Source organism: Molossus molossus, unplaced genomic scaffold, assembly GCF_014108415.1.
Source record: "Molossus molossus isolate mMolMol1 unplaced genomic scaffold, mMolMol1.p scaffold_m16_p_6, whole genome shotgun sequence".
In the NCBI taxonomy this organism is placed as follows: domain Eukaryota; kingdom Metazoa; phylum Chordata; class Mammalia; order Chiroptera; family Molossidae; genus Molossus; species Molossus molossus.
This window is the reverse complement of record NW_023425399.1, coordinates 83,416,929-83,555,544: the sequence shown is the minus strand read 5'-3', so window position 1 is coordinate 83,555,544 and position 138,616 is coordinate 83,416,929. Positions and strand designations below refer to the sequence as shown.

At 35.8% G+C, this 138,616-nt stretch overlaps 1 protein-coding gene across 1 annotated transcript; it reads right to left on the bottom strand.

Moving 5' to 3' along the window:
• Nucleotides 1-23,644: 23,644 nt before the first annotated feature.
• Nucleotides 23,645-62,252, bottom strand: DSG1 (desmoglein 1). The gene is made up of 15 exons (XM_036245729.1): nt 62,060-62,252; nt 53,498-53,533; nt 53,100-53,231; nt 51,785-51,940; nt 49,788-49,932; nt 47,017-47,183; nt 44,962-45,096; nt 44,501-44,686; nt 42,266-42,525; nt 40,714-40,853; nt 35,857-36,111; nt 32,150-32,283; nt 31,744-31,813; nt 29,536-29,744; nt 23,645-26,986 (listed from the first exon to the last, which is right to left on the bottom strand). The coding sequence occupies exons 1-15, from the start codon at nt 62,102-62,104 to the stop codon at nt 25,922-25,924; spliced, it is 3,135 nt and encodes a 1,044-aa protein (XP_036101622.1). The 5' UTR covers nt 62,105-62,252; the 3' UTR covers nt 23,645-25,921.
• Nucleotides 62,253-138,616: the final 76,364 nt, after the last annotated feature.

The following is a 138,616-nucleotide window of genomic DNA, read 5'->3' as shown; positions in this document are numbered from 1 at the left end:
GCTTTAGGCTGTCACCGATCAATAATGTTCTTACTCTGTTTCTGTCTTTCTGGTATGAAAGACTTTCCCAGCTGTACTGGTGGAGTGTTTCTAATCATTTCTGGTTTGGTGATGCCCGATTCTAACAAATTCTGACTCAAACAAAATTTTAAAATTTTAATATGCCTTTATCTTTTAATAATTTACTCAACACCTAAAGCTTCTCTTCAATCACCTAATATTATTTACCAAATTGCTTTGGTTTTGTTTAAACTTTGCTATCATATCATTGTGGCCCCTAGCTTGGGGAAACACTAATGTTTGTGTTATGACTACTAATATTGTCTTGGAAAGTGTTTAAAAAGATTTTGCCTATATAGCCTTATCTATTTTTTTTTGAAAAATGATGTGCTTCTTTTTAAATTTTTATAGTGACATCTAAAAAAATTCATAAGCTTAAATTGTTGCAAAGAATGGAATTTAAGAATATTGTAAATATTGATATTTAAAACTAAAACTGTTACATTACTTTTTACATGTAGTCGATAGAATCTAAATGTTACAGTCATTTGATGCCTTGTTCCACTCATTAAAAAATAGATTAATGTTTCTTAATAATTGAAAATTCTATTTTATTTCTCTTTCTTCTTGAAATGTTATATTTTATTTCCATTTACTGAACCATATCCTCCATAGATTCATCCTACTTGAATATATTTCTAAGCTTTAAATATAATTTCAATATTAATATTTATCATATTTTGTAACCAAAATATGTATATAAATTTTATTTTATTATTATTGCTGTAGTTGTAAGCCTCTAATGTTAAAAATTGATTTCTCCTAGATTGAATTAGCTTTATAATTATTAGCAGCACAGTTGATTAAACAATGTGCAAATATGGAAATTTTGATATAATGTTATTAAAAGTAGAAAGTAATATTTTGTCAGAAGTTGACTTCAAACAGATGGATATAGCTTTTGAAAACTCAGTTCATGAACAAATATTACTGCTAGAATGAAACAAATTTTAGCATCAATTCTATTTCGTTTGGTTTTGTTTTTCAGGTGTAAGAACTGGGAAAGAACATGTTCTTGTAAAAAAAAGTATATGGTATGGTGGAGTTTTTTTTCATAGCAGAGTCATTAATTTTTTAAATGGATTTTGAATTTTCCACTTAAACCTACAGAGAAATCTATCATTTAAAATGTTATTTAAACACCTATTAGCCAACAACTCTAGTAAGTCCTCTTATATTTATTGAAAATATACATGATTAAAAAACTACATGACTCGAAAAGAGATTCATTATGAACCTTAAAATCAGTTCTCATTCTCAATACTGATATCAATATTTGAATTATCCCTTAGTTTAGTGCTCAAGATACTTTTACAATTTATTGCAGTGTAACATAGTAATATTTGCAGTGGGTGCGAGGTGTGACTTTTTTTAAAGGGGGGTTTTGGATAGGAGAACCAGATTGATATTTTAGGGTTAGTTGCATGTTCAGCAGAATGACTTAAGAATATACATATGGAAGCTGAGAATCTAGTAAATGATTCCTTTAAAACTATCTGTATACCTGTACCTTCTGAAGTGCTTATCTCAGGGATATCTCTGCTCCAATTTGAAGACTATTGTCATAATAGGAATTAAGCTATCAATATTTTTATTTATTTGTATTTTTTTAAATCTTCACCCGAGGATATTTTTCCATTTATCTTCAGATAGAGTTGGGGGGAGAGAGAAAGAGAAAGAAGTACTGACATGAGAGAGACACACTGACTGGTTGCCTCCTGCATGACCCGACCAGGACCGGGGACTGAACTGCAACCGAGGTACATGCCCTGGACCAGAATTGAACCGATGGCTCTTTGGCCTATAGTGCGATGCTCCAATCACTGAGTCAAACCGGCCAGAACAAACTATTTAATTGATGTATATTTCTCAGTCAAATAACTTATATCTTAAAGTGGATATGTAGCCCTAAATTATAGATTAGCTTCATTAAAAACAATGTGGCATGGGCACAAATACTTTAGACTTGGAAGGAGAAGAACTGAGTATGAATCTTGGCTCTTTTTACCAGATGTGACCTTGGATCAATCCCCTACCCTCTCTCTGACTCAGGTTCTGATCTAAGTAGGGTAAAAATGTAAGAGTAGTAGGCTTATAAAGAGGAAAGAACAGTGAAAGCAGAGTTTTCCTCTTTGCTTCAGAGAGTGTTCTCACAGCATGTCCTGACATATAAAAGTACCAGTAAATCATTTTGAAACACTCGGAATTCGCCGCAACACTTCCAGAGGGAAGGGGGTGGAAGGATGGGTGGAAAAAGCGAAGGGGCATAGAGTCAATAACAGGGTGATAACTTTGCATGGTGACAGATGGTTACTAGACTTGGAGTGGTGAGCACATGGCAAGATATATAAACGTTAAATCACTATATTGCACACCTGAAACTAATATAACATTGTATGCCAAATATACATTAATAAAAAAAATTAAATGCTTCTGCTTGGAAGGAGAAAAAAAGAAAAAGGAAAGAAATTAACCACATGAAACAGATTAGTCCTCAGTTTGAAAGGAAGTGTTTTGTGTTCATTTTACCTGGCTCTTGTCCTCTCGACAGAACCCAAATCAACTGAAGTGTAGCAACAACCCCATAGAGCCCTGAGAATCCTCGAACTTAAGCTCTTTTTCATCCTTTTGATATTTTCTTTAGGTCGGGACCATTGCAATGCTAGATGCCCGGGTTCTTGTCTAGCAGAATTGATATGGTGCCTGATAGACGCCACTGTGGTACACCTCTGGTATTTCTGCATTCTGCTTAGCTGGCTCTGCCGATGAGGGTAACAGCAGCCAAGCCCTCCACACCTCCTCCCTTTCTGTGCAGGTCTCCCTGAAGAAACTTGGCAGATTTTATTCTTAGGCCGATGAAATCATGAGCCCTGTCAGGAAGTGTTTTCTAGAAAACACTTGTGAACAGGTGTTTTGGAAGAAATATTAAGTGACATCATCTTCCTAAATTTTACACAGCATAACTGCATGACCTCAAACTGTGAAGAATAGTTATGGGTTCCTGGATCATTGTAGAAATTCCTTGTCTATAAAAGTCACCAGGTAGCTTATGGAGGTCATGTATTATCCGAGGATGGGGTTGGCCTGAGAGCCTGGTTAAAGCATAGAACAAAATGGAGATGGCTGACCAGTCATCTTGATGGTGTAGCACTAGAAAGGGAGTTAGAGGCACCTGCTGTGGAGGGAGCACAAGTAGCCAGAGAGATGGTTGGTATCCTGAGTGTGTTCCAGTCTCTGTGGCCTAGCTGGTGAGAGAGTTTCCTGTCCCTACCCGCTGTTTGGATATCCTTACAATGAATTGCGCTAACTAAAGTAACCTGAAGAAGACTTTTTCTGGCAATATGGAAGTGCCCATGAGGCTAAAATGTATGTGTCTGTGCTAATCTCCAAGAATATGATGAAGACTGAGATGGAGTACCTGCCCAGAAAAGGATCATACATTAAAAGAGGTAGGAAAGCAGGTAAACAAGAAAGGATATTAGGATGTTATAGACATTGCAAAAGAAACAAGGTGCAGCATTGGCCCACAGGTGAAAGGAGGCCACTCTGGAACACTAGATAGAGTTTGGGCATGTAGTATTGGGTTCAAACTCTGACTGTATTACTTATGGGCTGTATGCCTTATTTGTAAAATGGGGATACTTTTATTTACCTTTCAGGAGTTTTATATGAGTAAAAAACTTTGTTAATTATAAAATGTTTTGCTAGTGTGGTGTGGTGAAATAGAAATGCAATGACAGACAGAATACGAGAGGTATTTCTACAGCCTACAGTAAAGGAGGAGAACCAACTCCTTTGTTGTCTCAATTTTAAGCCCTCAAGCTCACTGGGAAGTTCACCACCCACATTCAAGTTGCCTATTAGCACGCAGGTGGGAAATATGGTGAAGTGACTTGGTAAGAAAGATAAATTGGAAGCAAAATCCACTCATTCATTCAAAAACTTTCATTGATCAAATATTATGTGACAGGCACTGCCCTTTGTGTGTAAGGTAAGTTTCAGCCTGATATAATGCACATACATTGTAGGGAAAATAATAGGATATCCAATATTCCATTGGATAATTGCTTTTGGCAAATTGCTCAAGTTTTTCCGGGCCTAATTTTCTCTTTTTATTCTCTCTCCTAGAGAGAATATAATGATTTTATATGAGATATGTGGAATTTAAGTCATTATATGTACTTATTGTGATATTAGAATACATATTATTTTCTTACATACTGAGTGTATCTAAAGTAGCAGCTACTGAACAAGCCTATTTTTCATCTCTGTAACACCTTTTTGAAGTCAGTTTTTGCAGTCATTTGCACACCTAGTACCTTATTAATAAGCAGTTCTCTCCTGAATAATACTTATAAAAATAATTGAGTAAAGCAATTGCCATCCTCATAGGATTATGGTAGAGATGCCAAGTTCAAGCATAATTATACCACTTTTGTTTGTAATTGAAGGTATATGAAGTAGAGGCATTTTAGTTTGTAAGCTGTGTAATTTTCTGTGTAGAAAGGAAGGACAAACATTTCTCATTCAGTAATATCTGGAAGTTGCACTGGTCACCCCTTTCTCACATCTTGTCGTCAGGGCTGCTCTTCTAAGTGAGGAACTCCAACTGCGATCCACTTGGGGAAGGGAAGGACCATGGCTGGGACTCTAACAGATTCATTGCTTTATAAGGAACTCCTCTCTGGAGACTTAAGAACTAGAAAAAAGCCATAAGACTATGTACTAATAATCAAGTCCTCTCAAAAAGAAATACCTTCAGAAGAGGAAAGGAAAGCATGTAGAGTCTCAAGAGCCATGAAATAGTTTTAGAGCAGGATTTTTATCCTACAGTTCTATATACAAATATTATTGACGAGACTGTATTAAAGTTATAGGTCACGATATGATAATAGTACTGAGTATCTCTTGGCATATAAAACTTCCTTTAGTTCATCATGAACTCTGTAGGAATTCGAAGACCACACTTAAATTTATCCACTTGATTTAAAATATATTTTATAATTCCTTGGTCATACCAACAAAGAAATAACAGAGATGAGATTAGTTTCTATATAACCTTTGGCGCAATGAAGCCAGCAATAATTTCTATAACAAGTAGTCTTAGAACCGATCACTTAATGCTATCTAAGGCATTCTGCTTTGTACAAATAAGAAACCAAATCAGATAAGATTGTTTTTTTCATTAGCCTCTACTTCTAGAAATCTGCCTGAAAGTAAAATAAATAAATATGAATTTCTGTTTCACAGTCAGAATCACAGTGTTTTAGGTGAAAACTAAACTCTTAAGTGGCTAAGCTAGTTCTAAATATGTTGATCAGTTTTGATGCCTTTTTTCAACTTAGAGTGAGGTAACATCTATATGTTTAGCCACCCACCTTCTTTATTTTCCAAGAATCAGAATGTTAACTTGAAAGTTTAACATCTTATATGTAGCATGAATGATTACCATATGTGCACAAAAAATCTTATCTGATATAAGCTACATGGCTGTTTTTAATGATCTTATCAACTCAATAAAATATAAGCCTCTTGCATGGCCTTTGTAGCTCAATGGTTGAGCATCAACCCATGCAAGAGGTCACCGGTTCAATTCCAGGTCAGGGCACATGCCCAGGCCAAATCCCCAGTTGGGGGCATGCAGGAAGCAGCCAATCAATGTTCTCTCTCATCGATGTTTCTATCTCTCTCTCCTTCTCCCTTCCTCTCTCTCTCTAAAATAAATTAAGAAAAAAAATTTATATATATGCCTCTCATAGCTAATAACTGTCTGCCTTAAGTGATTCCTTCCTAGTAGAAATTATACACCATATAACATTACCTAAATCTTTAGAATCTCCAACCAAAGATAGGAAAATAATATTTGGGAGTCAGATATGAACTTCTTCACATCTTTAGGAACAAGATGCTGAAGGACTCACATGATAAAATGAAATGCCTATTGTAGATTAGAGTTTGGGTAGCTTTTATAGGTTAAGTCAGTCAAAACCTTGTTTAAAGTACTCTTTGTGGTTAAGCTATAGATGACACAGACCCGTAAGTCTCTGAGAGGCTGCCACACCCTTATTGGTATAAGCTGCAATAATGCCCCAGAGAGCCTTTGATTTAGTTAATGAAAAAGGGGAAGAGTCAACACTGGGGAAATGAAAGACAAGCAGGAATGCCCATTTTCTACAACATCCATAATAGTATATTGATTCCTCTCAAACATTCTTGCATTTGTCCCAATTTTGACACATGAAAGAAATCTCTGGTTTCTAATTGCAAAAATTATTAGTTGATATCTTAAGAGATCTATCAGAAATACAAAAAAGAACTTAAGTCTATTACAATTATCAGTATATGTAAAACACAAATACTTGAATACTTGTGTGGAGAAATTAACTGTCAAAACACTGAAATTATGAAGGATAATAAATCCCTACTACCAAAAAGAGATTCTAAGAATCTGAAATATAAAACGCTTTCAAGGTCAAGGAGAAGAACATTCACTCTTCAATTAAATAATATTGTCATAAAAAGTACCTCTGCAGAGAGAAATAGGAGGCAACATTTAGTACCCAGAAGTTGCCTCAAAAATCTTGATGCATGTAATCCATTTCCCATAGAAGTGTAGTAAGAGGTCTATATGGATAATTCTTTATTTCTATAAAAGATTGAATCCAACATTTTCCTCTTCCTTTAGTAATGCAAATAAATGATTATCCTAATAACAAGGCATTGCACTTCTATTTGGACTGTTTCAGTTTACAAATATTTCTCAATAATGGTCTTGTTTAATAATCTGTCTTCCAAGCTAGGAGAATGGAATGTTCTACCACTGTTCCTTCCAAGCTTAGGCTGTGTGCCCTTTGGCAGGGTTAGGCTCCTGCACTGCTTTCGAAGTTCATAGATGTGAACTCTGGAAGAATTATACCTACTGGACCAACTGGACATGGTATATTTCCATATCTGTCCAGCTTCAGCTGTCCCCTGCCTTTTAGAACTGATGCTCAGATGCATCCTGTATAATGCTGCCCTAATAATACAGTGGAAATCATTTTCCCAACTTATGTTGTAGTATCACTGCAGACATTCCTAGGAGACCGAGGTACAGCCAACTATAGGTTATTTGCCTTGAATAAAAGATGTGCAATTTTCTAATACTTCACTCCTCTTCCTACTTATTTTTTCTTAGCTATCTTTTTAAAAATATGAAGTATGTTTTATTCACTTTTTTGTCTCCAGCATCTACCACAATATCTTAGACAAACTAAGTGGTTACTAAACAGCTGTTTATTAGGTTATAGACAAGAGATTAAACACTTGGTTTATCTTAAAAATGCAAAGAAGGAAAAACATTTCTTATATCATGTTAACTTGTACCAAAACTTGATAAGTAGAGTTTTGAATTGGGGTGTAAAACATAGATATTTCTACCTTGGGATAGATATAAGAAGTGAACTTAGAGATCGACAAGTCATATTGAATTGTTCTGTCATTTGACCATCAATAGTCTTTAATCTAACCTAGTTTAACTGATCCTTTAAATAGAATTTCCTAATTGAATTGGCAATAGTTTGGTGAATTGATCAGCCCTATCTTTGTTTCTCTAAGGACCTGGCATTAGGAGCTGCCTTATGTCTTTTAAGGATAGGACACCTGGTATGCATGATGCCTAACTAGAAAGCGCTTCATGCCCTGGGCATCCAGTGGTTGGACGAAAGTAATATTATGTACAAAATCTCATATTTACTTAAAGGAAATAGATTTAAGGAAATAGATTTTAAACAGATTATCTAAATGTTTCCTTCCTGGACTATAGAAATGCTTTAATAATTCCAGAAGGGGTTTACTGATGGCTTGGTTTTCTTCATTCTTCTTTTGCCATTTCTGACCAGAAAAAAAAATTCATATGAATTAAATACTTCATAATTAATGGCAATGTAATTTTGACCTAGCTAACATTCTTCCACTTTGAAATAACTGTTTAAAAGAAATGGGCTTGATTCATTTTTGCATCCTTACAAACTTAGAACCTATTTTCACCAGAAATTTCAACAGCAATCTGTCTGATTTAAGTACAAGAAGTATACTTAATAATATAGAAAAATTATTTTATTTCTGATTATAAATTTTAGAATTGTTCTAACATTTAATCTGAATTAGATTATGTCTCTGATGCTATTTAAATCTAATTCAGCCAGATTCTTACCCTGCTTCCCTATAGCATTTAGTCCCTCAAGCATAGATTAAATCCCTTGTAGACAGTCCAACTGACAGAGGAAACAAACTTTTGAGGCTGCATTTCCTTCCCAGGCCTTTAAATTCTACTTACCATTAAAATGATCAAAAGGCAAATGTTCCTGATAAGGAGCCAATCCATTCCTTCGGGTTTCTCTTGCACACAAACCCCAGTGAGATTCGATTTTAGTCCTAGTCCTCGGGGTCCTGAATTCAGCTCTGCAGCAAGAAGTGCTGGGAGATGCCCTTTTAGGAAGGCATGGGTGCTACCTCTGCTTCTCTCTGGACAGAGGAATGAAGGTGTTCTATTATGACTCTGTTTCTCCACCCCGAACTCCTGGGCTGGTCTGGAAGGCTGGCATTGTTTGAGCTCTGGGTAAGAATATGGACACACCTTGATTCTTATTGCAATGAAACCCTTTGTTGGACACCAAAGAAAAATCTTACAGAGTGAAGACAAGATTTACAGGGAAGATACCCAATGAATAATAAATTACTCACAACATGAAAAATAATTAAAATGCTAGGGCCTATCATCATGCTGAATAAAATTAGTAGGCTGCTTCTTACTGCCAACATTGTAAAAGCAAAATTACATATACTGACAACACACACACACATGTGCACTACCAAACCAACTTCAAGGAATGACTCTTTGAGCAGAGGGCACCGTGAAAAGGCACCAGGCCTGAAGTATGGTGTAGGGAGAAAGGTAGAACAATGAAACTCCCATTTCTTACTTCAGGTGATTCCTGCTTCCCTCCTTAAGAAGGCTTTTAATTGAACTGCATTTTCTAATTTTAAAGATGTTCTGAAAAAATAATGTTAAGATAAAGAAACTCTGATTTCACTGGAATGTTTGTTTTAGCACATTTTCCCTGAATATACAGTCGAACCCAAATGATAGAACATTGACTCAGTTGTTTTAAGGTAACCACAATACAGAGTTTACTCATTCCTTGTGGCATTTCCATTGATAAAAAGAAAGTACATACCAGGGGAACACTTTTAAAACCTATATGAGTATTTATTTATTAAGAAAAAACTGAAATGAGAAACCTGAGAATTTAAGGGAAAAAAACCAGAGCAGTATCTGGATATTTTTGAGAATCATTTCCTTTTTTCATTTCTCAATTCCCCTTCATTAGTGTGGGTTGAGAATATCGTATCATTCATTCATGGAAAAAAAATTAGAGGCTGGCAGCAACCTCAACAAACATACAAAGAAAATGTTGTTAAATGTTCTCCAATCATTAATATGGGTTGTTTGAAGAATTTTAAAGGGAGACTGTATCCTGTCTTCACTCTCCCATCACTGCAATTCAGAAACAAGGCAGCTCTATTTCTAGCACTGGAATGTCTTCCAAATAGCACTTAGTGTCTTGAGAACCTTAGTTTAGCATTTTTGGGAGCATAGGGACAAGTCAAGGCAATTAGAGGGCTGGCATAGTATCACAAAATAAAGAGAATGAATTATATGTTTAGATATTTATGAGAGAGCAGGAAATTATATATAAGCAATGGGAAACAATGAATTGTTACAAAAAGGTAGCATTTGGATAGATCAGCCCAAGCCAAATCTTATATATTTGGGGATATCTGCCTAAATCAATCATATCTAAGTTGACCAGATAAAGCATGTATATGTTCTAAAATATATCTCTGGGTAGTTCTCTCAATTGTCTAGAATGCTAATAGGCATACATTCACTGGATGGTTTATTAATCCACTATTTCATTATATGCTAGATAAGTCTTTAAACCAAGAGTTATAGAAAGCAATGCTTGAGTAAATAAGCATTAAAATTTTTGGTAACTATTTTATATCCAACTGAATTTCCATTTTCATGGATTTTTACCCAGAGGTTTGAAATGTGACAATTGTATCTACCAGAGAAAAAAAATTCTTTATAGCTCAGTCAGAACAGCATGAAATTATTTTAACTCTTGAGACAGAGTCTCTATCAATAGTTCCAGTGAGCCTCTGGCTTTTAGGGTGCAGCAGCATTTTCCTGTCATGTCTCTGTATATGGGAAGTACAAATGGTGCTGCTGCTTGAAATTATTTCCAAGAGACAAGGTGGTGTGATGTCTCTCCTGTCCAGCCTACGAAAGACCTTCTTATTGGCTATAAATGCATTGTGGCCTTTGGTTTTATTTTTCTACAAAGTCTTTGACTTATTTTGGAATAAAGAAGGACTATAAGAATTTGCACTGGATCAGTGAGTGGGGATATTCCTTGGCTAACTATGTATATTTCTATCTCTGGAAACATACCACAAACAGCTATGGAGATGGTTTGTTTCTTGCAGAGGTTTAATGTGCAATACTGCTTAAGATTTGAATTAGAGAAACACAGGAGGAAAATACAAAGTCTCTCAAATAAAAGGTTTTAAAAATATGTAGTAGATACCCTCTTTCTATGTGTCACTCAGTTTTTTATGGCCCATGTACATAAAATTATTTTTGGTGTCTGCATCTAAAGGGGAATATGAGAAGATGGTAGAAATGTATAAAAGCTTCAGTACTGTGCTCTGGGCCATCAAGCAGAAATAAATGTGGGAGATCTTTGACTGCAATGGGAATCACTGTAGAACAGTAGAGAATGGGAGAATCCAACAAGGATTCTTTAATAGATTTATGGTTATTAACAATGGGTCATTCAGAGCATAAGGAACTAAGGAATCTGGAAGAAGTCAGTGGCTCTCATGATGGTTTTATTTCCATAACTACTTCCAAGCAGCTCTGAGGCAACCTATAATAGTGTATTATACTAAGAGACATTGTAAAGAAAGTTAACCATTGTTTAGCCAGTTAAAGAAATTATTTTTGTTTTACTCCATTTAATGTTAAATTAGAATAATTTAATTTGCCTAAGAGAATTAATGAAACAAGTCTAAGTCTCTATGTGTTATTTATTATTATTATTATTATTTCTGAATCCTCACCTAAGGATATTTTTTCCATTTACTTTTAGAGAGAATGGAAGGGACAGGGAGAGAGCAAGTGAGAGAGAGAAATGTCAATGTGAGAGAGAGAGAAATGTCAATGTGAGAGAGAGAAATGTCAATGTGAGAGAGACACATTGACTGGTTGCCTCCCACATGTGCCCCAACTGGGAGAAAGAATCAAACCTGCAACCCAAGCACATGCCCTTTACTGGGAATCGAACCCATGACTCTTTGGTGCACAGGCCAACTCTCTAACCACTGAGCCACACTGGCCAGGGCTTGTTATTGTTTTTCACAAGGGAAAAATTATATTCTTCATTTGCAGCATCTGATGGAGATTTTTTAATAAAGATTTCCACCATTTGTGTTTATACTATGATTGGTTGATTTCTTATGAAATATAAAAATTTTAATCTACCTGGGTTGCTATTCATGGGATGAGTTTCAAAGAAACAAAAAGCAATAGAAATAGGTACTAGATCATTTAAATGATTACTCCAGATTTCCCCATTTGTAACTCCTGTTTTCAATGGTCACTCGAATTTGAACCTGGAGATTACCATCATGAGCAGATGTAAAGAGTCTGCAATAACTGAGAAGTAGCCACTTGATACTCTGGCACCTCACTGTACCTACTCCTTGAGAGAGTTGGGGGAATGATCTCAAAAAGACAATTCTCAAAGGATTTCAATTTAAATCCTCTCAAGGCCAAGTTTGATCATGGTTCTGAGCTTAGATAGATAAATAGCAACTACTCTGTTTTTCTCATGGGATACCAGCCATCAGACAAACAGAGCATGAAATTTTAATGCTTAAAGATACCCTAGAGATGATCAAATCCAATCTCTCCTCTCTAACTTCTCTCCTGTGCATGTTGCAGGTATAGGTATAGTTTATTAGTGCTGAAGATAGGGAAAGAATTCCACCTTCTGATTTATAGTCAATTTACATAAATACCAAATACTTCCTAATGTTGGCTAGACATGTGAAGGCAAAATAGAAAAGAGTTGATGCCTAAATATCTTTTATTTTCTTAACAAAGATCTTTACATATTTTATAGTTTACCAAATTATTGAGCTTAATAGCTGACTCTGCAAGCAGAATTTTGTTCTATTATTTATGTTTGCCCTATTTCTTATGTTTGACATCAAATCAGTAGCATTTCATTTGTTCATGTCAAAGTGTATGTTGAATTTCAGGAATGCTCTTGATATTTAATTATTGTTCTTGTGCCTGTGTAATGTTGTCTTATCCTGCTTCCAAAGTAGTGGGACATTTTTATTCTCTATATCATATCCATCTAAAACATAGTAAGTGCCTTAACACTTATATTTTTAAAGAAATGACATAGAAGACACCTAATTCAACACGTTGCAGTACAAATTCTTTTTGAAAAACAGAAATGTAATCTGTGTAGGCCAATTAGTATGAAAATGATGTTAGGGCAAAGTTTTCCATCAAATTTGGATGGTTTAAGGCTAATGACGGATATAATTGAAGTACTCAAGGGCAGCTTGATTTCTTGAAAACAGGTATTAGAGGAAAGGAAATTGAAGATATTTATGATTCTAAACCATGTTTGTCAAATGCAGTAGGCAAGTAGTTTCCGGAGTTGACTCAAGCAAAAGGATTTTCATTGGCATGGGCCGCAAGGGATGGACAAAAGGTAAACAAAGCTTGTCATGGTTTTGACCTAGAGCCGTTGCTATGAATACATGCCTGACTGTTCACCTTAAGGTAATGGCACTGAAGGTAAACAACCTGTCTCCTCATTAAAGCCAATTTATGTGTAGAGACAAGGATGCCAGCAAACTGGGTTATTTAGTGGGTGTTAGGAATCATGGAGGTTAAATGTCAGTTTCCTACAGAGTTCTGTTAATACCATAAGGATGATATTAATTAAAATCATATGCCCTGACAGAGATGCCTTGTTGATTCTCTCTGTGACTTCATGTCCTTGAGGTGGGATGTCATTCAAACAAATGCAGAAAGAATTCCATGGCTTCTAGCTTTGTTCTAATTAAAGTGTATTACTTACAGACTTATTACATACTTGCTGCATACTTATCCCCCAAAATGTCATCTTAGTGTGCCCTCTGACTCTGATCATGACTTCAGTGGCAGCAGTTCCAATGATAATTACTTAGATGCCACTCTGGCTACTTAGATGTCACTCTGTCTGCTTTGATGGCAGATGGCAGTCTTTGACAAAGTTGTGCTATGTATATAGTGTATCTTTCATGCTGTGACTTATGCATCTAGCGGGCTCTGAATGGGCTGGGCTGAATTGTTTGGGATGAAATTCAGGAATAAGCCCTGGTAGGTTTGGCTCAGCGGTTAGAGCGTCGGCCTGCGGTCCTGAGAGACCCGGGTTCGGTTCCCGCTAAGGGCATGTACCTCGGTTGCAGTTTGTCCCCGGCCCTGGTTGGTTGTGCGGGTGGCAGCCACTCGATGTGTCCTTTTCACATCGATGTTTCTCTCTCTCTCTTTGTTCCTCTCTCTCCCCCCACTCTACCTGAACAAAAAATGGAAAAATGTCCTTGGGTGAGGATAAAAAAAAAAGAAAAAGAAAAAAGAAATTCAGGAATAAGAAAATCAAAAGCTAGACAGTGCTTTTTGAAATATATTTTCTGGACCACTTGCACAGAAAATCTTATGGTCTAGTATGCAAAATAGGCAGATTTTGACCCCAGATTTGCTGAGTCAGAATCTGTGGGGACTGGTCCTAGAATTACTTTATAAACATGTTTTCTGGGTGACTCTGAGAATGCAGTCTGAAGTTTAGGAACTACTGAGCCAGAGAAATTAACTTGGGCCTCAGGGGGCCTCAAGGAGAAATGGCAACAAGTAAACATGGACTTTTTAGAAAATATGATAAGATTAGCATCTCTTCTTGGGAGAGGGGTTTGGCCACTTCTGCTTCTTTTTATATGCAACACTTATTTCCTTTTCCCCACTGTGTCACTGTTCATAAGTAAGAGAAATTAATCTGTGGTATGTGTGGCAACTATTTTCTACTTAAATATTTTTTTTTGCATTAGAGAATGATTATAGTTTTACATAAAATAGGCTATTATAGACAATCCTGCTATCTATTAGTTCTTTATTGCTGTGGTAACAAATTATTATTACAAACTTAGTGCCTGAAAACTATGCAAATTCGTTATCTTGTAGTTCTGAGGATCCAAAGTCCAAAATGAGGCAAGCCTGCATTCTTGCTCACCAACATTAACCCTGATTGTATTGGTGGACTTAAAATTTCAGCCAATGTAAGATAGGGACTTGTATCTAATATTCATTTCCCTGATTATTTTGGGTTGAATATTTTTGCATATATTAATTGGCCATTTGGAATCTTTTGTGAAATGCATATTGAAGCTTGTTTCCATTTTTATTTAGATTGTTCTCATTAAAAACAGTTTGTAGTTCTTTATGTTATACATATCTATGTGTTGTTGGATATATGCGTTGCAAATATTTTCACTAACTCTGTAGCTTGCCTTCTTACTTTTTAAAATGACATTTTATAATGAATAGCAATTCTTATTTTTGAAATAATCAACTTTATTATTTTCTTTTATGATTAGTGTTCTTCTGTGTTATTTAAGAAAGCTTTTCACACACATAAAATATTGTCTTTCACAATTAAGTTTCTAAGTCATCTAGAAATAATTTTTGTAATGTTATGAGATCGATTTCATCTTTGTCTTTCATATTTGGACCTTACTATCTTGTCATATTTATTTATTTATTTTTTCTTCATTGATTTCAGAGAGAGGGAGGAAGGGAGAGAAAGAGAGAGATAGAAACAACAATAAGATAGAACATCAATTGGCTCCTGCGTGCCCCCCGATGGGGATCAGGCCCACAACCTGGGCATTTGCTCTGACAAGGAATCAAACCGGTGACCTTCTGGTGCATGGGTTGATGCTCAACCACTGAGCCACACTAGCTGGTCCTGTCACATTTATTGAAAAGAGAATGCTTTTGCACTATCAATTATAACAAATCTGAACATGAGCATTAAATAAGTAATATATCAACAAATAAATAAAATATTGAAAGTAAAAATAATGTATGCATAATAGTGGGTATCTGTTTTTAGTCTCTCTCATTTTCCTTTTGTCTATCTATATATTCTTCTGTTAGTCTTAAGTTGTTATAATTGAGTAGCTTTATAACAAGTCTTAATATCTGATAGAGCAAGTGTTCCTGCTTTGGTCAATTCTATAGTGTTTTGGCTATTCTTGGCCAATAGCATTTCCTGTACATTTTAGAATCACTTGTTTCACACATAAACTGGGAATGTGATAAGGACTGCACAATATTTTTAAATGAACTAGAACAAATTGTCAAAATTTTAAGTTTGAGTCATGTATTGGAACATACAAACAATAAACATCCTTTTATATTTTAGGTTTTATTTAATAAAGTTTTATTATTTTTTTTACAATTAAGGTCTTACGCAGACATTTTTGAGGTTTACTCTGTAGTACTAGAATAAATAATATATTTTCTTTCATTGTAGTTTCAAATATTTATTTCCTTTCGTATAGAAATACAATTAATTTTGGCTTTTGATTTTTGTATCTAGCAATTTTGCTAAACCCATATTTTTTCAAATTTTATTAAATTTATTGGGGTGGCATTGGTTAATGAAATTATGTACATTTCAAGTGTGCAATTCTATAATACCTCATCTCTATGTTGCATGTGTGTTCATCACCCAAAGTCAATTCTTCTTCTGTCACCACATATTTGACCACCTTTACCCTTTTCTACATACCCCTACCTCTCTTTCCCTCTGGCAACCATCATACTGTTGTCTGTGACTATGAGTTTTTGTTTGTTTGCCTTGTTTATTCATTTGGACAAGCTCCTATTTTTAATTAAAATAATATTTCTGAAGGTTATTTTGGATTTTAACTACACAGTTATTTAATTTGACCATAATGATAGTTTTGTTTCTTTCTTTCAAATCTCTATAAACTTTTCCCTCTACTTTTTTACCATTGGCAAAATGTTAAATGCAACTTGATAGTAAGCATCATTATTTATTTCTCTACTTCATAGAGAAAGCTATTAATGTTGTACAATTAAATATGATATTTCCTTTTTGGATTTTATAAATAGTTTTTGTAAAGTTAAGAAAATTATTAAGAATATTTATCACAAATATATGTTTTACTAAATATGTCCTATACATTGAGAAGAGGCACCACTGTGCCAAAGAACAATTCAGAAAATGAAGTTTTATTAGGAATGGTAGGAATTGGATAAGCAATATGATGTCATTTGGGGGCTTAGTACTCACACAGTCAATGCAAGGATGGATTTTAGAAAAATTAAGTAGTGAGCAGATGGCATTTATTCATGTTTCAAGGAATAATTACTGAGTTACTTCCATATCCAACTAATGACAAGAACAGTTTTTGGTGTACCTTCATAAATAAGCTAGGTGCAAGAACATGTCTTAAAGACTGAGTAACTTGGCATGATGGTTAGAAATAAGTTATTAAAATGTTGGGATTGTGTCTATAAAATGATGACTTTAATTGACTCATAGTCCTTCTATCTGAAAGTAAATAGACATCAAAACCAATTATCTATTAAGGTCACTCCTAAATGTGTAACAGTAAAGCTAAGTCATGTATTATGGGAGAGTGATTATATGTCTAAACACTCTATGGGTATAAGCATCTAATTAACATAAATGTCGCAATATCATAAAGGTACATTATTAATTATAAAGGAGACCTGAAGACTTTACTATTTTATACTATTGAGTTTTATTATCCAGTCTATCAATATTTTAGCTTATGTCTATTCTTATTTACAGGAGAATGTTCAAGAAAGACCTGTCAAATCAGGACATTCTGAGGTTTCTTGTAGCATATTTCACCTGACAGTGTTGGAGAGTATACTAATGGTTGTAACAGACTATGTCGGTGCACTCTTCATTTTCCCCTTATCATTTCTGTGACCACACACCCAAATTCTAACTGTCAATGCTTGTGTTTCTTTACTTCACTGCGATAACCACTTTGCCTTTCTGTACAGCAGGCACAGGAAATTCTGTCCCCAGAGGCAGACCTTAACTATTAACTGGTAGTAGCTGTTGTCTAAATACACAATTGTGCTTATTTCTGGGATGGTTTAACTCTGCAGTGCCTGAGTTAAAAACCACTGATTCCCACGTTTTTCTCTTGGAGGGCTGAGCTTCAATTGCCCATGGTGGTAACTAGCTAAGAGCATACATTTCATCGGTTGCTTTCCCTTCCCTGTTTCATCTCCCGAGTCCCTACCAGTAGTTCCTTCACTTACCCTCCCCTTCTAGATTGCCCTCAAATTCTGTTTCAGGGTCTCCCTCTAGGTGAACCAAATCTAAGATGTGATAAAAAGAAACTGACAAACCCAAGTCAGTAATTTATACAGAAACTGGCATTTATTTTGAAAGTGACATTTACTAATTTGAATACAGCCAGATATTTTTCTTTGAAATATAAGACACATCACATTCTGGGTCCAACCAGATATGAACCTCAGTGAGATTTGGAGCTTGACATTTTGAGTACTTCCAGAAAAGTTCTTGAGTCAGGTGCTGTCCCAGGTTTTGTACAATGGAAGATGACTGGTTCTCAGGCATAGCTTACACTGGGATATACTAAGTTTGTCATAATTAAGCTTGGTTTATAAAATTAAGAAAAGTAAGTCCCCGGGCAGCTGAAAATTGTCTTATTTGAACTCAATTACCAAGCACATGGCCAGAAACTGGTATGCATATCAAATTTTTTGACTAATCAATGTCCTGCATTTGTATTTATTCTACTTGAGTTTTTTCAAGTCATTTTATAATGAGATTTGAATTTTATCAACTGCTCAGGGCCCCTCTTCTAATTTCTTTTTTAGATGTTGCTTTACTAAACTGCCTAAGGTTTTGTTTTATTTGTGTCACTTATTTGGCTACCAACCTATTATGGTCAAACCAGGTAGTAGGATTCCCTCATTAATAAAGCTAACTATAGGTTATCAGCAGCCACTCACTCATTCACCTGAATTATTGCTGTAGCTTCTTAACTAATCTTGACTCCATGATTTTCTTTCAAGAGTTTCAGGACTGTAGGTAGAGTGGTTTATAAAAAATACAAATCTGAGCAGAGCACAATTCCAGTGGCTCTCTATTTCACACAGAGGAAGGCAGGGTTCTTACAATGGCCTGCAAGGTCAAACACAATCTCATCTCTTATTACCTTTCAGACTTCATTTTTTACTGCTTACCTTCTTTTACTCTCTCCAGCCACTTGGGTGTCCTTCCTTGAATACACCAAGCATGTACCTGCCCCAGAACTTTTTGTTATGTAAAAGAACATCCCTCTTATCCTGCAGTCCCTATCCTAAGTTGCCCCGATTTATTTTCTCTTGACCATTTTCTTCCATCTAACTCATGATATGTTTACTTGTTTATTGTTAGACTTCTTCTAGTCGCTCCCTATCCTGAACATAAACTCCATCACAAGAAGAACTGTTTTGTTCACTGTCATATCATCACTACTTGGCACAATTATTAGGCATTCATCTGCAGAGTGAATAAAAAAATGATGAATGAGTGAACAAGTTGGTCAAAAACAGAATTTCTGAGGAAATGATACTTAAATTGCTATCTAAAGATAAAAGGAGGCAACCATAAGAAAATGAGGAGGAAATGTTTCAGTCAGAGTAAATATCAGTTGCAAAGAAAGGTCAAAGCAATTCCTTAATCTATTTCTTCTCACCTTTATTAGAACTACCCTAGTTCAAACCACCACCATCTTTCCATCATCATCTTTCATGCCAGATCAAGCAGGCCCCTGTAGGCTATTCTAGCATGTGCAATGAGAATACATTAACATTCTTAAAATGAAGAATTTACTTAATCTAATTTATATTTTAGAAGGCCACCTGGATCATATGTAGAAAATTGCTTGAAGAAGATCTGTATGGAAGTAGAGAGACTACTTAAGAGGCAGTTCTGGTAGGGTTGTAGCAGATGCAGATGGAAGCTATTAGATGGACTGAGATATATTTTTATTATAGAATAAACAGGATTCAATGGATCGAATGTAAGGGGTGAAGGAAAGAATGAAATCCAGAAGAAGTACTTAGTTTCTAGCTTAAGCAATGGGTCAATGGGGTCATATTCACTGGAATGAGGGAAATTTGGGTGGTAAAATTTTAAGTTAAATTTTGAACATTTTATTTATTTATTTAAAATATTTTTTTTTTCTTTATTGATTCTAGAGAGAGAGGGAGGGAGAGGGAAAGATGGAAACAGCAATGAGAGAGAACATCAATAGGGTGCCTCCTACATGCCCCACACTGGGGATTGGGCCCTTAACCTCTGCATATGTCCTGACCAGAAATTGAACCTGTGACCTCTTGGTGCATGGGTCGAAACTCAACCACTAAGCCACAACAGCCAGGCAAATTTTGAACATTTTAAAAAGGGGCTTGGATGAGGTCTTATAGAAACAGTGTGTAGTGTTAGGAAAAAAGGTCTTGGGACCAAACCTTAGGGGAACATCACCATTTAAAGTTGATAAATCCTAGGAAGGCTGAAACACCAATCAGAACAAGTGTATGTACTCCTATGTTCATAGTGGCACTATTTACAATTGCTAAGATCTGGAAACAGCCCAAGTGTTCATCAATAGATGAGTGGATAAAAAGACTGTGGTACATATATACAATGGAATATTATGCAGCTGTACAAAAGAAAGATCTCTTATCTTTTTAAACGACATGGGGGCACCTAGAGAGTATTATGCTAAGCAAAATAAGCCAATCAGAGAAAGACAAATACCACATATCTCACTTATTTGCAGAATATAATGAACAAAATAAGCTGATGAACAAAATAGACCCAGAGACATAGAAAGGAGTACGGTTCGGACTGAAAATCCTTAGAGGAGGGGAGTGGGGAGGAAGAATGAGATAGACCAAAGAACTTACATGCATGTATGTGTAACCAATGGACACAGACAACAATGCTGTGTGTGTGTGTGTGGGGGGGGGGGGCTGTGGAATCAGAAAGAGGGTTTCTGGGGGAGGAACATCTGTAACAAAAATAAATTATTAAAAAACTTTTTTTTAAAGTTGAGTAGGTGAGAAATACAAAAAAGAATAAGAGAGTGAACAATACAACATTCTGAAATACAATATTCTGAAAGGATAGTGTTATAAAAACCAAGAAAGAAGTGTTTCACGGAAAAGAGAATTCCAGAATCTTCCCAGAAGTTATAAAAGACAACGAGAAAAAAGTGAACCTTGTATTTGGCAATGTGTAGATCTTAGACAAACTTGACAAGGCCATTCTGATGGACTGATGGGTGAGGGTCGAAGTCTGATGAAACATGAGAAAGGAAAGGAAGCATGTGTACATGAGTCTTAAGAAGTTGAAAAAAAATAAATAAAAAGTGAGGTAGTTGGTATAAGGAGGGATACTGATGGAAATGCTTCAGGAGAGAAAGATAGAGAGAGAGAGAAAATAAGAAAGAGACTATTAAAGAAGGAGCAAAGTCATTGAGCACAAATGAGGATTGTCTTTTTACATGAGTAGGACACTAACTCCATTGTAATAGGCATAGCAGGGGGCAGGGTGGTGGGGGTGGGGGAAGGGATGGGTGCACCTGCAGGTGGAAGCATGGGTTTGTCAGAGGAAGATGAGTGGATTCGAGATTGATGACTTGTTTTCTCAGTAAACAATGGGATTAGATCACCAACTAAGAATGAAGAGGAAGAGGAGTGTGGGAGGTTTGAGGACAAAGAAGGTGTGGAATAGTAATCTAGTCTAATGAGATGGAAAGTTTATCAAAGAATCAGGATTATAAAGAAGCAGTAGACATTACTTTGTGATTGAGATCACATATTTAAAATGAAAAAGTCAACTCACTTGAATTATGTTTATCTGTTTGTGTGCAGACAGAGATGGAGGGTGAAAGATTTGGGATATGTAAGTGGGGCAGCAGAACAAGGAGGTCAAGGCATTCACCAAGAGGTGACTAGAGTTGGACTCTTAAAGCTTGATTAGATAAGGAGGGAATGAAGCTAACAGACAGTGAGAAAGTGGTAGTAGAAAAAAAAAAGTTTTGATGAAGGAGAGGAATTGTAACAATTCCTTAATTACTTAAGCAAGTGAGTTGGAAAGATAAGAAGGAAGTAAAACTGAGGCATTCAAGGTGCTGCCATGCTGGGTTATGAGAAGGAAGAGGCTGCTTGAGGTGGAGAGGAGAAAGTGGGGGTCTGGGAACTAAGAATCTGAAGTGTTCAGTGCCTCACCTACGTAGTCACTTAAGTTACTATGAACACCCTCAAAAACTGGAGAAGTCCCAGAAGACTGTGGGCCAGAATCTGAGCTTTCGGTAAAAGCGGGACATTATTAAGAAAAAGGTCAGTAAATGGCACACAGAGACTAGAGGAAGGAGGATACAAGCAGACCACATGTATCTGAAAAGGGTAAGGTTTTGTGCAAGCTGAAGATGATAATAGTTTGAAAAGTGGCATTGGAGAACCAAGGGGAGATGCACCTCAATAAAGATGAATGTGTATGATTTTAAAAGCAAATAAAAAGAAAAGCCATTCTAAAATAAATAAAATGCTAGTGTAAACAAAAATAAAAAGTTAGAGTAGCAAAGAGAGAAAGATAAAAGCATAAAGGTGCTTAAAGTATCCAATACAAGTTATAAACACAAGCCATTCATTGTTTACTTCTTTGTGCGGGGCTGCTCAAGGCTGTGCCCTGACATTACTAAGCAGCACTCTGGACAGTGGGCTCCTCAGTACCTATGAACTAAAAAAAGGAAATAGAAAATGAAAATAAATTTTAACTTCGTGAAAATTAAAACAAAATTCTTACCTTATACAGGCTGAAAATAAGAACTAGAGTTGATCACCTCTAACTATTCCTCTAATTATTACCCAGCCCCACTTACAATTCAGAAAAGATAATAAAAACAGTATTAATCATTTTATTGTTGTAAACATAACTCTTTGGAATTACAAACCAACTTAAAAGAGCCAACAGATGACCAAGTAAGGAACTAGTACTCAAATAGTTCACAAACTTTTATGTTGAAACTTGAAGGAATGTATCTTGTTTTAAGCATTACCAAAGATGACTATTAGCATTTTAAAATACTTGTAAAATAGCAAAAGAAAAATAAGTCAGACTGAGTACAGCTTGATGATAAAGTATTTAGTAATTTTAATATAACTAAAAAGAAGGACTGTAGGCAAACAATAGGTTATTGTTTTAAAATTATTTAATACATAGCAGCCTGATTCATTTATACTTTTGTATTAACGTAAATTGAATAATCTAGAGCTGGTAGACAGCTTCTATTTCATGGGTGCTAAATCTATATAGACGGGTGTATTTCAGTGCAGTGTGAAGTAGGTCTTAGAAATGCTAAAAATTCCAAAAAAGGTTGAAACTTATGGAATAGACATAAAAAGATGTGGTAATACTTTTAAAGTTTGTTTTTTATTTCAAATGTCTTACCCAAATAGCCACAGTCATTTTAGCTAATGATCATAACACCTTTAATATCCTACTAAAGTCAAAGGGGTGTCATATATGTTATAGCCTGGCTGACATTCAATGTTGATATCAATTTAGAAAATAATTGTTTAGATAATTAAAAACTTTGAGTCAGAGTGAATATGTAATTTTTGAAGCTATATAATTAAAATTCTGTCAAATCATTACATTGAATGAAGATTATGACTTTATACATGAATATAGAACAGATGTTCAGATGAATACCTATACAAAACCCTAAATACTTTTTACATTTACTTTTTTCCTGTAAAAATTTCAGTGCAAATACAGTTAGATCAAGCAACATAAACAGAGGTTAATAACATGCAGCAGATATATCTTAAATACAGGGTAAAAATTAGCTCTAGATGGTATTTTGGTTGATATTAAATGATAACATAAATATCTATAATGCACTAATTTTTGCCCCCAACAGCTACCTCTTTAGAAGTCAAATGCTTTATAGACATTAAACAGTTTCGAACCATATACATAATATTTAAGTCATTATTTCTTCTCTTTTGTTAAGACAAGTTGATCCGAGATTCAGCTTTCAATTTGGATTTGAATAACTATTCCCTTATAAAACAATATCTATTTCTTTTCCTAGGTGTATGGAACAACCTAAGGTCTATGAATTAAAGTAAAGCATCTAAAGGGAAGAATTGAATTCTTGCCAAAAGGCTGTTCATTGAAAAACAACATGCCTTCAAATGACTGTTAGACTAGCTGATATCTTAAAAGGTAATTTTAAAATTCAGGAATAAAATGTTATAATATAAATGTGTAATTTAAAAACAAAAACAAAAAACAATTTAAGTGGAAAGTATTTTCCTGGAAAAATTGATGAATAATATTACTATTTTTTTCTTGAATTTCCCATGGTTTTATGTAACCAATGGATCTTAATATCAACAGTTATTAAAGATGGTCATTCTGGCATTTTTTAGACAACCTAAAAAACATATCTGGACACTATCAGGAGTCTCAAGTAAACACTTTTGATAATATGTCATATCCAAGTGACAAGTAAGCTACTTGTCATCAGATATCACTTCCTTTAATTAATTAACTAATAATTATTTTTAGTTCTTCAAACTCCTGCACCTAAATATACTCAAATATATTTGAATAAATACCCTTTGGCTTTATTTCTGGAAAAAAGTACCCATCATTAATGGAGCCCCCAACTAAGAGAAAGAAATAATAGAAAGACTCCCTGTGAATGACTTTATTTACACCTCTGCATTTTGGCATGCTACAGAACATCACAATTTCACATAGTCTACAGAGTTTAAATATGATGCATACTGTGGCTCTGAAAATATTGACATCATCTGCTATTAACATAGAGCTAGACAGCTCTACGTAAAATAACTCATTCCCCAGCCCCCTTTGGCAAGTGTTGGAAATGGAATAACTAATTTTTTAATCCGTAATGCCCTAGGAAATTTGAGTAATTGGAGGTAATAACCCTTAAAATATATTGTCATATCCAGTTTTACTTTAGTGAACCCACATTAACACTGATTTTAGAAAAGAGAAAAAAATTCCTTTACCATGCAGTGGTAAATTTACCTCTGTCTAACAATGCTTTGATTCTATTTACAGATTTTTTTTTTTTAACCAGGTAATACTATATAGCAAACTTACAGAAATATACATTATTAAAATTTGAAGCTAGAAACATATATCATAAGATTTAATTTGGAATCTATAAGTTGGACCATGTATAAAACAAGAGTGTATTGACAAATCAAATCAGGAATGTAAAATTTATGCTAGTGCAAAAATTCAGTTGGGAGTGAGATAGAATAAAGAAAAGGGGTTGTCTAGTACAATTTCATTTGTGTTAACACAATATCATCAACTCTGTTAAAAGTTTCTAGTTGAGCCCTTCAAAATAGCAGCAGAGGGTTGTTTAGAAAGTATTAAACTCAATTCAAACTAATAGTACAGTATTACTTTACTGAACAATTCTAACTTTCCCCATTAAACATGTTACATGTTCTAAAAACTTTTTTTTTAGATCCCCTTTTAAAAATTCCCCCAAAGCGTAACCATACAGCTCAGCTTAAGTAAAGCATTTTAACTTAGGAGATGTACAATAAAGAGCTTTATATAAATGAATAATAGTTACTAAAAACACAATCTGAAAATACAATGCAATTCCTGTCTGCTTCCTTGCAAGGTAGACTACCACTAGTGAGGACAACCATGTCAGTTGTTATTTGCTTAAATCTGAGAAGTATACTTGGCAGGTTTTCCTTTATTAAGTCAGAATCACAGCAGTAAAGAGAAAAATGAGTGTGATATCCTGCAACCTCACCAGTAGGCGATAGTAATTAATATTGCGTCTACACTAAATGCAAACTAGAAGCAGAAAAGTCTTGACTCCCTAAGAATTTTAGCTGAAGCCCCATCTCAAGATTCAAGTTCAGACATGGTCAGTTATCCCAAATGGATCTCACCTTGTTGCCACTCTTATGGAATTTCCCTCCCAGGAAGCGTTTCCTAATTTGAGATTTATTTCACCTAGTGCAGTTATTAAGGTAGGAATGCTTCGTGGTTTGTGGACTTGGCTATGTAACAAGATTCTTTTTTCTTTAATGGTTAACCATGGTCTGAATATGTGGTTGGATTTTTATTTATATTATCTGTGAAACTGACAGGGCATTTGACACAAATTTCAAATTCTTCCCACATACATGAACACATTGAATGTTTAGTTCTTTTTAAATATTGCAAGAGATACATGGCAAATCAAATAAGAGCAAGAGAATTATGCTAATTGCCATCTTAAGGCCAGTGCTTTTACATGACCACGTTTTATTTCTTCCACATGCTGGAGATGCACTACAGGCCACATAGAAATGAAGGAAACCCTGTCTCAAGATTTAGTTCATGATCATGATTCCACTGGTATTAATATAAGAAAAAAGTTTACCAATGCTAAGGAGAGCTTTTACCCGACAGCTCGGTTTCCATCTATTTTTCTCACTGTGGTTTCTCATCTTGCTCTGCAATAACCTTAGTACCTAGTTGTTAGCTTTTTGGTGGTGGGAATTGAAGCTAAGTCACAATTACTGAGAAAAAGTGTGCTGGAATCCTGGCTACTTAGTATATTGCACTGTACTGTACTTGGTGATTCGACTTCGGGCTGTGCTAGGGGAGGCGGACCCAAGGTTCTGGCTAAAGTGATGGTCAGAAGAAGAGCTCCTCATATGGCTAATGGCGGCTGTCCCCCCCATGCTGCTACTTAGGCCCCCGCCTCCTCCCAGACCACTCATCCCAATGCCACCACCACTTATTCCAGCTTCACTGCTAACCAGGCCACTGCTGACTGTGCCACTGCCTCCAATGATCCCAGCTGGGCCACTAAATCCAGTTACGCCAGAGCCAGAAACAACCCTCTCTGTCACGATTACATTGTGGGCATTTGATAACTCGGGGTGTATACTCAAACTGCCCATCATGCCAGAAGTTGGTCGGATTACTCTTTCTGTCACCACCACATTGGAAGACTCTCTAGGATCATGGATGGTCAAAGTGGTGGGTAGATTTGAACTAGGTGCTATTACCCTTTCTGTTACTATCACGTTTGACCCATCTCCTAAGTCAGGCATCTCTAACATTCCATGCAAATCGGCACCAGAGATTGGGCCGACCACCCTCTCTGTCACTACCACGTTTGAGGCATGTCGGTTATCATGAACGTGGACAGAGGGCTTCAGAGTGCCAGAGGTGGTGTAAGACTCGGTCACAGTGACATTACCATAGCCCAGAGGATCAGGAATAACCATAGGATGCTGTATACCCGGTCCTGAGGGGTAGGCACTCTCAGAAATGACTGTGGTAGTGCCGTAGCGTGGGGAGATGGGTGGGTGTCCACTAGCAATGGGCTCTGTTCCCTGCTGAGGGTATACTGGTTCCGTGCTCTCAGGTGGCCAAGAAACATCAAAGTCTGGATATGGTTCAACACTTTTTCCCAGGCTGATATCTGCCAACTTCTTAAATTTAGGCCCCAGTGTATCCAAGAAGCTGTCATCAAAGTCTTCTCCAATGAAGCTACAACAACCCACAGAGCCGGCAGGGGAACCTACACCTTCAATATCATATATGAGCAAACAGTCATTGGATGGGCGTCCTTCATCTTCATCTGCATATGCGTATGCTTTCTAGATTTGTAGAGGAAAGAGAAAATTAAATCATAAATACATATTTAACAATAATAGAAGTCTTTATCTTTATTTTTTCTTAAAGGGCATTACCAAAGAAGAATATGAAAAATCAAAACTAACATCTACTAGAGATGCTCTAAAAATCATATAACTGCATGAAGGAATTTGCTTAGAAATTATTTTAACCGTAATTCCAATAATAAATTTTGATTTAGAAATGTATTAGATGGACTTTATAATAGTGCACTTTGAACACAAAAGCACACAAAATATTGCATGAATTGCTTTGTAGCTAAGTTAGAAGAGGGCACTTAAAAATGCTGAATTTGAAGTACACCAAATTGTGTATTTTTTTGGCTTATTTGAAGAAGGTAGTTTATAGCTGATTTGAGGTCATTCAGGATTGTGCTTTCCGTCCTTCAAATGGAGTAATTATGGTGGATCTGTGAAATTTATTCCAATGTGCCTTTTTTAGCAAAACAACAGAAAAATTTAACCCTGGGTCTATGCCACTTTTAGATTAAGGTGACCAAAGACAATTTTTGAAATTCAAAAAGTGAAAGCACACAGATATATGCACTTTTATTCACCTGCATAGTTCATAATAATGGCTTGCAAACTTTCAGGTTAAGTATCAGAAGTGCCTTTGTTAGCAAACCAACTAATTGTGCCATTTTATTTGCAAATATTTTGGGGGCCTTACTATTTTCCAGATATTCTATTAGGAACTTGGCAATGAAGTAATGAATAAAATAGAATAAAATTCTCTCATAAGGCTTATAAATATAGTAGGATGAGACAATAGAAAGTGGTGGAGATTGCTCTTTCAGATAGAGTCGTCAAGGATGGCATCTCAAAAAGTGATGTTTGATCAGAGATTTGAATTAAGTGATGGCAAATAAAAGAGAATGTTCTGGGCAGAAGGAGCAGAAGGTCCAAAAGTTTTGAGGCAGAACTGTAATTTTCATGGAAATAATATTCATTTGTAGAAACTTGGATAGGAAGTATTTCTATGGATTTTAGCAACAGGTCTCTTGTTATTATCTACTGCTATTCGAAAGGCTGTTACTAGTATCTTATTTCAAAATATCAGCCACCATCTAAACCATTAGGAGAGTTCTTAAAGGCATTTTAAGCCAGGCTGCAGAATAACGTAAGTGTATTAGGGACAGAAGATTCCTTAAAGCTTAAATATCACATGACATGTAACCCAGGCAATTCTGTCTCTACCCGGGGATGGCAAAATTAATTCTTAATGGTTCTTAGAATGTTCTGGAATCGTACTATGACTTTGGAACCCACTCTTATTGAGTGTTTATTATGTGCCTGGAACAGAGCTGGACATTGGCAACATAATATGGAGAGCATGCAGTTGAGGCACCAAAAAAGTATGGTAGACATATAAACAAACTGATTTTAGCAATGGTTATGTTCTATAAAATGTGTAGACAAAGTACAGATCATTCCTGACTTACAATGGTTCGACTTTATTTTTTTGGCTTACGGTGGTACAAAAGTGATGTGCATTCAGTGGAAACCAGCTAGGCAAAGCTAAGATGTTTGGTAGGTTAGGTGTATTAAATGCATTTTCAATTTATGACAGGCTTAACCCAAGGAGAATCTGTACTACAGAAATATAGATAAGGAAAGACCAATCTTGTTTTGGGTGAAGTGATAACCATAACAACTTCAGAGATAGTGATATTTGAATTGGGTCTTGAAAGATGGGCAAGGGTTTGTGAAAGAGATGATCAGATAAAAGTATTCCAATACAGGCACAGCATAAACAAAGACATGGAGGGCAATAGGCCTATGTGAATAAGGCAGAGGTATTTGACAAGTGGGATTGGCAGTAAGGAGTAACTGGAGATGTGAGTGAGGGCAGGGGTCAATCTGTGAATACGCTTATTTGCCACATTAAGGAATTTGGACTTCATGCCATAGACAAAACACAGCTGGAAGCCATTGCTGTTTTTAAGTGGGGGAGTAACAGGCCTAGGTCAGAATTTTAGCTCTATTATTTAGCAGTACTATGGATCGTCAAGCATAGAGACTAGAAGATGGGAACCTGGCTAGGAGATTATTATTATACTAAGCAAAATAAGACAGTCGGAGAAAGACAAGTATCACATGATGTCACTTATATGTGGAATCTAATGGACAAGATAAACTGACAAACAAAATAAATCCAGAGACATGGAAACATGGAACAGACAGAAGAACCTCAGAGGGAAGGAGGGAAGAGGAGTGGGAAGAGATAAACCAAAGAACTGATATGTTCTTTGCATAATCCATGGACACAGACAATAGTGTGGTGTAAGGAGGTAGGAGGGAGAGAGGAGGAGGGGGTCAATTGGGGAAAAAAGTGGGGACATCTCTAATACTTTCAACTAATACTTTTTAATAAAGATTAAAAAAAAAAAAAGAGGCTAGATCTGGAGACCTAGCAAGGAGATGCCTGCCAAAGCCCCATTGGAAATAGTGGGAGCCTGGAGTATAGCAGTGGGTACAGGATGGAGAGGACGGCATGGGGCTAGCGCCCTTACCTGACAGAAGTAACTTTCCATGAAGCCCATATTCAGACCTCCTTCTCGACATTCCCTCATAGAATTTCTTCTTAATGTTCCAGAATATTCTTGACATATCTCAGGTCCTCCTGATGTTTTAACTCCATCGGCTAGTTCAAATCCTGTCATTCTTTCTTCTCCTCCCATATCTTGCATTTCTCTGCCACCATACTCATTTGTGTAAACCCCTGGAAGTAAAGATCAAATTAAATTTACTTTATCTGGTGTAGTGTAGATCAAATATCAGTAACTTACTCTAATATATGGTTTCTTCATTTAAGTGTGCATTGGTGAACAAATTAAAAAAAAAATGAAGGTAATACCTAAATACAGGAACTATAAATATGATATTGAGTTCAAAATAATATTATCAATTAATTTGTTAACTTGGTAATTATTGTTGTTACTTATTTGTTGGTAAATATATGTTGAGCTAGAAGTGAGGGGCTGCATAGTGATTACAAAAACCTGTGCTTCAGAGATTTTTTATTCTATTTTATTTATTTTTTATTTAATTTTTAATTTCTAAAATAATTTTTAATTACAGTTTACATTTAATATTATTTTGTATTAGTTTCAGCTGTACAACATATTGATTAGAAGATCATATACTTTATAGTGTTCCCCCTGATATTTCCATTACCCAACTGGCACCATATATACTTACTATGAGATTTTGATTTTAAATTAACTGAAATTGGGGGGAAATAACCTAAATTCTAAAAGATAAATAGCACAAGAACACCCCGATGTACTAGGAGCACAGGACCTCTAGAAGGCCCAGGAATCATGGCTTTCAGAGAAGAAGCATGGCTGAGGGGGAAAGGTGTGCATGGGAGTTTTGAATTTGCACTTGGATGTGAGGCGTAAATAGAAGTCTCTTAGAACATTCTAAGCAAGTGAGATAAACAATGACTTGGACTATGGTAGTGCCGTGGACAGGGGAACTGTTGACATGGGATAGTGTCCCATGCCTTAATATTTTAAAAATTTTGATTTTAGGAACAGTTTGTTTTCCATACTTCTGTCACTATGGTGCCTCTCATTGTGCTTTGTTCAAGGTTTGTGTAAAGATATGGAGACTTAATGAGAGCATAAAGGTATAAATAACCTGATGATTGACAAGTCTTGAGAACTGATTAGATATCAATGAACAAAAAGATAGAAGAGAATGAGTTTCTACTTTTGAGGTTGGGGGATGTTGGTGTCATTAAAAAAATTGGATACATCAGGAGGAGAAATAATTTTAAACACTAGCATGTCCAGTCTTTTGAATAAGGTCCAGTGCTACAAGTTATAAATATTCCTGTGCCTCTCACATTTTAAAGAGTTCAAAGAAGAAAAGTCATGATTACAACTTTGAAGAAGACTGAGAGAAAAATAAGAGAATCAATATTTACTTACCTTGAAAAAAAAAAAAGATGGTACAACTCTTCAAAGGTATGAGAAGTTTTTAAATATTAAGAGTGGTAGTTATTCACTTACTGTGAAATTCTAATTGTCCCCTGGTTTCTGCCTGTGAACGGCTCTAGACCTACCTCTGTCGTGAGGTAAGTTGCACTGATAGTCTTACCCATGTGCTAGGAGAAGGTCTACCATATGCACACGACCTCAGATGAGACTTTCAAAGATTTTGTTAGTGTTTCATCCACTTACTTTCAAATCTGAGAAACTGGACAAATCTTTTCAGGTCAATATTGATGCTCATGCTGAGAATGGATACAGTTTTTAATTTTGTTATGATAGCTGAAGTCAAAATGATTTTGAAGCATTCATAAATTGTGGAGGTAGATTCTAGTCTCAATAAAGCACAGATCTATTTTAATTATGTTGTACTTTAATTCTAATTAGTATTTTTTGGGTAAGATTTTCTTTATTGGACAAAAAAAGCAACCAAAATAGACTTGTGGTTACAATTCAGTTATTCTTTCCTATTTATAGATATCCTAATCAGGCCATTACCTAAGTACTCTCTGATGATTAAGGAAAATTAAAATAAATTCAACATATAAGAATAATAATTACTCTAGGTTTTCCCTTGTCATTTAATTTATAAATCAGTCATTTAAAAATAAATAATAAAAACAATTTTGAAGGCAAATAAAATAATTGAGAAACAGTGAAGTATGTAAAGAGAGAACAAATTCCTTCTGAATCATTTGAGTTGTTAAAATAAAAAAAACATACCTGAAGTGTCAATACATTCAATTATATTTGCACCTGTTGGTATTTGTGGTATAGGGATGGTGGTCAGACCCTAAAAGACAAGAAACAACATTTTCCCATTTGTAATGAGTCTTTTCTATCTATAGTTTTATATTGGGTTAGTTCTCAAATTACCTCAGATTTTCTGAAAGAAAACTACTTAGGAAACTTTTGAAATCCACTTAAAACAGGAACCTCATTCAGAAAGCTTCCCCAAGTTACTTCCATCTAATTCTGATGTACCTCTGATTTCTCTTCATTTTCCCCATTGACTAGCCCAGAACAAAGAATAGCATAGACTGTGAGTGATCACCAACATCCTCTTTCATGTGCATAAGACTGAGTTTATGTGACTACCATAGGTCATTTCTTACAGATTGGCACTTACCTGGCACTCAGGCCCTGGTCCTTCTACTGCCCACGAATGAATTGCTCCATCTGAACATTCAGGAACAGGCTCAAAGCCAGCTCCACCACCAGGGGCACCTCCGCAATCACAACAGATCATTAAAAACGGGACCACTGACGGTGAAAAGATAGGAATATTGAAATTAGCAGCAGGGCCATATTAAAACAGAACAATTTGCTTTTTGTGAATACCTTTGAATCCCTAATATAACCCCATTTGATCCCAAAAATTATTATGAAGATTTCAGAAAATAAACAGAATAATGGCGAGATACGAAAATCCATGTGAGCTTCAGTATACTAGATTACAATCTATTTTAATTTGTTATATTGGATTCAGATGACAAATAGTATCATACTGTTAAGACAGATGCCTGTCATTACACAAGAAAATAGTCAAGGAGAGAAAGAGGAAAGAAGAAAACAAGGTAGGTGGGGAGGAATGTATTAAGGATAGTAATAAGAGAGGGGGAGCTGCTGAGCAAGCCTGGGTTCCTGACAGACAGGGGGGAGTCTGCACTCTTCTTACTGCCTCCCTGAGACTTTCCTCCCCTGCACCTGGAGGACAATATGTTGTGCCCCAAATGCATTTACAGGAGTCAGTTGTTAGTGAAAAGCCTCCAGTGATATTATATTGCCAAGAAAGAGAGTACAGCTATAATTATAATGAATCAGTTCTGTGGTGCCACACTGACAGCTGAACTCCAGCTGTTCGACACCCTCCATGCTTCCTGCTTACAGAGCCCACAGACTGGTGAGGGGCAGACTTTACCCGCAGACTCCCAACAGTGCCCGCTGATTTGTCTCTTGGGATACAGATATTTGTGTTTTAAATTGGAAAAACATCTCACAAATGATCATTTATTGCAGTTGATAGGATGAAAACATCACACACTATCACCTGATTACCCTTCTGAAACAGAAGTGATCGCAGCAGCTCTTTCACTAGGGGAACCTGGGCTGAGCTCTGTGAAGGGAGTGAAGAAACTAGAACCCTCCTGTGCTGGATTTCCTGCCTCAGACTCTGACTCCCAGGGGCTACCACCTTCTAAATTTATATTCAATGACTAAACTGTTGACTCTTAAGCCCCAGGGAAAACTGTTATTCTCTTCACTGCCCCAAAACATCCTTATGTACAAAACATTTTTCAAAGTTTTCTTAACCTGAGATGTCTATGGTGTGTCTCCAGGATAAAAACAGAGGGCACTTTGCCAGTATTATTTCCAGTTGTAACTATTTTGTAAGTTTTTGGTGTTTAAAAATGTTCTGTGACACAAGTACATAATATGTTTAAAATATGTATGTAAAATAATTTATCTATGGTGTTTAAGAAACTATATTTGTAGTATGCTAATTATTGTTAATGCTTTTAACTCATTAGAGATAAGCCAGAAGTCATGATTATTAGTGGTCATTTTTTTCAGTGTAACAAATAATGCACATATTTTATTCCTAAAAAAGAGAGAGAGAGAGAGGGAAGAAGAAAAAAAAAAATTCCAGGTATTTTGCTTCTTTGAAAATATGCCAGGCTTAGAGATAGCTTTGAATCTAGAGGTATTTGACTCTAAAGCCCATATATATAATTTATAAATCTTTTATTAACTACAGTGCCCAAAGGTAGGCACCATTATAAAGAGCAAACTCAAAGTTAAAGTTATATATTTTTTGCAGTAGAGAAAAAAAGCACCTGGATAAATAAGGTTACATTGAAAAATATTTAATTAAAAAGTTTTAAAATGTTGGTTGATAATATGTTAAAAAATGAGAATTTGGAACCCTGGCCGATGTGGCTCAGTTGTTTGGGTGTCATCCTGTGCACTGAAAGGTTGCTAGCATGGCTGGGTTGCTGGCTTGATTCCCAGTAGGGGGCATCTGACTGATGTTTTGATCTCAGATTGATGTTTCTCTCTCTCTCTTCCTCTCCCTTCCCATCTCTCTAAAAATCAATAAGAAAAAAACAGGAAATTAGGTCATTATCTCTTCTCATATATATTTTATGTTCATTCTACAAATTTACTAGTATTTTTCTTGTGTTGGTTCATTTGACCAGAATGTTTTCTTTTTTTTTTTTTAACCTTGTTTCTACTTTCATAGAACTCTTCACAGTCATTATTTCAATTCTTATGAGCTAGTAAGAATGAAATCCTATTACTAAACATAGACATTTCTTGTTTTTGAGATTTATTTTCAACTTTTAAGTTGTGCGGTCAGTGTGTCCAAAGTCTTTGCGGTTTAGATTAATTTAATTTTGATAAAAAAATTCAAAGGGGTGGAAGTTATTTAAAATAAAAAAGAATCCAGTTTACTAATAATTTTAGTGTGAACTATCTATTTTATAGCTGTGATTGTATTAAGAGAAATAAAGGTAGAAAAATATTTCATAAGAGTGCTCTAATTTCATATTTTATGTGTATGTGTTCTAATTAAATAATGCCTGAGGTATCTTCTGACACTAATATTTTATGATTCCATACTTGAAAAATGACAATGTTTACATTAATTTAATAGTAATGTGCAGATATGAACCTAATGACTTCAGAGCTCCCTTTCTCATTCCTCAGAGACTGTAGGATCTAGCTCAGATCCACTCTAATTTCTATCATCACCCAAGGCAATGTTGAAGATCACCTAGAATCCATTGGATATTATAGTCTCATGGCTAGATACATGACTAAGTTTGCCTTAGTGACCATAAATGTGGTCAATCTCTAAATGTTTCCATGTGTGGTACTTCTTTTTCATCATCAAAGCAATGTTATGTAGTAACAGATGGTAAAAACGAGGCTCAGCAAATCTTTGAAAGACTGAAACAATTACATTTAGAAGCTGAAGTTTAACCCTATGCCTATTTGACTCTCCCTTTCATTAAGTTTTAGCATAGCATGAAATCCCTTCAGGGGCTGGCCCCTGACTGTCTTTGTAGTCTCAACTGTCACCATGCAGTCTTATACATCCTTTATGTCTTCCTTATTGGAATCCTTCATTTCAGTAATGAGCACTCCTATTCTTTGGCGGGTTTGCACATAGATTATTTTTCTCCTTGTATTGTGTTCCCCTTTTTTGTTTTGGTCATAAGGCCAGTTTTGTTAAAACCCAACTCAGACTTTACTTTCTCTATGTAGGCTTTTCTGACTATTTCAGTCAATTGTTTCTCATTGACTTCTTCACTCAAATAGTAATTTGACCTGCCTATTATGAGATTTCCCATCATATTGAGACTGAATGCAAAAAAGTTTTTGTTTTTTTTTCCCTCACCCAAGGACATTTTTGCATTTATCTTAAGATAGTGCAGGAGGGAGCGAGGGAGGAAGAGAGAGAGAGAGAAACATCGATGTGAAAGAGACACATTGACTGGTTGCCACACACATGACCCCAAGCAGGGCTGGGGATGAACTGCAACTGAGGTATGTGCCTATAGTGGGAACTGAACCCAGGACTCTCTGGTCCACAGGCCAATGCTCTAACTGCTGAGCCAAACCCTCCAGGGTGCAAAAAAGTTTTTAATCCTTCAATGCCAAGCAATTAGATTTTTAAAATCTTATAGATCCAGCACCAACTGTAGAAATATCTTGATAATTACACAAAATAAGAGTTTATAAAGTATATTTTATCAAAAGATTAGAAAACGTTTCACAGGTTTTTTTTGGGGGGGGGGCACACAAAGATTAGACTGTTAAAGTACTTACATCCTAGGACCAAGAATCCCATGATGAGTAGCCCAATGCCAGCAGGACCAAAATGTACATTATCTGGGAACATGGGCACCTCTAAATAGCCACTCTCTCCTCCACCAACATTTTCTTTGTTGACAGTAACCTGATTAGAAACATATACATCTGTAGAAGAAATAACTTCATATGTTGGAGTAGTGCCAGGAATTTTCCAGCCGTCACCTTCAAGATCAATAACAATTGTACCAGTACAAGTTCTTTGAAGATTATCTGTAACAAGGTTCAAAATGGAAAATATTTTATAAATTTAGTGTAATAACTGTTGGACAATACAAAACTCTTTTGTTTGCATCAATATTTATTTCAGTGTCTTTATTCCCATTCATTCAGTAACTTCCCAAGTCATCCCTTATTTATGACTCATTTTTTTAAATCAAGCCATCATGACAGTTACTGCCCCCAAAAAACTGTCTCATGTGCAGAGAAGCATAAACAGTAAACACCTCATTATGTATGTTATTGGCCAGTGGTGTGTTATAAGCCACAATAGAAGCATTCCTAGACTATATTTTTTTCATATTTCTTACATGAGAGCTAAATTTTTTTGGTTGTTGTTTTATTGTCTATCTTCTTCAATTATGTTTGTTCTTTTCCTTTTATGAGCTGACAAAATGAACAGATTTTGAGCAGGTTTTAAATCATTTCTACAAAAATTTCCTAGTGATAAAACAGCATATTCCCAAACTCACAACCAAAAACTCATAGGAAAGGGCACTGGCACTGTTGGAGGTGGGGGAAAATTTTCCATTTCCATAAAGAAGGTAAAACAGCTTTGTTTCACAAGCAGATATTCCAAATTTGCTTTCTTCTTGTCCTTCAAAGTTTCAGTAAGTTACTGTGTTCCTTGACTAAATACAGGGGTTGGGAATTTGTTATTTGTTCTAACTTATTGCTCCACACTTGCTGTTTATTTATCCAATTAACCTACCAACCAACCAACCAACCAACCAACCAACCAACCAACCAACTAGTATTTCAAAACAGTAGAGTGATTTTTGGGTGCATTTGATACAAAAGGTAGTGCCTCAGAATACATCTATATTTAGATTAGCAGGTGCCTGGTACTAAAATAGAGTTGTAGCCTTGATTGCAAAATGGAGCAAGGGAACTCTTTGTGGTGATGAATGTGTTCTAGATTTCATTTGTGGCAGTTGTATATGGATGTACACATCTATCAAAACTCATCAAGCTGTACACTTAAAAAGGTTGTATTTATTATATGTAAATTATACCTCAATAAAGTTGAATGAAAAATACATTTGAATCTATATTCGTGTCCTTATCTTGCAATAAAATTGTTCCATTAAAAACTATCAAAATAGTCATATATTCTATAACAATATAACAAAAATTAGTATATGTGAGAGGTGACAAAAATGATATTTTTAAATGAGAAAAGTTGCTCAGATCAACATCAAAAACACATTGCTGTGGTCATTTACATTTGATTTTTAAAAATCAGTCAATTTTCACATCTATTTAAGTGAATGGAATCTACTTGTATTGGCATTTTGTAGGTATGAAGTTGCTCAATTCTCTCTAAGTTACTTTAAAATAGGCTTATTCATCACATCTACATTATTTATTTTCTGTAGGATTTGAATATGAAAATTCATAATTAACAATTGCTCACTACAGAAAAACCACATTACTGAAATTTCCAGGTGTAATTTTTTTTTCTCCTTCAGAGAATAAAATTTCCAAAGGTTAGCATCTACCATGTAAGAAAGTTGCTTCACCGACATGTGCTATTAGGCTAGACTTTAGTGGTCATAATAATTCTTCTACAGTGTAGGAAAGATGTTGATAGAACATTATCCTTTTCTATAGCCTACTTGCAAATATTTACATGTGGTTATCACTGAAGCAATTTTTAAAATTCCATGTTAACTTTTTTTCTATCTATTCCCCCCATTTTATAGAGATACTATAATTGACATGTAATATTGTGTAAATTTAAAGTGTACAATGTGTTGACTTTATATACTTATGTATTACAATATGATTACCTTCACAGCATTAACTAACATTTCTTTCATATCACATAGTTTCCATTTCTTTTTTGTGGTGAGAAAATTTAAGATCTACTCTTTCAAGTATACAGCACAATATTGTTATCTATAATGACAATGCTGTACATTAGATCTCCAGAATTTATTTATTTCATAACTAGAAGTTTGTACTTTTTGACCAACATTTCCCCATTTCCCCCATTCGCCAGACCCTTTTCTGCTATCTTAAATGCGTTTGAACCATGTAGATTGTTTTTAATATTTTAAACACTTCATCTTTTAAATATTATGCAACCCATATTTATGAAGCTAAGTTTGCTGCAATAGTCACAGTAGCATATCTTTCTATGAAAAAATATGATTTATTTTTTAAAATTATATACACACTTCACTACTCTTATCTATAAACCCAAGTAATATAAAGCCAAGTATATTTTGTCCAAGTGCAAGGGAAGAGAAGTCACAATACTTATGTGCCTACTATGGTATTTTACATGTGTCATAGAATGTAATTTTCTCAACAACTTTTTGAATTATTAAAATCCACCTTATTATTAAATATTACTAGTAACACTATTGGATTATTTCTTTACATTATAAGTATTTGGATCTTGTATAGAATTTGAAAAGTATAAAATTATATAAAGAAACAAAACAAAAAACAGATCCACAGCAGCACTACGCAAGAACAACCTCTGTTGATATTTTGTTGTATTATCTTTTGGCCTTAATTATAAATGTCTAAAATTTACAAACTATTTAAGTTACATTGATAGATTATATGATTCATTCTATTTTATATTTTTTACTTTGCATTGTAAGAATTTTTCCACATTTTAAAAAAGTAATTAAAATAGTTTCTGATGGCTACATAATTTTATATTAAGTGGATGATAGATTTTCTATCCAGTTACCTATTATCAATATTGCTTTCAATATTTAATTATTATAGAGAATGCTATAAGTAACCAATTCAGCCTTTTATATTTAAGAATTTTCCTAAGATTATTGAAACTGGGTAAAAAAGGAAGATTTTGTTTGACATTATCATTGTTATCTCTATGACATACATGTGAGCTCTGTTGTTAGACTTTGTTCCTTGATGTAACCCTAGATAGAACCTGGCACAATCGCTGACATTTGGTTAGGATTCAATACATAGGTTCTGACTTAATGAATCGAGACATCCCTGGTAGTACATAACTGAGACATGTTTAAATCCAGTCTTATCTAATTTCATTCCCTTTCATTTCAGCTATGCTGATTCTAATGTTATTAGTTTTGTTGTCATTTTCATCATTATCATTACATGTAATATTCTCTTTAAGAAAAACCTTTTTAATGATTTAGAGAGAGGAAGAGAGAGGGAGAAAGAGAGAGAGATAGAAACATCAATGGAATGGCTGCCTCCTGCATTCCTCCTACTGGGGATCAAGCCTGAAACCTGGACATATGCCCTGACCAGGAGGCAAACTGATGACCTCCTGTTGCATGGGACAATGCTCAACCAACTGAGCCACACCAGCTGCGCTATTCCCATTTTTAATGAGAAAAGTCATGCTTTCTGTTTGCCATAAGCCTAAAAATTTTGTAAGCAAAGTTCGAATTTTCCCTTTATGCCGCCTATTAAGCTTGATGTTGGATGTAAGAATGGAGTAAACTAGCAATTACTTAAGATCATTTTAAACTGAATCCAAATAAGCTTTATCTATAAAAGGAATCATATTTCCATTTGTATTTATTTTGACTAATTGGGGAAAAACAATTTGGTAAAAATTCGGAAAGTTTGAATGACTTCAAAGAAATCCTATTTATAATTTTTTAAATCTGTAAAGCAAGTAGAAATTGCCAACCCCTTCTTAAGATAACTGAAAGAAGAAAAAGAGAGGAGAAAGGAAGGGAGAAAAAGCAACTGAAACAGCAAGTATTGCTTAGTAGAATTAGTCTCTAGAAAATTTCCTCCTTCAGTGACCAGCCTAATTTAATTTTGTTGGTTTAGAAATGTAATATAAACATGTTATCTCCAAATTGCTTACACAAAGTTTTACATCAACTTTGCAAAGATTATGTAAAGTTAAGTTAGTTTGGCTTCTGACCTATTTGAAAATGATTTTATAGTACATACAATTTAATTTTTTTTTTAAATTAATTTTAGAGAGAGAGGAAGGGAGAGGGAGAGAAAGATGGAAACATCAATGAGAGAGAACATCGGCTGGCTGGCTGCCTCATGCACCCTCCCACCAGGGATTGGGCCCACAACCTGGGCATATGCCCTGACCAGGAATTGAACTGGTGACCTCTTGGTACTTGGGTTGACGCTCAACCACTGAGCCACACCAGCCAGGCCAATACATACAATTTAAAAAGTTCAATTATTTACATGAATATGAACTAACATTTATTGAAAGTCTAAGTGCTTTACATGTAATAACTCCTTAAATCAATATTGTTATTGTTCCATTTTGTAGGAGAGAAACTGAGTGATAAATGGGTTACATACCTTCTCAAAAATCCTTATTTAGTTAAGTGATTGTACAAGATACCAATTCATCTCACTCCAGAGCTCATGATAATGGTCTTATTCACTAAATTATACTTTCTTTCATATCATTAAAGATTTGATTCTATAGTACCCCATATGATAACTTTAGTTGGAAAAAGTATTACATCAAAATACAATGATTAAAATTTTAATTTCTGAATACATACACACACACACACATGCTCACACACACACTCACTCACACACACACACATATAAGCTTTTTCTAGAAGAAAAAAGGTTAAATTGATCTCTTACCATCTATAGATAGAATTGTTCCTTGGTATTTTCCACCAAGAATATTATATTGGTCCCAGGTAACTTGATTTCTCAAAGTAATAACCCCCGTTTTTGAATCAACCGAGAGCAGATCTGTTGGATTATCTCCCATTACATATCTGCATTTGAAAGATATAGTACAAATCAAGGTCAGCTATCTAAAAAGGAGATACAGCAAGGTTTTACTTATAAAACATGTTTCTAGGCAGTAGTTATAACCCCTGAATAAAGTTTTCAGTTATCAGACGCTTTTTTTTTTCAGGGCAGTCCCAGCTATTTGAGGACATTCAGAAATAGACAAAGATGTAATTTTAAGAAAAAAGAATTACTGAGCAGTCATTTCTAGTGGAATGTCTCTTATGCCCACTTGGATCTCAGAATAATCTTTTGATGCTTGCAGTCTCGTCTTCATTTGATTTTGGTAGCATAAGAACTATGCTGGAAGACCCAGATCCTAGGACTTCCTGAGCTCATTAATACTTTAAAATTATTCTCTTACCAAAGAAGTTACTTCTTTATCTGCTTGGCCATCATCCCCTCTCTATTTCCACTGCTCCTCTCCACACACACAATAATTTTACAGGACTTTTGAATTCCAAACTATGTATGTCCTTTCCTTATGCTTCTGTCCTGTTTTCTATTCTCTTTCTCTCCTCATCTTTCACTTTGATGTCTTTAATTATCTCATTTACAGTTGTTAAATAAATACTTGTTAGTAATTGTCTCAGGTGTTGTGCTAAACTCAGGGAACAGAACTTTGAGAGGACACAGGGGAAGGGGGTAGGAAGTGGGGATGATCTGCCCTCCGTGAATGCACATCTGATGGATAAAAGAGAGTTTATCAGCAATAGTGGTACAGTGTGATAAGAGCTATAACAGAAATTCTCACATAGTGTGAGAAGAATACAGAGAAAGAACTTTAAAAATTGATATGTGAGGTCTTTCCCCCATTGTTATTCTTGATCACAAGAATATGTTTAAAACAGATATGCACCTATACACACAGATTTTTTTTATGATCAAGTAGAAATATGTGGCTATACAGAGTTTAAAAAAATTACGTAGCATGATTTTTCCTTGCTCTAATTCATTTTTCATACCAAAGTTATTATTGGCCAGTACTCAGTGCTGATTAAAGTAAAGAAAGTAACTAAATATAGTTGACAATCTGGGCAAATTTGCAATGGGAAACTCAGTCCACAAAATTTTCCAGGGTAAATAACCTATAAATAGTAATGAGCTAATTTGGTCAATAAAATATATAAACAAAGGGGTGTCAAAGTTTAAAGATACAATATTTTCACATTTTACATCTTCATATTTTTACATCTTATATTTTGCACAAATTTTTATATGTTTGGAAGTTAAGCATTCTAAATTAAGTAATAATTCAGTAGTTAGTACTTTTTATGATTAAACGAGAGTTTTAAAATAATGAAAAACATTTTAATTCATACTTAAATTTTCTAAAAAGAACATATGTACTTAATTCAATATGTGATGAAAATTAGTTGGAACATGTCAGTCTTACCTAACATTTGTTGAATCCATACCGGTGTCCAGATCAGTAGCTATAAAAGATCCCACTGCATAATTTTGTCCTCTATCACTAGTTACTACAAATGTCTTTGAACCTGGACGGAACACTGGGCCTTCAATGACATTATTCACAACCACAGAGACTGCAGTCCCTGTGAGCTTATATTGAGACATAATTGAATGATGAAATTCAGCTTTATTTCTAACACCAATGCTAAGTTGTAGATTCTCCATTGCTTCATAATCTAGGGGCTAGAAAATACAGAGTGAAATAGTTTTACTAGAAGAAGAAAAACATTTTAGAAGAAAAAGAAATCCTTTGATAATAGGCAAATAAATTCTTATGCTTCTTTCTTTAATTAAATATAAATACATACAATGCATTCTTTCTTTATTTTTAATCCAATACAAGTGCACAAACATATATATATATATATATATATATATATATATATATATATATATATATATAATGCCCAATTGTCTTGTATCCTTTGTTGAAAACATTGAAAAAGTGTGACATGGGTCTGAATTGTCCACCAAATTAAAAACTGAAAATAATATCAATGGTCAAATCCTTGCATTTTGTAGGGCAAAGACAGTTTATGTTATTCTGTATCATTTTATATTTTCAGAAAGTAGTTCTATTTATACAAAGTATGGGCCAGATACATTGTAGTTTCCATCATTTGACTGGTTCTATCCATAAACACTATTTAGAAGAATCTTACTTCTATAAATGTGATTTCTTTCAGTAAGTTAGGAGCTAGACTGTAGCATGTAAATAATAAAGAGAAATTCGTATTTCTTCAACATATTCTGGAACAAACTATTTCATCTTTAAAATAACCAAATAGTCATTTTCATTATAGAAGATGGTGTTAATATCAACTACTTATAATATCCAAAACAACTATGCATTATGTCAAATATATTTTCCTAAATTTTCACTGAGAGTCATTTAGATAACCATTGATTCATACATTGAACACTACCTAGCTAAAAATTTTAGTCTTTGTTCTAATGTTAGCTGTTCTTGCAATTTCAAAAATGACTATAAAATCATGTATACATATACATTACATACAAACACACATACTTATTACATGTAGTATATAATCATAAAAAATAAATTAATATGTGATGCCATATCTGGGAGAAAAATAAAAATCATTCCCATTTCACAGTATTGAAGACAGGTAGATGAATTTTCTAAAGTAATATAGGAGTTTGGAGTGAAATAGTTTAGGACTCAGTTTCCCAGGCATGGAATCTTAGGTAGTATAGTGGAAAGAATATGGAAGGATGCTGTGAGGAATAAACTAACGCCTTTGCACTTGGCCTCACCAAATGGAAGCTATGGACATGGTGCCACTTTATGACAATATGAAACAAATGATTACACATTCCCCTGAGGACAGAATTCCTTAGAAGTTTATTTCTGAGGACTATGCTAGAGGAAGAAGATAGTGAAAAAGGAATTACATTTTACTATGAAGAATCCATATTGTACACATCACAAAGAGTTTATGCACCACCTTTTCAATTTTTTTTTAAAACTGATTTTTTGAGAGAGAGAGGAGGGAAGGAAGAGAGAGAAACATTGATTTGTTATTCCACTTATTTCTGCATTTACTGGTTGCTTCTTGTATATGCAAGATCAAACCCTTGGCACACTAGGAAGACGCTCTAACGAACTGAGCTACCTAGCCAGGGCGCTATTACACATTTAAAAAATAGACTAGCCCAGCTGGTGTGGCTCAGTGGTTGAGCATGGACCCATGCACCAAGAAGTCGCTGCTTTGATTCCTGGTCAGGGCACATGCCCAGGCTGTGAGTCCAATTCCCAGTGAGGAGCATGCAGGAGGCAGCCAATCAATGTTCTCTCTCATCAATGTTTCTGTTTCTCTCTCTCATATTTCCTCTCTCTCAAAAAAAATCAATAAAGAAAAAATAATACTTTCTTGTTTAAAAATTATTTCAATTGACATGATCTGGGAGGGAGTACTGTATTGATAGAAGAGTTTCAAGTTAAAATTCAATGCCTGTTTCCATGAAACTATATAAGCAGAAAACCCCTCTATGTAAAAGCTCTATATCATATACCATTTTAAAACAGGAATTTTTATTCATCCACTCAAGTTAGTGAAATCTCAACATTTTATTTTAAGATGAACATTTGGAAAAGGCCAAGAGAACAAAAATATTTAGTATCATTATATCATACCTTAACAACCTTTAAAATTCCCACATTTGTTTTTTCATTCATTTCTATATCAAACCAATTTCCCTCATTTCCAGAGATAAAGAAGATTACTGCCATCCAGTTCGCTGTGTACTCCTCATCCAAATCAATGACTCTAATTTGGAGCAAGTCTGAATACAGAGCATTTTCATCGATTTTTATGTTATACTGAAACAAGAAGCAAAAAAGCCTTATAGATTGTGTGAATGAGAGAACTATACTAGACTCATATTGAATATTTATAATTATTCATTATTATAGTCTCATTTCTCACTGTTCAAATATTTATCCCCCTGTGCATTATATAAACAAGCACAAAGTACATGTCTACATTTGGGTTGTATGTGACTAAAGATAACATAGACATCTGTAAAGAGGATTGTTCAAACAAATTTTAGAATGTGATGAATTTAAAGTTACTAATTTCAGAGACAGATACTTACTGAAGTCTGTTCCATGTATGGGATGTTATCATTGACATCGAGGATTTTAATGCTGCATTCACAATCTGCTGACATACCATCTGACCCACCATCTCGGTCTGAGCCTCTTACAGCAAGAGAATATTGGGCATATTGCTAAAAATACACATTACAGACAATATCACAGTTGATACACACAGGCCTTATTCTGTCTCCTATAAAGTTCTTTTAAAATGTGGCTCATAATTTACATAAATCTATGGCGGTGATCAGGATAATACAGATAGCTGAAAATTCACAAATCACACATGAATCAATATGAAATTTGCCAGTTCTAGTTGCCCAAATGCTTATTCAGCCTCATTTGAAAGAGGCAACATTCTTCAAAGGCCTTATTTCTTATTCTTTGCTCAGAACTTGAAAACATTCATAAAGGGTAAAGTGGGTCAAAACGATCAGGAAGAAAGAGGTTAAGGTTTATTAAGAATTTTGGCATGAAAACTTCATATCTTTAACAATCTGTCCCTGACTGTGCGAGAATAAAGAAATAACAAATGGTTTGCATTTCTGGAGGGGTGACAGTTGTGGCAGAATTATTGATGATCTAGGTTCTTGATGCTACTCAATGGTGCTTAAATGTATAGAGGCTGGTAAAAGCTATGACTCCTTTTCCAGACACAAGCATATTTGCATTTAAAGCTGGGATACAGTCTTAGAGGATTCATAGTTAGAGACATCCTGAGGTCTCTCCCTGGACGCCAGGTTAAGACTCTCTGCTCCGGTCACTTCCCAGTGACTTCAGAGCTCCTTGACTTTTTGGAGCTCTTCACTGCTCAAACTCTTTCAACATTAAAGGAGTTTCACTGGATTCTTTAAGGAAGTTTGAAAAAGAGCTAAATAGTCCATTTCTTCTGATGGTAATTTTCAAACAAGTATAAAAGGAGATATAGATAAACTAGAATCTGATGGCATTTAGATCATTAAAGAGTGTAAAAATAATCTGATTTAGCCTGGCCGGCGTGGCTCAGTGGTTGAATGCCGTCCCATGCACCAAGAGGTCACTGGTTCAATTCCTGGTCAGGGAACATGCCCAGATTGTGGGCCAAGTCCCCCGTGGGGGGAATGCAGGAGGTGGCCAATCAATGTTCTCTGTCATCAATGGTTCTATTTCTCTCTCTTTCTCCCTTCCTCTCCCTCTAAAACCAATAAAGAAAAAAAAAATCTGATTTATCCTAAACTTCTAGGTCATTAAGAAGAGAATGCCATTTTAAAATAACTATAATGATTAAAATAACATTTCATTGAGTATTAATTAGAAAACAAAACTTTCTCATGTATATCCCTACAATACATACAGGTCAGCTATATTATTTTAAAATAATGAAAAGTTGGTATTTTACATTAAGCTGTGGGACCACATGGCATGATAGAAACCATGTAAATGCTGATTCTAATTAGGTAATACTCACTAATTGTTTTGTTATTTGTAAATGAAAAGATTAATCTGGATGTTACGTAATTTCTATCTATCATTCTGTTCCTGTGATTCATTTTTCACAGTAATCAATGGAACATAAGTAGGTGCAACACAGGGAAGGAAAAAAAAAAAGATTTCTGTTGTTAGATAAATTTAGGATATTCCAAGTTAAAGAAAGATAAACAAGTTTTATAGCCTGAAAAAATTTTTAGAGCCTCGACCATGATGGAATGCATTGTGATTCAGCAAGATAGAGGATATAATAACAAATGGATTTTAAATTTATTTCCTTAGAGAACTCTTTTTTTTAAAAATAGATTTTTGCCTCTACTTTATGCATATGTTTATGTACTCTCAGAATATAGTTTTCTCAATTTGAGACACATCCTAAGTAAGAATAAATGAAAAACGAAAGTATAAAATGTATGTGAGGAATCCCATATTTTCATTTTAAAGATATTTCTATGTCGTTACCATACGTGAAAAGGTTATGTAATTAAAAGTTTTAAATATGGTTTCTTTTTTTCCACTTCTTCAGTACTCTTGCTTTTAGAATCAGTTCCTATGAACTAACAACCATTCAAAGAAAAAGAAATTACCTCTCTGTCTAGAAAATTATTCATTGTTCGAATTTCTCCAGTGTATCTGTTGATAATAAACATGGGTGAATCGGAAGGTTCCTGGCTTATGATCTTGAAGGCTATTTTTGAGTTCAAATTATTTGGTTCATCTGCATCAGTAGCATTGAGTCTCATGACCAGTGTATCTAGAAATCAAGGAAAATTGATTGGAAGTGGACAGTTTGCATTTTTGTTATAGGGTAGCATATTCATATTAATTTTCCAACAAGGTGTTAGGGTGAGTTGATTCATATAATGTGCACTGTACCATTTTTGCTTTCTACTTCTTCAACATATTAATATCTCAGCTCCTTTCTATACATTTGCATTGAGAAAAAAATCACATTTTACCAAGTACCTAGATATTACTGGTGGTTAGAAAACAAAGAAATGTTTTATTCTGCCTTTCTATTTCTTATTCTAGTATAATGTTTTTTTAAGGCTGCTGTGGTGAAACAAATTGATATTAAGGCCAGATCAACTGTTTCTCAACTATATAGCACTTCCTAGGTATATGATCTTCACCTCAGTTTCCACATCTGTGAATGGGGATGATAACAGGACCATTCTCCCTGAGTTCATGAGAGAATTAAACAGCTTGATGAGAGAAAATTAGATACAGTTCCTACTGAATAATGCGCACTCCGTAAATATATATTATTGTTCTGTTTTGGATGGTCCCTACTTTGTCCTATTCCTTATCTTCTCCAATAACCTTATCAGCAGTTTTGAAAGAACACTGAAGAATGTGAAAGGCTGCCAGTGTTCATAAACTAGAATTCTTCTCTACACTCAAAGTGGTTTAAACACAATCTGTGTTCTATAGACAAAAATGCACTAGAGTAACTTTCATCTTTCTCTCTCTCTCTCTCTCTCTCTCTCTCTCTCTCTCTCTCTCTCTCTCCTTCTCTCTCTCCCTCTTCATTTCAGCACCATTTAAAAAATGTTTTCAGCCTGGATGCTGTTGCTCAGTGATTGGACATCGACCCATGCACCAAGAGGTTGCCAGTTCAAGTCCCCAGTGGGGAGCATGCAGGAGGCAGCCAATTGATGTTCTCTCTCATCTATGTTTCTATCTCTCTTTCCTTCTCCCTTCCTCTTTCTCTAAAATCAATGAAGGGAAAACAATTTTTTAAAAAAATAAAAAGTGTTTTCAAAAGGCAATTAATTGTGGTATGTTCATACAATGAATCTGAGGCAAATGTTAAAAGGATTGAAGAAAATCTATATTTCTTAATATGGAAATATGTTCAAAATATGTTCAAATTAATGTTCACATTGAGTATTAGTATGTAGAAAAGTTTCCAAAAACATAAGTTTCCAAAAGCGTGTTTATATATGTTTATGTAATTATAAAACGTGTACCTAAGTAACTAATGATAATGCTTGCCTCTGAACAGAAAACACACACACACACACACATATTTCTGTCCTGTTTGTACTTTCTGTTGTGTGAATTTTTTCAAAATAACATTGTTCAAATGATATTTTTAAAACTTCAGCCCTGGCCGGTTTGGCTCAGCGGTTAGAGCGTAGGCCTGCGGTCCAGAGAGATCCGGGTTCGGTTCCCACTAAGGGCACGTGCCTCGGTTGCAGTTTGTCCCGGGCCCTGGTTGAGTTGTGTGGGTGGCAGCCACTCGATGTGTCCCTTTTACGTCAATGTTTCTCTCTCTCTCTCTTTCTCTCTCTCCCTCCCCACTCTATCTGAACAAAAAATAGAAAAATGTCCTCGGGAGAGGATAAAAAATAAATAAATAAATAAAAGTTCAAAATGTAGGTAGAGTATTTTAATGAATAAAAGTAAATATAAGGATTTTAAAAATTTATATAAGAAGTTATACCATTTAAAGCTTAAAAGTAACCATGATAAGTTGATGTTTTGAATTCAAATGAGAAATGATCTCTGCTGTTTTAATATATTTAGGACAATCTTCAATAGTGTGCTAAGTAGTTGATATACCGTCTCTTCCATGTGACTGAATGTTTGGCAGTTAAAATGTTGCCATTTACAGTAATCCATTGGGAGGCATTGCACCTTTGAACTTCTGAAACTCTTGCACGTAAATGCTCTGTCGCGTTAGAGGTTTTCTGGTGCCTCGCTACTAGCATCACTGAGACAATAGGCTTTAAATATGCTGCTGGGCCAAATGGGATTCGGTTTACAACACGTTTTAAATACATAAAGTCAGTAACTTGAGTAAAAAGCCAACAAAATTTATATATATTGAATCATATAGAAGAGGAAACAATACTTGTTTTGCATGTGTTTGCTGTCCATAAAAGCTTTTAAAGATTATGATCACAAAATAGATAGCCTGAAAGTGATTTCTATGAGTAACTTTAAAGTAGTTAAAATTTCAAAAAAGAAAAAGAAAAAGCAGTATGAATTCAAGTTGATGAGATTGCCCTTCAAAGCAGTCAGGCTGGGAGGCAAACTTCTTTTCCCAGCGCCCCTGCCACTGTGCAAAGTTCTTTTGGAATTTTTCCTTAGGAATCTGGTACAGAGGTGGTATGAGAATTACGTGAGAACATTCTTTTCATTACTTTGGAGTTGCCCTTTGCATATGACAGATTCAAGCTGCTTTTGCAGTTGAAGGGAAAGCCTTTATGGAGACGTTCTCATGCCTTTGTCTTCTGCATGTTTTTCTATAATGATCTCTTACATTTAATTTAGCCTTTAGTTGACTGGCTGTTAAGAATCATCTGGAAGCCAATATATTCTTGCTTACCTAATAAAGTTGATTACTTACTTGCATTAGAATTTTCTTCTATTTGTCCTAGAAAAGTAGACATAGAAAATACTGGCGGGTTGTCGTTTATATCCAAAACCCTAACTCTGAGCTCAAGAGGTCTCTCTAAATCTTGGCCCTGTGCATTCAGAGCTCGACAGTAGATCTGGGGGAAAAAAAGAAAGAAAGAAATAGTTATATGATGCAACCAATATTAAATTTGTACTTTGTTTGGACACTATACTAGGCACTGTGTAACTAAAAGACAAATAAGACTTTGTGTCCTACTGAAGTGTAAGCACAAGCAGTACTTCTAATCAAGAGGAGGCACACGTGTACTGAAAATACCATTGAAGAAAAGGTAACATGATCAGTTACAAAAGGAAGAACAAAAATACTATGACATCATGGGAGGATGTAATGATTGAGACAGATCTTAAAAGAGAATTTCAACCGGTGGAGCTAGGACTTGGCAGGGTGTTCCAAGCAAAGGGATTCATGTAAGGAAAGAAACAAAGTGATGAAAATACATTGTTTGAAAATAGAAATAGGAACTATTAGGGATTGAGGCTATGGTACAGGAGAGTCACATTGGGGCTTCGAAGAAATATAGATTCATAAGCTAGGTGGTGGCTATATGGGTGTTTGTGTTGTTGTGTTATTAGACATGTACATAATATAATGTATACTATTTTACCTATTTGATATATTTCATTTAAAAATGTTTTGTACTTTTAAAAAAGCAAATAGGCTGGCATGCTGATTTAGAGAGTTTTGGGGAAAACATTGTGGGAAATAAGGCAGGAATATAAATTTTGAATAGAAGACTGAGAAATTAAAATAGTGTTAGGAATACAGACAAGCAGTATGAGTGAAAGCAGCAAACAGATTAGTATTTGAAAGTACTTTGGATATGGATTTAATGGGTTTTAACAGAAGAGGTTATAAGATCATGACAAGTTTTCTTTATTTAAAATTTTTATTTATTCATTGATTTTAGAGAGTAAGGAAGAGAGAGACAGAGAGACAGAGAGAGAGAGAGAGAGAGAGAGAGAGAGAAAGAGAGAGAGAGAAAGAGAGAGAGAATCTTATCACTCCACTTATTTATGCATTCATTGGTTGATTCTGGTATGTGCCTTGATCCAGGATAGAAACCCATATGGGGATGATGCTCTAACCAACTGAGCTACCCAGCCAGAGCCTATTTCTTTGTTTTTAATTTTAAGTATTAACAAGGCTGACCATGAAGGAATCTACTCACAGAGAGAGCAGAAGAGATATGAAAAAACAAATACGATACAATAAGGTTCTTGTAAAACCATGTAACTATGGGACAATGGAAACTCTTGAGATATACTAAAAAAAAACAAACAGAAAATTCATCTTGCTTTTCGATTGAATGTAGAACCTGAGGGTGGAGAGAATTAATTATAGGAGTTTGTGGTGGAGAGCCTCAGATTTTTTAATGAAGTTAGTCACAAGGTCAGCTGCTTAAAATAGAAATGAGGTGAAGGGTTTGAAGAGTAAGCACTTCAACTTTGACACAGGTACCCTGAAGAATAGAGTTAGATTCAGTTAAGGGGGAACAAGTCTTTCAAATTCTGTGCTCAGGTGATTAGAGCAATGTGTATGTATATTAAAGTATGTTTACTCAGGAAAGGCTCCCATAGTAGCTACAGAATCATCACCTGGCATTAGGGTTAGAGGGAACCGACATTCTCCACTGAGTTAAAGAAAAATAAGTAAAAATTGAGTACTTGCCCTCCCAAGCAAATACTCTAGCTTGCCACGGGGGCCAGAACAGAGGTTAGCATTTTTGCTAAGGCACTTAAGCAAAACACTCCTCTGTCTCTCAATCTTCTCTGTGTGTCTCTTGGGTCATAGTTACTCATGAATTAAGAGACAACCAAAAATACCCAATACTGAGACTTTTAAAATAAAGTAAGTATGATCTGAGCTTAAGATATTCCAAAAATAATTGAGGCTTGAACATGTATACTGACATGGCACCCACTTACAATGAAAAATGGGGTGACTTCTCGATCAACTATGGATGTTATGTTAATTTCACCAGTTTTTTGATTAATAATGAAGATTCCAAAAGGTGGTTGATCAATTCCTACTCCAGAGATGCGGTATGTAACTTGCTGGTTTGCAGCACAATCTGAATGAATCTGCAGAAAGAGCACAATTGAAAATATTACAGGATGAAAAAAAGTCTGTTGTTTGATATATAATAGTTGTCTTTTTTGAGAGTTGTTGAATGTCCTGTCCCTGTCATTTTGGGGAAAATTCTGGAGGTAGAGAATTACTTTCCTAGGTAAGTGGACTAGGGACTAGTTACAGCTCTAGTATTTTCAGTGGTAACTGATCACATAATAGAAGAAATTCAATTTGTATTTCTACCAAATAACAAATAAAATATCACCCTGATACATTTAAGTCTATGTAATGATTCATTCATCCATTCATTCATCCATCCATTCAACATTTACAGTTTGATCGTATTACTTTCAGGCTCTGGGCTAGCACCAGGTCTAGAGTAGGGAACTCCTGCCCTGTTAAGGAGTTGGCAAGGTTGTCTTTATATAACTTTGATCTTCTGATTTAAATGTGAGGATTGAGGTGGATTTATGTAGCTAAAAAATAAAAGATACCTGACTCTGTGTAAAAACTATTAATTCTGAAAATGAGGAGGTTGTATTAGGAGTAAAGTAAAAAGACCAACCCTAATAAATGGTTGTAGAAATCAGGACTCTTTTTTTTTTTTTTTTTTAAATAAAATATTGTATGGGGGATGTCTCTGTGTATATCATGTGAAAATGTTATGTTTGCATGTGTGTCTGTGTACATATATATATTTGTATATAAGTGAATCTGTGTATGTAGGTGTACAAAGTCATATAAGGAAAGTGAAAGGAAAAAGATTATAAAAAAAGGTACATTGTGAATGTTCACAAACAAGCCAAAAGTAGGAATTTAATTCTAGTAGATTATGAGGCAGAAAGAACATATATTGAAATAGTTCCTGTAAATATGCTGAGTGGTAAATTCATTACTTAAAATACTATATTTTTAAAATCCAGTGCTTGGGGTAACAAATGATCATGTGTATTAATTTCACCCGTAAGGTAAGTCAATGTTTACCTGAGTGCTTAAATTTCTTAATTTATCTTTTAATGGCTTCAATTTTTATAATCTGAATGATTATTGTTTGATTATCATAACTTCTCAGTGAGTTATGTTCATAAAATATTTAAAAGGTAGGTTCTTGTGAGACTTTGACTTCACCCATTTTGATTTTTGATCTTAAGTTTTGGGGTTGATACTTACTTTGGCTATTGGGTTCCTCTTTGAGTTGTCTTCACCTTCACGACAAGCTGCAGCAAACTTGATCCATTCACGCCGTTGCCTCCTGATTGAGTGCCACTTGATGGTGCCATTTTTGGCGTTATAATCTCTTACCTTGAATGTGCAGGGTAAAGTAATGGTACCTATTAACTTTTATTCATAATTCACATTCTACTAAAGAATTTGTAGGAGAGGTAATTATAATGTCAGAAAGGATGCTTATTTGGAAAAAGTGGTAATTTTGATACTGTATTAATTTTAGCGTAACATTAACTTTACTTACAAGGATAAATTTTCTTGGGGGGGGGGCAAAGATATGTTCTTACTTTCAAGCCATTTTCTTTGTTTTTAATTTGAAAAAATTAATTTGTTATATTTACCTGGATTCGAAATTCACTGTTAACTTCTACCATCACCTATAAAAATAAGATAAACACAATAGTTAATTTTTCATTAAGTGCTTTACAGTTTATGTCATCAAATCATTAAAAAATCAAACAAATCTGAGTCATTAAAATTATTTTCTCAGTCTGGATAGCAGGTGGACCTGATTTATCTCTCAGGTCTGATAATGATGCTAAGGATCCCTTTCCTTTTAGTTTCACTTTTTAATTTTTCCCTGTGTTTTTTTATTACTTTTATTTTTAACCTCTTTTTTATTCTTAGCCTACGCAGATACTTGTAATCATATGAGTTAGGACATTTGAAGCTAGAACCCAGTGGGAATGAGAGTTGGAAATTCTGGTACCTTAGAAAATTTCTTGCCTGAAGGGCTGGAGATATTTAGTGATGTTCAACAATAAGTTATGATACTAAAACTTTTGACTATAGTTTTAACATCTGAGTAGCCACAGATGGAAATAGAAAAAAAAAAAGTGTTTGGGGGTGAAGAAAGAATATGAAGCAGAAAGTGTCCAGAGAGTTTCCAAAATATTTGCTTCTTCACATCCCAATTCTAAAAGGATAATTTTCTGTTATTTTTGAAAATCTTAAGATAATAAATCTTTACTTGCTTTGAAATATGGGAATATAAAATTCTAAAATAAAAGCAAATAATTTTCTCAAATTTGATGTTTTATTGTTCACACTAAACAAAATAGATTATATAAATTCGTCCTTTCATAGCGAGGAGAAATTTTAGGAGTATAGGGACACATTACTGGGTAAGCAATTTCCATTATTCTCTTCTCCTGCACTAAATGAGCTAGTCAAGCAGAGTTCTGCCAGTTTCAGCTCAGCTCTGCCCTTGAGCTTTACATCTGATTTCTAGTGTTAAACCAGGGTAATTAAACTTATTTTTCTCTAAAAACCAAAGGTATTTCTGAAAACACAAACGCTATGTATTAAGTTTAATATATCAGTATACTTAAGACATTGTAAAATATCAATCTAAAAAGTTAGGTGTGAATTTGAAGCCTAGTTTGTATTTTTTAAGTTTAAATTGCACTTAGAATTAATAAATACAGTGTGAATCTTCAGTTCTTATTTCTCCCTAACGAAAACATGTTTAACTTCTCCTTGAAGTGTTTTTAGAATTGCAAAGTATGAAAACTGGTATTGCAAACAGGCTTTATCTGTATTATTAATGACATAAAATTATGGTTTGTAATTTTAAGAAGACTAATAATAGTAATTCAAAATATAGTAAACTACTTTTTATAGTGAATTGTAATTTCACCATTAAATTAAAAATATAATTTTAGTGTCTAAATACATATTTTTTAAAAAATTGCCATAATTTATAATTCTAGAAAATTTGTATTATGATAATATGAGTAGTTTAAAAAGATAATATATTTATTACAGGAGTTACATACTCATGAGATATATTTAGCATTAATCATTATCATTATCACCATTACAATTCACTAAATGATAACTAAGTACTAGACAACATATTTAGAGAAATCCATGCATTTAATCTTCACAAGTACATGTGGTCAATACTACAATTATCTTCATTTTATAGATGAGGAAGTTGAGGTTTTGATTTAAGTTATGGCTACATAAAATGCAATACAATTCAGTCTACATTTGTACTTGAGGTGTGGGTTTTACAATTAAGTGCAAGATAGATTATTTTACATAAATTACTAAATAAAATATACTACTGAGAACTGACATTACAATTTTGAGAATTCAGAAAAAATTCAGTTTCTAATCTAATATCATATTATCCTTGTGATTAGGAATGCTTATATAAAATAACAACAACAACAACAATAATAGTAATATTGGGGGTGGTAAGAAAAGCAAATGGCCCAAATGGTTTGGACAAGTAACTGAAATGTTACTGTAGTGTCCTTCTTGGGCGCAGAAATGAAATGATGTTGATGCAGCTGTGTGCTTTTTGCTTCCTTGAACTCATGAGTGATCACTCCTCTCATTTGTGGTTGCTGAATGAGGGTGTGGGGATACCTTACTTGTCTGTTTGGAAGCCATTTCTTCATAGCTACAGACTGTGTATTCATCTGTTATCTGTCTTGTACTTCCCTAAGATACTGAAGTGTCAGTCCTGTGGTTTGTTTTGGAGAACTATGCCAGATGACTAACCTTTCAATTTTATGAAGCTGGGTCATTCTTTTTCCCATGAGAGGGAACCTAGGCAGAAGACCAAGTAGGTTTCACCATACTGTCGGGCTCTCAATTAGAAAAGTAATTAAAACAAACTGCCAAGTCTGCTTTTAAAAAAAGTTGTGTTGACATAACTATACTGTCTTTTTCTCAGTCTAAAATAATCTCTGAAACAAAGTCACTCTTTAACTTTTGAAGGCAAAATAATGAGATAAAAAGAGCATTTGGTACAGTCATAAAACTTTCAATGCACTTCCTAAAGTCTCTGAGCTTAAGTTTGCTAATTTGTAAAATGACAGGACCTTGACTAAATTATATACTGTTACCTTTAGAATTCTGACACCCAGTTTCTATGTGCAGTAGGAAAATATTAAAGTTTCTTGATCATGGGAAAAAGATGACAAAATGGTGGATCTAAAAGATGACTGGCAGCAATTGATGGAGGGGGTGGGAAGAGGCAGCATGACAGGCCAGGAGCAGTTGAGTTTCTGCATCAAGTCAGTCCAGGGATGAGGAGGAGCAGTGGCAGTGGGAACAGACCGGGAAAAGATCTAGGGAGAGATACTGCTTGGTTGAAATCGACAGTGTTCGAGAACATGTAGGATGTGGGTGTGAAGAGAGGGAAGAGTCTCAGGCAATGGCAATTTTAAACTAGGAGATCAAGAGCAAGGCAAAAGTAGAATTTAGCATGTTAGAACAAATCAAGTGTCAAATACCAGAGAAATGCCCGGTGAAGATGTTCAGTGATTGAAATATGTGTTAGCATCATGAGCAATAGCTTAGGCTGGATACACACATTTAAGAGACACCTGCTCAGGTAGGGTGGTTGAAAATCATGGGAGAATTAGAAATCCCTAGAGAATACAGCAAAGAAACAATCTATGACTGAGGATGAAACCAGGGGAATTCATACCTTTATATAACTGAGAACAATGATAACAAACATGAAACAACAAAAGAAATAGAAAAGAAGTGGACAAAGAAATAGGAGGAAAATATAGGAAAAAATAGGATGGATGAGATGAACCAAAGAACTTATATGCATGTATGCGTAACCAGTGGACATAGACAACAATGCTAGATGGGGAGGAGGGGGTCTGGGGGGAAAAAGAAGAAACATCTGTAACAAAAATAAATTAATAAAAAATTGGAGAAAATAAATAAATAAATAAATAATAAAAATTTAGCTGGCAAAAAAAAAAAAAAATAGAAGGGAGAACTGAAAGACAGGTAGAGTGTGAATATGTGTCAGATGATCTAAAAAAGGTGAGCAGAGTAAAACCTGAGAAAATGGTAAGGTTTTCTGTGACCTTTGGGAGAATTCTTTCATTTGGGTGGAACAAGCCTTCCTTGACTGAGGAGGAATGGGGAGTAAGATGGAGAAGAGAACATAAAGATGCCACTTTTGTGAGAAATCTGGATTTTTGAAGGTAGGGGTAGAGAAGAGTAGGAGATTATGATTTGAAATAAGAGAGGTTGAAAAGGTACTTGCTGGAGGTATTTTAATGACCAGGAGGGAATAGGCAGAAAGAAAGGGCTTTGAAGACAGAGGGTAAGGAAGAGTGAAAAGATGTAGATTAAAATCAATTGATTAGGAGAGGGAAATTGAAGGATATCATACTGGATGATCCAGACTTGTCCCTGGAGCAGTGACTAATTCACTTGAAGTGAATCCTCAGTGAATCTTTCTTTTATCTTGATTTTAGAAACCAACCCACATATATATATATATATAAAAAGAATAAAACACACAAGCAAAAGAAGCCAACAACCACAGGATACAAGAATGTAGGCTAATTTCATTGAATCTCTAATTATACTAATTTTCAGTTATTTTCTTTTAATACTTAGTTTTATATTTCTTTGCCTGTAACAAAAATTGTCTTGAAAATATTTATAATTTTTATAAGGAAAACCTCTTGCATTTAATAATTGTGAGGTTATCTTCCAGTTACCTGACAGTTTTTATTAAGCATCAAATACTAATGTATTTAACTGTTATAGCTAAAATAAAACATAATAATTTGCTTCTTAAATAAAGCCTTTTCTTTTATCTGTATGAGTATTTCTTGCATGAAAGCTGTCAGCCTGGAACTGACTTCTTGATAGCTTGATTTCTTTTGTTTATTCATTGGTTTATTTATTTATTTGACAAATATATATTGAATGCGTATTATGTGGATCTAAGGCTGGATTAATATCTTTAAAGAGCTTAAGCTCTGTAAATACTATGATAAGCCTTTGATGAAATGTAAACGTAATACTACATCATGAAAATAAGTGTTAGGGAAACTCAACATAATTATTTTCATGTTTAATACCTTGACTATTTTTTGGAGTTTGTGGGGAAATGAAAATATAAACTATCCAAAAATTGTCTTCTGATGCTTCTACTTTGTTTGATGAGACATCTACTGAACAATCTGGCATTGGTGCAAAGCACTATGAAAGATACAAAAGTGAATCAGACAGAACCTGCCCTCAACTAACTTGCAGTCAAGTAGTTTTATGAGCAACAGGCAGTCATTAATTAGTAGGGATGTGGTTTTTCATTAGACAGGTGTAAAGGACTGAGCTCTATTCTCATAGACCAGTTGAGGGCAGGATCAGCAGCCAATGGAATTTAAACTACTTTGACCTGCCTAAGTCCATTAAAGAAATTTGCATACCAAGCATAATCAGCAAAGGGTGGCATGACCCAGCATTCTGTAAGGGGGTTTCGTAATTGATGGGAGCATAGTAAGTCTAACTGCAATGCCAAGTACGCCTCCTGCTTATACGTTAGGCAATGGTACTAGGGCATGGGCATATTCAGCAACCATGTCCTTGAAGAATGTACAGTGAAGAAAGAGTTATTGGAAATTAAGTGCTTTGGGTGTAGATAATAGTGTTATTTTTCTAGGTTCACGAGCCTTGTTAAATAGGTGTATCTTGCTGCCTAGGGGCCAAGCCTTCAGATTTATCAAGGCAGCGTTTTCCAATGGTTTATGTTTTTCTATTGCCTAAATCAGGCATGGCACAAATGTTTTTATTCTGCGGCCACAAAAAATGATGATAAATGTGTACCTTTCATTTACATAAAGATGAAACAAGTTTCTGGTTCTAAATCTGTCATTAAATCTGTAATGAAGAGCACTATATAAATAGATATTATTTTGCTTAAATACAATCTATAGATTTTACTAAGCAGATGAACAGAAATACTGCTTCCATTTTCTATACAATGTTTTACTGAAATACTAATATCTATAATATATATCATTGTAATATGTGCTAAAGAAAGCATAAAGAATTCCTTTTTTTGCTTGTCTTCTGTTTAGTCTGTAGCAGTTTGTTAGTCCTTTCTTTGCATTAAGCATCAGTAAACACAATTACGGGGATCTAAATGTCCAATTCAAGTAAGTTGATGAATTATGTAATAAAGTGCATACAGGGGTGGGTAAAGGTAGGTTTACAATGGTAATACAGATAAATAATACAATACTTAATAAATAATGATACAAGAATTAATTGTGATTTGTGTACCCACAACTGTAAACCTACTTTTGCTAACCCCTGTATTATTTTATGTGTATTTTTGTGTGAGTGCTGAGAAATACTCAGATAAACTACTGATGAAATACTAAATAATTTCAGCTGAGTTCGAAGTGTGGCTTTAGTTTATCATGTGGTGACAGGATTTTTTTCGAAAGGAAATATTAAGTATGGAAAGAGAAGTTAGGTTAGTATGCTGTGCTGAAGAAACTGGATCATTTTTGGTACTACAGAGAGGTTTATTTGAGTTCTTTGCTGTGGAAGTTGGCTTTTATAGAAAAAGACCTTTGAAAGTGTATTGATTCTATTCATTGGACCTGACAAAGTGACATGTAAGTTTTGGAAGTCATTAGAACTATAAAAATTCTCCTTGCTTTCCTACATGCCACATGCCACCTCTCACAACATTGTCACAACCATTCTCAGACTTCTTTTATTTGGTGCATAGGTAGCATTGTTCTCTGGCCTAGAATACCCCCTCCCAGGCACTAATTTCTTGGAAACAAAAGAGAAAGAAAAATAAATACAGAATCAGGAACATTTATTTGGCTTGCTGTATTATAACAGGTGTAAGCTATTGTCTGTCCAAGAAACTTGTCTAAATAATGGAATAATCATGTGCCAATATTGGTTACTAAAAGAGAAGGTTCTTAATTTTTATTCTCCCAGATCTAACCCACTAATTTGAACGAGGACTATACCTTCAAGTATATTGATCAGACTACACAACATACTTGCAAATAGATGGCTGCTCAGCTCTCGGATGGATTTGCACTAAAGATAACAGTTTAAATGTCTTAAAGGTATTCAAAAGTGTCCAACTATGCTCCCTACTGTAGGTTTTCACTTAAAGACTTTGAACAGAGAAGAATATAAAGACTTTATACACTTTTTTTTTTTTTTTTTTTTGTGAAAGCAAACATTCACAGTGACGCTAGCAGAGAGGTAAATGAGTTTGCTATAGTGGTGTTTAATGTTCAGAAAAAAGTATTTTAAGGCACAAATAGACTATATAACTCCAAAGGACACTTACCCAAATAATTTGATAAAATAAGTTGTATAAATAAATTGTGATTTTTCATATCTTAGAAAGTGAAATCGTTTATAAAAATGTCACAGTAAAGTAAAAGTGAAACATTTTAATTCATCATAGAATAAGTTCTTTGAGAAATAATTTTCATAAGGCATGTGAGAAACTTGTGTTGATGCCTAAGTAAAATATGGCAAACAAACAAACAAACAACCCACACAAAATAAACTCATCAAGACTCAGCAAACAAGATACAAATGCCCAGAAACTTCTATAAAGAAAGTTCAATAAGGATGCATGATTTTGATAAAATGATACATTATACTGAAGAATGACTAATTGGAAAGTGGCTGTTTAAAGAAATTTTATAGTATGTAATTAAAAATAATCATAAAAATAATGAAATAAAGTATCTCACTGAATAGTGAAAGTACATAAGCATATGAATAAACTTTAATTAACTGTAACTATAATAGGCCTTAATAGATCAAATTTATGTAAAATTAAAAATAAAACTTTTTCATACTTCACAATGTACAAATGCTCTTATGTTCAAATGACGTCCTGCATTATGTTCATCAATCCCTGCCACATGCCAAGTTATGATATCAACTGATCCTAAAGATCCACTAAAAAGTCTGTGGAATAGAGCTTATGTTTAAAGGGCAACTTGGAACTAAAGCTACCAGTTTATTGATGCTCATTTACAACTAAATCCACAGGTTATGATATATCTTAATTTAAAAACTGAATTAAAAATAACTAGCATACCTTGAGTCAAAGATCTTACGTGTTATTATGAAAACCCAACAATCCAGTTTAAAAATTAAGCAAGTAGAAACAAATAAGAACCACAGCACTACATACATCCTGCCAAATTGGATCGCGATTTAACTGGCACTCACCTCTGTGGATAATATTAACCTTACTGTTAGAGACACTGTGATTAAAAATTTTTTGACATAAGCAAAATTGATGCAACATTTGGTTCTGTACTTAGTAGTACCTTTTAAAAGAGAAAACTAATAATGTGTAAGGGGGACAATGATAAAACATTTCATTACATTGGTCTGATCATCAATGTATGATTTTTATATCATAGACATTAGTGATTTTCCATTAGTAAGAACCAGTATTGTGATAATTATACTTATTTCTTAATTATAGCCATTCCTTCATCTACTATGTCACTTATAAATCTCCCATACTGCCATTTGTTTTTAAATAAAAACACTGTTTTAAATAAAATCAGAGTTTAGCAATGTGGGCTTTTGATATTAGTGATATGGATCTCAGCCACGTATGGAACCAATGAGGTTCTTTTGATAGTAAGGCCAGTCACAGACTGATACAATTTTAATTTATACAGATACTACTTTTATATTCTAAAAATTATAGCGAATCTACTGGCAAAGATACCAAAACAATGGAAAAATATTTAGGTTAAAAATCAGGTTACGCCTGTGATATTACTTTAAAAGCCCAACTGGAAAGGAGAATTTGAACAACAAAGTGCTATTAAATAGTGAAATGACTTCCCCAAATTCGATATTTTCCCAGAATGACTTAGCGATGACTTTGATGTCAGACATGTCATATTGATGAGTTGACACTGATGCATTAATATGAGTTTGAGTCTTTAATCAAAGAAACACTATTTTAAAATCTAGTTCATAAAATCACTTGGTCGTTAACACAAACCTTTGATGGGGTTAGTTGAGAAATACCACTAAACAACATTTTCTAAAAAGTTCTTGTTTACAACGAGAATGATCATGAAGGCTTTTTCACAGAATCCACTTACCAGGAAAATGAACAGCACCGCAGCTGTTCTGAAGTGCCAGCCCATCGCTGCTGGGTTCTCTTACATCCAGGACCAAGAAGTGCTGCTTGTTCTTCTCTGTTCTTTTTCTTTACCCCACTCAGCGGGAGTCTGATTAAAATAATTTCTCAGTAGATGTTCTTACATGCAGGCTTTGAGGTGTTTCTGCCTTTGCTGGGAGAATGACTGAAGGTGCGTATAACCAGTCTAGATCCCCACCCTATAAACTTGGGCTGGTCTCCCTAAAATGCTTGACAAGATCATCATTGCTCCCAGGTAAAAGCTTAGGGACACACCCTTCTTCCAGCTCTCTGTAGGACATGGAAGATTCACTCCTTTACTGAAGGTTTTCAGTGGCAGGTATTTAAAATAATCGGAAGTATGAAGAATTAAACAGCTGATAGGGGCTTTTCACCCCATGCTCTATTCACAGGTTGTTTAGCTTCTTCTCACATTAAAAAGGGAAATGTAGTAGGAAGATAAGCTTGTATTTTTAAAAAAGGATGTTCTGGCCCATGATTCTAGCCAGACACACAGGTCACAGTGAAAATTTATAAACTTTCCATTTCAGGGGATGTTAGAAAATAGTCATTTTCATAGTTGTTCTTTATGAGGCAAAAATGTGCTAATGTTACGAGTGAGGATTTTTTTTAAAGCATTAATTCATACAAGCAAAACTATGATACTTACAATTATAAGGTCCTCTGCCTTTAAGTGACCAGTCTAAGTCCAGGGAAGTCTCTGTTTTTCTCTCTAAATGGTCATCTTCTCTCCCCAACAATTTTTTCTCTTTGAAGTTTTGCCTTTTTCAAGGGCAGTAAAAGAATATTAAAATATTACTGTCAGATTTAAAAACCCACACGATAAAAACCTCCAATTAAAATCTTGTTGATAATTTTTAAAATGAGAATCTGTGCCTGAAATACTAATGGAAGCACAGAAAGCTGCTCGTCAGGTGAGGTGGGTTAAAAGTCAGCGACGTTTCCCAAGCACAGAGCCAAGAATCTGAAGAGCGAGCCAATTAGAACATGGGGAATACACTGGAGAAACGGCTGCCCACACATGCAAATGGGAAACTGAGCAGCCCTGAGGTTTGTGAAAATTAATAGTGACTCTCACAGGGCAGCATTAGACAGTGTTTTGGGGATATGTTCTCTTCACCTTGCAATATCTAGTATAAATCTTGTGAGTGACAGGAAGTCCATGGAATTTTAAATGGCAGTCTGGAACAAAAGACCTATTGGATTGGATAAGAAGTTGATTATGACCAAAAGGATGATAAAATGTCCTAGAAAGGGAGGATATCTCTGAGGGTCAGAGCTTCTATGGAATGCTGTCGTTTCACTGCAGATGTGTGACAAAGAAGGTTACTCAACAGAGGTTTGAAATTTCATGCTATTAATCATGGAGCTGAGAGGGAAGGAGTTAGGCTGCCTCTATTTACTTGCAGTGAATAAGACTGCTTATACTAAGAATTGATTGATATGAATACATAAAATAAAAGGAGACTGTCAGGCCAAATTTCTTATTAGATAAGATAGAAAGTGAGTGTCAATCAATGATGTAGTCTGAGCGCTCTATTAGCAGTAGGAGTGTATGCCCATGAATGATTGAAGACTCACTGGACAACAGAGATGAAAGAACCTGCTCTTGCAGCTTTTCAGTGGCAAATGAATGCTTTATGGACCTAGAATCCCGGACATGGCACTAGGGTGTGCACAGGCCTTCACCTATGACCAACCTTAGCTCCCCCACTAACTCAATGCCCTGTTCCAACAATCCCAACTAACTAGAGCATTTGTAAAACAGCAACCTCTCCAGCACCTTCCTGAGAGGAGGTGAGGCAGAACCCCATGTTGCAGAGCAGCAGTGATCTTGCCGGTCACATAAGAACGAGTGATACTGAGCACAAATTGGAAAGGGAGATTGAGCATCACCATCCCTCCTCCTTCACTTCTTCCTCTGCTGTTTCCTCTTTCCTACTTATTTTAATGTCCTTACTACAGTGCCATCCAATAGGACTTCTGTTCTCTATCTGTGCTATCCAGTGTGGTAGCCACTAACCATTTTTGGCTATTGAACATTTGAAATGTGGCTGCGATGACTGAGGAACTGAATTTTTAACTTTATGTAATTTTTGTTCATTTAAATGTAAATAACTGCACGTGGCCAGTGGTTACTCTATTGCACAGTTCTTTTGTCGTCTATCTTATTCTTTACCTCAACTCCTTTGGCTCCCTATAAAGTCAACTCCTTTTCTCAACTGAGAGCACCCTGGCTTCTCTCTAGTTTCCAGTCAGACCTCTTGGTTCCCTTTTCTTTGAGTACTCCTATTATCTCGGTTGGTCCAGTCCTTTTCCCTGACCCTTCATTGATCCTATTCTCTAATGTAACAAGTTAAGATACTTTAAAATATAGGCAACACAAAGCCCTCTCATTAACATGTTCACATTTTCCAGCCACCTTATCTGTAAGTTTAAACAGTCACCTAACTGTGCTCTTCCGACCTGGTCTCATTGTGCCGTGTCTGCTAGGAACGTTGTTTATTTAGTGTGCCCCCACATAGGTACCAACAGGTCTCAGCTCATGGAAATTTCATGAAATTTGGAGTTATTTTTCTGTTTGGAATGTCCCTGGTAAACTAACATTTTCTCACAGGCATCAAGATTTTCCTGGGAAAGGCTTTTGCTCTCTTTCATAAGGCACTGCAAACAGCAGAAGGGCATCGCAAGTGTCTACAGTTCTATATTCGCCCACAGCTTCGGATACGGTCATGTCTTCCCAAGAGAGAAAATAATTAGCTTCTTTCACTAAAGGTGCTGGATTCTAATGATCTAGAACTTTTATGCTTCATTAAAGTAACTGACTGTTCTGCCCCCCTTCCTTTACACAGCACCTGTAGCATAGACTCATGTATTTCCATGCAATGTGCTTTCATGTTATATGTGAACTTCTGATTTCATGTATGTGTCGAATCTACCCTCATCAGCTCTACTAGTTGTTTAAAAATAAGAGAAACAAAAATAAATCTTAAAAATGAAGAAGAAATTGAGATGAACATGTTAGGGATAATACAAACAGAAATTTTGTTATTTGACTCTATATTAATGTTCCCAGGACATGTATTGATTCCAGATCTTGTTTGCATTATTTGAAATTAGTCTATTCCTCAATGAGTCACATAAAAATGTCTGGGGAGCCCTGGCTTGTATGGTTCAACAATTAGAGCATTGGCCCATGCACCTAAGGGACTTGGGTTTAATTCCTGGACAAGGGCATGTACCTGGTTTGCAGGTTTGACCCCTAGCCCTGGTCAACCCCAAGCACATGTGGGAGGCAATGAATCAATGTATCCCTCTCACATTGATGTTTCTCTCTCTCTCCCTACTACCCTCTCCTTCTAAAGATCAACGGAAAATATATCCTTGGGTGAGGATTTAAAAAATGTCTGGGAAATGGAGGCTGCTGTTTAGATTACAAGAGGCTTTTCTTTTAATATATAAAAATCAAATACAGTGTCTGGTCTTTAATTGGATTTCTTACCAGAAAAAAAAACACAGCTATAGAATACCTTTGGGAATATTTGAAAAAATTTAATATGACTTGTTAAGGAGTTACTATCACTTTTTTTTTTTAGGTTATATAGTAATACATCTTTATTTTTAAAGATCCATGCCTAATTATGTAGAGGCAAATTTTTCTTTATGGTAATTCATCAATAATAGACAAAATATTAACTATAGTTAAATCTGAGTGATAGTATATGGTTTTTCTCTTTGTTTTTAATTTGAAAATGTTCATACTAAACAACAGAACAATAAACTAAATACTGGTTGGCAAGTTATAGCAATGAGGTAAATCTGGCTCATAGCCTGTTCTTGTTTGTTTTGTTGTTGTTTTGTGTAGTTTTTAAAAATTTTTTTTTTTAACATAACCATAGTTATTTGCTACTTTATTATCATGGTTGCTTTCCCAGGACAATAGCAGAATATGTAGTTATGACAGAGAGTATGTGGCCTGCAGAACCTAAAATAATTACTCGTCTGACCCTGTACAGAAAAAGTACAGGATCAGATGAATAGATGAATAGATTATAATTTGTCATACAAAATATGACTTGTTAGTAAATTCATCTATTGTAGGATAATCTACAAGATGAATCTAAAGAGTGTGAACAGAAATCATGATGACTGAAAGTAACCACTAAAATTAAAGCAATTAATCACTGAGGAAAAGATACATTTTTTGTAATCAAATTATATTTTTAGTTTTGTATTTTCAGAGACTCTGTTTAATTGACTAGAATAAGCTGCAGCCTAACTCTTCTTCTTTTTAAACCAGAGTTAAGAAAAATCTTAATTTTATTTTTCTCTAGTCATTTCCAAAATAAGAGTTCAACCAGATCATATCTTGATGTAGTTTTCTCCATATATAAAGAATATTCAAGAGTGGGGGAAACCTCAAATGATTTTGAGAACATTGGAGTCTATCCTAATACTTAAATATTTTATGATGTGCAATGAAAGAGATTAACTTAATATTGTCTGTTATTAAAATATTTTTAAAAAATAATTTTGATTGAACATCCGCTGCATGTTCATTACTGTGATCAATGCTGTGGAACATTCAAAATAATGTTGAACTTTGCCCTTAAAGAGGTTACACTGTAGCTACGAACATACTGAGAAAGCAGTATTACTACTCCCTCTGGAAAACTTCCCTACTGACACATTGATGTGTATTTGCTACCCCACTAGTATACTCTTTAGATTGCAAGTGCAAGTTCAGTCAGTCCTTCCTTTAACTTACAATAAATTATCATCAGTTCAGTTCTGCAATATTTTTTTACTTGGCCTACTATATGCCTTGCACTGTGCTCGGGCCTAGAGTTATAAAGATGAATACGTCATGGTCCTTGACCTCAAGTGGCTCCAGGTGAACTGAATGAGAAAAACAAACTTTTCCCAACTTTCTAAATAAATGGAAGGATGCTTAGAGTGCTATGGAAACACTCAGCCCAGTTTTTTTTGGAGGTGATGTCAGATAAATCTTTAACGGCTCGTCCTCAAATAGGGTCGTTATGGTCAATGTCATTTCCTTCATGTTGATGAGATGCTGTGGAAACTTAACTCTTGTTAATGTCAGTTAGCTTATGGTAAAATTGATTTCATTATATGTCATCTCCCTTAAAGTACAGAACCTATCAGTGACGTTAAGTGAGGACTTAACTGTACTGTTAAATGTTGCACCTTTAGGACATGATAGAATTGATTTCTAAAATGCTTAAATTCTTTGCTGCTCAGCTAAATCAACTCACGTTATACTTTCAAATTTATATCTTCTTTTGTCTCAACTTTGCTTTCCTGTCTTTGTTTTTGCTGATATAGATCTTTTCCTGTTCCTCTTCATTGGACATTGCTGTGCCACACATCTAATTGCACCTCTCACTCTTCTCTTTCAATTCATGTTGTATTCATTGTCCAGAATAGTATTTCTGAAACATCGCTTTTCTCATATCATGCCTCTTCTCAAGAAACCACAGTAACTCTATATTTCCTCCCAGGTCAAAATATCTTTATATGCAACCCCTGTGTCCTCAGATTATTTACCATATCTTCTGAAAACAAAAGCAATCCCCTCCACAGTCTTAAAATTTTCTGCCATTGCCTTTACTTTTTGAAGAGTCTACCTTTGATGATGATAATACCAATATGTCCTAGGGTAAGATATTGATTGATATTTGTCTAGAATATTTTTATTTAAGGCTGTGTGTATAGTCTATGAGCAAGTAAAAATTTTACTTCATCATGTTTAGAAGTTGAGTTAACAGCGGTTTTAAAAATTCAATTCCACCAACATTTTTGAGCCCTACTAGGGATTGTTTTAGTTGACAGGTGAGATAAAAATATATAATAGAAGTTTCTCTCTTTAGAAAGGCTATCATCTTGATTGGATCTCAAAGGGGTGATGAGGCTTGTCTTTGTTACAAGACATATTGACGTATGTGTATAGGAAAGGCCTAGAGTGTTTTATGAGCCCTGCTGAAGGGAAATAATTTCCACATAGGTGTTTTTAAAAGCTTGATATAACTTATCATCTATTTTTAAATGAAAGGATACAATAGAAATGGAATGGTCACTAACTTGATTAAAATGATGTGTCATAGCTCTGGCCGGTGTGACTCAGTTGGTTGAGTGTCATGTTATGCAATGAAGGGTCGTTGGTTCAGTTCCTGATCAGGGCAGATGCCTGGGTTGCAGGCTGGATCCCTGGTCAGGGTGCATGAGGGAGGCGGCCAATCGATTTTTCTCTCTCACATAGATATTTCTCTCTCTCTCTCTCTCTCTCTCTCTCTCTCTCCCCCTTCCTCTATTCCTCTGAAAAAACTTAAAAAAAACAAAAAACAAAAAACCATAAAATGATGTATCATACCAAAATATACCATTATGTTTAGTGTAAAATGGTAAACAGATTTTTATTAAAAATGAAGAAAAAGATCCTACTATTATACTACTTAATATTTTCTGAAAGTATAATCAAATATAAATATTGGAAGATATTTAATATTATGACTATTCACAGATCATAAATTTTTCTACATGGGAATTCCAAGAGAACCAATTAAAAAATATAACATATGACATAAAAATTTATTAAGGTGGCTGAGTAACTAATTAATAAACAACATTCAGTAATTGACAGAATTATTAGTTAGGGGATATAATAAAAGAATTTAATAAAATAGTTTATAGTAGCAACTATAAATGTAAACTACCTCATAGTGAAGCAGAGCAGAGTAGAACCTACATGATGAAACCTTTAAGTTTTCCTGAGGGACATAAATAATTAGAAAGATATACTTTGTTTTTGTACAGATAGATACAGTATTATATAGAACCCTAAACATTGTTTTTTTGAAATGACAATAAAATTTTATATTCATATGGAATAACAATCAAGAATAGAAATTAAAATTTTAGTACATGAAAAATACAGTGAGTGAAGTCAAGCCTGACAAAGTTTAAACTAATGCTACAGTAATAAACACACTTTGGAATTAAAAAATGAATTAAAGATCAATGAAATAGGTTAAGAACTCCAGGAATAGATTTAATGTATGGTTCAGAAAAGATACCTTGTCTGAACACAGATGGGTTTTCAGATCACTGAGAAAAGTGTACATAATTCAAAAGATGATGTTGAGCAAATGGCGAGACATTTAGAAAAAAAATAACATACTCCTTATACCAGAAAAATATTCAGATGGAGAAAATATTTAAATGTAAAGGAAGCTAATCATAGAAGAAAAGAACTGAATAAAAATTTAAATATCTTAACGTTGGGAATATCTACCTAAATCCAGAACCCATGGAGTGAAGGATTGCTGAATCTCCAGATACACTGTGTACAGCCGATTAAAAATGCACATGCAAGAAAGGCCCTGGCCAGGAAGTTCAGTTGGTTAGAGCATCATCCTGGTATACCAAGGTTGTGGGCTCAGTCTCCAGTTAGGGCATGTATAAGAAGCAACCAAGGAATGCGTAAATAAGACAATGAAATTGTCTCTCTCTCTCTCCCTTCCTTTCTCTCAAATCAATGAAAAATAAAAGTACACATAGAAGGAGGTCTTTGCATTATTGTTGTAATAGTGAGAAAATGGTAATAACCCAAATATGTATCAGAATTTGTCAAATGACGCCCTGACCAGTTTGACTCAGCGGTTGGAACGTCGGCCTGCGGACCAGAGAGTCCCAGGTTCAGTTCCCACTAGGGGCACATACCCCCCCCAAAAGAATTTGTTAAATGAAGTAGGGTACATCTGTATAGTGGAATTAAAAAAATGAGACAGATCCCTAGGGATATACCTATATAGAAAGTGATACAAGTTACAGTAAGTTTAAAAACCAGGATGTAGAGCAATGTGTACACACTTTTGTATAAAAATATATTTTGAGTACACACATTTTTATATCTGCATAGAAATTTTCTGAATTACTTACAGAAATTTGTTTATTGGAAAATAAATTGTATGCTATTTTTGTATTCTTCGCATTCATTTTTATATTTTGCATAAGCAGGCCTTAATTATGTAACCAAAAGTGAAAATGTTTTAAGCTTCATAAATGACCTTTTAGAAGTGAGCTAATGTTAAGTATCCACCTGGTGACAGGTAGCGAAATATATATATATATATATATATATTCATTTTGAAGGCAACAATAATATTACATCAGTTAGGAGAGCATGAAGAGAAAGACATGAAAATATCTGAAGAGACAATTTGCATGTTTACATTTGCTTGGTTAAGGGGAAGAAAAGTCAACAAAACAGACAGAAAATATCCTTCAAAGAAGTGGTAGAACCAGTTTGGACCAATGTAATTTAAATCAAAGGAAGAATGTTGAGATGAAAAGCTTCCAGACAGTCCTAAAGATAGGAGAGAGTAGGAAGGGCACAAACACTCTCCTGATCTCTTTCCCAGCTCTGGCTCTTACAATTCTGCTTCTGTGCAGGCATATTTTTCTCTAAGCACCCATTTCATGCACTGGTTCCTTGTGAGCATGCTCTTACATCTAATTCCCTCTTTCCTGTCTGTAGTCTCTAACTGGTCTCATGCAATAATAACTTATAGATCTACCCAGCGCAGGCCTTTTTTATTGTGAATTCTAGACCTCTACATCCAAATGCCTATTTGATATCTCCTCTTGAAAGTTTCAAATACAACTCAAATCCAACATGCTGAAAATTCATGTTCTCCCTCTCAGAAAGGGTTCTTTCTCTTTGCTCAGGCAATAAGACTACTGTCTATCTAGATGTGCAAGACAGAAGCCCAAGATATATGAGTGATACATTTTTCTTCTTACCTTTCCATTTCCAATCCACCACCAAGTTCTACTGATTTTACCTCTAAAACTTATCTTTCAAATTCACTTCATTTTCTCCATCTGACTGCCACTATCCTAGCCCAGTGATTTTTTGTGCCTCACCTGGATTGCTGCTGTAGCTTCCTAGCAGACTGCATCTGTTCTGGCCAGTCTCTAATATGTTTACCACACTGGTGCTGGAAACAGTATTTCTAAGAGCAATCCTGAGCAGAAAAAAGGGGAACACAAGTCAGGGTTCTCTCGTAATCTCTCCTTTGCAATTATCATAGTTGCAGGTTTATGGGTACTTGTGTTGTTCTTACTCTCTGTCCTCAGCACTAGATTGTTATGTCCATGAGAATAGGAACCATATTTTTAAAATCAAAATTGCATTTCTGAAACCTAGCACAGGAAAGTGCTCAGTAAAAATTTTTTTGCATTAATAAAGAAATACATGAGCCCTGGCCGGTTTGGCTCAGCGGTTAGAGCGCCCGCCTGCGGTCTGGAGAGACCCGGGTTCGGTTCCCGCTAAGGGCATGTACCTTGGTTGCAGTTTGTCCCCGGCCCTGGTTGGTCGTGCGGGTGGCAGCCACTCGATGTGTCCCTTTCACATTGATGTTTCCCTCTCTCTCTCTTCCTCTCTCTCCCTCCCACTCTGTCTGTACAAAAAATGGAAAAATGTCCTTGGGTGAGGATAAAAAAAAAATTTTTTTTAAGAAATACATGAAAGCAACATGGAGTGTCAAGAAGGAAAGGTGTGAATTTCAAATTGCTAAGGGATCTAAGAAGATGAAACCCCAGATTTTGAAAATAGATCATGATTAGTGAATTCCAGAGACAACTAGAATAATGTGAAAGTGGGTATTAACAAGAGTATCTACAGAGATAGACTATGGAGTTTGTTCTAGAATAGAGAAAAGGTGAGGAATAGATCCCCTAAGTGATTACTTCTGAAGAAATACAGGGTATAGGGTCTAGAGGTCTGAATGAGGTCAAAGACATGTGTATTAATATGATTTCTGGAAGCATAGTAGGTTGTGGTCCTAAAATTTTTGTATTAGAATTTAGATTTTAAAAGTGAAACACTTTTCCAAGGCTTAGGGTATAGCCTTCTTTCATTGAAACTTTTGTAAAATAATCAGTATTTGTTGCATTCATGTCCTCATCATTTGATCTCAAACAGTAATATTTTTCTTTTTCTTTTTCTTTTTATCATTGAGGATGTCAAGAATAAATTTGTGGTTGCCGTCAGTGAGCAGTGCATATCTTTTGGCAATTATGACAAAGTTACAACAAGAAACCTGGCAACAAGTTTTCAAGTCATGTTTTTTTGTTCTTGGGAGGGTTTTTTTAGCTCAAGCAACTGCAACCATCATCAAAATTCCATGATATAATCAACTAGGTACTATGAAATGCTGATGACTAACCTCTGGAACTGCACATCCAAGCAGTCAAGCTTGTATATTATGAGTCATAGGATTGTGGACTCAGAGTCAGGGAGAACACCCAGGAAAATCTGCATACATTCAGAGATATCGATTGAGAACTGAGTATAAGAGAAACACCCAATTCTGTCAGGAATCTTGTGTCAGTTTTATATCATCAACTTTTATTTCAGGCTAATCATATCAAGGAGTAACAACAGGAACTTAATAAAAGTTTTTACCATTAAAAAGTACTTACGTTCAGATCTATTAAATTTGATGGTAATAAATGCTTTACACAATAATAAAATAATGAAAAACTAATTTTCAAAGTGTTCTTGAAATGTCCATTTTTAGGCCTTATTTACAGTTACTAAAGCTGCATTTTTAGAGTGTGGGGCCCAGAAAACTATATGATTAGTAAGTGCCCAAAGTGGATTGGATGTGATAAAGTTTAAGAACCTCTGACATAGAAGCTTGGTTAATAATATTTTATTTTTAAATTGTCCTGGTGCCTATACTGGTGCCTAACTGATACAAGTGAGGAGGGACACGCTGATCCTGGAAGTATTGTATTTTTTGTTTAAGCTGTTATTACCAGTTTCTGACATTTTTGGCAATAGTGAACAACCTGAATATTTCTATTAATTACTAAAAACTGCTTGGCATAGAGGAAAGAAGCCAACTTTGGAGTCGGACAAACAGATCTTCCTCTCTGTGGCCGTGGCTGAATCAATCACTCTTCACGATTTGTGTTCTCATTTGAAAAATGGAAATAACAATATCTGTTTAATAGGTAAGGGTTATGGGAATTAAATGAGGGGCATGAGAAATCATGGTGAGTTGTGGATCTTCAGGTAGTTCAATAGAGATGAAATAAAGCCCGTGAAGAGAAGTATGAGAGAGAAAATGAGAGGAATAAGCAGGAGTCAGGTTATGAATGGCTTGTACCCACAAGGAGTCATTTGAGCCTGGTAATAATAGTTTTCCAAATCCCAAACACTGTTGTCTCGTGGTTTTTATTTTATTAGAGTTACCTAAGTAGTTCCTCTGCTCTCTCCTTGAACAATCTCAGCTCCGTTTAATTCAAGTCTCACAATCTAAGAATCCTAAAGGTGATAGAGACATTGCTCTGAGAAGTATTGAGAGCATGGAAGGGAAACAGACTGTGCTAATCTCCAGGCCAGCCGAAAGAGTTGTCAGTGAAACTTGGGTACTCTCAGTGGAAGCTGCCAGGGAGTCAGGGAGAAAGTTACACTCACTGGCACTGAAGTATCAGTAAGTATTACTGAGCTCACATTGGGCTAGGACCTAAAGATATGCATATAAATGAGGCATGCATGCTAATAACTGACACTGTTTTTTCAATATTCAGGTAAAAATAAATTAAAATGTTATGTGAATTATATATTACAGAAGTTACAAATTTCTGTAAGAGAATTTTGTACAAATTCTATAGGAGAAAACACTAATATGCTTTAAAGAGTGAGAAGAATCTTCATAGAAAAGTTAACATTTGAGATAGATCTTTTTTTTCTTTATTGATTTTAGAGAGAGAGGAAGGGAGAGCAGGAGAGAGAGAGAAAGAGAGAGAGAGAGAGAGAGAGAGAGAGAGAGAGAAACATCAATGAGAGAGAACATCAATTGGCTGCCTCCTGCATGCTCCCCACTGGGGATTTGGCCCATAAACTGGGCATGCGCCCTGACTGGGAATCGAACTGGTGATCTCTTGGGTGCGTGGGTTAATGCTCACCACTGAGCCACACGGGCCAGGCACATTTGAGATGGATCTTAATGGGATGTGGAGGATGTCTATTGGAGAAGGCTGTGGGAAAGGGAAGTGCATCGTAGAGGATACAGGTAGTGACAAAGGTATAGTGAGCCAAAGTCTGGACAGTTGAAAGAGACAGGGCCTGGCAAGTGACTGTTCTTGGGGTTATCTTTGCTATAACTGGTCCTACCTTGTTTTACTCCAAGAGGAGACATAGGTGGACTTCCTTTCCTTGCTCTAGAGTGGGGTTGCAAAGGACCTTACAGAGATGGCATGCCATGTGGTTATCATTGTCTCTTCCTGCCACCATTTCATCAGGACACACCTGGCAGGTGTCCTTGCAGTCATCACTTGCTTGTTCACATCAGCCCACATCAGAATTACTTTTCTGTGAAGGCCAAGTGCTACTTTCCTGGTGTTTGTTCAATAGCTGGTTTATGTTACTCATCTGGGAAGCATCTTAAGATGCCCCATAATAAGCTGCTTCTCCTCAGCACAAGTTGAGAATGAAACTCCTGATGGGAAAGTTTCATGTTCATTTTCTTTATAAAACCAGAATCTAAAACAGCTGTTTTAAATGCTAGATAGTCCTTTCCAAACATTTGTTTGTTTCACAATTTATTATTGTTGCTTATCTATTATGTACTTTCTTCCCAGAGGATGATCTCAGCCCAAGTGTGTGTGTGTGTGTGTGTGTGTGTATTGGTGCATATGTGTGTGTTTGCTGTGTATGTCTTTGCTGTAAACTCCTCATAATATACTAAATATTTTCCTTCTCTCATCACCTTTTGTCTGTCTTCAAACTTTGGATTTGGGAAAAGTTCCATGGGACTAGATATTCCATGGTGAAATTTCCACATGAATCTCCCCCTTATTCTGGAAATATGGGCTTTTGGGCATTGAGTGAAACCTTACCCTGCTTGGGCCAGTGTTCCTCCATGCCAGGATCGCTTTATAAAAAGCAGTTTGACCTTTAGCAGCTACTTCCTCTTTAAAGAGAGCATTTCCCAGAGACCTTCATTGCTTTGAGGCAGGTGGTGCAAATAGGGCCACATCTACAGCATTTTCTGATCTAGATGGCAGCAGGAAATTCTGCTGGTTCTCAAATCGCCCCTCCTCCACGCACACTCAAATCCTAATAAACGCTCACTTGGTGTAAGAACACCCATCAATTATTAAAACAAAAAAGATTCCATTAGTGGAATAGTTTGAGAAAACGATGAATCATAAATTTATAGAAACATGACAATTACTGAAACTCAATAATTTATTTATTCATGCAATAAATGTGGATTAAGTTCTTATTATGTGTCAGATGCTATGCTACGTGTTAGAGATCTAGGATATCCATAAAGAGGTTGTACGTCAGAGAGCATGATGCGTTTGTAAAGAAAATAACAATATTATTTTATATTTATGTTACATTGTTTTTTTCCCTTAGGTCAGTGTAGCTCAATCTATAAGCCAGGAACTTGGCAGGTTAAAATTATTTCGAGGAATCTGTCATATCTTACATTTGCCCATCATTATCTATAGATTAAATAACTGATGGACCCAAACTTACCTATTCTCCATTTATTATTTAGAGTAAATAATTAGTAGTACTTTAAAAAATTTATTCGAATTTTCAAAAAATATTTCAAATATTTATATAAATGATTCTATTTGTAAAATAGAATAAAATTAACAAAATATAAATTAATTAATAAATTTTAATTATTGACTATTTTCTTTACAGATATTAATTAGCAGTATTACAATTCAGTAAAGAACTTTTATGTGAATGTAAAGTGTATAATTATTTAAAGGGGATATCTCATACCTTAAAAATAGAAAACACCTGAGAACCATTTAAGCTATTAAAATAAATAAGACTAAAATATTATTTTTTAAAAAATAATGAGTAATTCATTAATACAGTTTTTTTCACCCACAGGGAATATTTAAAATAATTTTTGAGAACTTAATATTATTCTTTTATTTATTCCACTAATATTTATTGAGGGCTTAAAACTAGATGCTGTAGCTAGCATAGACTATTGCATAAAACCTTACAACTATTGGTAAGATTAACTATTTGCAAAGATATGGATAAATTAGTTTCTCGGCAATGAACCTACATTTTTCATTAATTTTTACATAAATTTGTAAATGTTTCGATTAAATGTTATTGAACCTAATCAATAATAGGGTCTTCAAGTATGAATGCAGGAAAAAATGGGATACAGCAAAACTCTTTAATTATAAAAATTGGAAAGAAACTTAGATTTCCTACAATTTGCTACTTGACCCAATGCTGAAATTAACATCCTGTGTCATATGCGTGATGAAAAATTGTTAAAACTTTTCAATTTTCCGGGCTTGAAAAAATTAATATACATTTGAACGAATTCCTAATTGTTTTATATTCACATTTAGAAAGAGGATATAAGTACTGAAAATCAAAACAAAACGTAAAATCAGAGATTCTGGTAGTGTGATTATAGGTTGTATCTTTTTTACTGCAACAGAGGTAGCAGACCAAGAGATTTTCAAATATAATGAAAGTACTTGAAAACTTTCTTAATTCCTAAATATAAATCAGTTGTGTGTTTGTTTGTTTTTCACACATTATGAAAATAATTATTCACCTTCTTTTGAAACCTCTTTATTTATGTATTTGTTGTAAAGACTTTTAAAATTGAATTTTGGAGCGAGAGGAAGGGGAAGGAAAGAGAGAAACATTAACGGAAATGCAAATCATAGCTCAGCTGCTTCCTGTACGCCCCCTACCGGGATGGGGAGCCCACAACGTGGGCAAGTATCTTGACTGGGAATGGAATGAGCAACATCTTGGCGCATGGGAAAATGCTCAGCCAACTGAGCCATACCAGCCAGGCAAAACATCTTCATTTTTAGGGGGTCATATATAGAGTTTATTCAATTGTCCTTGAATTTCAGGAAGTTGTAACATTTCAAACTAAAGTTTATAAAAACTTGCTGAGCCCAGATGGTGTGGCTCAATGGAATGAGAGTTTCCAATTCCACTCCCATTCAGGGCACATGCCCAGATTTCTGGCTGGATACCCAGTAGGGGGTGTGCTGGAGGCAGCCGATTGATGTTTCTCTCTCTCACATCGATGTTTCTATCTCACTCTTCCTCTCTCTCTAAAAATACCAATAAAAAATATATTTTAAAAGTAACTTGCTGAAAGATAAGTAGATGCTTCAGTGGTCTGGGTTATGTCTAGAACCAGCCAATACTTGATAGCCATGAACAAAGGAGTAGTTGTGGCATCTCCACTGTCTTCTCCACCTAACTGTGTGTATACTTAGTTAAGGGCCCGCTACCTCCTAGGGGAGAGCAGAACATCAAGATGGCATTTGCAGAATCTAGCCAGGTAACACCTTCCTTAACTTCAACAGCTGATAAATTGTGGAGTCAATGCTGAAGTTTCCCAGACCCCCACCCGAAAGCAGTACTGGGACAAAATGATGATATATACTCACCAAGTTTTCTCAGTGGGGGTCAATATTAGATTTAAATGGTAAGCCCTTGATTTTAAAATAATTTTGAAATTAGAGGCACTGCTAGAAGCTGAATGGACTTTCTTGTACTGCCTAACTACGCAGTAGTTCCTTTCCAGATCATCTCCCAGATTTAACCATGACCACAAATGTTAACTCACACTCAGCCTGTGGTGTGTGCACATGTTGAATTGGAATCAAACTTGAGAAACTCAGGAAGGACTTCTCCACTGTCCCAAGTCCTCTGCTATCTTGTTATTATCTTACCACTTGCCACAGTGGTTTTACATAAATATTACTATTATTTTGCTAAATTAATAGGTCTAGTAAATGTATGTTCTCAGAAAGAACTTGTTAAACTTGTTTTTTTTTTTTTCTGAGTAGGTGTGACCCATTAGTGTAGCTTCACAACGTCCTTGTTATTTCTCTTTACCAGCTTCAATTACTCAATAGAACTCAGTTTTGAAGACAAAGCATTTCAAATGTTTCAGAGACATGGAAACATTAAGAAGATAAACTTTCTGAAAATGCTATTTACTTCCTTAAGTAAATCGTACCTTGAGCAAGGTGGCCATACATTGGGTCTCAGAGTTCCTTTCCACAAAGTGGGAATGTTCCAGTCGATGATATGAGGCTTCTTCTACGTCTAACAGTTTGTGATTCTAGGAAATAAATATTTTGTAATAAGTACATTTTATTATTAATTTAAGAGAAATGAAACTTTGGGATTGTGTTAAGTAAAGCTGCACAGTTAGTCCTTATCATAATGTCTATGTCCCTGATGATTTTCTATGTGGTAAACTAGTTTATTCTATATAATTGCATTTTTTTTTTATACCCCAGTGCTTCCCATACAGTATGTAGCCAATTTATCTTTCGAATAGTCAAATGTTAGGTTTGGGATTGACAATCATGGTGATGGCCTGGTGCTAACAATCTCACAAAAAACACAGGACCAGAGGTGGCGAAAAGGACCTATCCAAGGCCAGCTCAGGTCTTCTGTCTCTTTCAGTGGCCCCTTCCACATTGGCTTAGTCTCTCAATGTGCGATTTCATACATGTAGCCATTTTCACTTTTAGAAATTATTAAGAAAATTATTAAGAAAAAAAATACCATTCATATCTAAGATTGAAATTACTGCAACCTAACACAGCGATTTTCAACCTTTTTCATCTCATGGCACACATAAACTAATTACTAAAATTCTTTGGCACAACAAAAAATATATTATAATTTTGCTGATCTGACAAAAAAGTAGGTATAATTTTGATTCAGTCAGACTGGATAGCTTTTGTTGTGTTGGCAGTTGTCATTTTTTAATCTGACAGTCTAAGGGAAACGAGGTCAGCGTCCCTGACTACATAGTCAGGTACTGCACGTTTTAAAAATGTTTGTGGCACACCAGTTGAAAAGTGCTGATGTAACATGACAATCAGGATGGTAGATAAAGATACTACCCAGGTGGTCCTAGAAAGGAACCAAAAAGAGTTATGTTTCTACAATTTCAGAACAAAAGTAACTTCAGCCAATAACTGAAATGTAGGGCCAGCAATTATAATATAGGACCCAAATAGTGTTATTGTTTTTTCCAAGTGAAAAGAGTTGGTCTTTGTTAAGAATTCTAATGCCTAGGACTTAAGGTTGCCTGTATACTAGCACATAGTTACGGTTTTGTATAGGTGGGGTCTTTTAGTTGTTATTCAATTGATAGTGATGGTGTTTACACATGCATTTTCTTCTTTTCTTTAAAAGATTAATAGAATGACACATTAGTAAATTACTGATAATAGAATAGTGCACTATTAAATTACTTTGTATTCTATTCATACCAATCTGTCCTGAGATCTAGTTATGTAATTTATTAAAAGTGTTTATATTTAACTAGAAATATCATGCTAATTATTAACATCCATTTATTGCATTTATATAGCCATTCCAAAATTGGAAAAAAAATGTATTTGTCAAATGTATTTACTGTGAATTGTTCTGGAGAGAACAAGATTATGAAGTCAGTGGATGAAACTAGAATCACATTGATAATAATAACCAATGAAAACCCTTAAATTACACCTAAAAAATATACTTTGTTTTGTGAACATAATCTTATGTAGTAATATAAAGTTATGCATATCTAATGTGGGGGCAGGACAATAGTCCCATAATATGTCAGCCTGGGTTCAATTCCTGGTTTGGTCATTTCCTATCCATGTGACCTGGGAAAGTTTGTTTACCCCTCTGTGCCTTAGATTCCTTACTGGTAAAATAGGACTAATACTAGCACCCACCTCATAGTGTTAAGGGAATGACCTCATTTAATATTTGTGGCAGCACAGAGCAAGTGCTAAATGAGTATTAGCTATTATCATTACACAGAAATGTACATAATATAAGAAAGAGCATCTGGGGGGGGGGAGAAACATCTGTAAAAAAAAATTAATAAAAATTGCCAAAAAAAAAAAAAAAAAGGAAGAAAGAAAGAGCATATATATATATACAATATACGTTTCCAGTTTTTCTTAAATGTGTGGTTGAATTCAAGTGAGTTCATTCTGTGCAGGATATAGTGGGTATATTCTGTTCCTTCCTCTGCTGTGGTATATTAATTTATATTTTCTGCAGTATATCTGTAAAGGGACCGTCCTAGAGCCCCTGGATTCCTCCTCTGCTGAACGTTGCTTGAGCGCTGCCTCCTGGGTTTTTCCCCCACTAGTGAACAATGAGTAGTAAAACTGGCTCTTGGGATGGGGAGTGGAGATAATGGTCTAAGTAGCTTGGGAGCGCAGGGGATGCCTGGGGGTGTAGACTGGGCGAGGGACAGAGGCAGTGGGTGGAGAGGTATGACAGGTGGAGGAGAAGCCTGGAGCATGCAGCAACCTGTGCTCAGCCTCTGGGTTGGGCCGTACGGGGCGGGGTTGGGGGTGTGGGGTTGGGTGTGTGGGGGGGTGCTCCACTGAGATTAGACATGTTGGTCCTTGAAGGGATGAGATGCAGGCTGAGAAGGGAGGGAACACGTTTAAGTATGCTAAACACCTGCCTGGCGTGGGATCCCGTCTGAGGAGGCCAGTGCTGTTGAAAACTTGGGAGGGAAAAGAGGAATAGATGGGGCAGGGGTAAGGGGGTGACAGAAGTTGGGGGGCGGAGAGAGATAAGAAAAGGTTGGAGTCAGTTGAACAAGAGTCACGACATGCCTGACCCCTGACTGAAGATCAAGCATTAGGCAGTGGTCTTAAGACAATTAAGAGCTAAATAGAGCAATGGCAAATTAAAGTGGGGTTGCTCTTAACAGTTTTTGCCGTATGAGTCCAAAATTGTTTTCTGCAGCTGGTGAGGAGTTTTGTCTAGTTGTCAAGTTCATCATGAGTTGAAGAAGCAAAAGGGCAATGGTGTGGATTTAAGTGAGATCTGTTTAAGTGCTTTTTAAAAGAGATAGTGAATCAGCCAAGAAACAAGCCAAAGGTTCTAGTTACACAGGAAAACTGATAAACAAACTGCAGAGAGGCAATGAAGGGCAGTCGGGGAAAGCGTTCGATAAGTAGTTTATTTATTTATTTATTTTTTTTCTTCTGTTGTTATTGATCCTTTACCAGATAGTGCTCCCATCTACTAATTCATGTTCCTAGATGCAAAAAAGATGCCCCCGCCCCCGCCCTCAATCCCCAAGCATATCTGAGATTTCTCGCGGTATTTCATCGAAGTGTTCCTGAGCAGACCTGCTGAAGCCCTGTGCACCGCTGCCCGTGCCCAAACGGTGCCCCTTCTCTCACTGGGGAGAGCTGGATCCTATGATGAATGGTATGGAGAGAAAGAAAGAGAATGTTGCCCTCTTTAATTTCAGAAAGCTGTCAAATTAATAATGCATTATAATATCTTTCAAAGGCAAATAATTTTGTATCACTGTCCCCCTAAATCTCAGGCACAGGTGGGCCAGGAAAAACTCTGAGCAATACACACAGTACTGTTCTCAAGTGGGCTTCACTCTCCTAGAACCAAGGCTTTGCTTCTGGACTATACTTGTCTCTTTCTTGTACATAAAGTCTCTGCTTCTCCTCCCTGCCCCATATCTATTGCAGTGTAATCTTTTGTAAATAAAAAGGTTATCTAAAAATGAAAGTTTCCCAGGATACTAAAGGGAAATAAAATATTGATGTATTTTTATTTTAGAGCTTCTAAAGCTTTTTTTAAAAAAAGAGATCTTTCAGCATTTGGTAACAGCAGTGAGTAATGATATAACTACATAAAATGTGTCCTTTGTTTCTTGGCTTCTCCTAAAAGTCAAGGGCTGCCAGCATGAATGGAAATGTAAGGAAGGCTCCCACTCTCATTGTGCATCTATGGGCTCATCAGAAATGGAGGTATGCGTGAGAGGTTGGTGAGCTACTAGGAGAGAATGTCACCTGAGCAGAGAGTTAGGAAGACAAGTATGAGACGGGAAACAAAACATTGGTTGTCAGAGGGGAAGAAACAATCATGAATATACCATATTGTTAATCATGTCAGTTTGTCTCCTGACCTCAGTGCATACCTGATTCCACTGGAAAAGGAGGTGCTCATGTAAAACTGAAATGATATTTTCACTAAGACCTAGAAACACTGATTAGTGGCAATACTGATACATGGTTCCCAGTTGGGTGGGAAAAATAAAAGGTCTAATAACCTTTTTTTCCACAACCTACTATAGCTTCTGTGTTTTGAGGATTCCAGGAGGAGACAGTGGTATTTGGCAGAAGATGACTCATCTCTGAACGGTATTGCCCCCTGGAGCAAATATCACCAGAGCGGGTCAGAGAAGAGAGAAAGAAAATAGTAGAAGTCATGGAATGTTCAAGTTAACATGTTCTTGAGTATGCATGACACATACTGGGGATTCTGACATAGCTTGGGTGCAGGATAGAGTTTGTAGGGACAGGACTCTTTCCACAGCAGCTGGGGAACAAGAACCAACAAAATAAGTATACCACAGGTGCCCATGAAGGGGTGCTCAGGCTGGTTATCCTATTAGATCAGTCATTTAAAGGTGTAAATGAGTTGAATGGAATCCAGATGTGTTCTGTAGGTCAATAAATATTTCACATACATTCTGTGATAATAAAGAGTATGTAGGATGGCTGAGAAAGACAGTTCTCTTCATGCAAACAACCACAGGGTCCCTACGTAACAGAGTTAGTGATGGAAGCTGCACCCAAACCCTTACTGTGTTGTTCTGCTTCCCCTTCTTGAGCAAAATAAATCGAGAATGTTAACTATGCATTTTAATCATTAGCATAGTAACCAGTGAGCCGCCTGTATAGGCCCTTACATGAGGTTTCATTTCTGTAAACTAGTGAAAAAAAAAGATTATTTACTACTGAGAAGAGTCTAGTTCTTTCTTTTTTTTTTAAAATCCTCCCCTGAGGATATTTTTCACTTTATCTTTAGATAGAGTGAGAGGGAGACAGAAGGAGAGAGAGAAACATTGAAGAGAGAGGAATACATTGACTGGTTGCCTCCCGCATGACCCTGACCAGGCCTGGGGACCAACTGAAACCAAGGTATGTGCCCTTGGCTGGAATCAAACCTGAGACTCATTGGTATGCAGGCCGAGGCTCTACCGCTGAGTGAAACCAGCCAGGGCTAGTTTTTTTCTTTTTCAATTCTATCTTTTTAAATTAAATTTATTGAGGTAACATTGTTTAATAAAATTGTATCAGTTAGTTTCAAATGTACAATTCTATAATTCATTATCTGTATATTACATTGTTTTTACCACCCAAAGTCAAATCTTCTTCCATGATCATATATATGACCCCCTTTACCCTTTACTACACTCCTTCCCTTTGCTAACCACATACTGTTGTCTGTGTCTATGAGTTTTTGTTTGTCTTGCTTGTTCATTTGTTGCTTTCAGCTTTATATCCCAATATGAGTGAAATCATATAGAAAAGGATAGTTCTTCACTTGGTATCTACAGTTTTCAGACTGACAAAAATCTTCCTCCCTGCCCTCACCATTTTCAACATATGCTCTCCTGAGCTACTTACGCCTTCTCCAACTGCTAACCACTTTCATGGCTCTGTGACCTTGCTCATATGGTTCAATCTCCTTGAGATCTTTCTCCAGCCCCTGCTTCCTTTCTAAGCCTGACAAATTCTTTTTTATTCTTTAAAATGTATCTCAAATGGCTCCTCCTCTTTGTAGCCTTTCCTAACTCCCTAGGAAGAACTAGTGTTCTAATACTCATTTTTATTAATACCTAACACATTTTCTTATGTAATTGTCTGTTAATCTGTTTCCATAGTAGGCTGTTAACTCATCAGAGCAAGGTCTGTATTCATTTATATTTCCCAAGTGTTTAACAATGGACAGGTTAATAGTCAGAGCTCATGAATATTCATTGACTGACTGACCTATAGAAACAGGAAATATGAGTATAATTCAAAGATATATATCCTCTAAATCCTGACTAAGGTTTTGTTTGTTTTTATAACATTCATCTTGGAATTGAAATGATTTGACAGGGAAATCTGATTAAGCATTTTTAAAATTTCAAGTGAAGATGATTTTTTTTTTCCCCTCACCAGAGGACATTTTTCCATTTTTTGTTCAGATAGAGTGGGAGGGAGACAGAGGAAGAGAGAGAGAGAGAGAGAGAGAGAGAGAGAGAGAGAGAGAGAGAGACATCGACGTGCAAGGGACACATCGAGTGGCCACCACCCACACGACCAACCAGGGCCGGGGACAAACTGCAACCGAGGTACGTGCCCTTAGCGGGAACAAAACCTTGGTCTCTCTGGACCACAGGCCGACACTCTAACTCCTGAGGCAAACCAGCCAGGGCAAAGATGATTTTTTTTTTTTTTAAAGAAGGAGCGTTCTTTTTTTTTTTTTTATCATTCCAAATCCTTGAGGAACAACGTATTGGAAATAGATTCTTGGCTGAACACTAAATAAAAATTATGTTTCTTTTTAAAAATGATATATTCATCGCTTAGAAAGTGCAACATGACTGTTTTCATTTAACAATTTTACTTTGATTCTCATCAAATGCATCTCAAAAAGAATTATGAGTTAATGGTTTAGGGAATTAAAATAATGAGTTTTTTTCTTCCAGATATCTTTTAGTGCCTCCACCAGTTCTGCATTCATTGTGCATGTGGTCTAGGTAAGACTGCCCTTCCTCTGGTTCAGTGTAAGACTGCACAGAAAGTGCCTGCTTGAATATATGATGCTAACAGCAAGGACAGATTAGAAAGAGGGTAAAAGTTGGGGAAAGGGAAGGGAGAGGAAGGGAGGAAAAGGGAAAAGAAAGGAAGTGGAGAAAAACCAAAAGAGAAGAGAGAGATTAACCAAATGCTGATGATGTCACGAGAGTTCCTGAATTCAAGTCAAATCAATCCTTATATGAGTCAATACTTTGGCTAAAGCTAATTTGAGTTTTATTTAAGCTCATTTGAGTTGTATCATAACCAAAGGTTTTCTACCTATTAGGGTTAGGAATTCAAGATGGAGATTAGAGTCAAGAATCTTGTAGTTTATAGACAGCACTTGAGGGAATATAAATTTTCCTTGTGGTTGGTCACAGCTTGAACAGGAAAAAAAGAACAGCAATAGTTCACTTTTACTACTCATGCCTTTCTTTTCCACACTAATTTTTCTTAAAATGCTTCAATGGTGCGAAAGCAATACTCACTCAGTAGAAATCATACTTCAAATTTTGAATTTTGATCTTTTCCTGGGCCAGTAATATGTAGCACAATAACTTCTCTTAATGTAGGACAGTGGTGGGCAGCTGCAGCTCTCAGTCAGCCATGTGATCAAGACGGTAAACAACCGATGCTGGACAGTGTACTTCTTGCCAGAGTTTTTTGGATATTGTGTTTTCAGCATGTTTAAGGTAGGCTAAGCTAAGCTATGGTGTTCAGTAGGTTACATGTATTAAACACACTTTTCACTTGTGATATTTTCAATATACGATGGATTTATCAAGAGGTAACCACATGGAGCCTGGCAGGTGTAGCTCAGTGGACTGAGCATTGTCCCATGGACTGAGAGGTCCTGGTCTGATTCCTGGTCAGGGAACATGCCTGGGTTGCAGGCTTGATCCCCAGTAGGGGGCATACAAGAGGCAGCTGATCAATGTTTCTCTCTCATATCAGTGTTTCTCTCTCCCTTCCTCTCTTTCTAAAAAATCAGTAGAAACATATTTTTAAAGAGAGAGAGAGAGATAACCACACTGAAAATCAAGGAGCATGTATAGTCCAAAAATTCCTGAGTTATTGGAGCTTGGAGTCTAGTGGGTGTGGAAGACAAGTACAATACAATAATAAATAAATTATACAGCATGTAAGAAAGTGTTAAGCACTAAGGAAAAATTAGTGCAGGGGAAAGGAAATTTAGGAGAAGATAGGCTGTATTGAGCACATGATTTTGAGCATATGCTTTGAGGAAGAAAGGGAGTTATCAATGAAGATATAGAGGGGATGAAGATCTCAGGTGAAGAAAACATATAATATAAGTACCCTAAATCAAAAAGACCTTATAGAGAGGAAGGAGAAAATTACAGAAAATATAAAAGGAAGAGCAGAACAAATAGTGTGGGGCCTTTGAAGTCTTCAAAGAATTTGACTTTTATTCTGGGTACGATAAAATATTAGCACTTTGAACAGAAATGAGATGACAGACCTCTATTTTCCAAGGATCTTTCTCATTGTGCTGTATAAAATAGGTCACAGAGAGGAAAAAGAGTAACAGGCTTATCAGTGAGAAGCAATTGGTGTGATCCAGGGGAAAGATCTTGGTTGCCAATCTTAGTATTGTTGCAATGAAGGTGGAAGGCAGTTGTCCTGCATTAATTTTGAAAGCAGAGCCCAGAAGATTTGTAAACAGGTTGGATATGGGGTATAAGAGAAGGAAGGAGTTAAAGATGTCATCAAGATTTTTGGTCTGAATGACTGGAAGTATGGAGTTGCAATGGATTGCCATGGGGAAGCACTGTGGCTGTAGTAGGTTTGGGTAGAGCCAGGGTGCTGAAGAGGAAGTCAGTTTGAATGTGTTAAGTTTAAGGCATCTATCAGACATTAAAAAGAGATGTTGAACATGCATTTGGAAAAATACATGTGGGGTTCAGAAAAGAGGTCTAGGTTGGAAATAAAAATTTGGTACTTATTGGCATTTACATAGTTTTTAAGGTCATGAGACAAGATGAAGCATAGCAGAAAAGGAGAAGAGTCCTATGAAATTTGAACAATGAGAGCTTAAGGAGAGGAGACAGAACCAGCAAAAGAATCTAAAACGTGGTGAATAGTGAGAGAAGATAACAAAGAGAGTGTGTTGCATTGGAACTCAAATGAGGAAGATGTATCAAAGAAATGATCAAATGTATTGAATGATGTTGATAGGTCACATATAGATGATGAAAAACTGACTATTTGTTGGATCTAAATTTTGAAAAACAATGCGGGTAAAATCCTGATTGAAATGGATTTAAGAGAGTATTAGAGGAGATAAAATGGCAAAATTGAGCATGGACCTCTTGCTAACAGTTTTGCTCCAAAGGATAAAGGAGAAACAGGGAGGTAGCTCAGCAAAGAGTGGGTCCAAGAGATTTTTATTGTATGTATGTTTACATTTTTTTTTTTTACATGGGGTCATGGACATACATTTGTATCATGAGTGGAATGATCTAGTAGCGATGGAAAAGTGGAAGAGCAGAGGGTTTTTCTTGTGTCAAAGAAAACCAAAGGTGAATCATAGGGAGAACTGCCTCACCATAAAGGCAGTAAGACCAAAATATGTTATTGGAAGTTATTAAAAGTTATCCTGTGACATTTAAAAATATTAATATAAACAATGCAACATGGTCATGGAATGTTCCCAGCATTAGGGATACTGGGGATACAAAGAAGAACAAAACCTGGTCTTCAGTTTTCAGGAATTCCTTGTAGTACAGGGACAGTGGCTGGGTTGAATTCTGGCTCTACTGCTTATTGACTGTATGGCCTGGGGGAGGTTACTTAAACTCTCTTGGCCTATATTTACACATTTATAAAATGGGCAAATAACTGTATGTACCTTTTATGATAGCTATGAGAATTAAATAAGTTAGTATGATTACAAAGAAATGCCCATATGCAACAAGTGGTGTGTACAGTTATTTATTAGCTATTATTTGTCAAATGTAGTGCTTGTTTAATGGCGGTAAGATTAGAGGACTGTGGCAGCACAGAATTGACAGGCACTCACTGTGACTTGGTCAGAAATGGTCCTGCAATGATTTACAAACGGGCACGTTTAAACAAACCCTGAGAAGAGTCATCCTTTCCCAGATAAAGCTGAGAAGATACATGTTAAGCAATGTCTCACAATTGGAGAGTTTATGTGTGTGCTTGAGAAAAGGGAGGTCAGGGGTGTTGTAAGATTAGTCTGGAAAGTTATCATTTGGAGACAGGGTCACAGGGCCTTTTATAGAGTGTGGACTTGGCCCTTTCTGCAGGAGGCTATTACGGAGTTTTCAGAGAGAGTCAGTTACTCAGGCTGTAAAACAAAAATAAACAAGGATGACCCAGGCATTATGATCTCAACATGTTTCACTCTAAGCTAGTCATTCTCCCCCTTTGTCAGTGGTATTCGTTTCCTTGGTTACACATTTCCATCATCCTCCGTTTCTTACAATTTTTAACATTCTATCTCTTCCTTGTGTGCTTTTACCTTCTGTTCTCTCAAATTGACTACTTATCTTCAGAGTCAGCTTGGGCTGAGCTCTGGAATCCTTCCTGACTCTAAATAATCAATAAATATTCTTCTACAGGTTCCTGGAATGTCTGGACTTCCCCTGGCAGAGTCTTTATTCCACTTGATTTCATTTTTAGTTTTCCCTAAAACAGAAAGCAAGACAAAAATAAATAAATAAATAAGTATTTTAAATTTCTTGAGTTCTCACACAATGCTTGGAACACAATATGTAATCATAAATGCTGAGTAAATCAGTGAAATAACAAGTGATTGCTAATTGTTTAAGAAAAAAAGTAATGTTGAAAATTTACAAAGAGGTGCAAAAAAAAAAATCTCTTTTAGCATCCCTCCCCAAAGTAATCCTGGGAAATCATTTACATCTTCTGGATTCATTGTCAAATATTTTTAGCTTTGATTAAATTTATTTTTTTTAAATGAGGATTTAGAAGCATATGAAATTAAAGTCTCAGACCAGGTCCAAAACATTCTCTTCCCAAGGTTTAAACCAAATTGGAAACGTTCAACTACAAAACAGTGAATGAGAGGCTACTTTCTGATAGAGATGAAACCCAACTCATTCACGACTAATGTGTGGATGGGTCAACTTGATGTTATGTGTGGTTATCAAGGTCATCTCTTGGAGACATCAGTGCCCTAGAGATAGAGGCAAATGAGGATGTGCTAAATTACCAACAGAGGCAGCACAGCTCCCTCACGCAGGGTACTTGTGACCCCCTGACTTCCTTAATGCTGTTGCCTCAGCACAGAATGTCTCAATCTCATTCTGTGTCCCTTACTTTACCACCTGGCTTATATTTCCAAGCACAGCAGCTTCCTCCTTCCCTAGATATTTTGGCTCTGTCTTACAAGCAGAAGGAACGTGTGTAAAATAGTTCTTCTGTTTCCATTCTGACTTGAATTGCAGTTGATTGTTTACATGCACCCCATGTGCTCACCCCTCTTTTTACACACACACACACACACACACACACACACACACACACAGTTAAATGTAAGGTTCTAGTTGAAAAATGTTGGGGCCTTTCATATTGTAACTTAATAAATGTTCAGAGATGGAAGATATTAATATTGGAGAATTAATACAGGTGTCCCACTTTGCCAAAGTTTGCATGTCAGCACATTTTTATGAAACACCTACATTAGTACCTATTTTTGCTAACCCAAATAAACCTGAAGAAGATTTTTGATTTTATAAAAAAAAAGAATAAAAGACAAAAATAACATTCAGTGTGTGCATTGCAGTGAACTGTCATAAAGCAGTGTGAACCCAGAGGAGCCAGAGTGGCCCCGCCAAGTACCTTCCTTGGGAACAATGCTCAGCATCTCAGCATCAAGCATCACAGTTTTGAACTATGTGAGTACCTGTACTTTCTCTCCATTTATTGTGTGTATTCCCTAGAAAGACTCATCCTAATTTTTCAGAAAAGTCTGAAAGAACTCAGAAGGGTATAATGCTTAGTGTGAATCTGGATGTAATTAATCATTTAGATCATGGTGAATGAAGTATAAGACATTGTGCATGGGTTAAATTTGGGATCAGGGGAAACTCAAAACTTTTTCATATAAATTAATGGTAGTTACTTTATTACTATATTCCATTTGGGATAATGAAAATTTCACAGGAATACTCTACTTTGGGATAGCTGGGGAAACCTGTACATGGAAAATGCTCGTGGAAGATTTCCGGTCAAGATGGCTGCGTAGGTAAAGGCAGTATCGCCTCCTCCCACAACCACATCAAAATTACAACTAAACTACAGAACAACCATCATTTGAAACCACCGAAATCAAGCTGAATTGAAGTCCTACAATTACAAAGTTAAAGAAGAAGCCACATTGAGACTGGCTCCAGTGTCCGGGAGGCAGCTTGAAAGGCACCAAAGACATATGGAGAAGAACTGAGTTGTTTGGCATTGGGGTGAGAGTTGGAGAGGCAGCTTTATCCTGGACAGACCTTTGTTCCTTTGGGGAGCCCTTCCCCCACAGGGCAGGCAGATGGCTGCCATATCTGAGACTCCAGCAACCTGGCTCATACTGTTTGCCCCATTCCGGTGATTCCCTGAGGTCTTGCCCTACCCAACTTTCAGGCCCACCCAAGCTGTTTCTAGTGGCTTCACCATAAGAATGGTCTGTTTTAGCTTCTGTTTCAGATATTCCTAAATTCTCTCAAAAAAGCAGCATCTGGCCTCAGCAATCTCCATACCTTTCACTAAGTAGCCCCACACTCAGCACTAGGAGCAGCCATCCTTGGTTCAGAGCTTGATTTTACTTGGGTACCTCCAAGCCCAGCACAAGAAGCAGCCATGCAGAGATTGCTTTGTAGCTTATGTCAGGTGGCCCCAGGTAGAACACAGGCAGTAGCTGACCTTGCCCCAGAGCCAGCACACCCAGTGGACAGCTTCAGAACATGAAGCACCACCGCCCAACCACTCGCATAAGCGACACACTCAAGGAATGGACCCAGTGGGTACCAGAGCCCTGCTGAAGTAGGTCTGTGTGGTGGGACCTTATATAGCTGGTCCTCCAAGGTAGTCAGAGGTCAGTGGTCAGTGGGCACAGCCAGTCCCTGAACCTGATCACCCTGAGTAAATCTCTCCCATTGATGTGCCAACAGCAATCAAGACTCAATTACAACAGAAGGGTATACAGTCCACCTGAGGGGTGCACCTCAAGGGCACAGCTGGGGTGATCAGGCAGTCTGTGCCACTGGACCCTACAAGACACCTACTATAATAGGCCACCCTACCAAGGCTAGGATATGTAGCAACTCTATCTAATTCATAGAAACAATCACAGGGAGGCAGCCAAAATGAGAAGGCAAAGAAACAGGTCCCAAATGAAAGAACAGAACAAAACTTCAGGGAAAGAACTAAATGAAATGGAGATAAGCAATCTAACAGATGCAGAGTTCAAAACACTGCTTATGAGGATGCTCAATGAACTTAGTGAGGGCCTCAGAAGCATAAAAAAGGACCAGTCAGAAATAAAGGATGTACTAACTGAAATAAAGAATAATTTATGGGGAATCAGTAGTAAAGTAGGTAAAGCCAAGAAGCAAACCATTCATTTGCAATATAAGGAAGCAGAAACACCCATTCAGAACAGTAAAAAGAAAAAAAAAATCCAAAAAAATGAGGATAGTGTAAGGAGCCTTTGGGACAACTTCAAACATATTGACATTTGCATCATGGGGTGCCAGAAGAAGAAGAGCCAGAGCAAAAAATTGAAAACCTATTTGAAAAAATAATGACAGAAAACTTCCGTAACTTGGTGAAGGAAACAGACATACAAGTTCAGGAAGCACAGAGTCCCAAACAAGATGAACCCCAAGAGGCCTACACCAAGACACATCATAATCAAAATGCAAAAGGTTCAAGCAGCAAGAGAAAAGAAGTTAGTTATCTACAAGGGAGCTCCCATGAAACTGTCAGCTGATTTTTCAAAAGAAACTTTGCAGGCAAGAAGGGAGTGGCTAGAAATATTCAGAGTGATGAAAAGCAAGAACCTATAACCAAGATTATTCTATCTTGCAAAGCTAGCATTTAGAATTGATGGACATATAAAGAGTTTCCCAGACAAGAGAAAGCTAAAAGAGTTCATCACCACCAAACCAGTATTATATAAAATGTTAAAGGGTCTTCTTGAAGAAAAAGAAGACAAAAAATATGAAAAAACAAAACGTCAATAAATACATATCTATCAACATTGGATCTATAAATAAAACAGACAGACAGAACAGAAACAGACTCATAGATACAGACAACATTTTGTTGGTTGCCAGATGGGGTAATGGGTGAAAAATGTGAAGCAATTAAGTACAAATTGGTTGTTACATTGACACACCTCGAAGGAAAGGGGGAGTAGGGCAGGAAGAGATAATCCAAAGAATTTATATGCATAATCAATGGACACAGACAATAGTGTGGGGAAAGGCAGGAGGTGGGATGGGAGTGAGGAGGAGGGGGTCAATAAGTGAAAACAAAGGGGCATTTGTAATACATTCAACAATAAAGATATGTTTTTTTTAAAAAAGGCAATGCGTGTGGATTGTTTTCTGAGTTGAGGATAAAAGTATGGAAAAAAAGAAGGAAAGAAAAGAACACAGAGATATTTGGGCACTCAGTTTACTATGTATTTCAAAATGCAGTTATGTAGCACCATTTATATAGTCTTGAATTGGGGGTATTAGAATAGAGTATGTGTCTCTTTAAAATAAAGAATTTACTATGAAAAGACATTAAATAACAGAAGAGAATGTGGTTAAGGGAAATGGAAAGATTAACTCTGCTGTTATTAAAATGCTCCCTGAAGTTCATTTATGAACAGGGTGTGGATTGGGATACCTGGCAATATGCAAGCTTGCACTTACTGTATTCTGTAAAAAATAAAACAGAAATCTACCTAGTTTGATTGAGATCTTGGTATAGCCTAAAGAAGGTTAAAGAGACCTGGTTTACTTAGCTAGCTGAAGTTATAAAATGTGGGGTACTCCCAGAAAATAAGGGGTCAGACAAGTTCTTTTATTTTTCCAAAGTCAGTTGGCAAATTCATAACTTTGTTATGTTGCAGATTTATGCATCTCCTCCAAATTCTGAAAGAATGCAAATGACAAATCTATTTGATGCTTTTATGTTTTCTCTTACATCAGAATTACCTTAACATGAAAGGCAGCCATTCATTTTCTGTGTCAAAAGTCAATTCTTATGACTTGTGAATACAGAAATGTTTTCAAATCTGTTTGTATTTCTACATCCACATGTTATTGATTTTATTTAGAATTTCTAACAGTGGCATTCATCTGAAATCCTGTATCTGAAATCTTACTGTCATAACCTATGTGGCAAAATCCCATCCAGTCTGTCATCACCCCCATTTTCAGGAAGTGTTTATCAACCCTCCAGTGGAGCCCTGTGCCAGCCACCACTGCAGAAATCGTGCTCCGAGATGACTGATCGTCTGATTTGATTCATCACTTTGGAAGGGGGTGGGACTTTCTGGAGGTGGGTTTGGAGAGGAAATGGAGGCTCTAAAACCTCACCAATATGTTCTCTTTATTCTATGAAAACCTCTGCATGTTCTAAATCATTAATTCAGCTCATGAGGATTTTTCTCTTTTCTTTTTTTATGAACAAACAATCCATGTTGCCTTCTTAAAGCAAAGCAATCCCTGATGGAAGGAACGTTGGGCCAGGCTCTCTGGAGGGCTCAGCCACCCCCCCCCCCACCCCCACCCCCGGTCAAACCAGTCCCAGGCTTTTATATTCAGATGGGTGAGAAGCTCTGTAGGAAACTGTGCCATACTCTGTCAGATTTTTCTTTTTTTAAACAGGGAGACTATTATTTACCTTCTGAAAAGGAGGTGCTAACTCAATGATATGTTCATTTAAACAGCATAAAAGATAATAAAAATCAAAAGAAAATGTTACTTTAGGAGGCTATAAATGAAAGATTAAAAAAGTGGGCTAAGAAAGAATTACAATTTGCTTCTTAAGAAAACTTTCACACAGAAAAAAACAACATGTCATTTGGGATTTTAAAAACTTGGTAAAAAAGATTGTAAATTTCAGAATGTGATTTCTTTAAAAACAACAACAACAACAGATCTTGTATTCTGTGTGAAAACTACTTTGTTGACTTAATCTACAAACAGATCATTTAAAAAAATACACACACACCAATCGAAAATTGCTTATTCAGTGACGCTGCTCACCAAAGGAATTATTCTTCGACTCTGTTTTTAGTTGGGTGTGGAAAGGTAATTTTCCCCTTTGGCTGGGAGCTTGGAGATGAGCCAAAGTGAACACCCATGTGGACACAAAACAATTAGGAAAGATTCATTCAAAATCAGTTGGCTCTCATGAACAATCTGGAACTTATTAATCTTCCTTGATTGAAATGACCTAAAATACGTATTTGGGAGTGGGTAGGCAAGCGAACAGGGAAGAAGACTAAATCAGGGACAATTAAATGTTTAAGTGTTCTGAGATCATAAAAACAGATAGACCAAAATGAATATTAATAAGAAATATAATTGGGAGGTGGGTTGGGGGGATAAATAGGGAGTAGGGTGTTGGGGGTAAAAGGAGAAACATCTGTAACAAAAATAAATTAATTTAAAAAAAGAAATATAATTGTTTGGTACCTTCATAACTTTTCCTACTAATCATTATTTCTTAAAACTGAGAAATTATTAGTGTTATAATTTCTGTCTAATGAATTTGAGTTTGTGAAAGCATACGTAGATATAATACTCAAAAATTAGATGTTCACTTAAATTTCATAATTCTTTTTAAAGAAAAGAGACTTATTTCAGTTTAAACTCTGAAAAGTTCTTAATAATCATAGGATGTAGTTTTTTTCAGAATTTATTTGAAAATATAACTTTCATTTCCAACTTGTACAGAGTTAAAGATTTATTATGGAAACATTAGAGTATGCAATACTTTTTTTCTAATACAATATTTTCTTAAAACTGGGACCAACATAAATTATAATAAACGGTTGCCTACAATATGCATGGAACAATTGTTTTCAACATTATGAATCAGAGGTCAGTTTCTACTCATCTAGCTCATTGGCACAACTACAAATCGCTTTAGGAGGGGAGAAAAAGGCACAACCCAAGCATCACTTTTTAATTCACCAATGCAATTAGTTACAAGTGTTTCCAAGTCATTATTATTTAAAAACTTAGAGTATTATCCTAAATAATAATAGCAGAAGTCAATGCTGAAATATTCATCCAATTATTGTATAATTCAAAGAGCTATTTTTCCTATAATAAAATTTACTTGCTTTGATCATGAAAATATGTTGTATGCACACATATTGAAAATAAAACCTCACGGGATTTTGTCTTCTTGATAAAAGTTTTACTGACTCAAGTTTTATATTCAGAATCTTGTATCTCTTCACTGTATACATTTATAGTACTATAAAATGGAAAAGACATAGTGTTCCATACTCAAAGTTGGAAAGATAAGAAATAGTTGCTTTTAAAAGTTGTAATTAGAATCTACTAAATCCATTAGAAGTTATATTGACTCAAGATAAAGAGACCTCTGCTCTTGTATTGAACAAATGACATGTCACTGAAATAATCTTGGTTTCATTTTTCTCATGGTGACTATGGAGGTAGTCATCAGCCAACACCCACTTATTTAACAGGGATATTTTGTTTATTTTAATAATAATTGAGAAGAATTTTTAACTTGGAAGATATAAGGCAAATATAAAAACTTTAAGTAATCGTAACATTATACAATTTCACATACAGAAATTTTATTTTTTTTATTAAAAACTTTTTTTATTGATTTTTTTAGAGAGAGAGGAAGGGAGAGAGAGAGAGAGATAGAAACATCGACATAGATTAGCTGCCTCCTGCATGCCTCCCACTCGGGATCAGGCCCACAACCTGGGCATGTGCCCTGACCAGGAATCAAACTGGCGACCTCTTGGTGCATGGGTCGATGCTCAACCACTGAGCCACACTGGCCGGGCACATACAGGAATTTTAAACCTTAATATTTAAATATAGTATCTATAATTTTATAATCTGAATAGTTTTCCCTTCAATTTTCTAGAAACTATCAAATGAGTAAAGTTTACCTTTTTATTGGAAAGAAAAAATAACAACTATTTTTTTAAAGGTATAGAACTAATTTGTATGGGTGTAGGTATTTTTGGCACTTATCACTCTTTACACTTGAAATATGTGCAGATTATATAACTATACCTCATTAAACCTAAAAATATAAGTACCATTTGCTGGCAGGCCAGTTAGGAAAAACAGAAACACCAGCCAAGGAGACTGACATATAGTTCTCAATAAAACAAACAAGATGGCTTTGACACATATAATGAGAATTTTATCTCACTAAATGAATGTAACTCATTATATAATTTTCTTGTTAATAAAGTATTTTGAAGTATAGCATACATAAAGCAAAATAAAAAATGTTAAGTCTGACTTTGATGCATCATCAAAGAAACAACCCCATTTATCTACCACCCAGATCAAGAGATGAAGAACACTACCAGTCTCTGGGAAGTTCCATTGTGCCTTCTTCCAAACTAGCCCCTTCACCGTCTTCTGACAATGTAAAGTGTTTTTCTGCTTTTGAATATTACATAAATAAAATGGAAGAATATGTGCTCTTTTGTGTCTAGCTTATTTCACTCATTATATTTGTGATTTACATTGATAGTAAACACTATAATATTAAAATTTGCAAATTCATAAATACTTAATTTCACAATTGTACCATGACAAGTTTATTTTACAGATATCCATGCATATGTGTAGTGATAATTTTAAAACAGTGTATTTAATCTGCATTGTAATCACAAAATTTGAAAACAGCAACAGAAAACATTAATAGAGAACTTATTCAACATTTAGTGGTATTTAGACAGAATGGAATATTATGGAGCCATTTGAAAGAATGAACCCATTCTTTTAAAAGCCACATTTAATATATACCCATGTCTACACATATAAATTATCTCTGAAATAATAAAAATGTTGTCTCTAGTTAAGGAAAATGGGTGGTGAAAACATTGTATTTTTCTTTCTTTTTAAAAATTTACATCATTTAAAAATTTTTAATTACAGCTCACATACAATATTATATCAGTTTCAGGTGTATACCCCAGTGATTATGCATTATGTAACTTACTAAGTGATTATCCTGATAAATCTCATACCCATCTGACACTATACATAGTTATTAGAATATTATTGACTATAGCCCCTATGCAGTACTTTACATCCCTATGACTATTCTGTAACAACCAATTTGTACTTCTTAATCCCTTCACCTTTTTCACCCATCTCCTCAAACCCTTTTACATCTGGCAGCTGTCAAAATGGTCTCTTTATATATGTGTCTGTTTCTGTTCTGCTTGTTTCTTTGTTTTTCAGATTCAATTTTTGATAGATATGTATTTATTGCCTTTCCCCCTTCTACTCACATGAGAAAGAGAGAGAGAAAAATATCAATGTGAGAGAGACACATGGATTGGCTGCCTCCTGCACTTGCCCAAATCAAAACTGGGGATTGAACCTGCAACCCAGGTACATGTCCATGATTAGGAATCAAACCAACAACCCTTTGGTGGACAGGCCGATGCTCCAACTGCTGAGCCAAACCGGCCAGGGCCAGCTGACAGTCTTATGGGAGCTCCCTTGCAGGTAATTAACTGTTTTTCTCTTGCTGCTTTTAAAATTCTCTCTTTGTTTTTAACCTTTTGCATTTTAATTATGCTATGTCTTGGTATGAGCCTCTTTGGGTTGATCTTCTTTGGGACTCTGCTTCTTGGACTTGTATGTCTACTTCTTTCAATAGATTAGGAAAGTTTTCTGTCATTTTTTTCAAATAGGTTTTTAATTTCTTGCTCTATCTCTTGAAGTTCTCACTACATTCATTGGGCATCTTTATAACCAGTGTTTTGAATTCTGCATCTAGTAGATTACTTGTCTCCATTTTGTTTAGTTCTTTTTTCTGGAGTTTTGTTCTTTTCTTTCGTTTGGGACATGTTTCTTTGTTTACTCATTTTGGCAGCCTCTCTGTATTTGTTTCTATGTATTAGGTAGAGCTGCTATGTCTCCTGAGCTTCATAATCTAGCCTTATGTAGCAGGTGTTCTGTAGGGTCCAGTTTCCCTGATCATCCAAGTTGGGCACTGCAGTTCCACACCCCACCCAACCCCATTTGGGTTGTGTACACCCTCCTGTTGTCGTTGATACATGATTACTGTTGGCACATCAATGGGAGGAATTTACCCCCTTGCCTATCAGCTGTAAGCACTGGCTGTGACCACTGATAACTGATCGCCATGGAGGATCAGCTATACAGATCTCATAGAGCAGGTCTTACTTCAGCCGGACCTGGTGCCTGTTGAAGAGTGCCCCTTGAGTGTGTCACTTGTGGAGGTGTTTGGGTGGTGCTTTGACATGATCTGATGTTGTCCACTGGGTGCACTGACTTCTGGGCCTCCTGGGAGGTGCAAGCCAAGGTCAGCTGCCACCTGTGTTCTGCCCAGGGCCACCTGGCATGAGCTACAACATGATCTGCAGATGGCTGCTACTTGTGCTGGGCTTGAACGTGCCCATGCAAGGACAAACTGTGAACTATGGATGGCTACTACTAGTGCCAGGTCTGGGGCCACTTACAGAGAGGTATAGGGAACACAGTGGCTAGATGTTGAGTGTTTGAGAGATTTTAGTAAAGTCTGAAGCATGATCCAAGACGCCATTTGTATGTAAAAACCACCTGAAACAGGTTGAATGAGACCACAGGTTGGTGGGCTGGGGGTCTGTCTCAGGGAATCACCAGGCTGGGGCAAACAATGTAAGCCAGAGTGATAGAGACTCAGATATGGTGCCCACTTGCTGGCTCTGGTGTGTATGTGTATATGTGTATGGGGGTCTCACAAAAGGTACAATGGCCTCTGCCAGCACTTTTGTCAGGCAGAAAGTGGTCTCCAGCTCTCACCCTGATGAAATTCAGTTCCTCCGTGTATATCCCTGGTGCCTTTCTAGCTCCTGCCCAGTGCTGGAGCTTACAGGGACTGAGTTCAAATAGGTCCATGTGCGGGCCCTTTAAGAGGAACTGCTGTGACTCCAGGAGCCTCTGTCTTACTCAGCCACACTCCTCACTGGTTTTTACAGACAGAATTTATGGGGATTTCTCTTCCTTGCACTAGAGCCCTGAGCTGGGGATCATGGTGTGGGGCCCTTTACTCCTCAAGGGGGGCCTCCACAGCAGAGATGTCCCTCTGGATTTTTGTCTGCCTCACAAAGGTGTTGGACCAGCCCATTTGCATCTCTGCCCTTTCTACCAGTCTCCAAATGGCTTCTTCTTTAAATCCCTATTTGTAGAACTTCCATTCAGCTAGATATCAGGTGGTTTTGAATGATGGTTTTTCTACAGTTTAGTTGTAATTTTAATGTGGTATTGGGAGGATGCAAGTATTACATTTACCTATGCCACCATCTTGACCTAAATGCCACTTTTGACTAAAAAGCTCTTCTACTAGAACTGGTCAGTTTTTATCCATTATCTTATAGTTGCATATTTTTACATGTCATAATTGTATCATATTAACCATTTTACATTATAATATTGTTATTGAATATGGTTTCATCTTAAAGGTATTGTCATATTCTATCTTGTCTTATCAAAGCGCTCTAAACTGTTACATTAAAACCACTATACTCTGACCTTTTTCCCCCTTGATTTTGTTATTTTAGGTGTCCATTAATAAGTTCATAAATTTCTTTTTGCTATTTGAAATAGTTTTCCTAGAATAACCTATTCTTAGATTTCTGTTTCCAACATCTATGCTATGCCTATATAAATCATTATAAAATTAAAAGGTAGTTTTGTTTTCAAGTCTGCCCTCAATCAATATATTAGCTTCTTAAAGGAAGGGAATATGTGTTGATGATATTTATGTTTTAGGCCCCAAACATGCGTGCTCAATAAACATTTGTTGAATAAATAAATAAGCAAATTTTCTGGAATGGAATTACTATGATTTGGATTTCTTCATGGTTCTCAAACTATATTGTTCTCAGCAGCAATGTATAATTTATGAAAGTACTAACAATGTTTTATTGGGCCAATTTCACCACCACATTTTTATCATCATTGAAAACACTCTGGGCATTTTATATGTGCAACATGACACATCAAGGTTGTTATAATTTGTGCTTTTTAAAATAAATAAGGATATTTTTCAAGTACTTTTGGGGGTACTAATTTTTTAAAATATCTTTACTTAGTCATTATTTGTTTGTTTCTTTTTATCTTATTTAGTATCTATTCAAAATTTATTATCTGAGGCATGTTTTATATCTATTTCTTCTTGTTAACCTCGAAGTAATATTTTGGGTCAGTGATTCCTTTAATCATTTTTTAAAAATAGTTTTTAAAATGATTATTTAAAGATAACATTATCACTATTGAAAGTGATTTAAAATTTGGCTTAGTTGATTTCCAATTAAATTTAATGGCTCATTAGCAATACCACCCCTAGAATTTTGAAAGAAGTTACTTCAATTAACGATCTCAACATTACAGTATAAAATAAATTGTAGAAAACGAGAAATTAAACCTTAGGCTGAGATTACACTTTGGTTATGCTGATTCAGAAGTACTGGTCTCCTGAATGTACTCTTCACTCATTTAAGTGTTCACTCACTCTCTCATCCATCAGCCCCTTGAACTGCAGTTAAGGGCTTTAGGATGTATATAATACTTGACATGTTGTAAATTTCTGCATTCATTCACAGCTAATTTACAGACCTTTCTCTAATCTCTCAGGTTGAAGTAACGAAACAAAGTTCCTTCCTCCAAGGAATTTAGTCTGCAATTTTTGGTCTACACAAAATGTTATTTCTTCCCATTTTGTTCCCTTCTAAGTACTCCCTAATAGGAAAGACCCAGCCCATTCTATGCCATTTCCATAAAGTTCCACATCAGAGTTTATCCCTCCCACTTGTATTTCTCACATAACTTTGTTTTTAGTTCTATTTTAAGCATATATTTTATTCTTTCTTTTGTTATATTTATTGGATAGTGTAATGGTGGTTAAAAGTGTACTCTGGAATCCAACTTCCTGGTTTTGAATCCCATTTCTACATACTGCTACCTTGAGCAAGTTTCTTCACATTCCTGTGCCTCAGTTTCCTCATTTATAACAGGAACAATGATAGTACCTATTCCTTTGTTTGTTGTAAAGACTAAATGAGATAATGTGTGTGAAGTGCATACAGGAAACATTGAAAAAAATGTTAGCTATTATTATATTTCTCTTTAATTTGTAAGTTGCTGGGGGAAAAAAGGACTATGTTATTAATTTTGCGAACTCTGGTAGTTATCACAGTAAATATCAGATAGTAATAACTTAAATATTTTAATCTGGAACAAGGTTTCTAATGGGCCCCCTTTTTGGTTTTGGAAAACACCAAAGCATTCAGGATACATCTGTAAAAGAGCAGATAAATTAGACTGAATAAAAGTAAACATAGTAGGAAGAAAAATAAAATTACTTAAAAAAATATGTCCTTGAAATTGCAGGTTTATTTAATGTGATTGAATTGAACAATTGACCCCTCAACTGTTTTTCAAAGACTTTGTTGGTGAGTGAAGTTGGTTTGCTGGGTAAATTTCTAAAATATAGCGAATTGGGATGTGAGACCCAAATACATCATTTACACCTGGAATTATCAAGATCTGGATCCAAGACTCCTCAACCAGTGTTAGAGCACAGCTCTAAACCCCTATGGTCACCCATCAGAAAGGACTAAATTAAAAGATGGAAAATATTGAGGGCTGTCAAAAATGTAGGTCATTGGAACTCTCACACAATACTGTTGGAATATAAATTGGGAGAAACACTTTGGGAAATTCTTTGGCACTGTCTCCTAAAACATATGAATGTGTACCTCAAGGGCTTTGCAGTTCTAATCCCTTAATATATGCCTATCACAGATGAATGATCATATGCACTGAAAGACACATATGAGAATGTTTATTGCAATACTAATTCATAATATCCCCAAATTAGAAACTGCTCAATGTCTATCAAAAGTAGAATGAATAATATATTATAGTATATTCACATAATGGAATACTATACAGCAATGAGAATGACCAATCCATAACTATGCCTAAATATATGAATGAATTGTTCAAACATAATATTGGATGGAAGAAACCAGATAGAGGAGAGAACATACAGAATTAATTTATTTATTTAAAGTACATAAATAAAAGGTAAAGACAAAATATAGGCAAAACTATGCTGTTTGAATTCAGGCTAATAGTTACATTTGAAGTTAGTCATGGAGGGTCTTGTGATGATGTTTGAGATCATAATCAGGGAGCTAGTTACATGGGATGTAGTTACCTGATCAAAATTCATTGAGCCATAAGCTTATGATAGGTGCACTTTTCATAGGCACCATAGGTACACTGTATTTATATTATATGTTAATTTTTAAAGTAATTAACACACTCTCAGGCCAGTTTTCTCAGTGGTTAGAGCATCGGCCCTCGGACCAGAGAGTCCCGGGTTCAGTTCCCGCTAAGGGTGCGAACGTCGGTTGTGGTTGGTCCCCGGCCCCAGTTGGGGTCATGTGGGTGGCAGCCAGTCGATGTGTCTCTCTCACATTGATGTTTTTCTCTTTCTCTTCCGCCCACTATATCTGAAGATAAATGCAAAAATGTCTGGGGTGAGGATTAAAAAAAAAAGTAATTAAACCTTTCCTATGAGTCTCGACAAAGTTTCTTATAAATTTGCTTTTAAAAACAACATTTTGATCCTTTTAGATCTGCCTAAGGGAAGCAGGCCAGCAAAATACATGGTAAGGTCCCTTTCTTAAGCCCAAGAGTCTTTGCTTCTTGTGCCCAGAGGCATCTCCATGTGCTCTTCTCTGTCTGGAAGGGTAAATCTAAGGCTACCTTTCAAAGTTGAAGAGAAAAAAAGCCCTTTCCCTAATCTTTAGTGTTCTATCTCAGTCACAGGAGAACCTGGCAATAAGCTCCAGTGTTTACCCACCCCATCTAAAGATTTGGGGACTTCATGTAAATAGATTTCTCTGACACCACAGGTATATCAACGAGGTCAAGCATCCAGGGCTTCATAAGGACTAATTAACATCTGCTATTATCTGCTAATTGCAGAAACAAAGAGCTTACATTACATTTTTGTGTTCTCATTTTTTTGTACTGGAAGTCCATAGTAAAGAGTCGATATTTTAATGCAGTGATCTTCTGCATTAACTGGTGCAATGCAAGAACTTTTAAAACATGCAATATCTAGCTATTTAGTCAGGGACACTGACCTCTTTTCCCTTAGACTGTCAAGTTAAAAAAATGACAAAAGCCAACACAACAGCGGTTCATTGTGAATGAATCAAAATTATACCCCTTCTGTAATGTGCCGCTGAATTTTAGTAATTAGTTTATGCTTGCCATGAGAAGAGAAAGGTTGAAAATCGCTGTTCTAATGGAAAATCTGAAACTGAATGGAAGCTATGAATGCCACACCTTGGTGTGTCTCGCCTCTTCTACCCGTGGGCAAAGGAGGGAGAGAGGTACATTTAGTGTGACTCTGCCCTGTCTCTCCTTTCTTTGTTCACTTTGGCAAAGAACTGTATATATACCTTTATTTTTTAGGAGGGATCAAAACACAAGTAAATGTGTCCCAAAAGCAAAGAACCTAACATCTTCCATTTAGCTAACACAAAATAATAATAAATTCCTGTTGCTAACTTGTGTTTTTGTTGCTGAGCACCAGAAATGAGCTTGTTGCTGTGAGCAATTCCCTTATTATCACATTCCATGAAATTATAAAGAGGTTAAAATACAATTAGTGTCATCTCTACTGTCAATGATAATTAAATTAGGTACTTGTTGCCCTTTCATGCTTAATGTGAAAATCAACTTGCTGGCGAGAACCAGTGTTTTCACTCTACTTGGTTTATAGCAAAATGACTCCTGCCCTGGCCGGTTTGGCTCAGCGGTTGGAGCGTCAGCCTGCGGTCTAGAGAGACCCGGGTTTGATTCCTGCTAAGGGCATGTACCTCGGTTGCAGTTTGTCCCCGGCCCTGGTTGGGTCATGCGGGTGGCAGCCACTCAATGTGTTCCTTTCGCTTCGATCTTTCTCTCTCTCTCTCTTCCTCTCTTTCCCTCCCACTCTATCTGAACAAAAGATGCGAAAATGTCCTCAGGTGAGGATAAAAACAAAAAACTGACTCCTTGCACAACAGTCATTGATACTGTATTTCCTTTGTCTGTCTCAGATGTCTAAATCGTCTCCCCTTGGCAAGTGATCTGACCAGACCTTTCAATTCATGGCACAATTTTGCTGCTTCTTCCTCCATGTTACTTTGCAAACATATTTCCTCCTTACTATGTCCATCAACAAGGATTTTTTGGCCCACAGAAGATTCTCTCTCCCCCCCCCCCCTCTCTTTCTCATTCACAAACATTATATCTTTTTTTTTTCCTGGTTCGTGTTCTTTAATGATCCTCCAAAGCTATTGTTAATTACCTATATGAATGCTTTCACTGTTTCTTGTATTTCAACTTTCATTTCTTTCAAGTTTCCCACACTACAATTATGCTTTTTTTCTCCTTCTGATACTTCTGTCTTGTATTATATCATTCATGCTTAAGCCAAACCATTTCCACCTTAAAATAGCTTTTTTACTTTTTCTTAAATCTCCTTTCTCAAGCCCTATTTAACAAAGTTTAACATAAAGGAGACCAGTTTTTCTCTCCATATCTGTATCTATAAAATGCTTGCTGGGTATAGTTTATAATATTAGCTGAGAAATTTATGGCAACTCTTTTTAGAATTTTTAATTTGCTAGTCCCGAATATGCAAAAAAAAATTCCAGCAGATTTAGAATGAGTATGGTGAAATTCTTGGTCTTCAATTTGTAAGTAAACTGTATTAAACTTTCCTAATGCCCATTTTCTATTTGTCCTGTACTACATAACAGCTGTATAGATCATCACTCCCACCACTCACCATCACCACCCAGGTCTATGCTATTATTGCTTCTGTGACTTAACGTCCCAGTCCTGGTGCTTTATCCACACATTTGAAAAATATCTCAGGAAAAAACCCCAACATTCACTTGGTTCACAGACTGAGACACTAAAGAGAGGACTAGAGATGAAAAAGTAAAATGAAATAAATAAAATAAAAGGAAGGAAGAATAGTAATGGAAAGAAGGATGATATGAAAATATAATAGGAACAGAGAAGAAAATTCTCGTTGTGGAAAGTCTAAAGAAAAAAATTGCTGAGATTGCATTTATTACCTTCCAGAGACTTTCTTTCTTTCTTTTTTAATTAATTAATTTTTTAAAATAATTAATTTATTTTTGTTACGGGTGTTTTTCCAGAGACTTTCTTTATGCTAAGCTGCATGGTTAGATGTGGGTGATCTGGCTTGCATGCTACCGTTGGCAAAAAAAGCACCATGTTTCTTGATCTAACATACAAAAGGCTGTATTATTTTTCTAAGAAACATTTGATTTATACAGCCATCTGATGTAGTATGCATGAGGAATGGGTGTTAAAATTTAAATAATAGGTTACAGACAAACTGTAGAATTTTAACATGGAATAACAAAGAAGTTACTGGAAATCAATCAGTAAATTATTATGAATGGAAAAACACATCTCATATTAAAGGTATTTACCAATATCCAAAGGAACTCTGTTGATGAATAGTATGGCAAAGGATTAATGGCTGCTATTACTAAGAAAGGCTGGTTCCCTCTTTAGGCATTGTATGAGTGTAGGAGAATTTAGGTATAACCCAAATGGGGATGGATGGAAAGACCTGGAAATAATATGATTCTTACTAATGAGCCATATGTTTCCATTGTTCCTACAGGCTAACATTTCCCTGGAGGGAACTTTTATCTCTGATAGAATATTTAATCAAGGATGGCAATGATCATCCTGGCCATGCTAATGAACTCTTTCTTCCTGTGAGTTCCTAATCACAAAGAATAGATCTGGAAACTTGCCTTTTAATGATAATGATAACAGCCACAACCATCTGGATAGAGCATAATAGCTTCAAAAGTACACCATCAAATAATATTTTATTGGCAGGCAAGAAAACTTCATGGGTTTTCATTTAAAACTGTGCACTAAATTGAATAAGTACTTTAAAACCCAATGTTTAGCCCTGGCCGGTTTGGTTCAGTGGTTAGAGCATTGGCCCGTGGACCAGAAAGATTTGGGTTCGGTTCCCGCTAACGGCATGCATACCTCGGTTGCAGTTTGTCCCCGGCCCTAGTTGGAGTTGTGTGGGTGGTAGCTAGTTGATATGTCTCTCTCATGTTGATGTTTCTCTCTCTCTCCCTCCATCTCTCCCTCCTGCTCTGTCTGAAAGTGAAGGCAGAAATGTCCTCAGGTGAGGATAAAACAACAACAACAAAAACCCCCAATGTTTAAATTAGAGTTCATCTTCTGACTTATGAAGCCATCTTTAGTTTCAAGAATTATAGTCATAATATTTATCATAATTATTTTTCTCATCTTTCAAAAAATATAAAGAATTAGCCCTAGCTGGATTGGCTCAGCAGTTAGAGCGTCGTCCTGTGGGCCGGAGAGACCCGGGTTCGGTTCCCGCTAAGGGCATGTACCTCGGTTGCAGTTTGTCCCCAGCCCTGGTTGGGTCATGTGGGTGGCGACCACACGATGTGTCCCTTTCACGTTGACGTTTCTCTCTCTCTCTTCCTCGCTCTCCCTCCTTCTCTATCTGAACAAAGAATGGAAAAATGTCCTCAAGTGAGAATAAAATATGTATATATATATATAAACAATTAGCATTAAAATGATTTTCCTTTGATGAAAAAAAAACTCTAAGTTGAAAACTGGAATATTGAAATACATCTCTGCTACCTTGTTACTTTGCTAACCTTTATTAGTAAGAAAATTAATGCAATGAATCAGGGAACAGAAAACTTCACAGATATAAGAGGCCTTGATAAAGATATTTGTATTTAGTATAACCTATATTTGTAAGCATAGATTCTATTTTAAGGAGTAATATTTTAGAAATAACAGCATCCTGATGATTAGTTGCATTGTTTTGAAATCAATCATGGTTTGTAACGTTACTGGCCATTTAACCAGCAAATGTAATACTAATTCATAAAAAAGAACAGCTTGCTGCAAAGGTTGAGGAGGCATTTGCTTAGGATGCTGCCACCTTCAGGAATTTTACTTTATGATATTTTATATCTATGATACTGGGGAATATATTTTTGTTTAAGGGGCATAAAAATTCTATGTACTTAAATGATGATTTTACCTGATAACAGAGAGTAGAATAGTACTGTTGATATTAAAAAAATTATGTTTTGGAAAGCATTTGAAATGGGCTTTGTTACTCTATTTAAAAAAAAGAGTATCACTTTGTTAAAAAGATTTGATGTGAATTTTATATACTTTTAATATTATTCCTGACTTAGCAAAATACATACATCACTACAAGACTACAAGTGATGTATAACTAAATGGTAACTAAATAAAATAACCAAATAACTCAAAATTTCTGCTTGAAAGGCATTAAATGATAAAAAGATTTACTTATAAGTTCTTATAACTTTAATTAATACAGTTATACTTCATTAATTCTGTAAGATATGCTGAAGAAAATTCACTTTTATTTCAAAAATCAGCTCTCACTCAATATTGGGTTACAATATTACTGATTACTTTGAACTTTGTTCAAGGTCATAGCTCATTATAAATGTAAATCTTCCGAATTTCCTCAGTTGTCATCATGCCCTGAAGACTGAAACACAAATAGTAATTAAAAATATTTATTTAAATATGTTTGTATGTATAGCAACATTTATGTTATGTTTCTGTGGAAGTGACATTCTTCTAAAACACACATGCCCATAAAGAAGTATTAGCTTATTAGATTATTTTTTAATAGAAGGAACAAATGTCATTTTAACCACTAAAAAATTATACAATGATTAGATAAGGTTAATAACTTCTTTGCACTCCACTTCTAAACCTCTCTCTACATCTCTGAATGATATTTAAAGTATCACCTGTATAAGGTATTTAGAAACATAGCACATACACAGAGATACACACACACACATGCACTCATTCATACACATGTGTACACATGCACACATACATTTATTTTGGTTTTTATTTTACAAAAATGTGATCATAATCTGTAAACATCATACTTCAAATTTATCACGTATAAACATATCAATGACACCCACTCTGTTCTATTAATAACCGCACAATATTTCATACACAGAAGAACTCTATTCAATTATTCCTGTTTGTTTGAAAAATTTGAAATCATACAGTAAAATTGATTTTGAGTGTGTACAGTTTATAGATTTCGAGGTTACAGAATAATTTCATAACCCTCAAATCTCCCTCATGCTATCTTTATATAGTCACATGCTTCCTGCATCCCTAACCCCAGGAAACCACTGAGCTGTTCTCCATTTTACAGTTTAGTTTTTTTTGAGACTATCACATACATAAAATCATACAATATGGAGCTTTTGAGGCTGGTTTCTTTCACTCAGCTTAATGCCTTTGATTATCACCTAAATTGTAGAATGTATCAATAATTTGTACCTTTTTATTTCATCAATAATTTGTTCCTTTGGTGTGGGTGTACCAAAGTGTATTTATCCATTTAGAAGTTGACGGAGTTTGGAGTTATTATGAATAAAGATGCTATAAACATTCAGGTATGGTTTACTTGTGTGAGTGAAGATTATTTTTATTTCTGTAGAGTTAATACCCAAGAGTGGAACTGCTGGGTCAAATGATATGATTAATTTTGAAGAAACTGCCACATTTTTCCAGAGTGTCTGTACCGTTTTATATTCTCAGAAGCCAGGGTAAGCATTCCAGTGGCAATACATCCTCATAGCACTTGATGTTGTCAGTAGATTTTTGGTCATTCAAATAGTTTGTAGTAGTATTTTACTGATTTAGTGGTTCTTTGGAATTGTAGTGGGCATTATTTCTTCCCAGGTAGTTTGCCTTTTGATTTTATTAACAATGTCTTGTGCCCTGGGCAGTTTGGCTCACCGGTTAGAGCGTAGGCCTGTGGTCCAGAGAGACCCGGGTTCGGTTCCCGCTGAGGGCACGTACCTCGGTTGCAGTTTGTCCCCGGCCCTGGTTGGGTTGTGTGGGTGACAGCCACTCGATGTGTCCCTTTCATGTCAATGTTTCTCTCTCTCTCTCTCTTTCTCTCCCACTCTATCTAAACAAAAAGTGGAAAAATGTCCTTGGGTGAGGATAAAAAAAAAAATAATAATAATAATAAAAAAACGATGTTTTGCACAAGCAAATGTTTTTCATTTGATTGTTCAATTTATCCATTTTTTCATGAATGGATTGTGGTTTGTGTGTGTGTGTCACTCTAAGAATACCTAACCCGCCCTGGCCGGTTTGGCTCAGCGGTTGGAGCGTCGCCCTGTGGTCCAGAGAGACCCGGGTTCGGTTCCCGCTAAGGGCACGTACCTCGGTTGCAGTTTGTCCCCGGCCCTGGTTGGTCGTGCGGGTGGCAGCCACTCGATGTGTCCCTTCACATCGATGTTTCTCTCTCTCTCCCTCCCGCTCTATCTGAACAAAAAAAATGGAAAAATGTCCTCGGTTGAGGATTAAAAAAAAAAAAAGAATACCTAACCCCAGATCACAAAGATTTTTTTAATGTTTATTTTCTAATATTTTATGATTTTATTATTTAAATGTAAGCATATAATTCAATATCAGTAATTTTGGCATAATATCTGAGGGGTGGTTTGAAGTTTATTTTTTTTTACCTATAGCTGTCCCATTATTTCAGCACTGTTTGTTGAAAAGATTAACCTTTCTCCAAAGATTCGCTTTTGCACTGTTATGGATTCTATGTATTTAAGTGTGTATAGATGTATATGTTTTTATAACAGATGCTGCAGTGAAAATGCTGGTACACATTTCTAGAGCTCGTATTTAAGATATATTGCTTCTAAAGCAAAATTTCTCAATAAAAGTATAAATACATTTTAAATTTGACTGCATCCCGGCCGATGTGGCTCAGTGGTTGAGCGTCGACCCATGCACCAAGAGGTCGCCAGCTCAATTCCTGGTCAGGGCACATGGCCAGGTTGTGGGCCTGATCCCCAATGAGGGGCATGCAGAAAGTAGCCAAATGATGTTTTCTCTCATCAATGTTTCTCTCTCTCTCCCTTCCTCTCTCTCTAAAATCAATAAAGAAAAAAAAAATTTTAATAATAAATAAATTTGACTAGATATCAATTATAAAACTTTCCCCAAAGTTGTAGTAATTCACATTCCTACCAAGAATGAGAGAGAATGTTTTACTTGCACAGTCTTTTCATCATTGGAAAAGTTCGAATTCCTTATATTTGCCAACTTGATGGGTGAAAAGTTTGTAGTATTTATGATTTAAATGTTAATCTTTCTGATTTTTAATGAAATTGAGGTTCAACATTTTTATTGGCCATTTGCATTTTTCTTTCTGTGAACTCCATTCATATCCTCAATTTGTAGGAGCTCTGTAACTGTCCAATTAGAAGCAACTGTGATTCTGAGTGAGAAGCATTTCACTTCTGAGCCCAAGCTCCTATATAAAATTGTAGTGATATTTTCCCATAGACTTACTGTGATAATTACATAAAAATCACACGTAAAAGTGACTGTCATATGGAGTCAATACTTGCTAACATGTAAAAACAAAATTATTTTGTTGAACTAGGCAAAATTTTTTATTTTAGTTATTATGATCTATTTTTACTAGAATTTAGTCTCCACATCACGTTGCTCTTACATGATTTGCATATTTATTTCATTACAATTCAGTCACAAGAAAGTTGCTTAAATGTAACAGTGTATTCCTGCAGTCAGGGGATGGTCCAAAAGGAAATGTACAATAGCAAAGGAGTATTGGGGCATGGAAGTGAGCTCTTGATTGGAATCTTGGTTTCTTTACTTACTTCTTGTGTAACCTGGGACAGTTATTGAAACTCTCTAAGCCTTGATTTCTCGTCCATAAAATGGGGAAGATCATATCTCTTTCATTTTTTTGTGGAATTAAATGAGATGAGGAATGTGAAGTACTTAGTAAAGTGTCTAGCATATGGAAATCTGAAAATAAAAGAGTACAAATATTTTCTACACTCATTCAATTAGTCACAGAAAAGCAAATTGTGTGGCAACCTTGTTTTGTACATAGTCTACTGTGAACCTTTAAACTTTACTTAACTTGATTACATGTATTCAAGGCTTGCCCTTATTTTATTTGACTAGTTATCCATGGTGATTGTTAACACTTTCTAAAGACATAAAACAGTGCATGCACACACAAACACACACACACACAAGCATGCAAAGGTAGCTGTTTTAACACAATTAAATGTTTTCATTTAATTTTTTTTCATAAGAGAATCATCTTTTTTATAAACAGAGAATGGAAACACAAAGTTTCATTTCTAGTTGATCATACCCTATAAAATACTTTGCAACTTGATTTTTAAAATTTAATTCACATAAAAATAAGAATATATATATACACACAAACACACACATATACACACACATATATATGATGGGCATAAGAGCTTAATGTCTTCTATCCATTGCCTTATAATTTCTTTATAAAAATATCTTGATTATTTAGTAAGTTTAAGGATATTTTGAGCCTTTTTTCAACATATCAGTCATGTTTGTTTAGGGGTTATCTTTGTGTGTATCCCGGGGTCTTTATTTGTTTAAGAATATGTTATTCTAGCAAATAATTTTCTTCTCAATCAACCATAGAGTTACACAAAAGGTGTAGTGAGATACAGTGAGTTTTATATAGTGACTATACAGCCCTTGATCCTACTAAATTTCTTAGTAGTTAGAGACATGCTTTTCTGATGCCTTTAGAGTTCTGCACACATAATTATGCCATCTGTGAAGAAAGGCCACTTTTACTTCCCTTTGCCAAACTTTAGGCCTAATCACAAAACCATTATATTGATCAAAAGAAGCCAGACACTGAAGAGCATAGACTTTAAAATTTTTTATGTCGAGTTCATGCAAAAAATATAAAAAACTAATTTATGGTTGTAGAAATCAGAAAAACAATTACCTCTGGGGCAAAAGAAGGCTAATGATTGGAAAGGGGCATGGAGAAATTTTCTAGAATAATAGACATGTTCTATATCTTGATCTGGATGTTGGTTACCTGGGTATATACCTATGTCAAAATTCATTGAACTGTATAGCTAAGATTTGTGCATTCTTCCCTATGTAAATTGTATTTCAAAACAAAACTACATTTATTTTTAGTAATGGAGTAGTAAAGACAGAACCCTCCACACAGTTGTATTCTGGCTCAGGACTCTAACCTTGAATGACTTGGAATAACAATCAGAAATCTAAATCACGAAACTCCCTGGAGGCTGTTACTGTCAAAAATTTACATCAAGATTTTAGATAAACACCCAGTAACCAGCTGAAGAAGGAGAGATGATCTCCTTCACTGGAACAGCAGGGTTGAACCCTTTTAATCCGAAATCTTGTCTGATTTCAAGGTGCTAATGAGAATAAAAGATTCAATTAATTCTTTTAAATTTTAGAATTCATTATAGATACACAGTAAATTTATATATATATATATATATATATATATATTATGATTAGTTATTTTTGTTAACTTATACTGATAGTAGTTTACTTACCTTAAAACTGTAAGGTGGTATGTAGGCAGTTGCTAAATCCACTTGTAAGTAACTTAAATAAGCTGGAAACAATCTCTGATCACGTGTGTTTAAAAACGGAAAACATCTATATGCAGTTGAATAAAATGTGTACATTCTTTTCTCCGACAAAGTAAACCATGCCAAATAGGTAAAACAAGTGTGATTTGCTTTAGTTGAACATTAAGTTGAATGTAAGGGACCAGCCCCTGATAAGAGAAGAATGTGGATCTGTGTTTCAGAGAAATGTTAAGGAGGTGCAGTTTGCTTTGTCAATAGCAACTGTGGTGAGACGGGGAAAAAGAGATGTGTGCTAAACCACAATGCCAGACACCATTTGCTTCTCACAATCTTCTCTTTCTATTTTACCTATATATAAATTTCCAAGAGTACTAGTTTAAGAATAATAAGACAGATAGATTGTCTTTTAAAGAGTGAGGGGAAAAAAAAAAGGTTTTAAAATTCTTGTAAAAACATTTATTAGATATATAGATACAAACTGTTTTAAGAAGAAATCAGGCCTTTTTTGCTTACCCCAATAGATAACACCATGTCTTAATGGAGCATAACTTCCCATCCTCCTGGCTTTAGGCACATCCAGTCATCCCTTCTAATGGTCAATCACAATTGTCTCAAAGACTCTTATATTGAAACTCAAGAGCCTCTAAAATCCCAGGAAATCCACAGATGCTTTGGAAATTCCCCTTCTTGTTTAGGGAATTTCTTAAAGGTTATGGGCCATTTGGACCTTGCTGTGCCTCAGCCTCTACAGAGTCCATTTAACAGAGAGCTAGGGCCAGGAATCTCGTTAAGCACAACTATTTAGAGCCTTTGGGATAGGAAGGAGATATGATCATGCTGTGTCTTGTCAAGAATTTGGAACTTCTGGGGTTCAGGAAATATGTTCAAAAGATGCCTGAGTGCCAAGGTATATATTGGAGGAAATATTTGGAGATTCCTTATTTCATCCTAAAAACTGCCCTGGAACTTTGGGGGTATAGTTCAGGGGACTTAGTAACCAGACCAGAGCAAATATTTAAATCGAAGCATCTCAACTGGCCACTACTCATTTAAAAACAAACAAACAAACAGAAAACATCAATATGCTTTAAAATTTCAGATAATATGACAGAGTGTTTATGAGAAATTTCAGCAGTCTCATGCCTAACCCTTACCCATCCCTGATTCTGGCCTAAGAGAAGTGACCCACTTTCAATTCTGCTTCTTCTGGGATTTCTTTCAACATTTTAAATGTACTTCAATTTAAAAATTGAGATATAATCTACTAAATTCCTTCTATAAAAGATAAGACTATCATTTGGCTGTTTGTAGATCAACAAATGTGCCCTGACGGGTTTGGTTCAGTGGTTAGAGCACCAGCCTGCGGACTGAAGGGGGCATGAGTTCAATTCTGGTCAAGGGCACATACCTGTGCTGCAGGTTTGATCCTGGTCAGGGATCAATGATCAAATTGGCTGCGGGAAGCAATCAATTGATGCATCTCTCTCACATCGATGTTTCTCTCTCTCTCTCTCCCTCCTACTCAATCTGAACAAAAAATGGAAAAATGTCCTCAGGTGAGGATTAAATAAATCAATAAATCAATAAATCAATAAACCAACCAACAAATGTAAAATCCCTGTTTCACACCACACATTTCTCTTTCAGTTCAGCTGTCCCATAATTTTTGGCAAAATAAAAATTCATTGCTTACATTATTCTAATGTTCACACTGAACCACATAGCATACTATGGTCATATCACTTTTTAGGTAATTTTTTATCTTCCTTGGAGTTAACAATTGTCTTGTTGCTTAGATTTCTATGTACTTTTCATTAAGTCTTTCCCAATATTTGCACAGAACTCTGAAAACTTAGGTAATCGTTCACTCAGATTTTTATATTTGTTTATTTGTTAGTTTGTTTGACTCTGTCTTTTTTTCTCTCTCAGCTCCAGTATAATCTGGCTATTTTTATCAGATTAGTTTCAGAATACCCCTTCCCTCTCCTTAGAATTTCCTGTTCCTTTCTCCTTTGTTGATCCTCTTGTTTCCAAGGCCCATGATTTGTACTTTCTTTATTTTTTCCTTTGTTTTGAGAGAGCAACTTCTGAGAAAGTGTGCATTGGAAGTAATTATTTTGATACTTGACATATATGAAAATGTTTTTATTTTATTTTCACGCTTAATTTTATGACTAGATAAAGAATTAGAAATTAATTTCTGTTAGAATTTTAAATATATTGCGCCATTATCTTCTGGCTTCCAAGGCTGCTGAGTCAAAATTTTGTTATTTAGTGGGATTTTGGAAATAGAATACATATTTGTGTTCAATCTTTAATATTTAGTCTTCTTTATTATACCACATTGCTTTCTTATTCCTTCAATTATTTTCTATCTGCTCAAGCATTTTTATTTACTTTTAAAGGGCAAGAGGCAAAGTGAAGTGTAACATGAATAATAATTTTTTGAAAATTAAAACAAGTTTTCATAGAGAGAAGTAATATTTTTAAAAAAGTAAGTAAGTGAAGAGTTCCAGGCAACATCAGAGAATTTTGGAGTCACTAAAATACTTCATAGGCTTCTACTTGAGTGGTTATTTATTTCTTATCTTTTAATTTTAGGATGGTGACCTAAAAATTGTTTGGGCAGTTCTATAGTTCTGTACTTATATTATTGGAACTTTCTGAAACTCAAATTCCCTAAAACCTAATGATAGGCTTACCTGTTATAGGAAGAGCTCCACTGTAAAATTTGTAATTACACTTTACTTATGAAACACCATTTTTAGTAACATATTTGCAGCATTTAAAATATATCATTTTAATTTTTTTCTTATACCTTATAACTATTGAGATAGTCAATGGGCTTAAATTCAATAAGCATCGGATTGAACCTAAAGTAATACAGCTACTGGCATAGAATTTCCATCTCTATCTCAAATGTATTAAGTTTATGAAACCTAGGCTTTCATCTCTAGTATTATCACTTTTCTTTTTATGACTTTCACTTTATTTGCACAGTAATAAAGTGAAATGAGATGAGATGAAGAAAAATCTATTTATAAGAAATTCTTTGTGGAAAATAATTGAATTTTGGGGGGAAAGAATTGAGAAGAGATTTCTCTCCTTCCACCCCCAAAATTATAGTCTACTAATATGTTTGATGGTTTGCATTTCTCCTGGAGTTTGGGGGCATGACAGGTACATACCTAAGCAATCAAACAAGCTGAGAAAAGCATGAGGGGTAAAGCTGCACAAACTTCAAGCTCAGTGTATAAAATGTGTTAGTGTTGACTGTGTGTGATGTATACAGTGACAGTTGTTTTAAATCGAAACATAGCAAAGTTAGAAATTGTTTTATGAGCTTAAAAGTGTAGTCAAACTTTATTTATTTATTTATTTATTTATTTATTCTCACCTGAGGACATTTTTGCATTTATCTTCAGGTAGAGCGGGAGGGAGAAAGAAAGAGAGAGAGAAAAACATCAATGTGAGAGAGACACATCGACTGGTTGCCACCCACACAATCCCAACCGGGGCTGGGGACAAACTGCAACCAAGGTACATGCCCTTAGCGGGAACCAAACCAGGGTCTCTCTGGTCTGCGGGCCGACGCTCTAACCACTGAGCCAGGCTATCCGGGGCAGTGTAAAACTTTAAAGGAAACAACTCATAGTTCTGCTTTGTTCAAGACTTAACATTTTGTGTTCCCTCTGCCTGAAATGCTCTTTCTGAAGATGTTTGACTTACAGTTTTAATCAATCAGCTCTTTGGTCAAACATCATCTCTGTGATCACTATACTAAAAATAGCACCTGTCATTACTTTGTATTAACTTCCTATGCTTTATTTTCCTCATATAAATTCCTTAAATTACATTTTTTTTTATTGATTACATTCTATCCAGTTCACTGCTGTGTCCCAGTACTTAGAACAGTCTGACATGTGGCAGGTGTTCAGTAAAGACAATGGAATGGGTGAACCCAATGCATGGTAAGCTTCATGGGAACATAGACTGTCTTATTCAGCATTGTATTTTCAAACGCTTACCATGTCTATAGGTATAAGTATTCCAAAAACCTGAATGAATAAATGAATGAATGAATGAATGAATGAGTGAATAAAATCAAAGGTGAGATTTCTCTTAAAAATTTTAATAAACCTGGCCGGTTTGGCTCAGTGGTTAGAGCATCAGCCTGCGGTCCCGAGAGACCAGGGTTCGGTTCCCGCTAAGGGCATGTACCTTGGTTGCAGTTTGTCCCCGGCCCTGGTTGGTCGTGTGGGTGGCAGCCACTCGATGTGTCCCTTTCACGTCGATGTTTCTCTCTCTCTCTCTCCCTCCCACTCTATCTGAACAAAATATCCAAAGGTGTCCTCGGGTGAGGACTTAAAAAAAAAAGAAATTTAATAAAAATATTGTTTGCAACCTTTGGAGGCTTCATACAATTAAAGAAAAGACGTTTGTACAGTAGAACTCAGTATGGCTGATGAAATAAATTATATTATCATGGGGTACCTCAGAATCTAAACTGTAAACTCTGAAGATTTGTGGTATATTTCCTCACATCTGAAAAAGTGAGCAAATTCAAATAAGTGTGATTATAACACAGTTCAAAGGTGATAACTGCACATTTGGGTCAGTGCCAATTTATAGCCCCGTTGTAGTTTTATCCATAACAGGTACTCTGCCTCTTCCCTCTCTTCTATTTTGAGATATTTATGATTTATACAAATTTGGAGAAAGGAAACAAATAATTTTGTCCATTATCTATGAATAATACAACTAGGATTCTACTGATTTTTTTCTTAAAGCAGTATGAAAAGACTGAATTGTCTAAGAAACAGACCATGCCCTGAGAGTGTAACTGGCAAGTCCAGGCAAGCTCTGGAGAATACAGACAGTTGGAAAATAGTAAACATGGGGTGGTTGGAATTCTCACTTCTCTGTCTATAAATGTCCCATAGTTAGTGAAGTTTATATTCTATTGGCTACACATATTTCCATTGGCTTTCTTGATAAAAAAAAAAATATATGTAATATATAGTTTTAGAAATCACAGAGAGAAAAATAGAATATAAATTCATCAAATGTGAGAAAATACTGACTGAAAAAGTATTCCATTTCTCATTTTGATGTTTTAAGAGCCAAGGGTGTGTTCTTCCTTTAACCTGAGAGTTCTGCTTTCAATAGGCAGCGCTGGCAAAACAAGGGCTGTAGCTGCCTTCAGGCTGAAGACAAGATCCTACCTGTAATCTCAGCTTTACCTGTGTAGTCCCACTCTCTGAAGCAAACAAACTGTAAATGAGTGAGATTGTGTTTGAAAATAAAAGAAAGTTCCCAGATTTCCAGTCTGGATGTACTTAAGATGTATGTATACATATATACATCTTATATATCAATATAATATATCATGCATATATATTATAGATATAATCATCATGTATATCGATCATATAATACTGTATATAATAAGAGAGAGGAGTAATAAAAATAATTAAAAATTTCCAAACTAATTTAATTTAGATGCTTCTAGCTGTATTTACATCGAGATATTCACCTTTCTCTCTACTCTGTATTACTAGTAGTGGGGACAGAGTTTTTGGACAAATTAACACAAAGGGTGATTTACACTTCTTATGTCTTTGTTTTGCAATTTCAATGTCACTCTTGGTGTCTGACTTTAGCCTGGGACGACACAAGGAGGGCTGGGAAAAGCTAGCTGCTTGGTGGGATATCCAGGCGACTGTGCTGAAACAGCTCTGATTAGTCCTGCGGGAGGATACCCACGTGTTTCCTGTGGACCACACACTGCCCATGTGAAGAGGGAGCTGGGCTGGGGCCCCTGGGAGAGAGAGGGGCAGGGACCCCAGTACAGCCCTTGAAAGCACTAATAAGAGAAGCACTGCCAGGGCAAGTGGTTGAAGCCATTCAACCAAATCCAAGTTCTCCTTTCTCCTTCCTCTCTCTGCTTCATCCTGGTGGGGGTGTATAAACCCCCTTATAGAAAGAGGGATGGAAGAAGGTTGTGAGAAGAGAAGCCAACAGCAGCCCCTGTGTCCAGAAGTCACTAAATATAGAATCTTTTGCTGGGAAAGGAGAGAAGACTTACCTTTGAGTCAATATTGAAGAGTTGACTCCAACATACTTTATATGTACCTCTTCTCCCTGACATTTTGATTTCTAAATTGGAACTGCATTTTGTGACTTTGTGACTTAAAGCACAAATCTCATGGGAACTGCCCCGATTTCATCTAGAGGCAGGGCAAGATCATAGTCAATGAATACATCTTAATATGGTGGGAGATCCAAAATAAAAGTTGTATTTTGATTAATCCACAAATCAAACAAACAAAACTGTTTCTTCATTTTTCTGTACATGGTCCTTTGACTCACTTTAAGGTGATGAACTAAAATAATTAGTTTAATAAGAAATCATCATTAAGTTATTCACTCTCCCACCCTGGACAGTGTTGTTTGACATTTGTTTTACACATTTTATTTTAAACTTATAAGCAAAATGTGTAAGAAAGCATCCCTAGACATAACTAAGTGTAACATCTGTTCTCATGTGAGCATTACCTAACACAGTCAGGCTGGATTTTGGCCAGTGGAATCTCAGGATGCTCCTTGATAAAGTGACATTATAAGAAATGGGACAAAGGAACTATGTGCCACAACCATTAACAGGAGAAGGTGATTATTTGCACATAACCAAAATGTATTCATAAAGAAAAGCAGGCTTGCACAAGACTGTCTTTATCAAGGTACTAAGAGCAAAGAACAAGGAGTTTTCCTATTCTTCATATTCCACATCTAATATAACAGCAGGTTGTATTGATGTTAACCATTTCTCAGGCCTGTCTACCTCTCTCCAACTCCACCACTATCACTCAGTCCAAGCTCCCATTGCTTAACTCTCAGACTGTCACAGTAACCTTCTGTGGGTCGCCTTGTTTCTGTGGTTAAATCCCTATGATCTATTTTTATTACAAGAATTGGAATGACCTTTCATATATATATCTCTCCAGATCACATCCTCACACTATTTAAAACCTTCTAATAATAGCATGGAGAGAATATATGTACATTTGTAAATCCTTATGTGACCCAGCCTTTGCTTACCAGTCTTGCTTCATTTCATATCACTTTCCCTGTCATTCACTGCTCTCTAGCCACTCTCCCTGTCAACACAGCCAGGTCATCTGTCTTCCTTGTTACTGAGATCTCAGTTTAGGTGCCAGCTCCTCAAGGAAGCCTTCCGTGACCATTCAATCAAGAGACACCAAGTCAGACTCAATTCTAGGACCCTATTTGGATGCTCTGTTGAGTACTCATTTTTATCTGATATTATCCTTGTCTATTTATTTACAGGTATGGCAGACAGACTTTAAGGCAGACCTTCTCATCCACGTCTCCTGGTATTTACACTTTTATATAATCTCCTCCCCTTGGTTATGGTCAGGATCTCTGACTTGCTTCTAACCAACAGAATATGGCAAAGATGATGAATGCCAGTTCCAGAATTAGCTTCCAATATATTGCAAAGGGGATGGGATGTCACTCCTATGATTAGGGTACATTATAAAAGACTCTACTTTGCTATAGACTTGCTCTAGAGACTTGCTCTTTTGCTGGTTTTGAAGAAGCAAGCTGTCATGTTTTGAGAGGTCTTCGTGAGAGAGCCATGTGGCAGGGAACTGAAGGTGACTTCTAGTAGATGTACAGAACTATTCTATATCTGTAAGATATAGATATATACAATATATATCTATATCTACATATATATAAAGCTATATAAATGCTGTTAACAACCGTGTGGGCTTAGAAGATCCCTGAGCCTTAGATGAGAAGCCAGGCCTGGCCCATACCTTGATTGCATCCTTGTGAGACCCTAATCAGAGGAGCTAGTTAAGCTGTGTTTGGACTTCTGATCCACAGAAACTATGAGATAATCAGTTGGTGTTGTTTTCAGTTGCTAATTTAGTGGTAATTTGCTATTCAGCAGGAGAAAGTGAATACCACATCAATTGATTTTCTCTCTCCCCAGCTAGATTGTAAACTCCAGTGTTTAGAAGAGTACATGCCACTTAACAAGTGTTTGATAAATATTTGTTGAAGGGATCAATCACAGTAATTGGATTATGGCACCTTTTAAATGAAAGCTAAGTTCTTAGGATAATTTGGTATATGAAAATTGAAAATACAATAATGGGTCACTGTAGTAGGAGATAGTATGTGTCACTGTGGTCAAAGTATGGGCCTTGGAGTTGAGCAAACCTGGATTTCAATACCCACTTTGGTTTGATTATGACTCTGATGCAGTGATTTTACTTCCGATCTCTTGCTTTCTCATTTCTTAAATGGTAATAATGATACTCATGTCTTATATGAAGTAGGTGATGATAAGGATTAAATAAAATATACTATTTAAAGTCTCAAACATGGTATATCATAGACATTCAAGAAGCTGTACCTATAATGCAATTTCTGTCTACATGTTTGTTTTTAAATCATTTCACAAATCCAAATAGAAATTCTAAATACCATCTGATTCATGAAATTTTCAACACTTCTTTGATAAGGATTTTGGAATTGAAGAAAAGGAAGTCCCATTTACTTAAAGAAGAAGGACTGAAGACCACTTCTGGACTATAAGGTCATATCTTAAAAGGGGATAAACAAAAACCAAAATACAATAAAAATAAGATTGAGATTTGAAACAATACAGGGACTTAAAAATCTATCCTAAAAATACTTAATGTTTATTGAGACCTTTATAATATAGCAGGCACTCTGTTCAGTGCTTTAAACACATAATTTAATGTTTACAGCAACACTAGATTACAATTCTTATTTTACAAATGAAAGCATTCGAAGATGTTAAATAGCCTGTTTTTCCTCCGATCTGTATTTGAAGGAAAAGGGGCCAATGGGAGGCATTTTGGAATATCTGAGGAGGAGAAAGGGAAGAAGTTAGGATATTTCTTCTCTTCTCCTTCTGTTTCCTGGGGCAACAGCTGCTTCTCCTCCTTGGCTCTAGGCCCCACCAGATGTTTCTGTCTCCAAGGTCTCAACTGGATCCATCACTGCTTCATGGTTCTGGCTCCCAGTAGGCTTCTGGTCCTTGGAAACATCATGGCCTCCCCACAGCCCTTCCAGCCATGGGACAGGGAGCCTATTGTTGCTAATCTCTAAATAGTCTTGTAGGTTTACAGCTCAGCTCTTCCAACATTTGAGTAATTAACTTTCTTATTTAGTTTTCTTTATTCGAGAGGCTTAAAGTGGTTTCTGTTTCCTGGCTTCATCCTGATGGATTCAAATTTCAAATATAAAATTCAAACCTGAAATTCAAATAATCTCCAAAACCTATGATCTTAACTTACCTACCTTTTTGTTATGAAAAGAAGTCATATACTTCAAGGACAGAAAAAATGAATATGATTTATGCAATTTTTCATGATAAGAGCACAGTATAATTACACAGCATTTATTATATAAAATAATATCTGAGACTGTCAGGTATCAACACTATGTTATTTAGCAAACATTATGTTTTGTTTACAAATATTAATGCTTACTTTTTCAACAACAATTAAACATTTTACTTGAAACTACCATTAATATCCATAATATAGTGCATGTTGTTCTATGTACAACATAAATTGCATTTGGTTGAATAAATATTTAAATATTTGAAAAGAAATAATTCACTGCTACAATTCTACAAATTCTTATCATAATGTAAAAATGGAAGCACTATACACTCGATTGACATAATTGTTTTTTTTTTTTTTTTTAAGGATGATTAGTGTTTGATTAAAAATAAGACAAGAAAGCCCTGGTCGGTTTTGCTCAGTGGTTGGAACGTTGTCCTGTGGACCAGAGAGCCCCGGTTTCGGGTACGTTCCCACTAGAGGCACGTACCAAAAAAATAAATAAGTAAACAAAAAAAATAAGACAAGAAAAATAAACTTACTTTCAGTGATTCAGTGAGACTGCTGCAGTCAACCTGATAAAGACTTTCCAAGACATGCTCTATTTACTGTATTGTTACACTTATTTATATTTGGACTCTCAAATCTACATTTGCCTTTATTAAGGTATCCTTTATTTAAATAAAAACAAATTATTATCTGGAATTGCTAAGAACTAGTCCAGATTTTTAAAAGCAGGATTAGAAGCCAAATTCACAGAAGTAGAATAATTTACCTCTTCTATGAAAACAATAAATAATGCCAACAACAGCCCTGGCCAGTTTGGCTCAGCAGTTAGAGCGTCAACCCCCTGACCAATGAGTCGCGGGTTCGATTCTGGTTAAGGGCACGTACTTGGGTTGTGGTTCATCCCCAGCCTTGGTCAGGGTCTCGGGAGGCAGCCAGTCTATGTCTCTATCACATCTATGTTTCGCTCTCTCTCTCTCTCCCTCCCACTCTATCTAAAGATAAACAGACAAAAATCTTTGGGTAAGGATTAAAAAAAAAATAATGCCAACAACAAAAACCGTATTTTGGAAAGTGACTTTGAAATAGACAGATTGATAGTATAAAAAGAATAAAAATGGAAATAATCAGAAAGATTTTTTCCTCCAGAAATGATGGCCTAAGTAATAATTTTAGGTAGTAATGTTTCTTTGTCCCCAAAGCCATAAATTTTAAATGGCATTTTAAATAAAATAAGATGTATTACTACTATAATATAAAATATTACGTTAACATCTATACAGACCCAAACTCAAGTCTAAATATAGCCCCAAATTTAACTAAAATTTCACATATTATTTTACATACTTTAAAATCATTTCCTAAAAACAATTTAAAAATAAAGAATGAATAAGTGGACTTATTTTTATGTATTCAATTAATCACTAGCAATCTGAAGATTTACTTTTTTTTTTTTTTCCTAGTTCTGAAAAGTTCTTAGCCATTTCTTCACCTAGAATTTCTATTATTGAACATTGTAGCCTCTCAGGCTATTCTCCTTGATTCTCTTAACTGTTCTGTCATATGTCTTAAACCTCTTTTATTTCTGTGTTGCCTTCGGGTGGAAGCATACAATCCTATCTTCTCGTTTACTAACCTCTCTCTTTGAGGATGTCTAGTCTAGAGAGTATCTCATCTGTTGAGTTTTTTCTTTTTCTTTTTCCTTTTAATTTTATCGTTGAGTATGCTTTGAATTTTAGAATCTCTAATTTTTGTTCATATACTTCTGTTCTTGTTTTATTTCTGCCCCATTTGTTTTGTGATTTCTTATTCTACCAGGAATTTCCTCTTTTATCTTTCTGAGTTTCCTAATCAAATTTATTTTAAATTTATTTACAGATTAGTCCTACAATTTTATTTGATCTAGAATAATTACATTTCTGATTATTGATTTTGTTTATTGTCTTTCTTCCTGCCATGCTTGCTTGCATGTTTAAGAATTTTGATTTGTAAGTTCGCTTACATGTTTTATTCTCTCTCTCCCCCACCAGCCACCCCATTCACCCTTCTCTGTCTTCTGAAGTTTTGAGATGACTTGGAGAGTCAAGTTCGTTCTTACAGTGACGGTTTGTGGCTCCTCACTGTTTTTGGCAACATACTGACCTAGTTCCTAAGCTAGAACGTGCCTCGGCTCAGGTACTGACTGCCAATGTGCATCTATTCTATCAGCTTCCCTAGTGACTTTGCACACCCTTCACCCTAAGCAACAGTTTGAGTTTTTAAGCCTCATTTTAAAAGTGGTGGGTGTTTCCTCTACAGCATCCATATTTAAGCAATTAGCCAGTTTCCCGTATTCTACCTCAGAAGCAAGAATACATATCTGTTATTTTAGTGTTTATCTTTAAATTTTAAAACACACACAGACATACACGCAGTGTTTTCTAAGAAAGTCTGGAGTTATTTTCTATTTCTATGTTCTCCAAAAGAAGGCAAGGACTTCACTACATTTTAGTTATCTATTAAACAATGTCTGTATTTCTGAGTACAATTAAATTTATCTATTTTTTAGCACATTTATGTACTTAACTTTTGTTTTTAAGTATTTATTTTATATATATTAGAAATGTGGTCATGATGGGTGGAAGTGTTCAAAGCTTATGCTTAATGTCGCTGACTTAATCCTTCTTCAACTCTCTAAAACTAATACTTTTGCAGAGTTAAAGAGTATGGAGCGCGCTAGCCAGTTTGGCTCAGCGGTTAGAGCATCAGCCCGCGGTCTGAAGAGACCCGGGTTCAGTTCCCGCTAAGGTCACATAAGGTTGCAGTTTGTCCCCCGCCCCTGTTGGGGTTGTGTGGGTGGCAGCCAATTGATGTGTCTCTCTCACATCAATGTTTCTCTCTCTCTCTCTTACTCCCTCTCGCTCTATCTGAACATGAATGTAAAAACCTCCGCAGGTGAGGATAAAAAAAAAAAAAAAGAGTATGGAGAGATTTTTACATGTTTACTGGTCTAGCATACAGATTATCACAGGATTGTAGTATATCAAATGAATAAATGGAATGGTCTCTAAAAAATAGATTTATGCTTAAAATAATGTTAATAGTATAACATTAGTAAAGAAAATATTTTTAAAAAAGTATTCACTACTTGATATTCTTTCTCTCCTTGATACAACTATTCTGGTTTATACACAAATATATTTGGCAAAGCAATGATATCCCTTCAATTTGTTCATATTGGAAAATTATGCAATTATTATACATCATTGCCGTATTTCATGGCATTTTAGGACTCTGGAATTACTTTTAAAGCTTGCACCAGAGTTTCTGATGACAAATTTCTGTCCTTTGAGATGGGTTTGATTTTTAACAATGACTAAAAGTCAATGAGAAACAAGTTTCTAGATCTATTATTTAAGCTGAGTGATACAATTTTAGATTATTAAAAATAACATTTTAGAATATAAATGATAGAGTAAGTTTGTCTCTTTTTGTGATTTATGAATTGGGCCAACAGAGTTTCAAAAGAAGTACTTCAATAAAGTTCTATAGCATCATTCCAACCTTCTGAAGCAATTAGTTTGGTGGAAACCCTCATTTAAATAGTAGATTCTGACATATTTGTTGAAAAAAAAATCAATAAAATTATCTAATCTTTATGCCTTAAGAAGTGGAAAGGAATTCCACTGGATGCTTCAGTTCTGTTTCATTATTATTATTATTATTTTATCCTCACCCGAGGACATTGTTTTTGCATTTATATTCAGATAGAGTGGGAGAGAGAGAGGGAGAAAGAGAGAGAAACATCGACGTGAGAGAGACACATCAATTTGTTGCCACCTGCACAACCCCCAACTGGGGTCGGGGACGAACTGCAACCAAGGTACGTGCCCTTAGCGGAAACCCTACCAGGGACTCTCCGGTCCGCAGGCCAGTGCTCTATCTGCTGAACCAAACTGGCCAGGGCTGATGGGTTCACTTTTTAATGATATTTTAATAATCTCTTTAAGAAAACATTGGTCTCTGACTTCAGTTACTTAGTTTTACTTTATTGACATATCAATAAAGTCATTATTTATTCCTAAAGCTTCAGTTTCTCACATTTCCTATGCCACTTACTACAACTGATCAATAGAATGGGCAAGAATAGAAAAGAAAGGTTTTCTGTTTTTCTTGTTTGTTTTTTAAAGAATTCAAAGAAAGCATCTTAGATTTCCTTCCAGTTAAAGATAGTCAGGGAATCATTTTTAGTTGGGATTTGAGAATTATCTATAAGTACAGAATTCCAATTTTAATAAATCAAACCCTTAAGTTTTTTGTTTTTTGTTTTGTTTTTTTTTTTGAGGTAGGGGAAGGGAGAAAGAGAGAGAGAAACATCAATCCGTAGTTTCGTACATGTCTCAACCACGGTTTAAACATGCAACCTAGGTTTATGCCCTGACTGAGAATCAGACCAGCAACCTTTCTGTGCACACCACGACGCTCTGACCAACTGAGTCACACCAGTCAGGGTGACCCCTGAGCTTTCAAAATATTTTTTAGGCACTGCCTTGGTTCCATCATTTTTAAATTTAATTTCCTGAATTTATATCCAGAACATTGTCTATAAACATTTCTATTTCAATCATGAGAACTAACTCTGACTTCAGTTGAGAGGGATTGAAGGAATTGCTTTAAAGTAATTTTTGTATTCAAGTAGGAAGTTTGGGCGTCCACTTTGTTCCCATGATAAAGCAACTTGTCTGGTATATTTTGCTTACTCTCTTCCTAGAACCACCTCTCTGACCCCACCCCGCACATTTTGCTAGAAAGTCTAGCACCATGATGGTACACATATCACTTAAAGAATACATGTGATGAAAATTCATGGAATCATCTGAATCCTTTCTTATACATAGCAGGTTGATCTCACCAAACACCATGTATAGTACAACCAATGAAAATGGAAATCATTTTTACTCCATCAATAGATTATTCAATGTGATAAATGAATCTAAAGTACTATCGTTAAGCATCTTAGCATATTCTTGGGCTACTGATGAAGAAATATCTTCCTAATGATATTGATAATATAGCGGCTTACTTTCAGGTGTATGTTTTTGGTAAACAAGCATAAATTTCTAACACCATAGCATTCTCCTGTATACACATACATGCACACTTACACACTCCAAATACATGTAGTATCAAATGAACAACTATAAGATCCATTCATTTTGCTTATGAAAAGTGTAAGTTAGCATTCACAACAGTGATTCGCATAACCTTTACTACTAATGATGACTGAGAAAAGGCTGAAATAAGATAATGTACAAAAGATGCGCTGGTATTTATCATTTATATCCAAACCCTTATTTATAAATATTGATAAGGTTTTGAATAGAACTATACTTATATATATTATAATTATGTAATACTGATCACTGATAGGGTTAGCTATAGTGCTTCTATCTTAGATGACATGATTTAAAGGAGAAATGATGCATTACAAACACTTCTAGGATCTTACTGTTGAAGGTTTCTGTTAACATTTTGAAGGAGAGCTATTCATTTGTAATGCATTGGTCATATTGCTAGAGAATGTTTAGAGTGTATCCAAGTACTAATCAGATTGACATTTTGATTTTGCATGTTTTCTTCAGCAAGGAAGAGTATCAAATATTTCTATTTTAAAAATGGGAAAACAATAACAATTACTGGCACCTACATAATTCCCCTCACTCCATGCCATTATGAAAATGAATGTTTAATTTAAAATAGAAGTGGAAGTGCCCTGGCCAGTGTTGCTCAGTGGGTTGGAACATTGTCCTGGGCACTGAAAGGTTGTGGGTTCGATTCCTAGTCATGGCCACATGCTTAGGTTGCAGGTTTGATCCTGGGTCGGGGTGCATACGGAGGCAACCAATCAATGTTTATCTCACATTGATGTTTCTACCTCTTTCTCTCTTCCCTTCCTCTCTCTCTGAAATGAATAAAAAACATGTCCTCAGGTGAGGATTAAAAAAAAGAGAGAGAGCGGTGATAGATCAGGACTTTTCCCTTCTTAAAAAAAAACAAACAAAAAAAAAAACAATAGAAGTGGAAGGAAGCTTTAAAATGGGTATCACCACTATTACACAATAGCAATAAATGCTCATAGAATTTGATGTGTTTGTTATTATAGGAGGTCTGAGGGCATTGTTTGTTGTGCCAGCTCTTTATGGGGCAGGAAACGGTGAGAAAGGTGGTTAAGATGTTTGGCTTCCCAGAGCTCACCATGAGGAGACTATCTCTTGTACTGTGAGGTCACGTCTCACCTGAAGAGTTTGTCTCCACACCCATGAAATCTCATTTTCTCTGCTGACACTGCCAATTTAAATGGATTTTGTATGTGATGTAGACAGATGTCTGCTAAGAGTTGGACTGACGTCTTTAACACTTTCCAGAGGGTGGTGGTTTTAATACTTAAGTGGTAGTTACCAATTCTGACTCTTGGCCTGAGAAGTCCAATGTCTGGGCTCTTCAAAACTTGACTAATATTGGTACACAGGCTAATTTCTTAGAACCTTTTTCTATAATGAGTAAGAAGGAAAAACTAAACATGTTTCTTAGTTGACTCTTCTTAAATGTGGTGAAGTTAATTATTCATTTAGAGAGAGCCCTCTCTGCCCCAGAGTGATGATGACAGGTGTAGTCAAAAATAGTAGAGCACCTCCCTCTATTCCATATTCTGTGCACTTTCTGAGCGAATCTGTTTCATGGAACATTTCCAAGTGGCTGAATTCTCGCTTTTCAGCACTTCTTAAGGCATACAGGGCAAGCAGAATTCCACAGAATTATATTTACAATCTTAATGAACGCAAATCTTACATATGGCTGCAAAAATTCATAATTGGTGTAGAATTTAGCCTACAAAGCGTATTTCTCGCACATAATCACTTGAGCTCTTTATTTCTCTCCAGGACTATCAGGCAAAAGACTTCCTGTGAGCAGTCTTCTGCTTTTCTGAATGTGTTGAGCCTTGGAGAAAAATAATCTCAGCTCAACACCCAGGCTAATAAGCACCTCTGTTCTAACTCTTAACGCCTTTGCCTCTGGCAACTGTGGTCAAGACATCTTCACTTCCTGCTTTCTAGTCAAAGCTGCAGACTAATGTTTTCCTGAGGTATAGCTGTCAGCGAAATTTACCCCTGCTCTGGGGGTGTCGCTGTGCTCTTCCTATTTTCTCTGTTCTAGCTGCACCAATTTCTAATGTTTTCTCTGGCTTGCATTCTGTTCACTCAGTCCTCTAAGGTGCATTCTCCCAAGCATTTCACCCAGATCCTGTGTATCACTGCCCGAGTTTAATTTAGGATACGCAATTGTGCTAACAAGTCAATAGCACCTACTGGCCTTGAGATAATCAGTGAACAGTACCAGTGAATTGGTTTCTAGAATATTTACAATGTCGAGAGAAGACTCAGTGCTCGGTGGTGAGATGTTCTCTGTGTTAGCAAGAAGTGTTAGATCTTATTTTGGAATAAAAGTTTTGGATTCCAAGTGATACCGTTGTAATTAGCTAGTTATTAATAATAGGAAAGAAGCAAAGGGAAAGCATGCATTATAGGCATGTTCCCCGTAAAACACTGGGGAAAGGGGACTGGACAAAGGGAAGATAGACACATGCCCAGTGAAGCTGGGATGACTAGGGAAGCTGCTTGCTGTCAGTCACACTTGGGAACCAAGGTGTTTAGCCAGAATGGGTGTGGCCACGCAAACTCCAGAAGATTTGGGAGATATAATCCCCGGGACAAAGAAGTTCTTTCTCTCGTGGCTCCTCTTGGCTCTCTTGGGACTCGAGGAACTCTGGGCTGTGGGGCTCTTTTGCTTCTGCTTCCCTGGATTCACTGGGCCATGTGGACCCCACACACAATGGACTAGTTGACTGTAACTAGCCCAAGGCTGAACTGGACCCTGCTCCAACATGGAAAGAAAACTGGGCACTGGCTTTGCTTCTTGTTTTACTAAAATCCCAGCTACACTTCAATGACTAGACTAAGGAATATGGGACTTTAGAAACACAGGGATTTAATGCCACACAAATAAAAGTGACTCATTCTCCCATGTGAGTCTCAGAAAATTCTTTTTTTAGGGATGTCGTAAGAAGTCCACCCTCAGTAGCACCCAGTGGGGAAGAGGACTTCCACTTTCTCTAGTAACACAAAGAAATACTTAAAATGTCTTAATATTAGAACATTTACCCAAAGTATAAATTAAGATCAAGATGAAATATTAAGAAGTAGGAACTAACAAGTTTACACCTGCATAGGCTCCTAAGACCGAAGGCATTATGGAATTATTTTTAAATTAAGAAAAAAAGAATTTGAAATAAAAGGCAGAATTTAAACCTATAGGAGAAAAGTTAGGTAGCCATATAAATAAATTAAATGTTCACCAAGGCTGCCCTGGCCTGTGTGCTCAATGGTTAGAGCAATGGCCCACACATAGAAGGGTCATGGGTTTGATTCCTGGTCAAGGGCACATACCTAGGTTGCAGGATGTTTCTCTCTCTCTCTCTCTCTCTCTCTCTCTCTAAAAATCAATGGGGAAAATATTTTCAGGTGAGGATTAACAACAATAAAAAATTTTCACCAAGGCCTAAAAAAGCCCACTCCTTTTTGTTTTGTTTTTGTTTAGAATCTAATGCTGTCCCTAAGTCAGAGTGTGAAAGAAGAAAATGAAAATATCGGTCAAACAGGCTGTTTGGGCACTACCAGCCTTCACCCAGAAAATGGTTCTCACTGTATTCTAAGGAAGAGCGAGGCCTGCAAACCTCATATTTTGATTTCCCATGTCCTCCTCTGTCATTTAAATAATTCTTAAAAAGAAACAACAAGCCCCAAATGAAGTCACTTTTATTAAGCCTTACCAAGACTTAATTCCTGCCAAGACTTAATTCCTGTCCTTCCTAATTTTTGTAATTTCAGCTTCTACCAGGAGTGGAGTTTTGTTTTTTTAATTTATTTTTATTATTATTTTTTATCCTCACCCGAGGACATTTTTGCATCTATCTTCAGATTGAGCGGGAAGGAGAGGGGGAAGAAGAGAGAGAGAGAGAAACATCGATGTGAGAGAAACACATTGACTGGCTGCTACCCACACAACCCCAATCGGGGCCAGGGACAAGCTGCAACTGAGATACGCGTCCTTAGTGGGAACCGAACCCGGGACTCTCTGGTCCACTGGCTGATGCTCTAACTGCTGAGCCAAACCGGCCAGGGCCAAGAGTGGTGTTTTAAACCAATCAGTTTGGGATTTCCTAATCAACACTAGTCAAGCAATCTGCCAGATAAGACTCTTGCCTGCCTTCCCCCAAACAAAGGTGACTCTGCCTGAAACAATCCTGTCTTTTCTTTCGCTAATACCTTTCTTGTCCCTCCAGTTTCTGCCTATAAAAACCTTCTATTTTAGACAACTTCTCTGGGGACCTCTATTCACTAGATAAAAGGAGGGGATGGTGTGCTGCCCTATTCATAAATTGTTCAATAGAGCCAGTCAGATCTTTAAAATGTGCAAGTCTGAATTTTTGTTAACATTAGTTTTAAGAAATAATACATTGCAATTTCAGAATGAGTCATGTAAAACCAGAGCCCTTAGTTTATTGAGAAAAGGTTTGTGTATTTGATTTAAAATTTCTAAGCTTTAATTATTTCATTATAAGCTGTGTACTTAATGATTATGTTTAATTATGTAAAAAACAATATTTTTTTACCCTATGCAAATAATGTGTTTATCAGACTGCTGAGAGGATAGTTATTACAATCATCAAAATCTTTTCTGTACAGAGAACAAAATGTACACAGTGGTTCACATCTGAATGTAGGGCAGCTACAGGTTATTTGATTTCTTTTACTTCCCTATACTTTTCAAAATTTCTGTTATAGCTTATACATATATATTTTTTTATTTGATGTTAATTAAAATAATGTTTGTTTTTCAAGTGCTTTCTTGCAACTTTTTAGGAACTTTTATCAATAAAGATAAAAGACTAAAACGCATTGCTTTGTTTTGTGTTTTTACTCTCTTAATATAGATGTCTTTTTTAAAAAAAACCTTGCTTTAGGTAAGCTCCTATTTGGGCCTTTATTCAACCTCTTACCAATTAGCCCATAGTTCATTTCACTCTAAACATTTCATTTTTGCGTTTGCACTTTCACTATTCTTTTAACAACTGTGGGCTGCTGAAAATGCTGTGCTTGGTCAAGCAGAATGGGTTAGGAAGGGAGTGTTCTAGATGTTGGCAGGGAAGACTGTCACTGTTTGACAAACAGCGGTGCAATTTGAGATTCAGCACTTTCCTTTCCAGTTTAAAAAACTGCATCATGTGTCATCCCATGGACTGAGAGGTCCCGGTTCGATTCCCAGTCAGGGCACATGTCCAGGAGGCTCGATCCTCAGTAGGGTGCGTGCAGGAGGCAGCCAATCCATGTCTCTCTCTCTCACATCAATGTTTCTCTCCCTTCCTCTCTCTCTAAAATATCAATAAAAATGTATTTTTAAAAACTGCATCATAAAATACAAGTTAAATCATGAATGACAAAGAGGTGAGGGATTTGTCTAAGAAAGTAAATGTATGTTAGAGACACTGAGAGACTCCATTTTTGTCTTTTGTTAAAAACTCTACAGTGAGATTAGACCATTATACTCTACTTCCTTGTTATTGTTTTTCTTCAAATAGCATTGCATTCCTGCCCTTTACAGATTACACTGCTGCCAGGCAAACCGCCTATGGTGTTGGCCTTCAGCAGTGTGGCTCCTGGGTCTGTTGTTCCTCTTCTTATTGTTCTCAGTCCTGCCATATTGCTTCAGCCACAAGACTAGCCAAAAGCTAGCAAAGACCACAAGGCTGAGGATATCACTGTCTTTCTCGACTAGCATGGATTTCTTGGTTAGTCTGATGACTCCATTTCCAGTTCTTTTCTAAAGCTCATATCTCAAAAGCCAGGGTGCTGACTTCAAATAAGCTATTATTAGTTTAGTCCCGTGTCCTGACTCTGATAAGTGTCCCATGTGCAACAAGAGACCAGTAGCTGGTCAAGCCTTCTAATTGTGCAGCTCTTTGAATCGCATGGGGCATTGTTATATGCAAGTTTTTTTCTTTTTTAATCCTCACAAAATCTCTCAGAGTTGGACATCATCCCCATGTTAGAGACTTAGCCAGAGTCATGTTGGGCAAGTGGCTGATCTCAAATCCTTATCTTCATGCACCGTTCCAGTGCACATTAGTCCTTTTTTTGTTTGTTTGTTTTGTTTTCAATCCCCCAGGACATCTTTACTATGCCACCACAGTCCTCTGAGGCCAAGAAAAAACATGGAGGGAAGAGAGGAAAAAAGGCTTTTCTGATATATAACAAATTAAACATTTTTATTTATTGATTGATTTTAGAGAGAGGAAGGGGGAGAGAGAGAAACATCAATTTGTTATGCATTCATTGGTTGCTTCTTATATGTGCTCTGACAGGAGCTCAAACCCACATCCTTGGTGTATCAGGATGATACTCTAACCAACTTAGCTACCTGGCCAGGGTGATAAATGAAAAATGGAAAGCACTGATGGTATGAAAATACATTTGAGTTAAAAAACATTCACCATACCTTTTAAATGGATTCTTAGAGGACTTGCTTTTACCCTGAAACTGCTACTTTGCCTGGTCAGCCTCCTTGGTGTAGGGAGAGTATGCCCAAGGAGCATGCCAGGGGCTGCTGAAGCTCTCCACTTGGGACAGTGTGATCTCAACTATTTCTACCTTGTGGTTGTGTGATTTGTTGCACTGCTGTTAGCCCTGAGAGCCAGCTCTGTTTGTGGGGTTTCCCCTGTCCTGCCTTCTTGGGCAGGTGTACCGTGTTAAAAATAACAAATGATCCCATCCGCTGTTTATGCTCATGCTTTAGGTGTCAAGTTTAAATAAGGAAGTCTTAACTGGCAACTACAATGACCAGTGTGTAGTATTCACACCTCTCTGAGATCACAGGCCACGTCTAGTTTCCAGTTTGCTAGATTCTTTTGGAAGTTACAGTAGTTATCAAATTCAGTGAGTTTTAATACTTTGGGCTTATCAAATAAATTCAAGTTAGTGTTATCAGGTATTTTAGAAGTCAAATCAATCCATAGGCTTAATAGCAAAGGACAGTAAGGAAATCAAGAAATCTCTGAGTGGTTTTCAGAATGAATTGCTTACAGTCTCACCCTTAGGAACAAGTAAAATATAAATTGTATTTATTTATATACATATAATTTTGAATATACAATTCTATACGTATATATACATGTGTGTAAATTATTTTCCGCTGACCCCAGCAGACGCCAGGATTTCCAGAGGAAGTGATATGAAGACATCAGAGGCATTAGGGCTCTGGTGCTATGTACCTGTGTTCACCATAGTCTCCTATGGAACACTTAAGACCTGTATTTGTGAAACACTCACAGTTGATTCTGATAGTCAAAGCCTCCTTTCAAGAAAGTCTGTTATTTCTATTTGGAGAAAAAGAAATTAAAAAAAAAAAATCAAAACCAAAAAACATCCTAGGCCATTAATCTTTATTTCTTTCTCCTGTGGTACTGTCTGCATAACAGTTATTACTATTGGAAATTGCCCATTTTTCATTTGTCTATTTCCAATCATTCACCCATTGTACACATTCCACAAGATCAGAAACATTGCCTTTTTTACTTTGCATTAAATAAAGATTGTTGAATTATTAAAAACAACATCAAAGAGCACCTTAATGTTGAGACCCAGTACCTTTATTTTTTTATATTTATTTATTTATTTATTTATTTATTTATTTATTTATTTTTGTGGTACGTGTCCCTAGCAGGAACCGAACCCGGGACTCTCTGGTCTACAGGTCGATACTCCAACGCTGAGCCAAACTGGCCAGGGTGAGACCCAGTTCCTTTAAATGATTTAAACATTTCCAAAACAGCAATAAATGAATCTGAATAGAAACCCAGGTCTCCTTGCAGCTGCTCTTCTCTGTGTGGATTACTTTGAGGGATCACCTACTCAAGTACATTCATCCAAATAGTATTTATTGATTGCCTCCTCAGGTGTTGTTATGAATGCAGAAAGTGCAATAGCGCTGTTCTTGCCTCAAGGAATTTATTATCTAATGAGAACAATAAAACCTACCTACTGAAACTACTCCCCCAAATGATTGCTACCCCGAAGTGAATAAAACTGCTGAATCTTTGGCATATCCATCACTGACACAATACAATTTGACAAGAAGTCAATTATATTTCACAGTCTAGCTATTTATAGATTACCAAATTTATCTACTTGTGTGTCTGTTATCAAATATATTGTTTAAGTCACTATGGGAACTTGATTAGAGTCTATGGCTCTTTGGATGGAATGATCAGATACGACTTCTTCCAGGTCCTAACACCATACCACCTTTTGTCACTCAATTCATTGATCCCCTAACAACCACTGTGAGAAAATGGTGAGAGGTGGACTGGAATGAACAATGAGTTAAATGTTCATTTCTAGGCTCTGAACCAAGGCCTGAATTTGTCTGTCTAATGACTTGAGGATTATAGTTGTTAACATAGGGCAGACAAAAATTCCATGTTGTCAGCAAAACTTTGATGGTATCAAAATAAAACGAGTCATGTAATTTCAGCTTTTGAAGGTGGGGCTTGAGAAACCAGAAAGCAGTCTTTCCTAGCCAGCAGGGGGGAGATGGCAATGGCCTACCGGATTCAAACAGAGGGTTCCTCACTACAACACAGTCACGTGCCCAGACCACCCCCAGAGTGATCAAGCGTGGCGCATTAACAACAAAGGAAGAATTTCCTTTTCCTGGTCAATATTCAGAAGCACCACAAAGCAAACACCTCTGTCATGAATTCTGCAGTCTCAAACAGATCTAAGTTTCCAGGAGGAGGTGTTGCTGGACAGTTTCATTGCTCAGGGCTAATTATTCATATGAGGATCCACCCAGGAAAGTTGCTAAACTGGTTTGCTGGCTCTTTGGTGGACAGTTTTTAAAGAGACATTGCTACATTTGAACAGAGAATTTTATTTTACATAAAGTTATACATGGAAAGGACAGTGAAAAAAAAAAAGTAACCATGACAAAATAAAATAAATGGGACTTCTTTCATTTCCATTCTTAAAAACTGTATTTAAAAATGAACTGAAGAGCATGACGTAACTGTTCATCAAACATTCCACTCAAAAGGTGCATTTAAAGTTTTTTTATATGCAGTATTTTTAAGTTATGAATGAATGGAGATAAGTTAGAAATATGCCATGTATTGATGTGAGGGAAGCATGATAAAATATTACTGAATAAAAGCTGGTTTCGGGGCTCTACACACGTGCACATATGCTACACATATGCATAGCAAAAACAGCCTTTCTTAGATTGTAAAAAAAACAAAGACTATGAGTACTGGATTCCTTCATTATAATTCTCTTTTGAATAAAATTTGCTTAGCCAAAAAAGGGAAGAAAAAAATCCTTTTACAACAACCATTTTCACATAGTTTTCTGGGAACTTTGATTTGGCAGAAATTCTGTCTCCCAAGTACTTAAAAGGGGAGAGTTATAATTTAAAAATACAACTACGTTAACATTTTAACACGATTTAAAGAGCCGTAGTTCAGCCCCAAGAAAGCCCCAAGCATTCTCTAAATGACCCCACATCTCTTGGGTCTTTTAGAAATCTGCATCAAGAGCCCAGCATGATGCCTGAATCAGTATGTGCCTGAAAATGGTTCCTTGAATGAATTGCTAACTACATCTAAGGCTATCTTCTATTTTAATGAAGCAGGTCTTGAGTTGCATTTGGTGCATGAATATATCTGTATGTTTCTATGTATAATATGTGTTTTATGAATATCTGTCTTGCTGAATATAGCTATAAAGCCTATAGAAGAGTGAGCAGTAGAATGATGTGAGTGATCTAATAAGGATTTGCACTACATATTAAAACACTACCAATCTGAGATTCAGGTGTGTAAAGAAATTTCTTTAACATGCTTTAATATTGTCATAAACTTGAGTAAGAAGAGAAATAACATCTATTTGTAATATAGTATTTCCAGGCACTGTACTTTGCATAAATATTATCACATTTAATTGTCAAACAAGCCTTTCAGGTGTTATTCTGCACATTTTACAGAGATAAAGTTGAGGCTCAGAGAAATTCTCCAGTCAATATATGGGAAAAAAGACAAGGTCTGAACTTAGATCTTTCTAACCTTAAAGACAGTGTCCTCTATACTAACCTGTTTACATTTTTAGTCATTCATATCTTAGTACAAATTATTTTGTTCACATTTTAGTATGTCAATTTATTCTGATTTATTTCTTGCTAAATATATCAGTTTCCCTGAGAAAGAGGAGATTTGAGGAAAAGGAAGAGGGGTGGATAATTTTGAAGAAGGAATAAAAGTAGAAATCTCAGGTACTTTGGCGATGCTTTGTAAACACAGCATGAAGTTTTAAAGTGCTTAATGTCTTTGTACTTCTACTGAGGGCATCTTGTGGGAAAGAAAGGAAACACTGAGGGAACGTAAGAATAGTAAAGGCACTGTCTTAGAATTTGAACATATTTGTTTTTGTGTATTTTGTTTTTTAATCCTCACCTGAGGATATTTTTTCCCTTTATCTTCAGATAGAGTGGGAGAGAGGGAAAGAGAAGGAGAGAGAGAGAAACATCGATGTGAGAGAGACACATTAACTGTTGCTTCTCGCACGAACCTGACCAGGGCTGGGGCCGAACCACAACCAAGGTTCATGCCCTTGACTGGAATCAAAACCGAGACTCTTTGGTCCATGGGCCAGCACTCCAACCGCTTAGTCAAACCAGATCGGGCAGAACATATCTGGTTTTAAAAATGGGAAAGTAAGCAGCATATTATTAACTAGTGACATGATGCTGAATGCGTTCTTTTTTTTTTATCCTCACTTGAGGACATTTTTTTTTTCATTTATTTTCAGATAGAGCAGGAGGGAGGAAGAGAGATAGAGAAACATCGATGTGAGAGAGACACATTGACTGGTCGCCACCCACATGGCCCCAACCCAGGGCCAGGGACAAATTGCAACTGAGGTACACACCCTTAGCGGAAACCGAACCCGGGACCCTCTGGTCTGCGGGCCAACACTCTAATCGCTGAGCCAAAGTGGCAAGGGCTGAATGCATTCTTATTGGGAAAATTATTTATAATTTATATAGGTTAGCTTAAAGAAGCATAGCTTTGCTTCTTTAAAATTTATTTCATCTGCCTTTCCTTTAGGTAAGGCTTATATGAGGAAGTGAATGATGATTAAGAAGAATAAGAGTGGAAAAGCTGTCAGATTTGGGACAGAATACTTTCTGGATGGGCCAAGGACACCACTTCAACTCTAGTAACTTGGGTTTTGGAAATGAGAAAGGCAGGATCACCCATTTGTTCAGTAAGTCCATGGTGCATTTCTTTTGTGCATATCTATTTAGGAAGAATCAGTTGTAGTGGCCATCATTCAGTTTCTGCAGAACAAATCATAGCTTAGTAACTGAAGAT

Bases quoted from the DNA above. Each gene is read 5' to 3' on its own strand.
- DSG1 (XM_036245729.1), bottom strand. From the start codon at position 62,104: ATGGGCTGGCACTTCAGAACAGCTGCGGTGCTGTTCATTTTCCTG. The intron at 51,941-53,099 runs GTAAGTATCAAC...CTCTTTCTGCAG, and splicing joins AGAGGAACCCAATAGCCAAA to ATTCATTCAGATTGTGCTGC. The intron at 47,184-49,787 runs GTAAGTAATCAA...CTTGATTTCTAG, and splicing joins AGAAGAAAATTCTAATGCAA to ATACACTGGTCATGAGACTC.